Source organism: Nerophis lumbriciformis, linkage group LG09 (genome assembly GCF_033978685.3).
Source record: "Nerophis lumbriciformis linkage group LG09, RoL_Nlum_v2.1, whole genome shotgun sequence".
Lineage (NCBI taxonomy): Eukaryota > Metazoa > Chordata > Actinopteri > Syngnathiformes > Syngnathidae > Nerophis > Nerophis lumbriciformis.
Genome location: NC_084556.2, coordinates 54,328,204 through 54,472,382, shown reverse-complemented (window position 1 = coordinate 54,472,382; position 144,179 = coordinate 54,328,204). Strand labels below are relative to the sequence as shown.

The 144,179-nt window shown below is 36.4% G+C and overlaps 5 protein-coding genes across 7 annotated transcripts in view; 2 read left to right on the top strand and 3 right to left on the bottom strand.

The window, feature by feature from the left end:
- The window catches only part of map3k7cl (map3k7 C-terminal like), a 48,643-nt gene extending 26,122 nt beyond the window's left edge, over window positions 1–22,521 (top strand). The window contains exons 4-6 of one of the 2 annotated variants that reach the window (XM_061961647.2): window positions 11,169–11,227; window positions 11,313–11,428; window positions 21,833–22,521. In XM_061961647.2, the coding sequence (XP_061817631.1) occupies window positions 11,169–11,227; window positions 11,313–11,428; window positions 21,833–22,016 (359 nt within the window). In that variant the 3' untranslated portion in view covers window positions 22,017–22,521. The remainder of the gene's footprint in view (window positions 1–11,168; window positions 11,228–11,312; window positions 11,429–21,832) is intronic. The other variant, XM_061961646.2, reaches the window with a different exon arrangement.
- Window positions 22,522–41,631: 19,110 nt separating this feature from the next.
- On the top strand, window positions 41,632–59,404 carry LOC133607183 (transcription regulator protein BACH1-like). The gene is made up of 5 exons (XM_061961648.1): window positions 41,632–41,935; window positions 42,009–42,221; window positions 51,838–52,569; window positions 56,190–56,396; window positions 58,343–59,404. The coding sequence occupies exons 2-5, from the start codon at window positions 42,009–42,011 to the stop codon at window positions 58,601–58,603; spliced, it is 1,413 nt and encodes a 470-aa protein (XP_061817632.1). The 5' UTR covers window positions 41,632–41,935; the 3' UTR covers window positions 58,604–59,404.
- Window positions 59,405–61,775: 2,371 nt separating this feature from the next.
- LOC133607185 (thy-1 membrane glycoprotein) lies at window positions 61,776–82,424 on the bottom strand. Its single transcript, XM_061961649.2, has 4 exons — window positions 81,825–82,424; window positions 81,686–81,727; window positions 68,620–68,946; window positions 61,776–63,092 (listed from the first exon to the last, which is right to left on the bottom strand). The coding sequence occupies exons 2-4, from the start codon at window positions 81,720–81,722 to the stop codon at window positions 63,001–63,003; spliced, it is 456 nt and encodes a 151-aa protein (XP_061817633.1). The 5' UTR covers window positions 81,723–81,727; window positions 81,825–82,424; the 3' UTR covers window positions 61,776–63,000.
- Window positions 82,425–87,749: 5,325 nt separating this feature from the next.
- Window positions 87,750–125,786, bottom strand: LOC133607186 (scaffold protein ILK-like). Of its 2 annotated transcripts, none has more exons than XM_061961651.1 (13): window positions 125,612–125,786; window positions 125,309–125,442; window positions 108,820–108,985; window positions 108,643–108,738; window positions 105,466–105,562; window positions 100,710–100,793; window positions 100,540–100,625; window positions 97,631–97,740; window positions 97,425–97,552; window positions 97,237–97,358; window positions 97,079–97,178; window positions 96,875–97,005; window positions 87,750–88,110 (listed from the first exon to the last, which is right to left on the bottom strand). In XM_061961651.1, exons 2-13 carry the CDS (start codon window positions 125,395–125,397, stop codon window positions 87,961–87,963), a joined length of 1,359 nt encoding a protein of 452 aa, XP_061817635.1. In that variant the 5' UTR covers window positions 125,398–125,442; window positions 125,612–125,786; the 3' UTR covers window positions 87,750–87,960. The 2 variants fall into 2 exon arrangements, with proteins under 2 accessions (XP_061817635.1, XP_061817634.1); XM_061961650.1 differs by having other exon boundaries at window positions 125,309–125,425; window positions 125,612–125,785.
- Window positions 125,787–127,598: 1,812 nt separating this feature from the next.
- LOC133607851 (uncharacterized) lies at window positions 127,599–129,926 on the bottom strand. The gene has a single exon (XM_061962863.2). It carries the CDS (start codon window positions 129,855–129,857, stop codon window positions 127,728–127,730), a length of 2,130 nt encoding a protein of 709 aa, XP_061818847.1. The 5' UTR covers window positions 129,858–129,926; the 3' UTR covers window positions 127,599–127,727.
- Between the last annotated feature and the right edge of the window lie 14,253 nt (window positions 129,927–144,179).

The following is a 144,179-nucleotide window of genomic DNA, read 5'->3' as shown; positions in this document are numbered from 1 at the left end:
GGTGTTCCCTCTATTTCTGTACGCTACAAACTGGGCGCACTCAAAGCTCCATTGTGACATCACCGCCCTAAAATAACTCTATAAATCTAGAGTTATTATTATTATTGTTCATTTCCCATCACTGCAGAGTTTTCCAGCATTATTATCCCATTTTTTTTTGTGCTTATTTAGATCTTTTTAATGACGTGTTTGTCAAAGTTTTGACATAGTTTACCTGACACATGAAACGTGACACATTTTGGGTGGGGGAGTGCGCCACCCACTTTATAGCCACCAGGTGGCAGTAGCGTGTTGAATATCTTCAAATGTCAGTTGCTATGTAGAGCGGCGCTTTCCGTCATTTTCAGCAGACTGCATTGCAAAATGATTGACGCCTCCCCCCAATTATTAGCATGCTGACTTATTATTAGGTGCCTAAACTTTTTCACCCGAGGGCCGCATTGGGTTAAAAAAAAATGTGGGCTATATTTAGATATATATATATATACATTAGGTCAGGAAAAAACACAGAGGCTATTTCATCCCAACAAGCCTGTTTTGCAGGTTTCTCTGCTCTTCAGGGGATTTCCTAATTTTACACTTTTTTGTCTAATTCCGCAGCCATACACTTTAGTCATGTAACTTGGTATTTGAAACATGCTAACTGTATGCATGTTTATGTTTGGGTGCTATCATGCTATTTAGCATAATGCTAACTTATTATTAGGTTCCTAAACTTTTTCATCCGGGGGCCGCATTGGGTTAAAAAAAAATTGTACATATATATATATATGTTAGGTCAGGAAAAAACACAGAGGCTATTTCATCCCTACAAGCCTGTTTTGCAGGTTTCTCTGCTCTTCAGGGGATTTCCTAATTTTACGCTTTTTTTGTCTAATTCCGCAGCCATACACTTTAGTCATGTAACTTGGTATTTGAAACATGCTAACTGTATGCATGTTTATGTTTGGATGCTGTCATGCTAATTAGCAAAATGCTAATTAGCATGCTAATTAGCATAATGCTAATTAGCATGCTAACTTATTATTAGGTTCCTAAACTTTTTCACCCGGGGGCCGCATTGGGTTAAAAAAAAATTGTACATATATATATATATATGTTAGGTCAGGAAAAAACACAGAGGCTATTTCATCCCTACAAGCCTGTTTTGCGGGTTTCTCTGCTCTTCAGGGGATTTCCTAATTTTACGCTTTTTTGTCTAATTCCGCAGCCAAACACTTTACAGTCATGTACCTTGGTATTTGAAACATGCTAACTGTATGCATGTTTATGTTTGGGTGCTAGCATGCTAATTAGCATTTTAGATAATTTCCTTAGTTTAAACCTAAAAATCATGGCTTTTGATATTTGATACTAAACTATGTTAATTCATCTTATGTTAGCATGCAGATGTTAGCATGCTAACTTATTATGCTAGCATTTTAGCTAATGTAATTTGTTTAAACCTAAAAATCGTGGCTTTTGACACTTTGCGCAGTCTTAGAAGTTTGCTAACCTTTCCTACGTGATCACGCTAACATTAGCATACCTGTTGTAAGCATATCTAAATCGGAATAGCCTTTTAGACACAATTTTTTAGCCTAGCATTTTTGCAAAATGTTATCGATTTAAACCCATTAATTCATGGCTGTTGATACTTGGCACCATCTTAGAAGTATGTCAATTAATCTTATGTTAGCATGCAAATATTAGCATGCTAATTTATTATTGGGTTAAAAAAATGTGGGCTATATTTAAAGATGTATATGTGTTAGGTCAGGAAAAAACACAGAGGCTATTTCATCCCTACAAGCCTGTTTTGCAAGTTTCTCTGCTCTTCAGGGGATTTCCTAATTTTACGCTTTTGTTTGTCTAATTCCGCAGCCATACACTTTACGGTCATGTAACTTGCTATTTGAAACATGCTAACTGTGTGCATGTTTATGTTTGCATGCTAGCATGCTAATTAGCATAATGTTAATTAGCATTGTAGCTAATTTCCTCCGTTTAAACCTAAAAATCGTGGCTTTTGACACTTTGCGCAGTCTTAGAAGTTTGCTAACCTTTCCTAAGTTATCATACTAACATTAGGATAGCATGCTAATTAGCATAATGCTAATTAGCATTTTAGCTAATTTCCTCCGTTTAAACCTAAAAATCATGGCTTTTGATATTTGATACTAAAGTATGTTAATTTATCTTATGCTAGCATGCAAATGTTAGCATGCTAACTTATCAGGCTAGCATTTTAGCTAATGTCATTTGTTTAAACCTAAAAATCGTGGCTTTTGACACGTTGCGCAGTCTTAGAAGTTTGCTAACCTTTCTTACGTTATCATGCTAACATTAGGTTGGCATGCTAATTAGCATAATGCTTAGCATAATGCTAATTAGCATTTTAGCTAATTTCCTCCGTTTAAACCTAAAAATCATGGCTTTTGATATTTGATACTAAAGTATGTTGATTTATCTTATGTTAGCATGCAAATGTTAGCATGCTAACTTATTAGGCTAGCATTTTTGCTAATGTCATTTGTTTAAACCTAAAAATCGTGACTTTTGACACGTTGCGCAGTCTTAGAAGTTTGCAAACCTTTCTTATGTTGTCATGCTAACATTAGGTTGGCATGCTAATTAGCATAATGCTAATTAGCATTTTAACTAATTTCCTCCGTTTAAACCTAAAAATCATGGCTTTTGATATTTGATACTAAAGTATGTTAATTTATTTTATGTTAGCATGCAAATGTTAGCATGCTAACTTATTATGCTAGCATTTTAGCTAATGTCATTTGTTTAAACCTAAAAATCGTGGCTTTTGACACTTTGCGCAGTCTTAGAAGTTTGCTAACCTTTCCTATGTTATTATCATGCTAACATTAGGATAGCATGCTAATTAGCATAATGCTAATTAGCATTGTAGCTAAATTCCTTCGTTTAAATCTAAAAATCATGGCTTTTTATATTTGATACTATGGTATGTTGATTTATCTTATGTTAGCATGCAAATGTTAGCATGCTAACTTATTATGCTAGCATTTTAGCTAATGTCATTTGTTTAAACCTAAAAATCGTGGCTTTTGACACTTTGCGCAGTCTTAGAAGTTTGCTAACCTTTCCTACGTTATCACGCTAACATTAGCATACCTATTGTAAGCATATCTAAATCGGAATAGCCTTTTAGACACAATTTTTTAGCCTAGCATTTTTGCAAAATTTTATCGATTTAAACCCATTAATTCATGGCTGTTGATACTTGGCACCATCTTAGAAGTATGTCAATTAATCTTATGTTAGCATGCAAATATTAGCATTCTAATTTATTATTGGGTTAAAAAAATGTGGGCTATATTTAGATATATATATATACATATATGTTAGGTCAGGAAAAAACACAGAGGCTATTTCATCCCTACAAGCCTGTTTTGCAATTTTCTCTGCTGTTCAGGGGATTTCCTAATTTTACGCTTTTGTTTGTCTAATTCCGCAGCCATACACTTTACAGTCATGTAACTTGGTATTTGAAACATGCTAACTGTGTGCATGTTTATGTTTGCATGCTAGCATGCTAATTAGCATAATGTTAATTAGCATTGTAGCTAATTTCCTCCGTTTAAACCTAAAAATCGTGGCTTTTGACACTTTGCGCAGTCTTAGAATTTTGCTAACCTTTCCTAAGTTATCATACTAACATTAGGATAGCATGCTAATTAACATAATGCTAATTAGCATTTTAGCTAATTTCCTCCGTTTAAACCTAAAAATCATGGTTTTTGATATTTGATACTAAAGTATGTTGATTTATCTTATGTTAGCATGCAAATGTTAGCATGCTAACTTATTATGCTAGCATTTTAGCTAATGCCATTTGTTTAAACCTACAAATTGTGGCTTTTGACACTTTGCGCGGTCTTAGAAGTTTGCTAACCTTTCCTACATTATCATGCTAACATTAGGATTGCATGCTAATTGGCATAATGCTAATTAGCATTGTAGCTAATTTCCTTCGTTTAAACCTAAAAATCATGGCTTTTGACACTTTGCGCAGTCTTAGAAGTTTGCTTATCTTTCCTACGTTATCATGCTAACATTAGGATAGCATGCTAATTAGCATAATGCTAATTAGCATTTTAGCTAATTTCCTCCGTTTAAACCTAAAAATCATGGCTTTTGATATTTGATACTAAAGTATGTTAATTTATCTTATGTTAGCATGCAAATGTTAGCATGCTTACTTATTAGGCTAGCATTTTTGCTAATGTCATTTGTTTAAACCTAAAAATCGTGGCTTTTGACACGTTGCGCAGTCTTAGAAGTTTGCTAATTTTTCCTGTGTTATTATCATGCTAACATTAGGATAGCATGTTAATTAGCATAATGCTAATTAGCATTTTAGCTAATTTCCTCCGTATAAACCTAAAAATCATGGCTTTTGATATTTGATACTAAAGTATGTTAATTTTTCTTATGCTAGCATGTAAATGTTAGCATGCTAACTTATTATGCTAGCATTTTAGCTAATGTTATTTGTTTGAACCTACAAATCGTGGCTTTTGACACTTTGCGCAGTCTTAGAAGTTTGCTAACCTTTCTTACGTTATCATGCTAACATTAGGTTGGCATGCTAATTAACATAATGCTAATTAGCATTTTAACTAATTTCCTCCGTTTAAACCTACAAATCATGGCTTTTGATATTTGATACTAAAGTATGTTAATTTATTTTTTGTTAGCATGCAAATGTTAGCATGCTAACTTATTATGCTAGCATTTTAGCTAATGTAATTTGTTTAAACCTAAAAATCGTGGCTTTTGACACTTTGCGCAGTCTTAGAAGTTTGCTAACCTTTCCTATGTTATCATGCTAACATTAGGATAGCATGCTAATTAGCATAATGCTAATTAGCATTGTAGCTAAATTCCTTCGTTTAAATCTAAAAATCATGGCTTTTTATATTTGATACTATGGTATGTTGATTTATCTTATGTTAGCATGCAAATGTTAGCATGCTAACTTATTATGCTAGCATTTTAGCTAATGTCATTTGTTTAAACCTAAAAATCGTGGCTTTTGACACTTTGCGCAGTCTTAGAAGTTTGCTAACCTTTCCTACGTTATCATGCTAACATTAGGATTGCATGCTAATTGGCATAATGCTAATTAGCATTGTAGCTCATTTCCTTCGTTTAAACCTAAAAATCATGGCTTTTGACACTTTGCGCAGTCTTAGAAGTTTGCTAACCTTTCCTAAGTTATCATACTAACATTAGGATAGCATGCTAATTAGCATTTTAGCTAATTTCTTCCGTTTAAACCTAAAAATCATGGCTTTTGATATTTGATACTAAAGTATGTTAATTTATCTTATGTTAGCATGCAAATGTTAGCATGCTAACTTATTAGGCTAGCATTTTTGCTAATGTCATTTGTTTAAACCTTAAAATCGTGGCTTTTGACACGTTGCGCAGTCTTAGAAGTTTGCTAACCTTTCTTACGTTATCATGCTAACATTAGGTTGGCATGCTAATTAGCATAATGCTAATTAGCATTTTAGCTAATTTCCTCCGTTTAAACCTAAAAATCATGGCTTTTGATATTTGATACTAAAGTAGTTCATTTATCTTATGTTAGCATGCAAATGTTAGCATGCTAACTTATTAGGCTAGCATTTTTGCTAATGTCATTTGTTTAAACCTAAAAATCGTGGCTTTTGACACGTTGCGCAGTCTTAGAAGTTTGCTAGCCTTTCTTACGTTATCATGCTAACATTAGGATAGCATGCTAATTAGCATAATGCTAATCAACATTTTAGCTAATTTCCTTCGTTTAAACCTAAAAATCATGGCTTTTGACACCGGACCTGTTGTCATGCTAATATTGGCATAGCTACATCGGCCTAGCCTTTTCAGACGCTTAGTTTCCTTGTAGACTGTACAGGGTGCAGGTCTGGGCTCGGCACCCGCTGTGCTTTCACTCCCGTATCGGAATGCATGACACAATCCAGAACATTGCGGTGGTCTGCCGGCACGCGTGACGAGTGTTCCGCCACTGACGGGCTCTCTGGCGGGATGTTTTCTGCGGGGTCAAGTTCGCCGTTCAGCTTTTAGAACCCGGACCTATTTTTACGAGCGCTGGTGCTGAGGAGATCCCTCAGCCGACTTCTGGCTCCGTTCGGTCTCGCCCGTCCTGTCCGGAAGTGACCCGGTTCTTGTCCCGAGTAGCTCCAGCCTGAAGCGGCAGAAGGGTTTTATTATTAACGTCCGCGATTGCCGCGGTCCCTTTTTAGCCGGTTGCGTCACGCCAGGGCGCTCATCAGGGAGGGATTACTGGCGAGGCACGTAGGGCCGCCTGTTCGATTCCCTCTCTGCTCGTACGTGCGCTCTTGTTAGCTCGCTGTTCACACTGATGGGACACTTCATTAGGAACACCCCTTTTGAGGCCACAGTTGGCATCGTTTTTGTGTCATGCTAACAGTTAGCATTACACATGCTAAGTGTTAGCATGCTCACTTTTTCCAGCCTGTTTTTCAGCCCCCCCCCCCCCAGAGTCACATAACTTGGCATGCCATCGTCAGTATGCTAGCATGCTGTTGTTAGCGTGCCAACTTTTTCAAATAATTTTACAAACTTAGAGCTCAGAGTCATATAACTTGCCTACTGATAGCATGTTAACATTAGCGTGCAAATCTTTTAAGCCAATTTTTCAGCCGTACCCCTCAGAGTCACATAACTTGGTACTTGACATTTGCTAACAGTTAGCCTGCCGTCGTCAGTATGCTAGCACGCTATTGATAGAATGCTAACATGTTTAGATAATTTTACAAACTTACAGCTCAGAGTCATATAACTTGGTAGTTAACACATGCTAATGTTAGCATGCCAAAATTAACGTGCTAACATTTTAGGCCAATTTTTCAGCCGTACACCTCAGCCTCATAACTTGGTACTTGACATTTGCTAACTGTTAGCATGCTAAGATTTGTAGATCATTTTAAAAGCTTACAGCTCATGGTCGTATAAATTGGTACTTAACAAATGCTAACTGTTAGCATGCTAAGATTTTTAGATAATTTTAAAAGCTTACAGCTCAGAGTCGTATAAATTGGTACTCAACAAATGCTAACTGTTAGCATGCTAAGATTTGTAGATCATTTTAAAAGCTTACAGCTCAGAGTCGTATAAATTGGTACTTAACAAATGCTAACTGTTAGCATGCTAAGATTTGTAGATCATTTTAAAAGCTTACAGCTCAGAGTCGTATAAATTGGTACTTAACAAATGCTAACTGTTAGCATGCTAAGATTTTTAGATAATTTTACAAGCTTACAGCTCATGGTCGTATAAATTGGTACTTAACAAATGCTAACTGTTAGCATGCTAAGATTTTTAGATCATTTTAAAAGCTTACAGCTCAGAGTCGTATAAATTGGTACTCAACAAATGCTAACTGTTAGCATGCTAAGATTTTTAGATAATTTTAAAAGCTTACAGCTCAGAGTCGTATAAATTGGTACTTAACAAATGCTAACTGTTAGCATGCCAACAGTAATGTGCAAACCTTTTAGGCCAATTTTTCAGCCATACACCTCAGTCTCATAACTTCGTACTTGACATTTGCTAACAGTTAGCATGCCAACGTCAGCATGCTAGCACGCTATCAATAGAATGCTAACATGTTTAGATTATTTTACAAGCTTACAGCTCAGAGTCATATAACTTGGTAGTTAACACCTGCTAATGTTAGCATGCCAAAATTAACGTGCTAACATTTTAGGCCAATTTTTCAGCCGTACACCTCAGTCTCATAACTTGGTACATGACATTTGCTAACTGTTAGCATGCTAAGATTTTTAGATAATTTTACAAGCTTACAGCTCAGAGTCGTATAAATTGGTACTTAACAAATGCTAACTGTTAGCATGCTAAGATTTTTAGATAATTTTACAAGCTTACAGCTCAGAATCATATAAATTGGTACTTAACAAATGCTAACTGTTAGCATGCCAACAGTAATGTGCAAACCTTTTAGGCCAATTTTTCAGCCATACACCTCAGTCTCATAACTTCGTACTTGACATTTGCTAAAAGTTAGCATGCCCACGTCAGCATGCTAGCACGCTATCAATAGATTGCTAACATGTTTAGATAATTTTACAGCTCAGAGTCGTATAAATTGGTACTTAACAAATGCTAACTGTTAGCATGCTAAGATTTTTAGATCATTTTAAAAGCTTACAGCTCAGAGTCGTATAAATTGGTACTCAACAAATGCTAACTGTTAGCATGCTAAGATTTTTAGATAATTTTAAAAGCTTACAGCTCAGAGTCGTATAAATTGGTACTTAACAAATGCTAACTGTTAGCATGCCAACAGTAATGTGCAAACCTTTTAGGCCAATTTTTCAGCCATACACCTCAGTCTCATAACTTCGTACTTGACATTTGCTAACAGTTAGCATGCCAACGTCAGCATGCTAGCACGCTATCAATAGAATGCTAACATGTTTAGATTATTTTACAAGCTTACAGCTCAGAGTCATATAACTTGGTAGTTAACACCTGCTAATGTTAGCATGCCAAAATTAACGTGCTAACATTTTAGGCCAATTTTTCAGCCGTACACCTCAGTCTCATAACTTGGTACATGACATTTGCTAACTGTTAGCATGCTAAGATTTTTAGATAATTTTACAAGCTTACAGCTCAGAGTCGTATAAATTGGTACTTAACAAATGCTAACTGTTAGCATGCTAAGATTTTTAGATAATTTTACAAGCTTACAGCTCAGAATCATATAAATTGGTACTTAACAAATGCTAACTGTTAGCATGCCAACAGTAATGTGCAAACCTTTTAGGCCAATTTTTCAGCCATACACCTCAGTCTCATAACTTCGTACTTGACATTTGCTAAAAGTTAGCATGCCAACGTCAGCATGCTAGCACGCTATCAATAGATTGCTAACATGTTTAGATAATTTTACAGCTCAGAGTCGTATAAATTGGTACTTAACAAATGCTAACTGTTAGCATGCTAAGATTTTTTAAGATCATTTTACAAGCTTACAGCTCAGAGTCATATAACTTGGTAGTTAACACATGCTAATGTTAGCATGCCAAAATTAACATGCTAACATTTTAGGCCAATTTTTCAGCCGTACACCTCAGTCTCATAACTCGGTACTTGACATTTGCTAACTGTTAGCATGTTAAGATTTTTAGATAATTTTACAAGCTTACAGCCCAGATTCATATAACTTGTGAGTTAACACATGCTAACTGTTAGCATGCCAACATTAACGTGCAAACCTTTTAGGCCAATTTTTCAGCCGTACACTTTAGAGTCTCAGAACTTGGTACTTGACATTTGCTAAATGTTAGCATGCTAAGATTTTTTAGATCATTTTAAAAGCTTGCAGCTCAGAGTCATATACAACTTAGTAGTTAACACATGCTAACTGTTAGCATGCCAACATTAAAGTGCAAATCTTTTAGGCCAGTTTTTTAGCCGTACACCTCAGTCTCATAACTTGGTACTTGACATTTGCTAACTGTTAGCATCCTAAGATTTTTAGATCATTTTACAAGCTTACAGCTCAGAGTCATATATAACTTAGTAGTTTACACATGCTAACTGTTAGCATGCCAACAGTAATGTGCAAACCTTTTAGGCCAATTTTTCAGCCATATACCTCAGTCTTATAACTTCGTACTTGACATTTGCTAACAGTTAGCATGCCAACGTCAGTATGCTAGCACGCTATTAATAGAATGCTAACATGGTTAGATAATTTTAAAAGCTTACGGCTCAGAGTCATATAACTTGGTAGTTAACACATGCTAATGTTAGCATGCCAAAGTTAACGTGCTAACATTTTAGGCCAATTTTTCAGCCGTACACCTCAGTCTCATAACTTGGTACTTGACATTTGCTAACTGTTAGCATGCCAAGATTTTTAAATAATTTTACAAGCTTACAGCTCAGAGTCATATAACTTGGTAGTGAACACATGCTAACTGTTAGCATGCCAACATTAATGTGCTAACTTTTTATGCTATTTTTTCCAGCCGTACACTTTAGAGTCTCAGAACTTGGTACTTGACATTTACTAACTGTTAGCATGCTAAGATTTTTAGATAATTTTAAAAGCTTACAGCTCAGTCATATATAACTTGGTAGTTAACAAATGCTAACTGTTAGCATGCCAACATTAATGTGCAAACCTTTTAGGCCAATTTTTCAGCCATACACCTCAGTCTCATAACTTGGTACTTGACATTTGCTAACTGTTAGCATGCTAAGACTTTTAGATAATTTTTCAAGTTTACAGCTCATAGTCATATAACTTGGTAGTTAACACATGCTAACTGTTAGCATGCCAACATTAACGTGCTAACATTTTATGCCAATTTTTCAGCCGTACACTTTAGAGTCTCAAAACCTGGTACTTTACATTTGCTAACTGCTAGCAAGCCATTTTCAGTATGTTAGCATACTATCGTTAGCATGCTAACATGTTTATATAATTAGATAAGTTGCTAACTTTTAGCATGCTAAGATTTTTAGATAATTTTACAAGCTTACAGTGCAGTCTTATAACTTGGACGTTAACGCATGCTAACTGTTAGCATGCTAAGATTTTTAGATAATTTTAAAAGATTACAGCTCAGTCATATAACTTGGTAGTTAACAAATGCTAACTGTTAGCATGCCAACAGTAATGTGCAAACCTTTTAGGCCAATTTTTCAGCCATACACCTCAGTCTCATAACTTGGTACTTGACATTTGCTAACTGTTAGCATGCTAAGACTTTTAGATAATTTTTCAAGTTTACAGCTCATAGTCATATAACTTGGTAGTTAACACGTGCTAACTGTTAGCATGCCAACATTAACGTGCTAACATTTTATGCCAATTTTTCAGCCGTACACTTTAGAGTCTCAAAACCTGGTACTTTACATTTGCTAACTGTTAGCAAGCCATTTTCAGTATGTTAGCATACTATCGTTAGCATGCTAACATGTTTATATAATTAGATAAGTTGCTAACATTTAGCATGCTAAGATTTTTAGATAATTTTACAAGCTTACAGCGCAGTCTTATAACTTGGACGTTAACGCATGCTAACCGTTAGCATGCTAACATTAACATTTTTGTGATCTTGACATGTTGGTGTTGTTGTTGACAGATGCACAAAATGCGGATGAACTCTCTCAGACTTTCCCAGATGTGGAACAGCGACTGCAGGTAGCATGTCCACGCACGTTCATTAGCCAAATGCTACCGTCGGGATTTTTTCCGATTTGAGTGTTTTTTGTCTTGCGCCGAGCAGCCGGTGGCGCCGTGCGTGTCCCTGAAAGAGAGCGTGCACGTGTACAAGGAACACTGCAGGATGGCCCGGGAGTTCCACCAAGTCAAGCACGACATCGCCGTTCTGGAGGAACGCAAGTAAATCAACATTTCACACTAGTTAGCATTTTGGCTATGATTAAAAATTGTTGCTTAGAATTATATTCATTTAGGTTTAAAAAAAATTTTTTTTTTTAGCATGCTAACGTAGTACGCTAGCATTTTAGCTAATTTTATACATTTGAAAAAAAATAATGGCTTTTGGTACTTAGCGTCATCTTAAAATTATGCTAACACAATGCTAGCGTTAGCATGCTAACTTATAAAACTAGCTTTTTTTGGTCAGTTTATTTGTTTAAACCAAAACTTCATGGATTTTGATACTTGGCACCCTCTTAGAAGTATGCTAACTTTGCTTATTTTATATCTTGCTAACTTTAGCGTGCTAACATTTTATGCAAGTATTTTAGCAAATGTTATTCTTTTAATCATAAAATTCACAGATTTTGAGACTTATATCCGCCTTGCAATTATGCCTACTCTTTCGATGATAAAAACCTAATTTAGCATGCTAAAATTTTGTGCTAACGTTTTAGCATCAATTAATACCAGGCCAGAGTTTCACAGCACAGATAGCAGGCACATCTAAATGTCTGCCTGCTAATGTATTATGCTAGCATTTTAGCTAATTTTATACATTTGAAACAAAAAAATAATGGCTTTTGGTACTTATCGTCATCTTAAAATTATGCTAACACAATGCTAGCGTTAGCATGCTAACTTATAAAACTAGCTTTTTTTGCTCAGTTTATTTGTTTAAACCAAAACTTCATGGATTTTCATACTTGGCACCCTCTTAGAAGTATGCTAACTTTGCCTATTTTATATCTTGCTAACTTTAGCGTCCTAACGTTTTATGCAAGTATTTTAGCTAATTTTATTAATTTAAACATAAAATTCACAGATTTTAAGACTTATATCCGCCTTGGAATTATGCCTACTCTTTCGATGATAAAACCTAATTTAGCATGCTAAAATTTTATGCTAACTTTTTGGCATCAATCAATACCAGGCCAGAGTTTCACAGCACAGATAGCAGGCACATCTAAATGTCTGCCTGCTAATGTATTATGCTAGCATTTTAGCAAATTTTATACATTTGAAACAAAAAAATAATGGCTTTTGGTACTTAGCGTCATCTTAAAATTATGCTAACACAATGCTAGCGTTAGCATGCTAACTTATAAAACTAGCTTTTTTGCTCAGTTTATTTGTTTAAACCAAAACTTCATGGATTTTGATACTTGGCACCCTCTTAGAAGTATGCTAACTTTGCTTATTTTATATCTTGCTAACTTTAGCGTGCTAACGTTTTATGCAAGTATTTTAGCAAATTGTATTAATTTAAACATAAAATTCACAGATTTTAAGACTTATATCCGCCTTGCAATTATGCCTACTCTTTCGATGATAAAAACCTAATTTAGCATGCTAAAATTTTATGCTAACTTTTTTGCATCAATCAATACCAGGCCAGAGTTTCACAGCACAGATAGCAGGCACATCTAAATGTCTGCCCGCTAATGTATTATGCCAGCATTTTAGCAAATTTTATACATTTGAAACAAAAAAATAATGGCTTTTGGTACTTAGCGTCATCTTAAAATTATGCTAACACAATGCTAGCATTAGCATGCTAACTTATAAAACTAGCTTTTTTTGCTCAGTTTATTTGTTTAAACCAAAACTTCATGGATTTTGATACTTGGCACCCTCTTAGAAGTATGCTAACTTTGCCTATTTTATATCTTGCTAACTTTAGCGTGCTAACGTTTTATGCAAGTATTTTAGCTAATTTGATTAATTTAAACATAAAATTCACAGATTTTAAGACTTATATCCGCCTTGCAATCATGCCTACTCTTTCGATGATAAAAACCTAATTTAGCATGTTAAAATTTTGTGCTAACTTTTTAGCATCAATCAATACCAGGCCAGAGTTTCACAGCACAGATAGCAGGTACATCTAAATGTCTGCCTGCTAACGTATTATGCTAGCATTTTAGCAAATTTTATACATTTGAAACAAAAAAAATGCCTTTTGGTACTTCGCGCCATCTTAAAATGATGCTAACACAATGTTAACGTTAGCATGCTAACTTTTAAAACTAGCTTTTTTGTTTTTGTTTAAACCTAAACTTCATGGATTTTGATACTTGGCACCCTTTTAGAAGTATGCTAACTTTTCTTATTTTATCTTGCTAACTTTAGCATGCTAATGTTTTATGCAAGCATTTTATCAAATTTTATGCTAGCATTTTTGCAAATTTTATTCATTTAAACCTAAAATACATTAATTTTGATACTTGGCACCTTCTTAGAAGTATGCTAACTTTTCTTATTTTATCTTGCTAACTTTAGCATGCTAATGTTTTATGCAAGTATTTTAGCAAATTTTTTGCTAGCATTTTTGCTAATTTTATTCATTTAAACCTAAAATACATTCATTTTGATACTTGGGCACTTTCTTAGAAGTATGCTAACTTTTCTTATTTTATTTTGCTAACTTTAGCATGCTAATGTTTTATGCAGGTATTTTAGCAAACTTTATGCTAGCATTTTTGCTAATTTTATTCATTTATTAAACCTAAAATACATTAATTTTGATACTTGTCACCCTCTTAGAAGTATGCTAACTTTGCTTATTTTATACCTTGCTAACTTTAGCGTGCTAACGTTTTATGCAAGTATTTTAGCTAATTTTATTCATTTAAACATAAAATTCACAGATTTTAAGACTTATATCCACCTTGCAATTATGCCTACTCTTTCGATGATAAAAACCTAATTTAGCATGCTAAAATTTTATGCTAACTTTTTAGCATCAATCAATACCAGGCCAGAGTTTCACAGCACAGATAGCAGGCACATCTAAATGTCTGCCTGCTAATGTATTATGCTAGCATTTTAGCAAATTTTATACATTTGAAACAAAAAAATAATGGCTTTTGGTACGTAGTGTCATCTTAAAATTATGCTAACACAATGCTAGCATTAGCATGCTAACTTATAAAACTAGCTTTTTTGCTCAGTTTATTTGTTTAAACCAAAACTTCATGGATTTTGATACTTGGCACCCTCTTAGAAGTATGCTAACTTTGCTTATTTTATATCTTGCTAACTTTAGCGTGCTAACGTTTTATGCAAGTATTTTAGCTAATTTTATTAATTTAAACATACAATTCACAGATTTTAAGACTTATATCCGCCTTGCAATTATGCCTACTCTTTCGATGATAAAAACCTAATTTAGCATGCTAAAATTTTGTGCTAACGTTTTAGCATCAATCAATACCAGGCCAGAGTTTCACAGCACAGATAGCAGGCACATCTAAATGTCTGCCTGCTAATGTATTATGCTAGCATTTTAGCAAATTTTATACATTTGAAACAAAAAAATAATGGCTTTTGGTACTTAGCGTCATCTTCAAATTATGCTAACACAATGCTAGTGTTAGCATGCTAACTTATAAAACTAGCTTTTTTGCTCAGTTTATTTGTTTAAACCAAAACTTCATGGATTTTGATACTTGGCACCCTCTTAGAAGTATGCTAACTTTGCTTATTTTATATCTTGCTAACTTTAGCGTGCTAATGTTTTATGCAAGTATTTTAGCTAATTTTATTCATTTAAACATAAAATTCACAGATTTTAAGACTTATATCTGCCTTGCAATTATGCCTACTCTAAAATTTTATGCTAACTTTTTAGCATCAATCAATACCAGGCCAGAGTTTCACAGCACAGATAGCAGGCACATCTAAATGTCTGCCTGCTAATGTATTATGCTAGCATTTTAGCAAATTTTATACATTTGAAACAAAAAAATAATGGCTTTTGGTACTTAGCGTCATCTTAAAATTATGTTAACACAATGCTAGCGTTAGCATGCTAACTTATAAAACTAGCTTTTTTGCTCAGTTTATTTGTTTAAACCAAAACTTCATGGATTTTGATACTTGGCACCCTCTTAGAAGTATGCTAACTTTGCTTATTTTATATCTTGCTAACTTTAGCGTGCTAACGTTTAATGCAAGTATTTTAGCTAATTTTATTAATTTAAACATAAAATTCACAGATTTTAAGACTTATATCCGCCTTGCAATTATGCCTACTCTTTCGATGATAAAAACCTAATTTAGCCTGCTAAAATTTTGTGCTAACATTTTAGCATCAATCAATACCAGGCCAGAGTTTCACAGCACAGATAGCAGGTACATCTAAATGTCTGCCTGCTAACATATTATGCTAGCATTTTAGCAAATTGTATACATTTGAAACAAAGAAAATGCCTTTTGGTACTTCGCGCCATCTTAAAATGATGCTAACACAATGTTAACGTTCGCATGCTAACTTTTAAAACTAGCTTTTTTGTTTTTGTTTAAACCTAAACTTCATGGATTTTGATACTTGGCACCCTTTTAGAAGTATGCTAACTTTTCTTATTTTATCTTGCTAACTTTAGCATGCTAATGTTTTATGCAAGTATTTTATCAAATTTTATGCTAGCATTTTTGCAAATTTTATTCATTTAAACCTAAAATACATTAATTTTGATACTTGGCACCTTCTTAGAAGTATGCTAACTTTTCTTATTTTATCTTGCTAACTTTAGCATGCTAATGTTTTATGCAAGTATTTTAGCAAATTTTTTGTTAGCATTTTTGCTAATTTTATTCATTTAAACCTAAAATACATTCATTTTGATACTTGGGCACTTTCTTAGAAGTATGCTAACTTTTCTTATTTCATCTTGCTAACTTTAGCATGCTAATGTTTTATGCAAGTATTATAGCAAATTTTATGCTAGCATTTTTGCTAATTTTATTCATTTATTAAACCTAAAATACATTAATTTTGATACTTGGCACCCTCTTAGAAGTATGCTAACTTTGCTTATTTTATATCTTGCTAACTTTAGCGTGCTAACGTATCATGCAAGTATTTTAGCTAATTTTATTCATTTAAACATAAAATTCACAGATTTTAAGATTTATATCCGCCTTGCAATTATGCCTACTCTTTCGATGATAAAAACCTAATTTAGCGTGCTAAAATTTTGTGCTAACGTTTTAGCATCAATCAATACCAGGCCAGAGTTTCACAGCACAGATAGCAGGTACATCTAAATGTCTGCCTGCTAACGTATTATGCTAGTCCATCCATCCATCCCATCCATTTTCTTCCGCTTATTCCCTTCGGGGTCGCGGGGGGGCGCTGGAGCCTATCTCAGCTACAATCGGGCGGAAGGCGGGGTACACCCTGGACAAGTCGCCACCTCATCGCAGGGCGTATTATGCTAGCATTTTAGCAAATGTTATACATTTGAAACAAAAAAATAATGGCTTTTGGTACTTAGCGTCATCTTAAAAGTATGCTAACACAATGCTAGCGTTAGCATGCTAACTTATAAAACTAGCTTTTTTTGCTCAGTTTATTTGTTTAAACCAAAACTTCATGGATTTTGATACTTGGCACCCTCTTAGAAGTATGCTAACTTTGCTTATTTTATATCTTGCTAACTTTAGCGTGCTAACGTTTTATGCAAGTATTTTAGCAAATTGTATTAATTTAAACATAAAATTCACAGATTTTAAGACTTATATCCGCCTTGCAATTATGCCTACTCTTTCGATGATAAAAACCTAATTTAGCATGCTAAAATTTTGTGCTAACGTTTTAGCATCAATCAATACCAGGCCAGAGTTTCACAGCACAGATAGCAGGCACATCTAAATGTCTGCCTGCTAATGTATTATGCTAGCATGTTAGCAAATTTTATACATTTGAAACAAAAAAATAATGGCTTTTGGTACTTAGCGTCATCTTCAAATTATGCTAACACAATGCTAGCGTTAGCATGCTAACTTATAAAACTAGCTTTTTTGCTCAGTTTATTTGTTTAAACCTAAACTTCATGGATTTTGATACTTGGCACCCTCTTAGAAGTATGCTAACTTTGCTTATTTTATATCTTGCTAACTTTAGCGTGCTAACGTTTTATGGAAGTATTTTAGCTAATTGTATTCATTTAAACATAAAATTCACAGATTTTAAGACTTATATCCGCCTTGCAATTATGCCTACTCTTTCGATGATAAAAACCTAATTTAGCATGCTAAAATTTTGTGCTAACGTTTTAGCATCAATCAATACCAGGCCAGAGTTTCACAGCACAGATAGCAGGCACATCTAAATGTCTGCCTGCTAATGTATTATGCTAGCATTTTAGCAAATTTTATACATTTGAAACAAAAAAATAATGGCTTTTGGTACTTAGCGTCATCTTAAAATTATGCTAACACAATGCTAGCGTTAGCATGCTAACTTATAAAACTAGCTTTTTTGCTCAGTTTATTTGTTTAAACCAAAACTTCATGGATTTTGATACTTGGCACCCTCTTAGAAGTATGCTAACTTTGCTTATTTTATATCTTGCTAACTTTAGCGTGCTAACGTTTTATGCAAGTATTTTAGCTAATTTTATTAATTTAAACATAAAATTCACAGATTTTAAGACTTATATCCGCCTTGCAATTATGCCTACTCTTTCGATGATAAAAACCTAATTTAGCATGCTAAAATTTTGTGCTAACGTTTTAGCATCAATCAATACCAGGCCAGAGTTTCACAGCACAGATAGCAGGTACATCTAAATGTCTGCCTGCTAATGTATTATGCTAGCCCATCCATCCATCCCATCCATTTTCTTCCGCTTATTCCCTTCGGGGTCGCGGGGGGGGGGGGGGGCGCTGGAGCCTATCTCAGCTACAATCGGGCGGAAGGCGGGGTACACCCTGGACAAGTCGCCACCTCATCGCAGGGCGTATTATGCTAGCATTTTAGCAAATGTTATACATTTGAAACAAAAAATAATGGCTTTTGGTACTTAGCGTCATCTTAAAATTATGCTAACACAATGTTAACTTTAGCATGCTAACTTTTAAAACCAGCTTTTTTGCTCAGTTTGTTTGTTTAAACCTAAACTTCATGAATTTTGATACTTGGCACCCTCTTAGAAGTATGCTAACTTTGCTTATTTTGTTTTGCTAACTTTAGCATGCTAATGTTTTATGCAAGTATTTTAGCAAATTTTATGCTAGCATTTTGGCTAATTTTATTAAACGTAAAATACATAAATTTTGATACTTGGCACCCTCTTAGAAGTATGCTAACTTTGCTTATTTTATCTTGCTAATTTTAGTGTGCTAATGTTTTATGCAAGTATTTTAGCAAATTTTATGATAGCATTTCTGCAAATGTTATTCGTTTAAACCTAAAATTAATGAATTTTGAAACTTGGCACCTTCTTAGAAGTATGCTAACATTTCTGATTTTATCATGTTAATGTTAGCAAGCTAATCTTTTATGCTAGCATTTTTGCAAATTTGAATTTTTTTTAACACAAAACTCATGGAATTTTATACTTGGCTCCTTCTTAGAAGTATGCTGACTTTTCTGATTTTATCATGCTAACGTTAGTATGCAAATTTTTTATGCTAGCATTTTTGCTAATTTGATTCATTTAAACCTAAAATACATTCATTTTGATACTTCGCACCTTCTTAGAAGTATGCTAACTTGTCTGATTGTATCATGCTAATGTTAGCATGCTAATGGTTTATGCCAGCATTTTTTCAAATGTTATTTGTTTAAACCTAAAATGTATGGATTTTGATACTTGGCAACCTTCTTAGAAGTATGCTAACTTTTCTGATTGTATCATGCTAACGTTAGTATGCTAATGGTTTATGCTATCATTTTTTCCAAATGTTTTTTGTTTGAACCTAAAATTCATGGATTTTGATACTTGGCAACCTTCTTAGATGTATGCTAACTTTTTTGATTTTTTTCCATGCTAACGTGTTATATTAGCATGTTTATAAATTTTACTCTTTCAAACATAAAATTCATGGATTTTGATACTTGGCACCTTCTTAGGAGTATGCTAACTTTTCTGATTGTACCATGCTAACTTTAGCATGCTAACGTTTTATGCTAGCATGTTTGCAAATTCAATTCATTTTTTAAACCTAAAAATTACGGATGTTGATACTTGACCCCTACTTCGAAGTATGCTAACTTTTTAGATGTTATCATGCTAACGTTAGCATGCTACCGTTTCATGCTAGAATTTCAGCTAATTTTGATCATTTTAAACCTCAAATTCACGGTTTTTGGGACCTATCTCCATCTTGCAAAGTATGCACACTCTTCCCATGATCAAAAGCTAACATTAGCATGCTCACATTTTTTTTTATATCGTCAATCAACCCTGGCCAGAGGTCCGCATTTCTCACAAATTTCACACACATTTCTGTGTGAATTCCCTAGTTATTTATTTGTCGGCACAATAAATATACAAATGAATGTTTGCACGTTCTACTTGGCACCTTCTTACAAGTATGCTAACTTTTCTGATTGTATCATGCTAACGTTAGCATGCTAATGGTTTATGCCAGCATTTTTTCAAATGTTATTTGTTTAAACCTAACATTTATGGATTTTGATACTTGGCAACCTTCTTAGAAATATGCTAACTTTTTTAATTTTATCATGCTAACATTAGCATGCTAATGGTTTATGCTAGCCTTTTTTTCAAATGTTATTTGTTTAAACATAAAATTCATGGATTTTGATACTTGGCACCTTCTTAGAAATATTTTAACTTTTCTGATCTTATCATGCTAAAGTTAGCATGCTAACATTTTATGCTATCACTTTTTATGCTAAAACTCATGGAATTTTATACTTGGCACCTTCTTAGAAGTATGCTAACTTTTCTGATTTTTTCCATGCTAACGTTAACATGCTAACGTGTTATACTAGCATGTTTGTAAATTTGACACGTTCAAACATAAAATTCATGGGTTTTGATACTTGGCACCTTCTTGGGAGCATCCCAACTTTTCTGATTAGCATCATGCTAACTTTAGCATGCTAATTTTTTATGCTAGCATGTTTGCAAATTCAATTCGTTTTTAAACCTAAAAATTACGCCTGTTGATACTTGGCACCTTCTTAAAAGTTTGCTAACTTTTCTGATTTTATCAAGCTAATGTTAGTCTGCTATTTTTTTATGCTAGCATTTTTGCAAATTGTATTAATTTAAACCAAAAATATATTAATTTTGATACTTGGCACCTTCTTAGAAGTATGCTAACTTTTCTGATTGTATCATGCTAATGTTAGTATGCAAATTTTTTATGCTAGCATTTTTTGCAAATTGTATTCATTTAAACCTAAAATGCATTAATTTTGATACTTGGCACCTTCTTAGAAGTATGCTAACTTTTCCGATTGTATCATGCTAACGTTAGCATGCTAATGGTTTATGCTAGCATTTTTTCAAATGTTATTTTTTTAAACCTAAAATTTATGGATTTTGATACTTGGCAACCTTCTTAGAAGTATGCTAACTTTTCAAATTTTTTCCATGCTAACGTGTTATACTTGCATTATTGCAAATTTTACTCGTTCAAACATAAAATTCATGGGTTTTGATACTTGGCACCTTCTTAGGAGCATCCCAACTTTTCTGATTGTATCATGCTAACGTTAGCATGCTAACGTTTTATACTAGCATGCTTGCAAATTCAATTAGTTTTAAACCTAAAAATTACGGATGTTGATACTCGGCACCAACTTAGAAGTATGCTAACTTTTCGGATGTTATCATGCTAACGTTAGCATGCTACTGTTTCATGCTAGAATTTCAGCTAATTTTGATCACTTAAACCTAAAATTCCCGGTTTTTGGGACCTATCTCCATCTTGCAAAGTATGCTCACTCTTCCCATGGTAAAAAGCTAACATTAGCATGCTCACATTTAAAAAAAAAATGTCAATTAACCGTGGCCAATTTTTCCCAAATTTATTTGTCGGCACAATAAATATACAAAAGCATGTTTGCACGTTCGCCGACTTGGAGTAACGACTGTAAGAAATGAAATGTATCGACACGCTTCAAACGTACACACACCGGTTAGAGAATAGTACAATCTGTCATCTCCATGTAAACAAACGATAAGAGACACAACCCGCTCCCATCAAAGTCTTTTAATAGACACACACACACATTATTTATTTACAGTACACTGTAACCTGACACACACACACACACACACACGCACACACAGTTGTTCAGTCAAAGTCCATGAAGTTAACTCCGCCCCCTCGTGACTCATTCCGACTGATGTGTTCTATGAGGAGGCTGGAAAGGTAAACACGTAGCGTGTCATACCCGTCGAAGCGGGCCGGCCCAAGAAAAAGCAGCCCGAGCGTGACTAAGGGCTTTGGGCGGGAATGCGGCGGGTCCTGCTTGTCGAGTGTGCTACCTAAAAAAAAGCAACCCGACTAGCCGGCGTACACTCGCTCGTCTAGTCGGGGCTTGTAGTCGTTCCTTGCACGCTAACAGGCTCCTCCCACTCCCCCGGCGGTCAGGTGTCGGCTGCTGGCCGAGCTGGTGGAGGACGAGAAGGTGGCCCTGGAGATCGCCCGCCTGGAGGAGGAGTCCCGCCGCCTGGCGGAGGAGAACCGCACGCTGGTGACGGCCCACGAGGAGCGCGCCCGGCAGCTGCGGAGGCTGGGCGTGGGCGGGTGGAGGAGGCCCGACGACTCCTCGTGACCTTTAACCCCCCCCCGCGCCCCCGGGAGATTCCGACCCCGACATCCGGCAGAGAAACTGTTCGAGCCGCACGCTGGCTGATATTTGTGTTTGAAGCGGCGCCCGCGGTGTCGTGACGAGGTCCCGACGTCCTCGCGGAATTTACACTTCACTTCTTTCAAAGGCTCATTTCGGCAAAAACATAAGAGTTCCACTGCAAAATTTCAAGTCTTTTTATACCGAATAAAAAGAAAAACCGTACCACTGCTTTTTTTTACAGCAGAAGTTAGCTTCCATTTTCAAATTTCCAGTCGTTTTTTTTTTTAGTGTTACTGAAATTTTTGCAACGACATCGCTTTTATTTTGAAGGATACAATTGGCAACTCGGCTGCCTTTTTTTTTTTTTTTTTTTTTACCATTAATTCTATAATTTAACAGCGAATTATTGTAAAATCAGAAGAAAAAAAACAGTACCACTGTTATTTTTATGGTAAAATGCTGGTGATTGAGCTGACGATTTTTTTTTTTTTTTATTTTTTTTATTTTTTTTTTTAAACATTTGTTGATTGTGTTTTTGAACAATCAAACACATCAATCATCAAACCAACAAAGGGGAAAAAAATGGAAAAAAAAAATCATAATAATAATAATTAAATAAGTAAATCGGAAAAAAATATGAGTTGCCCTTTTTTGTTCTCTTTTTTTTAATGTGTTTATTGTGTTTTTAGCCACATAAGTGACAGGAACAGTCAAATACATCAATCATCAAACCAACAAGGGAAAAAAAGGGGGGGGGGGATCATAATAATAATAATTAAATAAGTAAATAAAAAAAAATATGAGTCGCCCTTTTTTTCCCTCTTTTTTTTAAAATGTGTTTATTGTGTTTTTAGCCACATAAGTGACAGGAACAGTCAAATACATCAATCATCAAACCAACAAGGGGAAAAAATGGAAAAAAAAATCATAATAATAATAATTAAATAAGTAAATCGGGAAAAAAAATATGAGTTGCCCTTTTTTTTTTCTCTCTTTTTTTTTTAATGTGTTTATTGTGTTTTTAGCCACATAAGTGACAGGAACAGTCAAACACATCAATCATCAAACCAACAAGGGAAAAAAAGGGGGGGAAAATCATAATAATAATAATTAAATAAGTAAATAAAAAAAAATATGAGTCGCCCTTTTTTTCCCCTCTTTTTTTAATGTGTTTATTGTGTTTTTAGCCACATAAGTGACAGGAACAGTCAAACACATCAATCATCAAACCAACAAGGGAAAAAAATGGAAAAAAAATCATAATAATAATAATTAAATAAGTAAATCGGACAAAAAAATATGAGTTGCCCTTTTTTTTTTTCTCTCTTTTTTTTTTAATGTGTTTATTGTGTTTTTAGCCACATAAGTCAATCAATCAATCAATGTTTATTTATATAGCCCTAAATCACAAGTGTCTCAAAGGGCTGCACAAGCCACAACGACATCCTCGGTACAGAGCCCACATAAGGGCAAGGAAAAACTCACCCCAGTGGGACGTCGATGTGAATGACTATGAGAAACCTTGTGACAGGAACAGTCAAATACATCAATCGTCAAACCAACAAGGGAAAAAAAAGGGGAGGGGGGGGGGGGCCAATCATAATAATAATAATTAAATAAGTAAATCAAAAAAAATATGAGTCGCCCTTTTTTTCCCTGTTTTTTTTAATGTGTTTATTGTGTTTTTAGCCACATAAGTGACAGGAACAGTCAAACACGTCAATCATCAAACCAACAAGGGGAAAAAATGGGAAAAAAATCATAATAATAATAATTAAATAAGTAAATCGGAAAAAAATATGAGTTGCCCTTTTTTTTTCTCTTTTTTTTTTTTATGTGTTTATTGTGTTTTTAGCCACATAAGTGACAGGAACAGTCAAATACATCAATCATCAAACCAACAAGGGGAAAAAAAGGGAGGGGGGGGGGGAATCATAATAATAATAATTAAATAAGTAAATAAATAAAAATATGAGTCGCCCTTTTTTTTCCTCTTTTTTTTTATGTGTTTATTGTGTTTTTAGCCACATAAGTGACAGGAACAGTCAAACACATCAATCATCAAACCAACAAGGGAAAAAAATTGAAATAAAATCATAATAATAATAATTAAATAAGTAAATCGGAAAAAAATATGAGTTGCCCTTTTTTTCCCTCTTTTTTTTAATGTGTTTATTGTGTTTTTAGCCACATAAGTGACAGGAACAGTCAAATACATCAATCATCAAACCAACAAGGAAAAAAAAGGGCGGGGGGGGATCATAATAATAATAATTAAATAAGTAAATCAAAAAAATATGAGTCGCCCTTTTTTTTCCTCTTTTTTTTTAATGTGTTTATTGTGTTTTTAGCCACATAAGTGACAGGAACAGTCAAACACATCAATCATCAAACCACAAGGGAAAAAAATGGGAAAAAAATCACAATAATAATAATTAAATAAGTAAATCGGACAAAAAAATATGAGTTGCCCTTTTTTTTTTCTCTCTTTTTTTTTTAATGTGTTTATTGTGTTTTTAGCCACATAAGTGACAGGAACAGTCAAATACATCAATCATCAAACCAACAAGGGAAAAAAAAGGGGGAGGGGGGGGAATCCTAATAATAATAATTAAATAAGTAAATCAAAAAAAATATGAGTCGCCCTTTTTTTTCTCCTCTTTTTTTTATGTGTTTATTGTGTTTTTAGCCACATAAGTGACAGGAACAGTCAAATACATCAATCATCAAACCAACAAGGGGAAAAAATGGGGGAAAAAAATCATAATAATAATAATTAAATAAGTAAATCGGAAAAAAAATATGAGTTGCCCTTTTTTTTCTCTTTTTTTTTAATGTGTTTATTGTGTTTTTAGCCACATAAGTGACAGGAACAGTCAAATACATCAATCATCAAACCAACAAGGGGAAAAAAAGGGGGGGGGGGGGAATCATAATAATAATAATTAAATAAGTAAATCAAAAAAAATATGAGTCGCCCTTTTTTTTCCTCTTTTTTTTAATGTGTTTATTGTGTTTTTAGCCACATAAGTGACAGGAACAGTCAAAGACATCAATCATCAAACCAACAAGGGAAAAAAATTGAAATAAAATCATAATAATAATAATTAAATAAGTAAATCGGAAAAAAATATGAGTTGCCCTTTTTTTTCTCTTTTTTTTAATGTGTTTATTGTGTTTTTAGCCACATAAGTGACAGGAACAGTCAAATACATCAATCATCAAACCAACAAGGAAAAAAAAAAGGGCGGGGGGGGGGGGGGGGGATCATAATAATAATAATTAAATAAGTAAATCAAAAATAATATGAGTCGCCCTTTTTTTTTCTCTCTTTTTTTTTAATGTGTTTATTGTGTTTTTAGCCACATAAGTGACAGGAACAGTCAAACACATCAATCATCAAACCAACAAGGGAAAAAAATGGAAAAAAAATCATAATAATAATAATTAAATAAGTAAATCGGAAAAAAATATGAGTTGCCCTTTTTTTTCTCTTTTTTTTAATGTGTTTATTGTGTTTTTAGCCACATAAGTGACAGGAACAGTCAAATACATCAATTATCAAACCAACAAGGGGAAAAAAAGGGGGTGGGGGGTGGGAGGTGGATCATAATAATAATAAATAAGTAAATCAAAAATAATATGAGTCGCCCTTTTTTTTTCCCTCTTTTTTTTTAAATGTGTTTATTGTGTTTTTAGCCACATAAGTGACAGGAACAGTCAAACACATCAATCATCAAACCAACAAGGGAAAAAAATGGAAAAAAAATCATAATAATAATAATTAAATAAGTAAATCGGAAAAAAATATGAGTTGCCCTTTTTTTTCTCTTTTTTTTAATGTGTTTATTGTGTTTTTAGCCACATAAGTGACAGGAACAGTCAAATACATCAATTATCAAACCAACAAGGGAAAAAAAAGGGGTGGGGGGGTGTGGGGGGGGAATCATAATAATAATAATTAAATAAGTAAATCAAAAAAAATATGAGTCGCCCTTTTTTTTCCTCTTTTTTTTTAATGTGTTTATTGTGTTTTTAGCCACATAAGTGACAGGAACAGTCAAATACATCAATCATCAAACCACAAGGGAAAAAAATGGAAAGAAAATCATAATAATAATAATTAAATAAGTAAATCGGAAAAAAATATGAGTTGCCCTTTTTTTTCTCTTTTTTTTAATGTGTTTATTGTGTTTTTAGCCACATAAGTGACAGGAACAGTCAAATACATCAATCATCAAACCAACAAGGGAAAAAAAAGGGGGAGGGGGGGAATCATAATAATAATAATTAAATAAGTAAATCAAAAAAAATATGAGTCGCCCTTTTTTTTCCTCTTTTTTTTATGTGTTTATTGTGTTTTTAGCCACATAAGTGACAGGAACAGTCAAATACATCAATCATCAAACCAACAAGGGAAAAAAATTGAAATAAAATCATAATAATAATAATTAAATAAGTAAATCGGAAAAAAATATGAGTTGCCCTTTTTTTGTTCTCTTTTTTTTAATGTGTTTATTGTGTTTTTAGCCACATAAGTGACAGGAACAGTCAAATACATCAATCATCAAACCAACAAGGGGAAAAAAAGGGGGGGGGGGGGGATCATAATAATAATAATAATTAAATAAGTAAATCAAAAAAAATATGAATCGCCCTTTTTTTTCTTCTTTTTTTTATGTGTTTATTGTGTTTTTAGCCACATAAGTGACAGGAACAGTCAAACACATCAATCATCAAACCAACAAGGGAAAAAAATTGAAATAAAATCATAATAATAATAATTAAATAAGTAAATCGGAAAAAAATATGAGTTGCCCTTTTCTCTCTCTTTTTTTTTATGTGTTTATTGTGTTTTTAGCCACATAAGTGACAGGAACAGTCAAATACATCAATCATCAAACCAACAAGGGAAAAAAAAAGGGCGGGGGGGGGGGGGGGGGGGATCATAATAATAATAATTAAATAAGTAAATCAAAAAAAATATGAGTCGCCATTTTTTCCCTCTTTTTTATGTGTTTATTGTGTTTTTAGCCACATAAGTGACAGGAACAGTCAAATACATCAATCATCAAACCAACAAGGGAAAAAAATGTTTTAAAAAATCATTATAATAATAATTAAATAAGTAAATCGGAAAAAAAAATATGAGTTGCCCTTTTTTTTCTCCTCTTTTTTTTAATGTGTCTATTGTGTTTTTAGCCACATAAGTGACAGGAACAGTCAAATACATCAATCATCAAACCAACAAGGGGGAAAAAAAGGGGGGGGGGGAATCATAATAATAATAATTAAATAAGTAAATCAAAAAAAATATGAGTCGCCATTTTTTCCCTCTTTTTTATGTGTTTATTGTGTTTTTAGCCACATAAGTGACAGGAACAGTCAAATACATCAATCATCAAACCAACAAGGGAAAAAAAAAAAAAAAAAATCATAATAATAATAATTAAATAAGTAAATCGGGAAAAAAAATATGAGTTGCCCTTTTTTCCCCCTCTTTTTTAAAAATTTGTTTATTGTGTTTTTAGCCACATAAGTCAATCAATCAATCAATGTTTATTTATATAGCCCTAAATCACAAGTGTCTCAAAGGGCTGCACAAGCCACAACGACATCCTCGGTACAGAGCCCACATAAGGGCAAGGAAAAACTCACCCCAGTGGGACGTCGATGTGAATGACCTTGTGACAGGAACAGTCAAATACATCAATCATCAAACCAACAAGGGAAAAAAAAGGGGGAGGGGGGGGGGCAATCATAATAATAATAATTAAATAAGTAAATCAAAAAAAATATGAGTCGCCCTTTTTTTTCCTCTTTTTTTTTAATGTGTTTATTGTGTTTTTAGCCACATAAGTGACAGGAACAGTCAAACACATCAATCATCAAACCAACAAAGGAAAAAAAAATCATAATAATAATAATTCAATAAGTAAATCAGAAAAAAATATGAGTTGCCCTTTTTTTTCTTTTTTTAATGTGTTTATTGTGTTTTTAGCCACATAAGTGACAGGAACAGTCAAACACAGCAAATGCTTTTCTTATTTCCCCCACCCCTAACAAGTGAAAAAAAAATAAAAATAAAAATCATAACAATAAATAATAATAATAATAAAATAAAATTAAAAAAAAAAAAAATTAGTTGCCCGTTTTTTTTGTTTGTTTTGTTTTAGCCACAAAAGTGATAGGAACAGTCAAACACATCAAATGCTTTTCTTTCCCCCCTACCCCCAACATGCTGCCGTTTTTTGTTTGTTTATTGGTTTTTAAACATTTGTTTATTGTGCTTTTAGCCACAAAATTGACAGGAACAGTCAAACACATCAAATACTTTTATTTCCCCCACCCTAACAAGTAACAAAAAAAGAAACAAAATCATAATAATAATTAATAATAACTAAATCAGTAAATCAGAAAAAAATATGAGTTGCCTTTTTTTTTTTTTTTTTTTTTTTTTTTTTTTTTTTTAAATTGTGTTTTTTAGCCACAAAATTGACAGGAACAGTCAAACACATCAAATGTTTTTTTTTCCCCGACCCCCGACAAGTGACAAAACAAATTCATAATAATGAATAATAATTAAATAAATAAATCAGAAAAAAAACAAGCTGTTGTTTTTTTGTTTGTTTGTTGTTGTTTATTTATTTGTTTATTGTATTTTTTAGCCACAAAATTGACAGGTACAGTCAAACATCAAATGCTTTTCTTATTTCCCCCACTCCCAACAAGTGACAAAAAAAGAAGAAAAAAATCTTAATAATAAATAATAATAATTCAATAAATAAATCAGAAAAAAATATGAGTTGCCCGTTTTTGTTGTTGTTGTTGTTGTTGTTTATTGTGTTTTTAGCCATGCAAGTGACAGGAACAGTCAAACACATCAAATGCTTTTCTGTTTTTCTTCCCACCCCAACAAGTAAAAAAAGGGGGGAAAAATCATACTAATAAATAATAATAATAATTAAATAAGTAATCAGAATAAAAATAGTTGCCCGGTTTTTGTTGTTGTGTTTTTGTTTTGTTTATTGTGTTACTAGCCACATAAGTAACAGGAACAATCAAACACAAATTGTTTTTCTTTCCCCCACTCCCAACAAGTAACAAAAAAAATATCATAATATTAAACAATAATTAAATAAATAAATCAGAAAAAACAAAAAAGCTGCCGTTTTTTTTTTTTTTTTAAAAGAAACCTTTTTTGAATAGAAAAATTATTTATCGTAAAAACTACTGTCATTTTTAATGGAAATTTAAAAAAAGGTACTTTTTAAAAAGTACAATTCCGGCGACTGAACTGCTAGTTTTTTTATCGTAATAACTACGGTCGGTTTTACTGCGAATTACTGGATAGTAAAAAAAAAAAAAAAAGGACTTTTTTAATGGTAAAATTCGGACAACTGAGCTGCTAGTTTTTATCGTAAGAACAAAATTGATTTTTAATGCGATTTACTGTAAATTAAAAAAGAAACCTTTTTTTAAATAGTAAAATTCTTGCAACTAAGTTGCTAGTTTTTTATCGTAAAAACTATTGTCGTTTTTACTGGAAATTTTAAAAAAGGTCCTTTTTTGAAAAGTACAATTCTGGTGACTAAATTGCTAGTTTTTTTATCGTAATAACTACGGGCGGTTTTACTGCGAATTACTGTATCATAAAAAAAAACACAGTACTTTTTTGATGGTAAAATTCGGACAACTGAGCTGCAAATTTTTTATCGTAAAAACGAAATTGATTTTTAATGCGATTTACTGTAAACTAAAAAAGAAACCTTTTTTAAATAGGAAAATTCTTGCAACTGAGTTGCTAGTTTTTTATCGTAAAAACTCTTGCAAATGAGTTGCTAGTTTTTTATCGTGAAAACTAATGTAATTTTTAGTAACATTTTTAAAAAGGTACTTTTTAAAAAAAAGTACAATTCTGGCGACTAAATTGCTAGTTTTTTAAATCATAATAACTACGTTCGGTTTTACTGCGAATTACTGTATAGTAAAAAAAAAGGTACTTTTTTAATGGTAAAATTCGAACAACTGAGCTGCTAGTTTTTTATCGTAAGAACAAAAAACATTTTTAATGCGATTTACTGTAAATTTATAAAGAAACCTTTTTTAAATAATAAAATGATTGCAACTGAGTTGCTAGTTTTTTATCCTAAAAACTACTGTTGTTTTTACCGGAAATTTAAAAAAAGGGAATTTTTTTAAAAAGTACAATTCCGGCGACTGAACTGCTAGTTTTTTTATTGTAATAACTACGGTCGGTTTTACTGCGAATTACTGTATCGTTAAAAAAAAAAAACCTGTACTTTTTTAATGGTAAAATTCGGACAACTGAGCTGCTGGTTTTTTATCGTAAGAACAAAAAATGTGTTTAATGCGATTTACTGTAAATTCAAAAAGAAACCTTTTTTAAATAGGAAAATTCTTGCAACTGAGTTGCTAGTTTTTTATTGTAAAAACTATTGTTGTTTTTACTGGAAAATTTTAAAAAGGTACTTTTTTTTAAAAAGTACAATTCCGCCGACTGAACTGCTAGTTTTTTTTATCGTAATAACTACGGTCGGTTTTACGGCGAATTACTGTATAGTAAAAAAAAAAAAACTGTACTTTTTTAATGGTAAAATTCGGACAACTGAGTTGCTAGTTTTTTATCGTAAAAACTACTGTTGTTTTTACAGAAAATTTTAAAAAGGTACTTTTTTAAAAAGTACAATTCTGGCGACTGAATTGCTAGTTTTTTTGGTCGTAATAACTACGGTCGGTTTTACTGCCAATTACTGTATAGTAAAAAAAAAAAAAAAGGTACTTTTTTATTAGTAAAATTCGGACAACTGAGCTGCTAGTTTTTTATCGTAAAAACCATTGTCGTTTTTACTGGAAATGTAAAAAAAAGGTACTTTTTAAAAAAGTAAAATTCTGGTGACTGAGCTTCTAGTTTTTTATCGTAAGAACAAAAAATGTGTTTAATGCGATTTACTGTAAATTATAAAAGAAACCCTTTTAAATAGTACAATTCTTGCAACTGAGTTGCTAGTTTTTTATCGTAAAAACTCTTGCAACTGAGTTGTTAGTTTTTTTATCGTAAAAACTACTGTGGTTTTTAACGGAAATGTTAAAAAAGGTACTTTTTTAAAAAGTACAATTCCGGCGACTGAACTGCGAATTACTGTATAGTAAAAAAAAAAAAAAAGGTACTTTTTTAATGGTAAAATCGGACAACTGAGCTGCTAGTTTTTTATCGCAAAAACTCTTGCAACTGAGTTGCTAGTTTTTTATCGTAAAAACTACTGTCGTTTTTACTGGAAAATTGTGGTGACTAAATTGCTAGTTTTTTTTATCGTAATAACTACGGTCGGTTTTACTGCGAATTACTGTATCGTAAAAAAAAAAAACGGTACTTTTTTAATGGTAAAATTCGGACAACTGAGCTGCTGGTTTTTTATCGTAAGAACAAAAAATGTGTTTAATGCGATTTACTGTAAATGATAAAAGAAACCTTTTTAAATAGTAAAATTCTTGCAACTGAGTTGCTAGTTTTTTATCGTAAAAACTCTTGCAACTGAGTTGTTAGTTTTTTTATCGTAAAAACTACTGTTGTTTTTACCAGAAATGTTAAAAAAGGTACTTTTTTAAAAAGTACAATTCCGGCGACTGAACTGCGAATTACTGTATAGTAAAAAAAAAAAAGAAAGGTACTTTTTTAATGGTAAAATCGGACAACAAGTTTTTTATCGTAAAAACTCTTGCAACTAAGTTGCTAGTTTTTTATCGTAAAAACTACTGTCGTTTTTACTGGAAAATTGTGGTGACTAAATTGCTAGTTTTTTTTATCGTAATAACTACGGTCGGTTTTACTGCGAATTACTGTATCGTAAAAAAAAAAAACGGTACTTTTTTAATGGTAAAATTCGGACAACTGAGCTGCTGGTTTTTTATCGTAAGAACAAAAAATTTGTTTAATGCGATTTACTGTAAATTAAAAAGAAACCTTTTTTAAATAGGAAAATTCTTGCAACTGAGTTGCTAGTTTTTTATTGTAAAAACTATTGTCGTTTTTACTGGACATTTTTAAAAAGGTACTTTTTTTAAAAAGTACAATTCCGCCGACTGAACTGCTAATTTTTTTTATCGTAATAACTACGGTCGGTTTTACTGCGAATTACTGTATAGTAAAAAAAAAAACTGTACTTTTTTAATGGTAAAATTCGGACAACTGAGTTGCTAGTTTTTTATCGTAAAAACTACTGTTGTTTTTACAGAAAATTTTAAAAAGGTACTTTTTTAAAAAGTACAATTCTGGCGACTGAATTGCTAGTTTTTTTTGGTCGTAACAACTACGGTCGGTTTTACTGCCAATTACTGTATAGTAAAAAAAAAAAAAAAGGTACTTTTTTAATAGTAAAATTCGGACAACTGAGCTGCTAGTTTTTATCGTAAGAACAAAATGTATTTTTAATGCGATTTACTATAAATTAAAAAAGTAAAATTCTTGCAACTGAGTTGCTAGTTTGTTATCGTAAAAACTATTGTCGTTTTTACTGGAAATTTAAAAAAACGTACTTTTAAAAAAAGTAAAATTCTGGTGACTGAGCTCTAGTTTTTTATCGTAAGAACAAAAAATGTGTTTAATGCGATTTACTGTAAATTCAAAAAGAAACCTTTTTTAAATAGGAAAATTCTTGCAACTGAGTTGCTAGTTTTTTATTGTAAAAACTATTGTCGTTTTTACTGGAAATTTAAAAAAAACTTACTTTTTTAAAAAGTAAAATTCTGGTGACTGAGCTTCTAGTTTTTTATCGTAAGAACAAAAAATGTGTTTAATGCGATTTACTGTAAATTATAAAAGAAACCTTTTTAAATAGTAAAAATCTTGCAACTGAGTTGCTAGTTTTTTATCGTAAAAACTCTTGCAACTGAGTTGTTAGTTTTTTTATCGTAAAAACTACTGTTGTTTTTACCGGAAATGTTAAAAAAGGTACTTTTTTAAAAAGTACAATTCCGGCGACTGAACTGCGAATTACTGTATAGTAAAAAAAAAAAAAGAAAGGTACTTTTTTAATGGTAAAATCGGACAACTGAGCTGCTAGTTTTTTATCGCAAAAACTCTTGCAACTGAGTTGCTAGTTTTTTATTGTAAAAACTACTGTAGTTTTTACTGGAAAATTGTGGTGACTAAATTGCTAGTTTTTTTTATCGTAATAACTACGGTCGGTTTTACTGCGAATTACTGTATCGTAAAAAAAAAACGGTACTTTTTTAATGGTAAAATTCGGACAACTGAGCTGCTGGTTTTTTATCGTAAGAACAAAACATTTGTTTAATGCGATTTACTGTAAATTCCAAAAGAAACCTTTTTTAAATAGGAAAATTCTTGCAACTGAGTTGCTAGTTTTTTATTGTAAAAACTATTGTCGTTTTTACTGGAAATTTTTAAAAAGGTACTTTTTTTAAAAAGTACAATTCCGCCGACTGAACTGCTAGTTTTTTTTATCGTAATAACTACGGTCGGTTTTACTGCGAATTACTGTATAGTAAAAAAAAAAAACTGTACTTTTTTAATGGTAAAATTCGGACAACTGAGTTGCTAGTTTTTTACCGTAAAAACTACTGTTGTTTTTACAGAAAATTTTAAAAAAGGTACTTTTTTAAAAAGTACATTTCCGGCGACTGAACTTCTAGTTTTTTTTTGTCGTAATAACTACGGTCGGTTTGACTGCCAATTACTGTATAGTAAAAAAAAAAAAAAGGTACTTTTTTAATAGTAAAATTCGGACAACTGAGCTGCTAGTTTTTATCGTAAGAACAAAATGTATTTTTAATGCGATTTACTATAAATTAAAAAAGTAAAATTCTTGCAACTGAGTTGCTAGTTTTTTATCGTAAAAACTACTGTTGTTTTTACCGGAAATTTTAAAAAAGGTACTTTTTTAAATAGTAAAATTCTGGTGACTGAGTTGCTAGTTTTTTATCGTAAAAACTCTTGCAACTGAGTTGTTAGTTTTTTATCGTAAAAACTACTGTTGTTTTTACCGGAAATTTTAAAAAAGGTACTTTTTTAAAAAGTACAATTCCGGCGACTGAACTGCGAATTACTGTATAGTAAAAAAAAAGGTACTTTTTTAATGGTAAAATCGGACAACTGAGCTGCTACTTTTTTATCGTAAAAACTCTTGCAACTGAGTTGCTAGTTTTTTATCGTAAAAACTACTGTTGTTTTTTACTGGAAAATTCTGGTGACTAAATTGCTAGTTTTTTTTATCGTAATAACTACGGTCGGTTTTACTGCGAATTACTGTATCGTAAAAAAAAAAACGGTACTTTTTTAATGGTAAAATTCGGACAACTGAGCTGCTGGTTTTTTATCGTAAGAACAAAAAATTTGTTTAATGCGATTTACTGTAAATTCCAAAAGAAACCTTTTTTAAATAGGAAAATTCTTGCAACTGAGTTGCTAGTTTTTTATTGTAAAAACTATTGTCGTTTTTACTGGAAATTTTTAAAAAGGTACTTTTTTTAAAAAGTACAATTCCGCCGACTGAACTGCTAGTTTTTTTTATCGTAATAACTACGGTCGGTTTTACTGCGAATTACTGTATAGTAAAAAAAAAAAAGTACTTTTTTAATGGTAAAATTCGGACAACTGAGTTGCTAGTTTTTTACCGTAAAAACTACTGTTGTTTTTACAGAAAATTTTAAAAAAGGTACTTTTTTAAAAAGTACATTTCCGGCGACTGAACTTCTAGTTTTTTTTTGTCGTAATAACTACGGTCGGTTTGACTGCCAATTACTATATAGTAAAAAAAAAAAAAAAGGTACTTTTTTAATAGTAAAATTCGGACAACTGAGCTGCTAGTTTTTATCGTAAGAACAAAATGTATTTTTAATGCGATTTACTATAAATTAAAAAAGTAAAATTCTTGCAACTGAGTTGCTAGTTTTTTATCGTAAAAACTACTGTTGTTTTTACCGGAAATTTTAAAAAAGGTACTTTTTTAAAAAGTAAAATTCTGGTGACTGAGCTTCTAGTTTTTTATCGTAAGAACAAAAAATGTGTTTAATGCGATTTACTGTAAATTATAAAAGAAACCTTTTTAAATAGTAAAATTCTTGCAACTGAGTTGCTAGTTTTTTATCGTAAAAACTCTTGCAACTGAGTTGTTAGTTTTTTATCGTAAAAACTACTGTTGTTTTTACCGGAAATTTTAAAAAAGGTACTTTTTTAAAAAGTACAATTCCGGCGACTGAACTGCGAATTACTGTATAGTAAAAAAAAAGGTACTTTTTTAATGGTAAAATCGGACAACTGAGCTGCTAGTTTTTTATCGTAAAAACTCTTGCAACTGAGTTGCTAGTTTTTTATCGTAAAAACTACTGTTGTTTTTTACTGGAAAATTCTGGTGACTAAATTGCTAGTTTTTTTTATCGTAATAACTACGGTCGGTTTTACTGCGAATTACTGTATCGTAAAAAAAAAACCGGTACTTTTTTAATGGTAAAATTCGGACAACTGAGCTGCTGGTTTTTTATCGTAAGAACAAAAAATTTGTTTAATGCGATTTACTGTAAATTCCAAAAGAAACCTTTTTTAAATAGGAAAATTCTTGCAACTGAGTTGCTAGTTTTTTATTGTAAAAACTATTGTCGTTTTTACTGGAAATTTTTAAAAAGGTACTTTTTTTAAAAAGTACAATTCCGCCGACTGAACTGCTAGTTTTTTTTATCGTAATAACTACGGTCGGTTTTACTGCGAATTACTGTATAGTAAAAAAAAAAAACTGTACTTTTTTAATGGTAAAATTCGGACAACTGAGTTGCTAGTTTTTTACCGTAAAAACTACTGTTGTTTTTACAGAAAATTTTAAAAAAGGTACTTTTTTAAAAAGTACATTTCCGGCGACTGAACTTCTAGTTTTTTTTTGTCGTAATAACTACGGTCGGTTTGACTGCCAATTACTGTATAGTAAAAAAAAAAAAAAAGGTACTTTTTTAATAGTAAAATTCGGACAACTGAGCTGCTAGTTTTTATCGTAAGAACAAAATGTATTTTTAATGCGATTTACTATAAATTAAAAAAGTAAAATTCTTGCAACTGAGTTGCTAGTTTTTTATCGTAAAAACTACTGTTGTTTTTACCGGAAATTTTAAAAAAGGTACTTTTTTAAAAAGTAAAATTCTGGTGACTGAGCTTCTAGTTTTTTATCGTAAGAACAAAAAATGTGTTTAATGCGATTTACTGTAAATTATAAAAGAAACCTTTTTAAATAGTAAAATTCTTGCAACTGAGTTGCTAGTTTTTTATCGTAAAAACTCTTGCAACTGAGTTGTTAGTTTTTTATCGTAAAAACTACTGTTGTTTTTACCGGAAATTTTAAAAAAGGTACTTTTTTAAAAAGTACAATTCCGGCGACTGAACTGCGAATTACTGTATAGTAAAAAAAAAGGTACTTTTTTAATGGTAAAATCGGACAACTGAGCTGCTAGTTTTTTATCGTAAAAACTCTTGCAACTGAGTTGCTAGTTTTTTATCGTAAAAACTACTGTTGTTTTTTACTGGAAAATTCTGGTGACTAAATTGCTAGTTTTTTTTATCGTAATAACTACGGTCGGTTTTACTGCGAATTACTGTATCGTAAAAAAAAAAAAACGGTACTTTTTTAATGGTAAAATTCAGACAACTGAGCTGCTGGTTTTTTATCGTAAGAACAAAAAAATAGTTTAATGCGATTTACTGTAAATTCAAAAAGAAACCTTTTTTAAATAGGAAAATTCTTGCAACTGAGTTGCTAGTTTTTTATTGTAAAAACTATTGTCGTTTTTACTGGAAATTTTTAAAAAGGTACTTTTTAAAAAAAGTACAATTCCGCCGACTGAACTGCTAGTTTTTTTTATCGTAATAACTACGGTCGGTTTTACTGCGAATTACTGTATAGTAAAAAAAAAAAACTGTACTTTTTTAATGGTAAAATTCGGACAACGGAGTTGCTAGTTTTTTATCGTAAAAACTACTGTTGTTTTTACAGAAAATTTTAAAAAGGTACTTTTTTAAAAAGTACAATTCCGGCAACTGAATTGCTAGTTTTTTTGGTCGTAATAACTACGGTCGGTTTTACTGCCAATTACTGTATAGTAAAAAAAAAAAAAAAAAAAAAAAGGTACTTTTTTAATAGTAAAATTCGGACAACTGAGCTGCTAGTTTTGATCGTAAGAACAAAATGTATTTTTAATGCGATTTACTATAAATTAAAAAAGTAAAATTCTTGCAACTGAGTTGCTAGTTTTTTATCGTAAAAACTATTGTCGTTTTTACTGGAAATTTAAAAAAACGTACTTTTTTAAAAAGTAAAATTCTGGTGACTGAGCTTCTAGTTTTTTATCGTAAGAACAAAAAATGTGTTTAATGCGATTTACTGTAAATTATAAAAGAAACCCTTTTAAATAGGAAAATTCTTGCAACTGAGTTGCTAGTATTTTATCGTAAAAACTACTGTTGTTTTTCACGGAAATGTTAAAAAAGGTACTTTTTTAAAAAGTACAATTCCGGCGACTGAACTGCGAATTACTGTATAGTAAAGAAAAAAGAAAGGTACTTTTTTAATGGTAAAATCGGACAACAAGTTTTTTATCGTAAAAACTCTTGCAACTCAGTTGCTAGTTTTTTATCGTAAAAACTACTGTCGTTTTTACTGGAAAGTTCTGGTGACTAAACTGCTAGTTTTTTTTATCGTAATAACTACGGTCGGTTTTACTGCGAATTACTGTATCGTAAAAAAAAAAACCGGTACTTTTTTAATGGTAAAATTCGGACCACTGAGCTGGTAGTTTTTTATCGTAAGAACAAAAAATGTGTTTAATGCGATTTACTTTAAACTGAGCTGCTAGTTTTTTATCGTTTTCCAGCTAGCTGATACAGACCTCGATAACAACAACCAATCATTACCGAAAGTTGCGGAGTAAACACGTGAAAGTGTAACGTCGTGGAAAAACATGTTTTTACGTATTTACTGGGAGCATAAATGAGCTTTTCGGGAAAAAAAAAAAAAAAAAACCTCACGGAATCAGATATTTTCCGATGGGAAACAGACTCGGGGTCCTAAAAAGCCACATGTGAGGTGGGACTGCACAGGTGTGTCCTTTACCTGCCTTCTTTCAGCACGGGTCAGCCCAAATCTTCCAGGCTCCGCCCCCTTGACAAGGTCCTGGAAGTGTGCGAGTGCACAACAATGCATGAATAAAAAAAAAAAAAAAAAAAAAACTTTATTCCTCCCACGCGTGTGAGGGTTCACTTGCAGAGAAACAGGAAGGACGAGTGCCACGCCGTCACCTGATTGGTCGCTGGGGCTTCCTGAGTCATGTGCTTTGCTGTGTCAGCACTTCTGCTTTTATTGTCTCGCTCCTTAAAAAACAACACAAAGCGACCAATAGAAAGTGTGTGTTTGTCATCACCAACACACACACACACACACACACACACACACACACACACACACACACACGCACACACACACACACACACACACACACACACACACACAATTTTTTAACGGCCCACTAATATTAGCATGCTAGCCTTTTTGCAGGTGTACATCTCGGCGTCAAATATTTTGTTACTTGACCAATGCTACCTGTTAGCATGCTAATGCTAATGCTAACTTCTTTTTTTTTTCGTGAATTTTGTAGGTATACATCTCAATCATATTTTGGTATTTTTGGTACGTAAGCATTTTTAACCAAATTTTAAGATATATTTTGGGTATTTTACAATTTTTTTTGGCTTTTTAGCATGTCGCAGTTAGCATTTTAGCAAAGCATGCTAGTTCTTTTCAGCTATTTTAACAGGCATACACCTTTGTGTCATATATTTGAGTATTTCACTAATGTTAACTGTAAGCATGCTATTGTTAGCATGTTAGCATGTCACTGTTAGCAAGTACACACCACAGAGTAATGTACTTTGGTACTTGACACATGTCGCAGTTAGCATTTTAGCAAAGCATGCTAATTCTATTTAGCTATTTTAACAGGCATACACCTCTGTGTCATTTATTTTAGTATTTCACTAATGTTAACTGTAAGCATGCTATTGTTAGCATGTAACTGTTAGCAAGTACACACCGCATAGTAATGTACTTTGGTACTTGACGCATGTCACAGTTAGCATTTTAGCATAGCATGCTAGTTCTTTTTAGCTAATTTAACAGGCATACACCTTTTGTGTCATATATTTTAGTATTTCACTAATGTTAACTGTAAGCATGCTATTGTTAGCATGTTAGCATGTCACTGTTAGCAAGTACACACCTCAGAGTAATATACTTTGGTACTTGACGCATGTCACAGTTAGCATTTTAGCATAGCATGCTAGTTCTTTTTAGCTAATTTAACAGGCATACACCTTTTGTGTCATATATTTTAGTATTTCACTAATGTTAACTGTAAGCATGCTATTGTTAGCATGTTAGCATGTCACAAGTACACACCGCAGAGTAATATACTTTGGTACTTGACGCATGTCACAGTTAGCATTTTAGCAAAGCATGCTAATTCTTTTTAGCTATTTTAACAGGCATACACCTTAGTGTCATATATTTTAGTATTTCACTAATGCTAACTCTAAGCATGCTATTGTTAGCATGTAACTGTTAGCAAGTACACACCTCAGAGTAATGTACTTTGGTACTTGACACATGTCACAGTTAGCGTTTTAGCATAGCATGCTAGTTATTTTTAGCTAATTTAACAGGCATACACCTTTGTGTCATATATTTTAGTATTTCACTAATGCTAACTGTAAGCATGCTATTGTTAGCATGTAACTGTTAGCAAGTACACACCTCAGAGTAATATACTTTGGTACTTGACGCATGTCACAGTTAGCATTTTAGCATAGCATGCTCATTCTTTTTAGCTATTTTAACAGGCATACACCTTTGTGTCATATATTTTAGTATTTCACTAATGCTAACTGTAAGCATGCTATTGTTAGCATGTAACTGTTAGCAAGTACACACCTCAGAGTAATATACTTTGGTACTTGACGCATGTCGCAGTTAGCATTTTAGCAAAGCATGCTAGTTCTTTTTAGCTATTTTAACAGGCATACACCTTTGTGTCATATATTTGAGTATTTCACTAATGTTAACTGTAAGCATGCTATTGTTAGCATGTTAGCATGTCACTGTTAGCAAGTACACACCGCAGAGTAATATACTTTGGTACTTGACGCATGTCACAGTTAGCATTTTAGCATAGCATGCTAGTTCTTTTTAGCTAATTTAACTAATATATTTTAGTATTTCACTCATGCTAACTGAGAGCATGCTATTGTTAGCATGGCACTGCTAGCAAGTACACACCTCAGAGTAATATATTTTGGCACTTGACACATACCACAGTTAGCATGCTAATGTTAGCATGCTAGTTTTTTTTCCAGCAAATGTAACATTGTATACACCTCGGCATCATACGTTTTAGTATTTCACTAATGCTAACTGTGAGCATGCTATTGTTAGCACGGCCGTCTCAGCGTAATATATTTTGGCACTTGACACATGTCACAGTTAACATGCTAATGTTAGCATGCTAGTTTTTTTTCAGCTAATTCAACAGATATACACCGCCGCGTCATATATTTTAGTATTTCACTCATGCTAACTGAGAGCATGCTATTGTTAGCATGGCAGTCTCAGCGTAATATATTTTGGCACTTGACACATGTCACAGTTCGCATGCTAATGTTAGCGTGAAACAATTTTTCAGCTAATTTAACATTGTATACACCTCTGCGTCATATGTTTGAGTATTTCACTAATGCTAACTGTGAGCATGCTATTGTTAGCATGGCACTCTCAGCGTAATATATTTTGGAACTTGACACATGTCACAGTTAGCATGCTAGTTTTTTTTCAGCTAATTTAACACGTATACACCGCCGTGTCATATGTTTTAGTATTTCACTAATGCTAACTGTCAGCATGCTATTGTTAGCACGGCACTCTCAGCATACTATATTTTGGCACTTGACACATGTCACAGTTAGCATGCTAGTTGTTTTTCAGCTAATTTAACATTGTATACACCTCGGCATCATATATTTTAGTATTTCACTCATGCTAACTGAGAGCATGCTATTGTTAGCACGGCACTCTCAGCGTAATATATTTTGGCACTTGACACATGTCACAGTTCGCATGCTAATGTTAGCGTGAAACAATTTTTCAGCTAATTTAACATTGTATACACCTCGGCGTCATACGTTTTAGTATTTCACTAATGCTAACTATGAGCATGCTATTGTTAGCATGGCACTCTCAGCGTAATATATTTTGGCACTTGACACATGTCACAGTTAACATGCTAATGTTAGCATGCTAGTTTTTTTCAGCTAATTTAACATTGTATACACCTCGGCGTCATACGTTTTAGTATTTCACTAATGCTAACTGTGAGCATACTATTGTTAGCATGTTAGCATTCCACTGTTAGCATGCTAACTTTTTTTTTTTTTTTTTTTTTTTTTTTTTAGCTCATTTTGCTGGTACACACCTACGAGTCAAATGTTTTGTTGCTTAACGCGTGTTAACTGTTAGCATCTCAGTCCGATATTTTGACGTTTTGGCGTTAGTCGGCGGGCGAGTTTACAGGTAAGGGAGGGAACAGAATGAATGGGGAAAACGTGCTTGCTCATCGTTTATCAGCATGAGTCAGCTCTGTTGCAACACACACACACACACGCACACACACACACACACACACACACACACACACACACACACACACACACACACCCTCCCCCTGTCACACACACACACACACACGTTGACAGATGACTGAGCAGGCTCGCTCAGTTTGTCGGCGAGTGGAGGAAAAGGGGAATCGAACCCACGGCGTGGAGTCCACCTGCACAGGTGAGTCGCTTTTCCTCTCTTCACTTCAAACTCCTTTAAAACGTCATTAACGAGAGCGTGCGCGCGCCCGCAGATGTCCAGCACGTACACGTACGCGTCCGCGGCGCACTCCGCGCAGCTGCTGCGCCGCCTGGACGAGCTGCGGCGGCGGGGCGCGCTCTGTGACGTCACTGTGCGGGTGGAGGGCCGCGCGTTCGTCGCCCACCGCGCCGTGCTGGCCTCGTGCGGCGAGTACTTCGCGCGTGCGCTCCACGGCCACGTCGACGTCGTCACGCTGCCGCCCGAGGTGAGATGACGTCACTCTGTGTGCTTGCGTGTGTGTTTGTGTGTGTGTGTTTGGCGTTGTCAGGGCGACGCAAGCTCGGAATGCCAGCGGAGAATGACGTCACTTGGCGGCCACTTCATTAGGCACACCGTGGATTGCTTAGCAAAACAAACAAAGATCGTTTGGATGCGACATGTTTGTGATTGTTCTTGTGCATGACGTCACAGTTCACTTTTATTTTTTTTTTACAACAGACTCCTAAAACCCCCAGGTCATTGAGTCATAGACGATCTTTGACTAGCTTTTTTGTACCAGATCATTTAAATGGCAAAGTGTTCCTATGCCTATATAGAGGATCTTTGATTAGCATTTTTAATTTTTTTGCAGTAAATCATTAAAAACAATTATCTTTGATGTTTTTGCAGTGGATCATTGAAAACAGGAAAGCCTTCCTGGAGGATCTTTGACTGGCATTTTTGTCGTAGATCATTAAAAACAACAAAGTGTTCCTGTCTCACAGAAATGATCTTTGACTGACGTTTTTGGTGGATGTGCTTTAAACAGCAAATGCTTCCTGAGGATCTTTGATTAGCATTTTTTTGTTGTTGCAGTAGATCATTAAAAACAGCACAGTGTTCCTGTCATATAGATGATCTTTGACCAGCATTTTTGCAGTAGACAATTAAAAACAGCATGGCGCTCCTGTTACGTAGAGGATCTTTGACTGGAGTTTGTGCAGTAAATCATTAAAAACAATTATCTTTGATGTTTTTGCTGTGGATCATTGAAAACAGGAAAGCCTTCTTAGAGGATCTTTGACTGGCAGTTTTGTCGTAGATAATTAAAAACAAGAAAGGGTTCCTGTCTCACAGAAATGATCTTTGACTGGCGTTTTTGGTGGAGGTGCTTAAAAACAGCAAACACTTCCTGTTACATAGAGGATCTTTGATTAGTACATACTTTTTTGCAGTAGATCATTAAAAACAGCCAAGTGTTCCTATCTCATTTAGATGATCTTTGACTAGCATTTTTGCAGTAGACGATTAAGAACAGCGTAGCGCTTCGGTCACATAGAGGATCTTTGACTGGAGTTTTTGCAGTAAATCATTAAAAACAATTATCATATAGACAATCTTTGATGTTTTTGCAGTGGATCTTTGAAAACAGGAAAGCCTTCTTAGAGGATCTTTGACTGGCATTTTTGTCATAGATCATTTAAAACAACAAAGTGTTCCTGTCACACAGAGATGATCTTTGACTGGCGTTTTTGGTGGAGGTGCTTAAAACAGCAAATGCTTCCTGTTACATAAAGGATCTTTGATTAGCAATTTTTTTTTTTTTTTTTGCAGTAGATCATTAAAAACAGCAAAATGTTCCTGTCGTATAGATAGATGATCTTTGACCAGCAATTTTGCAGTAGACGATTAAAAACAGCCTGGCACTTCTGTCACATAGAGGATCTTTGACTGGAGTTTTTGCAGTAGATCATTAAAAAAAAAAAGGTGTTCCTGTCTCACAGAAATGATCTTTGACTGGCGTTTTTGGTGGATGTGCTTTAAACAGCAAATGCTTCCTGAGGATCTTTGATTAGCATTTTTTTGTTGTTGCAGTAGATCATTAAAAACAGCACAGTGTTCCTGTCATATAGATGATCTTTGACCAGCATTTTTGCAGTAGACAATTAAAAACAGCATGGCGCTTCTGTCACGTAGAGGATCTTTGACTGGAGTTTTTGCAGTAAATCATTAAAAACAATTATCTTTGATGTTTTTGCAGTGGATCTTTGAAAACAGGAAAGCCTTCCTAGAGGATCTTTGACTGGCATTTTTGTCATAGATCATTTAAAACAACAAAGTGTTCCTGTCACACAGAGATGATCTTTGACTCGCGTTTTTGGTGGAGGTGCTTTAAACAGCAAATGCTTCCTGTTACATAGAAGATCTTTGATTATCTTTTTTTTGTGTGCAGTAGATCATTAAAAACAGCCAAGTGTTCCTATCTCATTTAGATGATCTTTGACCAGCATTTTTGCAGTAGACAATTAAAAACAGCGTGGCGCTTCTGTCACGTAGAGGATCTTTGACTGGAGTTTTTGCAGTAAATCATTAAAAACAATTAACTTTGATGTTTTTGCAGTGGACCATTGAAAACAGGAAAGCCTTCCTGGAGGATCTTTGACTGGCATTTTTGACGTAAATCATTAAAAACAACAAAGTGTTCCTGTCTCACAGAGATGATCTTTGACTGGCGTTTTTGGTGGAGGTGCTTTAAACAGGAAATGCTTCCTGTTACATAGAGGATCTTTGATTAGCTTTTTTTTCTTTTTTTTTTGCAGTAGATCATTAAAAACAGCACATTGTTCCTGTTGTATAGATGATCTTTGACCAGCATTTTTGCAGTAGACAATTAAAAACAGCATAGCGCTTCTGTCACGTAGAGGATCTTTGACTGGAGTTTTTGCAGTAAATCATTAAAAACAATTATCTTTGATGTTTTTGCAGTGGATCATTGAAAACAGGAAAGCCTTCCTGGAGGATCTTTGACTGGCATTTTTGTCGTAGATCATTAAAAACAACAAAGTGTTCCTGTCTCACAGAAATGATCTTTGACTGGCGTTTTTGGTGGATGTGCTTTAAACAGCAAATGCTTCCTGTTACATAGAGGATCTTTGATTAGCATTTTTTTGTTGTTGCAGTAGATCATTAAAAACAGCACAGTGTTCCTGTCATATAGATGATCTTTGACCAGCATTTTTGCAGTAGACAATTAAAAACAGCATGGCGCTTCTGTAACGTAGAGGATCTTTGACTGGAGTTTGTGCAGTAAATCATTAAAAATAATTATCTTTGATGTTTTTGCAGTGGATCATTGAAAACAGGAAAGCGTTCCTAGAGGATCTTTGACTGGCATTTTTGACGTAGATCATTAAAAACATTAAAGTGTTCCTGTCTCACAGAGATGATCTTTGACTGGCGTTTTTTTGTGGAGGTGCTTTAAACAGCAAATGCTTCCTGTTACATAGAGGATCTTTGATTAGCAATTTTTTTTTGCAGTAGATTATTAAAAACAGCACAGTGTTCCTGTCATATAGATGATCTTTGACCAGCATTTTTGCAGTAGACAATTAAAAACAGCATGGCACTTCTGTCACGTAGAGGATCTTTGACTGGAGTTTGTGCAGTAAATCATTAAAAACAATTATCTTTGATGTTTTTGCTGTGGATCATTGAAAACAGGAAAGCCTTCCTGGAGGATCTTTGACTGGCATTTTTGTCGTAGATCATTAAAAACAACAAAGTGTTCCTGTCTCACAGAAATTATCTTTGACTGGCGTTTTTGGTGGATGTGCTTTAAACAGCAAATGCTTCCTGAGGATCTTTGATCAGCATTTTTTTTGTTGCAGTAGATCATTAAAAACAGCAAAATGTTCCTGTCATATAGATGATCTTTGACCAGCATTTTTGCAGTAGACAATTAAAAACAGCATGGCGCTTCTGTCACGTAGAGGATCTTTGACTGGAGTTTGTGCAGTAAATCATTAAAAACAATTATCTTTGATGTTTTTGCAGTTGATCATTGAAAACAGGAAAGCCTTCCTAGAGGATCTTTGACTGGCATTTTTGACGTAGATCATTAAAAACAACAAAGTGTTCCTGTCTCACAGAGATGATCTTTGACTGACGTTTTTTGGTGGAGGTGCTTTAAACAGCAAATGCTTCCTGTTACATAGAGGATCTTTGATTAGCATTTTTTTTTTGCAGTAGATAATTCAAAACAGCACAGTGTTCCTGACATATAGATGATCTTTGACCAGCATTTTTGCAGTAGACAATTAAAAACAGCATGGCGCTTCTGTCACGTAGAGGATCTTTGACTGGAGTTTGTGCAGTAAATCATTAAAAACAATTAACTTTGATGTTTTTGCTGTGGATCATTGAAAACAGGAAAGCCTTCCTAGAGGATCTTTGACTGGCATTTTTGCAGTAGACAATTAAAAACAGCATGGCGCTTCTGTCACGTAGAGGATCTTTGACTGGAGTTTGTGCAGTAAATCATTAAAAACAATTAACTTTGATGTTTTTGCTGTGGATCATTGAAAACAGGAAAGCCTTCCTAGAGGATCTTTGACTGGCATTTTTGTCGTAGATCATTAAAAACAACAAAGTGTTCCTGTCTCACAGAGATGATCTTTGACTGGCGTTTTTTGTGGAGGTGCTTTAAACAGCAAATGCTTCCTGTTACATAGAGGATCTTTGATTAGCATTTTTTTGTTGCAGTAGATCATTAAAAACAGCACAGTGTTCTTGTCATATAGATGATCTTTGACCAGCATTTTTGCAGTAGACAATTAAAAACAGCATGGCGCTTCTGTCACGTAGAGGATCTTTGACTGGAGTTTGTGCAGTAAATCATTAAAAACAATTAACTTTGATGTTTTTGCAGTGGATCATTGAAAACAGGAAAGCCTTCCTAGAGGATCTTTGACTGGCATTTTTGTCGTAGATCATTAAAAACAACAAAGTGTTCCTGTCTCACAGAGATGATCTTTGACTGGCGTTTTTTTGTGGAGGTGCTTTAAACAGCAAATGCTTCCTGTTACATAGAGGATCTTTGATTATCTTTTTTTTTTGCAGTAGATAATTAAAAACAGCACAGTGTTCCTGTCATATAGATGATCTTTGACCAGCATTTTTGCAGTAGACAATTAAAAACAGCATAGCGCTTCTGTCACGTAGAGGATCTTTGACTGGAGTTTGTGCAGTAAATCATTAAAAACAATTATCTTTGATGTTTTTGCTGTGGATCATTGAAAACAGGAAAGCTTTCCTAGAGGATCTTTGACTGGCATTTTTGTCATAGATCATTTAAAACAACAAAGTGTTCCTGTCACACAGAGATGATCTTTGACTAGCGTTTTTGGTGGAGGTGCTTAAAACAGCAAATGCTTCCTGTTACATAAAGGATCTTTGATTAGCAATTTTTTTTTTCATGCAGTAGATCACTAAAAACAGCAAAGTGTTCCTGCCGTATAGATAGATGATCTTTGACCAGCATTTTTGCAGTAGACGATTAAAAACAGCCTGACGCTTCTGCCACATAGAGGATCTTTGGAGTTTTTGCAGTAAATCATTAAAAACAATTAATATATAGACAATCTTTGATGTTTTTGCAGTTGATCATTGAAAACAGGAAAGCCTTCCTAGAGGATCTTTGACTGGCATTTTTGTTGTAGATCATTAAAAACAACAAAGTGTTCCTGTCTCACAGAAATGATCTTTGATTGGCGTTTTTGGTGGAGGTGCTTAAAATAGCAAATGCTTTGTGTTACATAAAGGATCTTTGATTAGCAAATTTTTTTTTTTTTTTTTTTGCAGTAGATCATTAAAAACAGTAAAATGTTCCTGTCGTATAGATAGATGATCTTTGACCAGCAATTTTGCAGTAGACGATTAAAAACAGCCTGGCGCTACTGTCACATAGAGGATCTTTGACTGGAGTTTTTGCAGTAGATCATTAAAAAAAAAAAAGGGTTCCTGACTCACAGAAATGATCTTTGACTGGCGTTTTTGGTGGATGTGCTTTAAACAGCAAATGCTTCCTGAGGATCTTTGATTAGCATTTTTTTGTTGTTGCAGTAGATCATTAAAAACAGCACAGTGTTCCTGTCATATAGATGATCTTTGACCAGCATTTTTGCAGTAGACAATTAAAAACAGCATGGTGCTTCTGTCACGTATAGGATCTTTGACTGGAGTTTGTGCAGTAAATCAAACTTTGATGTTTTTGCAGTGGATCATTGAAAACAGGAAAACCTTCTTAGAGGATCTTTGACTGGCAGTTTTGTCGTAGATCATTAAAAACAAGAAAGGGTTCCTGTCTCACAGAAATGATCTTTGACTGACGTTTTTGGTGGATGTGCTTTAAACAGCAAATGCTTCCTGAGGATCTTTGATCAGCATTTTTTTTTTTTTGCAGTAGATCATTAAAAACAGCACAGTGTTCCTGACATATAGATGATCTTTGACCAGCATTTTTGCAGTAGACAATTAAAAACAGCATGGCACTTCTGTCACGTAGAGGATCTTTGACTGGAGTTCTTGCAGTAAATCATTAAAAACAATGATCATATAGACAATCTTTGATGTTTTTGCAGTGGATCATTGAAAACAGGCAAGCGTTCCTAGAGGATCTTTGACTGAAACTCAGAAGAATGTTTAACCAGCACAACATTCCAGTACACTTCAAAGCAGGCAACACCCTGAGACAGAAACTAGTGCATCCTAAAGACCGGACATCTCACACCCACAAAAACAATGTGGTGAATGCTCTCCAGTGCAACGATGAACGCACTGATTCATGTATTGGAGAAAGAAAAGAAGGTATGGCACAGCAAAAACTGTTCAGGTCTAGACTCAGCGGTCTACCTGCACCTGCACTACCATGACAACACAAATGTACATGGATGCTATGAAAGAGGAGTGAGGGAAGCCATCTATGTCAAGGTTGAAAAACCATCACTGAACAGAGGATGTGGTCCACCTGTCTCCCACATACAACACTGTCCTTTCAACCATTCCTAAAAGACTGCAATTTAGCCTCCAACAAATAACAGGAGTTAGAAACATTTCTGCCATTTGTTCACAACTGAATGGAATGCTGACGTGGGACTTTCAGACTATTTGGGACTGGTAGTAGCCATGGTTCTGGTGGTAGTGGATCCAGAGTCATGGTTCCGCCACACAACAACACCTCAATGCTAACGAGGGGGTTGCTCGTTTGCATCAAAACACTTGTTCTTCTCACTACCATAGGGCCAAAACATCTTTGCCTCCTGTTTTTGGCACCAACCGTTTGGACTAGATCTGACCAATCTAAGGCTAGGAATAGATCTGACAAATCTAAGTCTAAGACTAGATCTGACCAGTTTGATTTTAAGACCAGATCTAACCAGTCTAAGTATAAGACGAGATCGGACCAATTTAAATGTAAGACTATATCTGACCACATTAAGTCTGAGACCAGATCTGACCAATCTAAGACTAAATCTGACCAATCTAAGTCTAAAACTAGATCTAACAGTCTAATTCTAAGACTAGATCTAACCAGTCTAATTGTAAGACTAGATCTAACCAGTCTAAGTTTAAGACTAGATCTGACCAATCTAAGTCTAAGACCAGATCTGACCAATCTAAGTCTAAAACTAGATCTAACCAGTCTAATACTAAGACAAGATCTAACAAGTCTAATTCTAAGACTAGATCTGACCAATCTAAGTCTAAGACTAAATCTGACCAATCTAATTCTAAGACTAGATCTGACCAGTCTAATTCTAAGACTAGATCCAACCAGTCTAAGTCTATGACTAGATCTGACCAATCTAAGACTAAATCTGACCAATTTAAGTCTAAGACTATATCTAACCAGTCTAATTCTAAGACTAGCTCTGACCAATCTAAGTCCAAGACTAGATCTGACCAATCTAAGTCTAAGACCAGATCTGACCAATCTAAGTCTAAGACCAGATCTGACCAATCTAAGTCTAAGACCAGGTCTGACCAATCTACGTTTGTAAGTCTAAGACTAGATCTGACCAATCTAAGTCTATGACTAGATCTGACCAATCTAAGACTAAGTTTGACCAATCTAAGTCTAAGACTAGATCTAACCAGTCTAATTCTAAGACTAGCTCTGACCAATTTACATGTAAGACTAGATCTGACTAATCTAAATCTAAGACTAGATCTGACCAATCTAAGACTAAGACCAGATCTAACCAGTCTAAGTGCAAGACTAGATCTGACCAATTTAAATCAAAGAATAGACCTGACCAAACTAAGTCTAAGACTAAATCTGACCAATCCAAGACTAAATCTGACCAATCTAAGTCTAAGACTATATCTAACCAGTCTAATTCTAAGACTAGATCTAAACAGTCTATTTCTAAGACTAGATCTTACCAATGTAAGTCTAAGACTAGATCTGACCAGTTTAATTCTGAGACCAGATTTAACCAGTCTAAGTGTAAGACTAGATCTGACCAATTTAAATCTAAGACTAGATTTGACCAATCTAAGTCTAAGACTAGATCTGACCAATCTGAGTCTAAGACTAGATCCGACCAATCTAAGTCTAAGACTAGATCTAAACAGTCTAATTCTAAAGCTAGATTTAACCAATGTAAGTCTAAGACTAGATCTGACCAGTTTAATTCTGAGACCAGATCTAACCAGTATAAGTGTAAGATTAGATCTGCCTAATCTAAGTCTAAGACTAGATCTGACCAATCTAAGTCTAAGACTAGATCTGACCAATCTAAGTCTAAGACTAGATCTGACCAGTCTAAGACTAAATCTGACCAATCTAAGTCTAAGACTATTATTTAACCAGTCTAATTCTAAGACTAGCTCTGACCAATTTAAATCTAAGACTAGATCTGACCAATCTAAGTCCAAGACTAGATCTGACCAATCTAAGTCTAAGACCAGATCTGACCAATCTAAGTCTAAGACTAGATCTGACCAATCTACATTTGTAAGTTTAAGACTAGATCTGACCAATCTAAGTCTAAGACTATATCTGACCAATCTAAGACTCAGTCTGACCAATCTAAGTTTAAGACTTGATCTAACGAGTCTAATTCTAAGACTAGCTCTGACCAATTTAAATCTAAGACTAGATCTGACCAATTTAAATCTATGAATAGATCTGACCAATCTAAGTCTAAGACTAGTCCTGACCAATCTAAGACTAAATCTGACCAATCTAAGACTACATCTGACCAATCTAAGACTACATCTGACCAATCTAAGTCTAAGACTAGATCTAAACAGTCTAATTCTAAGACTAGATCTAACCAATGTAAGTCTAAGACTAGATTTGACCAGTTTAATTCTGAGACCACATCTAACCAGTCTAAGTGTAAGACTAGATGTGACCAATCTAAATCTAAGACTAGATCTGACCAATCTAAGTCTAAGACCAGATCTGACCAATCTAAGTCTAAGACTAGATCTGACCAATCTGAGTCTAAGACCAGATGTGACCAATTTAAGTCTAAGACCAGATCTGACCAATCTAAGTCTAAGACCAGATCTGACCAATCTAAGTCTAAGACCAGATCTGACCAATCTAAGTCTAAGACTAGATCTGACCAATCTAAGTCTAAGACCAGATCTGACCAATCTAAGTCTAAGACTAGATATGACCAATCTGAGTCTAAGACCAGATGTGACCAATTTAAGTCTAAGACCAGATCTGACCAAACTAAGTCTAAGACCAGATCTGACCAATCTAAGTCTAAGACTAGATGTGACCAATCTAAGTCTAAGACTAAATCTGACCATTCTAAGTCTAAGACTAGATCTGACCAGTCTAAGTCTAAGACTAGATCTGACCAGTCTAAGACTAGTTCTGACCAGTCTAAGTCTAAGACTAGACCAATGTGAGTCTATGAGTACAAACTCATGAAGTCTACTGGAAGGTATTATGACAGTATATATATATATATATATATATATATATATATATATATATATATATATATATATATATATATATATATATATATATATTAGTAAAGTATACATACTGTATATGGTAACATAGTCTGATGACATCATCATGTTGTGTTTCCTAGGTAACGGTTAGCGGTTTCGAGCCCCTGCTGAAGTTCGCCTACACGTCTCAGCTGATCTTCAGCAAAGACGACATCTTGGAAATCCGCAACTCGGCGTCCATCCTGGGATTCCAAGACCTGGACGAGGCGTGTTTCGACTTCCTGCTCCCAAAGTTCTGCCGCTCCAGCGCCGAGTCAGCGCCGCCGTCCCGCGGGAAGACTTGCTTCCAGGAAACGGACAAGAGACTCCCGTCCAAGGGTGAAGACCTCAAACCCGTCTGCGATGCGTCGGGAACGTCTCAGGCCAGGACATGTGGTCCCGCGCCTGCGGGTCCAGACTTCACGCCCGGATCGAAGAACGGCGAGATCCAGGTGGCTCGTGGGGAGGAAGCGGACCAAAGCGGCAAAGGTCTGAGGTCAAGCAGCCAACATGACGCCAGTGGAAGGTGTGACCTGCAGACCGGACCGCGGGTTCAAGTCCAGAATGAAGTGAAGATGGAGGAAGAGACCCATCACTCTGTTGGAGACCAAGACCAAGGACCAGGAACAAGCTTCTCTGGCGGTTCTGCCGCGGGACCAGAAGATGCAGAGACTGCAAATCCAGACCAAGACGAGGTGGACCCCGGCAGACCTCCTTGGAAGGCCGGCGCCGCCCTGTCTGAGAGCGAGGGAGCGTCCCTCTACTCGGGCGAGGACGGCGACTCGGAGACGGACGGGGACAGCGAGGCGTACGCCAGGGAGCGGGCGAGACAGGTACACCAGTACTCTCTAGACCAGGGTGTCCAAAGTGGGGCCATTTTTTTAAAAGGAACATTCTAAAAATAATATTGAAAGAAAACATTCAAAAAGTTGTAGTGTGGACTCTAATAACACAAGGCGACCATGTTTTTTTTCTTAAAAACTGTCAGTGCTCACAAAATCAATCAATCAATCAATCAACCAATCAATGTTTATGTCAGAGTGTGTTGGTGACGAAACCCAAGATGCAGAGATGGAGGCAGGCATTGAGCAGGAAAACATGATTTCATTTAACACTATAGCAAAAAAACAAACAAAAGGGTACAAACAAAAGGCGGAGAACAAACTTGGTTATGAACAAAAACTATGACAAAGGCGAACTGTGGACAAGAAACAAAAACCCTTACTGTGACACGAAGGAACTATGTCATGAGCAGAGTGAACAGAAGTAGACACAGCTACAACGATAAGTATAAATGACAGGTAGTAGCGACAATAATCCCGCCCTGATTGGAGGACAAAACAGATCTAAATAGCAGCTGGCTGATTGACAGCAGGTGTGGCCCGGTGCCTATCAGCCACAGCTGAGGGGAAAAAACACTCAGGGATACAAGCAGGAAATAAAGACAAGATAAGAGCGCTAACAGGAAATAAAGACAGAAAAACTAAAACATGACCAAACTGTCAGGGACAAACCTGACAATATAGCCCTAAATCACGAGTGACTCGAAGGACTGCACAAGTCAATTAAAGTTGTTATGAATTATTGACATATTCAAGGCTCCAATTACTTCACATCAAATATTACACTTAAAAAGAAATGAGGCCAAATATTGCATATTTTGTGTGTTTGCGATATCAAAAGAAAGGAGGAGGGTTTTTTTTCGACAAAAAGGGCATAAAACAAACAAAATGAAGAAATATAAATAACTTTGAAAATAAAATAAAAAAGGTTTTTTAAAGACATATTTTGAACATTTTTGGTCCCTGAGCGACTTTTTTCTTTAAAACTGTCACTGCTAAAAAAAAAAAATAATGAATCAAAATCAATGTTGTTATGACTTATTGACATATTTAAGTCTCCAATTACTTCACATCAAATATTACACTTTGGTTAATTTTGGTTAAAAATATTGCATATTTTGTGTTTTTATTAATAAAAAAGCAGGCTTTTTTTTTAAATTTTTTTAAAGAGAATAAAACATACAACATTTTTATCAATTATATATATATATATATATATATATATATATATATATATATATATATATATATATATATATATATATAAATATATATATATATATATATATATATATATATATATATATATATATATATATATATATATATATATATATATATATATATATATATGGTATTTTGACATATCATAAATGAGTGGGACCATTGCTCAAAAAATAATAACAAATCAAAATCAATGTTGTTATGAATTATTGACATATTCAAGGCTTTAATTACTTCACATCAAATATTACACTTTGATTATTTTTGGTTGAAAATATTGCATTGTTTGTGTATTTATTAATTTAAAAAAACCAAGCTTTTTTTTTTCAAAAAGAGAGTAAAACATAAAAAGATAAACGTTAAATATACTGTATAATATATATATATATATATATATATATATATATATATATATATATATATATATATATATATATATATATGGTATTTTGACACACAAATGAGTTGGGCCATTGCTCAAAAAATAATAATGAATCAAAATCAATGTTGTTATGAATTATTGACATATTCAAGGCTCCAATTACTTCACATCAAATATTACACTTTGAAATAATTTTAGGGAAAATATTGCATATTTTGTGTGTTTGCCATATCAAAAACAAAGGAGGTTTTTATTTAGACAAAAGGGGCATAAAAGAAACAAACCAAAAACATGAAAAAAGATTAATAACTTATAATTGACGGATAGATCTGAAGTTGATCTAGAGATTTAAGCTTTGAAAGTAAAAAAAACAAAGTGTTTTTTTAAGACATATTTTTAAAATGTTTATTTGTAACTCCTTTTGGATCCCTGAGACCTTTTAGAGCGACTTTTTCTTTAAAACTGTCATTGCTCAAAAAATAATAATGAATCAAAATCAATGTTGTTATGAATTATTGACATATTCAAGGCTCCAATTACTTCACATCAAATATTACACTTTGAAATAATTTTAGGGAAAATATTGCATATTTTGTGTGTTTGCCATATCAAAAACAAAGGAGGTTTTTATTTAGACAAAAGGGGCATAAAAGAAACAAACCAAAAACATGAAAAAAGATTAATAACTTATAATTGACGGATAGATCTGAAGTTGATCTAGAGATTTAAGCTTTGAAAGTAAAAAAAACAAAGTGTTTTTTTAAGACATATTTTTAAAATGTTTATTTGTAACTCCTTTTGGATCCCTGAGACCTTTTAGAGCGACTTTTTTCTTTAAAACTGTCATTGCTCAAAAAATAATAAAGAATCAAAATCAATGTTGTTATGAATTATTGACATATTTAAGGCTCTAATTACTTCACATCAAATATTACACTTTGATTATTTTTGGTTGAAAATATTGCATTGTTTGTGTATTTATTAATAAAAAAAACAAGCTTTTTTTTCAAAAAGAGAATAAAACATAAAAAGATAAATGTTAAACATACTGTATAATATATATATATATATATATATATATATATATATATATATATATATATATATATATATATGGTATTTTGACACACAAATGAGTTGGGCCATTGCTCAAAAAATAATAATGACTCAAAATCAATGTTGTTATGAATTATTGACATATTCAAGGCTCCAATTACTTCACATCAAATATTACACTTTGACATCATTTTAGGGAAAATATTGCATATTTTGTGTGTTTGCCATATCAAAAACAAAAGAGGTTTTTTTTCGACAAAAAGGGCATAAAAGAAACAAACCAAAAACATGAAGAAATATTAATAACTTATCGATCTGAAGTTGATCGAAAGATTTAAGCTTTGAAAGTAAGAAAAATAAATATTTTTTTCAAGACATATTTTAAATGTTTTTATTTTGGGCTCCTTTTGGATCCCTGAGACCTTTAGAGCGACTTTTTCCTTTAAAACTGTCATTGCTCAAAAAATAATAATGAATCAAAATCAATGTTGTTATGAATTATTGACATATTTAAGGATCCAATTACTTCACATCAAATATTCACTTAGATTATTTTGGGTTGAAAATATTGCATATTCTGTGTATTTATTAATTAAAAAAACAGGCTTTTTTTTTTTCAAAAAGATTTAAAAAAAAAAAAAACTTTTTATATATATATATATATATATATATATATATATATATATATATATATATATATATTGTTTGAAAATATTACATATTTTTTTATTTATTATTAAAACATTTTTTGGTGGTCTTTTGTTAAAAAGAGGAAAGAAAAAAAAACCTTATACATGTATATATATATATGTATATAGAGAATGGTGACATGTGCCAAGGAGCATGTTACAGTTGAAACCTTAAGTCTTTTCTTTGCAAAACCAATAGTGTTCTTGCCCTGTCAGCGAGCAGCGTGATGTAGCGAGAGGCTAACAGTGTTGTGGTGCAGGTGCAGCTGCCCGTCTCGGTGGACCGGGTGGTCACTCTGAGCAGGACGGACCTGCAGCAGCTGCTGAAGCGACAGGTGTTCACGCGCGAGCAGCTGGACCTGATCCACGACGTCAGGCGGCGCTGCAAGAACCGTCTGGCCGCACGCCGCTGTCGCCAGAAGAAGCTGGAGTGCATCTCCAAGCTGCAGAGGGAAATACACCAGCTGGTAAACACTTGCTGCTTGCTGCCTAGACGGGTTGCCAAGTGCATGGCTATTACTGTACTGCTAGTAGTAGCACTAGTTCATTAGATAACACAGTAATAGTAGAAATAACAGTAATAAAAATAATATTAATACAAATGATAATAACAGCAATATTATCAATAATAACAATAATAACAAAAATAATACTAATATAAAAATAATAATATGAATATTAATAACAATAATAATAACAATAATAATAATATAATAATAACAGCAATAACAGTAATAATGATAATATTAATAATAATATTAATTAATAATAATTAAATATAAAATAATATTAATTAATAATAATAAAAAATAAAATTGATAATAATATTTAATAACAATAATAATACTACTACTAATACAAATAAAAATTAATAATTATAGTAATAATGACATTAATAATAATAATAATAATAATAATAACATTAATAACAATAATACTACTACATATAATAACAATAATTATAATAATAATAACAACAACTATAACAACAATAATACTAATAATGATAATATTAATAATAATATTAATTAATAATAATCAAATATGAAATTGGTAATAATATTTAATAACAATACTACTACTACTACTAATACAAAAAAAATGTATAATTATAATAATAATGACATTAATAACAATAATAATAATAACATTAATAACAATAATACTACTACATATAATAACAATAATTATAATAATAATAACAACAATAACATCAATAACACAAATAATGCTAATATTAATAAGAATATTAATTAACAATAATAAAATATAAAATTGATAATAATATATAATAACAATAATACTAATAATACTAATACATATAAAACATTTAATAATTATAATAATAATGATATTAATAACAATAATAATAATAACATTAATAACAATAATACTACTACAAATAATAACAATGATAATAAGAATATTAATGATAATAATAAACATAATAACAATGATAATAACAATATCAATGATAATAATAAACATAATATAAATAATAATTAGAAAAATATTAATAATAATAATAACAATAATAACAACAATAATGATGATGATAATAATAATAACAGTAACAACAACAACAATAATAATAATAATAATAATATATAGATAATAACAATAACAACAATAACAGTAATAACAACGATAACAATGATGATAATAAAAACAGTAACAATAACAGTAACAATAACCATAATCACAACAACAATAATAATAATATTAATTATATCAGTAATAATAACAATAACAACAACAATAATAATAATAAAAAATGATAATAATGATAACACTAATAATAACAATAACAATACCAATAATAATAATAATAATAACAATGATAATAATAATGATAACACCAATAATAATAATAATAATAATAACAATAACAATAATGCTAATAAAGAAAGCTATTAATAATCATGGGGTGTGGTTCCCCAGGCTGGTCAAGTTAACATTAAAATATTTTCTGTTCACATATTTTTACACTACAATCATAACTTTCAGTGTTGTATATTTACTAAACATAATACATGTAGTACTATTTATTATACTTTATCTACTATAAATGAATACTCATCCCAATATTATAATATATTTGATAACAATACTAGGTTTCATGATGACTGCAGTTTGACCCCGGAACAGACTATTATGTCTTGATGCAAGTCGGCCAGCAGAATTAAAGGATATGTAAGGGCCTCCTGTCATATAGAGCAGGCCCGGTACCGGTCCGTGGATTGATTGGTACCCCTACCCACTAATAATAATAATAATAACAACAATAATAATAATAATAACAATTAAAAAATAAAATAAATAATAATAATATAATAATAATAACAACAATAATAATAATAATAATAATAATAATAATAATAACTATAATTTAGTATTTGCTGCCATGTTTCAGAAGTGCGAGCGTGACCAACTGCAGATGGAGAAAAACCACCTGTGCCAACTCCAGCTGACGACGCGTCACAGCGTGGACGTGCTGAGTCAGCGGGTCTGCAGACAAGCACACCTGCAGCCCGAGCAGCTCCAGGTGTTAGCCAGGTACTCGCCCGCCGACTGTCCCCTCGTCCACCTGCACTCTCCCGCCAGGCCCGCATCGTCGGGTCTGGACGGTGCCGCGTCATCGGAGGCCTGCGGGGACGCCACCACGGGGGAGTGAAGGACCCTTGGATGACTCTCCTGCGTTTACTTCCTGATTTCTGTTCATCGTGGACAATTCCGTTCACAACGTGCAGGATTTTTGATACTTTGGAAAAATAAACACAACTCAGGGTCGTTTTTGAGGATTTCCAAGAAACAATCAACCAAAGTTGTTTACGACTGCACACTTATGACCTGTGTGAGGTTGCTCCCTGTGCCAAAAATTCACTTGTTAATTCATAACCTAAAAGTTATAAATTGCTTACATAAAAACCTAACTATAACAAAAAAATATAAATACAATAATATTCATATTATAATTTTTTTTAAATTATTTAATTATTTATTATTAATATATAATATTGATTATAATATGAATTTATTATTTGTTTTATCATCAATTTTACTATTGTCAATAATAGTAACAAATAATGAATAAATAACAAAAGGCTAATATAAAAGTCATCAAAAAGTACTTTTATGAACTAATGAAGTGTGTTTCGTTGTAATGTACGCAGCGTGTGTAAATATTCCTATTCAAAGATCGTCATTAGTGTCATTAGCTGGACTCACACTCACACTGTTTTATCAAATAGCAAAGGAGTCTATGAATAATACCGCTGTGATGCTGCTGCCCTCTAGCGGCGCCACCTGAGCACTGCAAGGACTTGTCGACCAAAGACGTTTTTTTGAAATGTTTTTTTTTTCTTCTCGTGAATTTCATAAAAAAAAAGATGAAATATGTTTTTTTTCTTCATGCAGTGAAATATGTGAAATGTCTTTTTGTCTTTGAGTGACGAATAAAAGCAATAAAATCATTCAAAGTAAATATTTGACTCTTTAAGTCTTTATTTGGACACAAAATCGATGAGAGATCATTTTGTCCATGAAACAACTTTCATGGTTTCCATGACGACGCTTTTTACTTGAACTATTTTCACAACCGTTTTAACGAGTTATTGCGTCATATTTGATATTATGGGATATTTTGTGGAGCAAAATGTTGACGATATATGAGTTTATTTAATATTAGATTTTTTACGCGTGAGTGACGGGGAAGAAAAGCGTCAGGCTGACACCCTAGCAGCTGTTTTTATTTGTTACGCGTGAGTGACGTGGAAGAAAAGCAAGAGGTGGACACTCCAGCAGCTCTTTTTGTTTGTTACACGTGAGTGACGTGGAGGAAAAGCAGAAGTCCGACACTCTAGCAGCTGTTTTTATTTGTTACGCGTGAGTGACGTTGAAGAAAAGCGGCAGGCAGACACTTCTACAGCTGTTTTTATTGGTTACGCGTGAGTGACGGGGAAAAAAAGTGGGAGGTGGACACTCTAGCAGCTCTTTTTATTTATTACAAATGAGTGACGTGGAAGAAAAGCGGCAGGCTGTGACTCCAGCAGCTGATGTAATTTGTTACGCGTGAGTGACGTGGAAGAAAAGCAGCAGGCCGACACTCCAGCAACTCTTTTTATTTGTTATGCGTGAGTGACATGGAAGAAAAGCGGCAGGCCGACGCTCCAGCAGCTGTTGTAATTTGTTACGCCTGAGTGACGTGGAAGAAAAGCAGCAGGCAGACACTCCAGCAGCTCTTTTCATTTGTTACCCGTGAGTGACGTGGAAGAAAAGCAGTAGGCCGACACTCCAGCAGCTATTTTTATTTATTACAAGTGAGTGATGTGGAAGAAAAGCGGCAGGCCAATGCTCCAGCAGCTGTTGTAATTTGTTACGCCTGAGTGACGTGGAAGAAAAGCAGCAGGCAGACACTCCAGCAGCTGTTTTTATTTGTTACACGTGAGTGACGTGGAAGAAAAGCAGAAGGCCGACACTCCAGCTGCTCTTTTTATTTATTACAAGTGAGTGACGTGGAAGAAAAGCGGCAAGTTGACACTCCAGCAGCTGTTTTTATTTGTTACGGGTGAGTGACGTGGAAGAAAAGCAGAAGGCCGACACTCCAGCTTCTCTTTTTATTTATTACAAGTGAGTGACGTGGAAGAAAAGCAGCAGGAAGACAGCAGTTGTTTTTATTTGTTACGCGTGAGTGACGGGGGGGGAAAGCGGCAGGCTGACACCATAGCAGCTCTTTTTATTTGTTACACATGAGGGACATGGAGGAAAAGCGGGAGGTGGACACTCCAGCAGCTCTTTTTATTTATTTTCAGTGAGTGACGTGGATGAAAAGCGGCAGGCTGACACTCCAGCAGCTGTTGTAATTTGTTACGCATGAGTGATGTGGAAGAAAAGCAGCAAGCCGACACTCCAGCAGCTCTTTTTATTTGTTACGCGTGAGTGACATGGAAGAAAAGCAATTGGCTGACACTCCAGCAGCTCTTTTTATTTATTACAAGTGAGTGACGTGGAAGAAAAGCGGCAGGCTGACACTCCAGCAGCTGTTTTTATTTGTTATGCGTGAGTGTCATGGAAGAAAAGCAGAAGGCTGACACTCCAGCAGCTGTTTTTATTTGTTACGGGTGAGTGACGTGGAAGAAAAGCAGAAGGCTGACACTCCAGCTTCTCTTTTTATTTATTACAAGTGAGTGACGTGGAAGAAAAGAGGCAGGCCTACACTCCAGTAGCTCTTTTTATTTGTTACACATGAGTGACATGGAAGAAAAGCAGCTGTTTTTATTTGTTATGCGTGAGTGACGTGGAAGAAAAGCAGCCAGGCCTACACTCCAGTAGCTCTTTTTATTTGTTACACATGAGTGACATGGAAGAAAAGCGGCAGGCCGACGCTCCAGCAGCTGTTGCAATTTGTTACGCCTGAGTGACGTGGAAGAAAAGCAGCAGGCAGACACTCCAGAAGTTGTTTTTATTTATTACGCGTGAGTGACATGGAAGAAAAGCAGAAGGCCAACACTCCAGCTGCTCTTTTTATTTATTACAGGTGAGTGACGTGGAAGAAAAGCGGCAGGCCGACACTCCAGCAGCTTTTTTTATTTGTTACGCGTGAGTGACGTGGAAGAAAAGCAGCCAAACCTACACTCCGGCAGCTCTTTTTATTTGATACATATGAGTGACATGGAAGAAAAGCGGCAGGCAGACAGCAGCTGTTTTTATTTGTTACGCGTGAGTGACATGGAAGAAAAGAAGTAGGCCGACACTCCAGCAACTCTTTTTATTTGTTACACGTGAGTGACGTGGAAGAAAAGTGACAGGCCGACACTCCAGCAGCTGTTTTTATTTGTTACGCGTGAGTGACGTGGAAGAAAAGTGACAGGCCGACACTCCAGCAGCTGTTTTTATTTGTTACGCGTGAGTGACGTGGAAGAAAAGCAGAAGGCCGACACTCCAGCAGCTCTTTTTATTTGTTACACGTGAGTGACATGGAAGAAAAGCAATAGGCCGACACTCCAGCAGCTCTTTTTATTTATTACAAGTGAGTGACGTGGAAGAAAAGCGGCGGGCCGACACTCCAGCAGTTGTTTTTATTTGTTACGCGTGAGTGACGTGCAAGAAAAGCAGCGGGCCTAGACTCCAGCAGCTCTTTTTATTTGTTACACATGAGTGACATGGAAGAAAAGCGGCAGGCAGACAGCAGCTGGTTTTATTTGTTACGTGTGAGTGACATGAAAGAAAAAAAGTAGGCCAACACTCCAGCAACTCTTTTTATTCGTTACACGTGAGTGACGTGGAAGAAAAGAGGCAGGCAGACACTCCAGCAGCTGTTTTTATTTGTTATGCGTCAGTGACATGGAAGAAAAGCAGTAAGCTGGCACTCCAGCAACTCTTTTTATTTGTTACACGTGAGTGACATGGAAGAAAAGGGGCATGCAGACATTCCAGCAACTCTTTTTATTTGTCACGCGTGAGTGACATGGAAGAAAAGCGGCAGGCCGACACGCCAGTAACTCTTTTTATTTGTTACACGTGAGTGACGTGGAAGAAAAGCAGCAGGCCGACACTCCAGCGGCTAATTTTACTTGTTACGCGTGAGTGACATGGAAGAAAAGCGGCAGGCAGACGCTCCAGCAGCTTTTGGTATATGTTATGCGTGAGTGACGCGGAGGAAAAGCAGCAGGCCGACACTCCAGCAGCTGTTTTTATTTGTTATGCGTCAGTGACATGGAAGAAAAGCAGTAAGCTGGCACTCCAGCAACTCTTTTTATTTGTTACACGTGAGTGACATGGAAGAAAAGCGGCAGGCAGACACTCCAGCAGCTGTTTGTATTTGTCACGCGTGAGTGACATGGAAGAAAAGCGGCAGGCCGACACGCCAGTAACTCTTTTTATTTGTTACACGTGAGTGACGTGGAAGAAAAGCAGCAGGCCGACACTCCAGCGGCTAATTTTACTTGTTACGCGTGAGTGACATGGAAGAAAAGCGGCAGGCAGACGCTCCAGCAGCTTTTGGTATATGTTATGCGTGAGTGACGCGGAGGAAAAGCAGCAGGCCGACACTCCAGCAGCTCTTTTTATTTGTTACGCGTGAGTGACGTGGAAGAAAAGCAGCAGGCCAACACTCCAGCAGTTCTGCAGGATCAGACTGACAGCACAACATCGGACAAGTTGATCTGCAGACAAACAACGGTCTTGTCAGAGGATCTTTGTATTTATAAACAGCAGAGTGCTCTTACCATATAGATGATCTTTGACTAGTGTTTTTTTGCAGTTTTATTCTAAACAACAGACTGTTACTGTCATATAGAGGATCTCTGACTAGCGTTTTACATTAGATGCCTAAAACAGCAGAGTGCTCCTGTTGTATAAAATATCTTTGACGAGTGTTTTTTTGCAGTAGATTTTTTTAAAGAAGACAGTTCCTGTCACATAGATGATCTATGGTTAGTGTTTTTTGCAGTAGATTTAAAAATATATATATATAGTTCCTGTCATGTAGATTATCTTTGACTAGTGTTTTTGCAGTAGATACCTAAAAACAGCAGAGTTCCTGTCATATAGAGGATCTTTGACTAATGTTTTGCAATGTTTTATAAACAGCAAAGAGTTCCTGTCATATAGAGAGGATCTTTGACCAGTGTTTTGCAGTATTTCTTTTAAACATCAAGATAGTTCCTGTCATGTAGATGATCTTTGTGTAGTGTTTTTGCAGAATATATTTTAAGCAAAAAGATAGTTCCTGTCATGTAGAGGATCTTTGACTAGTATTGTATGCAGTAGATACCTAAAAACAGCAGAGCTCCTGTCATATAGAGGATCTTTGACTAATGTTTTGCAACGGTTTTTAAACAGCAAAGAGTTCCTGTCATATAGAGAGGATCTTTGACTAGTGTTTTGCAGTAATTTTTTAAAACATCAATATAGTTCCTGTCATGTATATGATCTTTGAGTAGTGTTTTTGCAGAATATATTTTAAACAACAAGATAGTTCCTGTTATGTAGAGGATCTTTGACTAGTATTGTTTGCAGTAGATACCTAAAAGCAGCAGAGCTCCTGTCATATAGAGGATCTTTGACTAATGTTTTGCAACAGTTTTTAAACAGCAAATAGATCCTGACATATAGAGGATCTTTGACTAATGTTTTGCAGTAGATTTCTAAAAGCAGCAGAGCGCTCCTACCAAATAGAGCATATTTTTTTGCGTTACATAGAGAATCTTTGGCTAGTTAACTGAAAACAGCAGAGTGCTCCTGTCATATCGAGGATCTTAGACCAGTGTTTTTTGCAGCATTGTTTTTCAACAACAGATAGTTTGTGTCTATTAGAGGATCTTTGACTAGTGTTTTGCTGTAGATTCCTAAAAACAGCAAAGTGCTCTGTCAAATAGAGGATCTTTTTTGCATCATATAAAGGATCTTTGATTAGTGTAAGATACAGCAGAGTGATACAAACAGCAGAGTGCTCCTGTCATATACAGGATCGTTGTTTTGAAAACAGCAGAATTCCGGTTTTAAAGGATCTTTGACAAGTGTTTTGCTGTAGTTACCTAAAAACAGCAGAGTGCTCCTGTCATTTCAAGGATCTTTGATTAGTGTTTTTGTAAACAACAGACAGTTCCTGTCTATTCAGGGATATTTTGCTAGTGTTTTGCAACATATTCCTAAAAACAGCAGTGTACTCCTGTCAAATAAAGGATCTTTGTTGCTAAATATAGCAAAATGCTCCTGTCATTTAGAGGATCTTTGACTTGTGTTAGATACCCTAAAACAGCTGAGTGCTCCAGTCATTTAGGGGATCTTTGACTAGAGTTTTGCTGCAGTTTCCTAAAAACAGCAATGTGTCTCTGTCATTTAGAGGATCTTTGATTAATATTAGATACCTAAAAATAGCAGAGTGCTCCTATCAAATCAAGGATCTTTGATTAGTGTTTTTGCAGCAGTTTTGTAAACAACAGATAGTTCCTGTCTATTACGGGATCTTTAACTAGTGTTTTGCAGTAGATTCCTAAAAACAGCAGTGTACTCCTGTAAATAAAGGATCTTTGTTGTTTAAAAACGGCAAAATGCTCCTGTCATTTAGAGGATCATTAACCAGTGTTTTGCAGTAGATATCTAAAAACAAAAGGGTGCTCCTGTCATATAAAGGATCTTTGACTATCATTTTTGGCAGGAGATATCTAAAAACAAAAGAGTGAAGAAGAAATCCTGTCAAATAGAGGATCTTTGACTATCATTTTGGCAGTAGATATCTAAAAACAGCAGAGGGCTCCTGTCACTAAGAGGATCTTTGACTATAATTTTTGGCAGTAGATGCCTAAAAACAAAAGAGTGTTCCTGTCATATAGAGGATCTTTGACTGTCATGCTGGCAGTAAATATCGAAAAACAGCAGAGGGCTTTTGTCATATAGAGGATCGTTGACTGTGCGAGATACCTAAAAACTGCAGCGTGCTCATGCCATATAGAGGATCTTTGACTAGTGTTAAGATAACTAACAACAGTAGTGCTCCTGTCATATAGAGGATCTTTGTCTAGTGGTTTTGCAGCATTTCTTTTTTAAACAACAGAGAAATCCTGTCACACAGAGGATCTTTGACTACAATTTTGGCAGTAGATCTCTAAAAACAGCAGAGGGCTCCTGTCACACAGAGGATCTTTGACTATCATTTTGGCAGTAGATATATAAAAACAGTCAAGGGCTCCTGTCGTATAGAAGATCTTTGACTATAATTTTTGGCGGTAGATTCCTAAACACAGCAGAGTGCTCCTGTCGTATAGAGGATCTTTGTCTAGTGGTTTTGCAGCATTTATTTTTTAAACAACAGAGAAATCCTGTCAAATAAAGGATCTTTGACTATAATTTTTGGCGGTAGATTCCTAAACACAGCAGAGTGCTCCTGTCATATAGACGATCTTTGACTATAATTGTTGGCGGTAGATTCCTAAACACAGCTGAGTGCTCCTGTCATATAGAGGATCTTTGACTATATTTTTTGGCGGTAGATTCCTAAACACAGCAGAGTGCTCCTGTCATATAGAGGATCTTTGACTATAATTTTTGGGGGTAGATTCCTAAACACAGCAGAGTGCTCCTGTCATATAGAGGATCTTTGGCTATAATTTTTGGTGGTAGATTCCTAAACAAAGCAGAGTGCTCCTGTCATATAGAGGATCTTTGACTATACATTTTTGGCGGTAGATTCCTAAACATAGCAGAGTGCTCCTGTCATATAGAGGATCTTTGACTATAATTTTTGGCGGTAGATTCCTAAACACAGCAGAGTGCTCCTGTCATATAGAGGATCTTTGACTATAATTGTTGGCGGTAGATTCCTAAACACAGCAGAGTGCTCCTGTCATATAGAGGATCTTTGACTATAATTTTTGGCGGTAGATTCCTAAACACAGCAGAGTGCTCCTGTCATATAGAGGATCTTTGGCTATAATTTTTGGTGGTAGATTCCTAAACAAAGCAGAGTGCTCCTGTCATATAGAGGATCTTTGACTATACATTTTTGGCGGTAGATTCCTAAACATAGCAGAGTGCTCCTGTCATATAGAGGATCTTTGACTATAATTTTTGGCGGTAGATTCCTAAACACAGCAGAGTGCTCCTGTCATATAGAGGATCTTTGACTATAATTGTTGGCGGTAGATTCCTAGACACAGCAGAGTGCTCCTGTCATATAGAGGATCTTTGACTATAATTGTTGGTGGTAGATTCCTAAACACAGCAGAGTGCTCCTGTCATATAGAGGATCTTTGTCTAGCGGTTTTGCAGCATTTCTTTTTTTAAACAACAGAGAAATCCTGTCACATAGAGGATCTTTGACTATCATTTTGGCAGTAGATATCTAAAAACAGCAGAGGGCTCCTGTCACACAGAGGATCTTGGACTATCATTTTGGCAGTAGACATATAAAAACAGTCAAGGGCTCTTGTCATATAGAGGATCTTTGACTATAATTTTGGCAGTAGACATATACAAACAGTCAAGGGCTCTTGTCATATAGAGGATCTTTGACTATCATTTTGGCAGCAGACATATAAAAACAGTCAAGGGCTCCTGTCATGTAGAGGATCTTTGACTATCATTTTGGCAGTAGACATATAAAAACAGTCAAGGGCTCCTGTCATTTAGAGGATCTTTGACTATCATTTTGGCAGTAGAAATATAAAAACAGTCGAGGGATCCTGTCATATAGAGGATCTTTGACTATCATTTTGGCAGTAGACATATAAAAACAGTCAAGGGCTCCTGTCATATAGAGGATCTTTGACTATCATTTTGGCAGTAGACATATAAAAACCGTCGAGGGCTCCTGTCATATAAAAGATCTTTGACTATAATTTTTGGCGGTAGATTCCTAAACACAGCAGAGTGATCCTGTCATATAGAGGATCTTTGACTATAATTTTTGGTGGTAGATTCCTAAACACAGCAGAGTGCTCCTGTCATATAGAGGATCTTTGACTATAATTTTTGGTGGTAGATTCCTAAACACAGCAGAGTGCTCCTGTCATATAGAGGATCTTTGTCTAGTGGTTTTGCAGCATTTATTTTTCAAACAACAGAGAAATCCTGTCAAATAGAGGATCTTTGACTATAATTTTTGGCGGTAGATTCCTAAACACAGCAGAGTGCTCTTGTCATATAGAGGATCTTTGACTATAATTTTTGGTGGTAGATTCCTAAACACAGCAGAGTGCTCCTGTCATATAGAGGATCTTTGACTATAATTGTTGGCGGTAGATTCCTAAACACAGCAGAGTGCTCCTGTCATATAGAGGATCTTTGACTATAATTGTTGGTGGTAGATTCCTAAACACAGCAGAGTGCTCCTGTCATATAGAGGATCTTTGACTATAATTGTTGGCGGTAGATTCCTAAACACAGCAGAGTGCTCCTGTTATATAGAGGATCTTTGACTATAATTGTTGGTGGTAGATTCCTAAACACAGCAGAGTGCTCCTGTCATATAGAGGATCTTTGTCTAGCGGTTTTGCAGCATTTCTTTTTTTAAACAACAGAGAAATCCTGTCACATAGAGGATCTTTGACTATCATTTTGGCAGTAGATATCTAAAATCAGCAGAGGGCTCCTGTCACACAGAGGATCTTTGACTATCATTTTGGCAGTAGACATATAAAAACAGTCAAGGGCTCTTGTCATATAGAGGATCTTTGACTATAATTTTGGCAGTAGACATATACAAACAATCAAGGGCTCTTGTCATATAGAGGATCTTTGACTATCATTTTGGCAGCAGACATATAAAAACAGTCAAGGGCTCCTGTCATGTAGAGGATCTTTGACTATAATTTTGGCAGTAGACATATAAAAACAGTCAAGGGCACCTGTCATTTAGAGGATCTTTGACTATCATTTTGGCAGTAGAAATATAAAAACAGTCGAGGGATCCTGTCATATAGAGGATCTTTGACTATCATTTTGGCAGTAGACATATAAAAACAGTCAAGGGCTCCTGTCATATAGAGGATCTTTGACTATCATTTTGGCAGTAGACATATAAAAACCGTCGAGGGCTCCTGTCATATAAAAGATCTTTGACTATAATTTTTGGCGGTAGATTCCTAAACACAGCAGAGTGATCCTGTCATATAGAGGATCTTTGGCAGTAAAGTGTATAAAAACAAAAAAAGCGTTGAATGCTTGTGGTTTCGGGTGCATTCCCCTCACCTCTCTCCACGGTAACGCTGGCGCCCGCGCCGGTTATTTTGCACAAGTACGTGGTGTTGTGCAGCAACTTGTCCGTGAAGCCTTTCAGCGTCATCCGGTAGCCGTGAGGCTCCAACTCCGTCACCTCGCTCTTGCCCCTGAACCGGGACTCGGCCGGTAAACCGGACACGTTGGCGTTGATGAGCGACTCCTTGGAGCCGGAGGACCAGGAGAACTGGTAGCTGCTGATCTGGTTGGCCTTGGCCTTCACCCGGCAGTCCACTCTCAGGTTGTCGTCGTCCTCGATGCACACCTTGATGAGCTCACACCGGGCTGCCGTCAGCAACGCTGCCGGGGGAACACCCACAGAAAGTTAGCATGTTAACAGTTAGCATGTATCACGTATCCAATTCATACGACTATAGCGTACACATTTAAAAGTAGCTAAATGGTTAGCAAGCTAACAGTTAGCATTTGTCAAGTAGCAAGTTGTGACTCTGAGGTGTTCGGCTGTAATATTGGCTGAAAAAGTTAGCATGTACATTTAGCAAGTGACTAGTAAAAGTTAGCATGTCAACAGTTAGCATGTATCACATATCCAATTCATACGACTATAGCGTACACATTTAAAATTAGCTAACTGATTAGCAAGCTAACTGATTAGCAAGCTAACAGTTAGCATTTGTCAAGTAGCAAGTTGTGACTCTGAGGTGTTCGGCTGTAAAATTGGCTAAAAAAGTTAGCATGTACATTTAGCAGGTGACTAGTAAAAGTTAGCATGTCAACAGTTAGCATGTATCACGTATCCAATTCATACGACTATAGCGTACATGTTTAAAAGTAGCTAAATGGTTAGCAAGCTAACAGTTAGCATTTGTCAAGTAGCAAGTTGTGACTCTGAGGTGTTCGGATGTAAAATTGGCTGAAAAAGTTAGCATGTACATTTAGCAAGTGACTAGTAAAAGTTAGCATGTCAACAGTTAGCATGTATCACGTATCCAATTCACACGACTATAGCGTACACATTTAAAATTAGCTAACTGATTAGCAAGTTAACTGATTAGCAAGCTAACAGTTAGCATTTGTCAAGGACCAAGTTGTGACTCTGAGGTGTTCGGATGTAAAATTGTTTGAAAAAGTTAGCATGTATATTTAGTGAGTGACTAGTAAAAGTTAGCATGTTAACAGTTAGCATGTATCACGTATCCAATTCATACGACTATAGCGTACACATTTAAAATTAGCTAACTGATTAGCAAGCTAACAGTTAGCATTTGTCAAGCACCAAGTTGTGACTCTGAGGTGTTCGGATGTAAAATTGGCTGAAAAAGTTAGCATGTACATTTAGCAAGTGACTAGTAAAAGTTAGCATGTTAACAGTTAGCATGTATCCAATTCATACGACTATAGCGTACACATTTAAAATTAGCTAACTGATTAGCAAGCTAACAGTTAGCATTTGTCAAGTACCAAGTTGTGACTCTGAGGTGTTCGGCTGTAAAATTGGCTGAAAAAGTTAGCATGTACATTTAGCAAGTGACAAGTAAAAGTTAGCATGTTAACAGTTAGCATGTATCACACATCCAATTCATACGACTATAGCGTACGCATTTAAAATTAGCTAACTGATTAGCAAGCTAACTTATTAGCAAGCTAACAGTTAGCATTTGTCAAGCACCAAGTTGTGACTCTGAGGTGTTCGGATGTAAAATTGGCTAAAAACGTTAGCATGTACATTTAGCAAGTGACTAGTAAAAGTTAGCATGTCAACAGTTAGCATGTATCACGTATCCAATTCATACGACTATAGCGTACGCATTTAAAATTAGCTAACTGATTAGCAAGCTAACAGTTAGCATTTGTCAAGTACCAAGTTGTGACTTTGAGGTGTTCGGCTGTAAAATTGGCTAAAACCGTTAGCATGTACATTTAGCAAGTGACTAGTAAAAGTTAGCATGTCAACAGTTAGCATGTATCACGTATCCAATTCATACGACTATAGCGTACACATTTAAAATGAGCTAACTGATTAGCAAGCTAACTGATTAGCAAGCTAACAGTTAGCATTTGTCAAGTACCAAGTTGTGACTCTGAGGTGTTCGGCTGTAAAATTGGCTAAAAACGTTAGCATGTACATTTAGCAAGTGACAAGTAAAAGTTAGCATGTCAACAGTTAGCATGTATCACGTATCCAATTCATACGACTATAGCGTACACATTTAAAATTAGCTAACTGATTAGCAAGCTAACAGTTAGCATTTGTCAAGTACCAAGTTGTGACTCTGAGGTGTTCGGCTGTAAAATTGGCTGAAAAAGTTAGCATGTACATTTAGCAAGAGACTAGTAAAAGTTAGCATGTCAACAGTTAGCATGTATCACGTATCCAATTCATACGACTGTAGCGTACGCATTTAAAATTAGCTAACTGATTAGCAAGCTAACTTATTAGCAAGCTAACAGTTAGCATTTGTCAAGTAGCAAGTTGTGACTCTGAGGTGTTCGGCTGTAAAATTGGCTAAAAACGTTAGCATGTACATTTAGCAAGTGACTAGTAAAAGTTAGCATGTCAACAGTTAGCATGTATCACGTATCCAATTCATACGACTATAGCGTACGCATTTAAAATTAGCTAACTGATTAGCAAGCTAACAGTTAGCATTTGTCAAGTACCAAGTTGTGACTCTGAGGTGTTCGGCTGTAAAGTTGGCTGAAAAAGTTAGCAGGTAGATTTAGCAAGTGACTAGTAAAAGTTAGCATGTCAACAGTTAGCATGTATCACGTATCCAATTCATACGACTATAGCGTACGCATTTAAAATCAGCTAACTGATTAGCAAGCTAACTTATTAGCAAGCTAGCAGTTAGCATTTGTCAAGTAGCAAGTTGTGACTCTGAGGTGTTCGAATGTAAAATTGGCTGAAAAAGTTAGCATGTACATTTAGCAAGTGGCAAGTAAAAGTTAGCATGTTAACAGTTAGCATGTATCACGTATCCAATTCATACGACTATAGCGTACGCATTTAAAATTAGCTAACTGATTAGCAAGCTAACTTATTAGCAAGCTAACAGTTAGCATTTGTCAAGTACCAAGTTGTGACTCTGAGGTGTTCGGATGTAAAATTGGCTGAAAAGGTTAGCATGTATATTTAGCGAGTGACTAGTAAAAGTTAGCATGTTAACAGTTAGCATGTATCACGTATCCAATTCATACGACTATAGCGTACATGTTTAAAAGTAGCTAAATGGTTAGCAAGCTAACAGTTAGCATTTGTCAAGTACCAAGTTGTGACTCTGAGGTGTTCTGCTGTAAAATTGGCTGAAAAAGATAGCATGTACATTTAGCAAGTGACAAGTAAAAGTTAGCATGTCAACAGTTAGCATGTATCACGTATCCAATTCATACGACTATAGCGTACACATTTAAAATTAGCTAACTGATTAGCAAGCTAACAGTTAGCATTTGTCAAGTACCAAGTTGTGACTCTGAGGTGTTCGGCTGAAAAATTGGCTGAAAAAGTTAGCATGTACATTTAGCGAGTGACTAGTAAAAGTTAGCATGTTAACAGTTAGCATGTATCCAATTCATACGACTATAGCGTACATGTTTAAAAGTAGCTAAATGGTTAGCAAGCTAACAGTTAGCATTTGTCAAGTACCAAGTTGTGACTCTGAGGTGTTAGGATGTAAAATTGGCTGAAAAAGTTAGCATGTACATTTAGCAAGTGACAAGTAAAAGCTAGCATGTTAACAGTTAGCATGTATCACATATCCAATTCATACGACTATAGCGTACACATTTAAAATGAGCTAACTGATTAGCAAGCTAACTTATTAGCAAGCTAGCAGTTAGCATTTGTCAAGTAGCAAGTTGTGACTCTGAGGTGTTCGAATGTAAAATTGGCTGAAAAAGTTAGCATGTACATTTAGCAAGTGGCAAGTAAAAGTTAGCATGTTAACAGTTAGCATGTATCACGTATCCAATTCATACGACTATAGCGTACGCATTTAAAATTAGCTAACTGATTAGCAAGCTAACTTATTAGCAAGCTAACAGTTAGCATTTGTCAAGTACCAAGTTGTGACTCTGAGGTGTTCGGCTGTAAAATTGGCTGAAAAAGATAGCATGTACATTTAGCAAGTGACAAGTAAAAGTTAGCATGTCAACAGTTAGCATGTATCACGTATCCAATTCATACGACTATAGCGTACACATTTAAAATTAGCTAACTGATTAGCAAGCTAACAGTTAGCATTTGTCAAGTACCAAGTTGTGACTCTGAGGTGTTAGGATGTAAAATTGGCTGAAAAAGTTAGCATGTACATTTAGCAAGTGACAAGTAAAAGCTAGCATGTTAACAGTTAGCATGTATCACATATCCAATTCATACGACTATAGCGTACACATTTAAAATTAGCTAACTGATTAGCAAGCTAACAGTTAGCATTTGTCAAGTACCAAGTTGTGACTCTGAGGTGTTCGGATGTAAAATTGGCTGAAAAAGTTAGCATGTACATTTAGCAAGAGACTAGTAAAAGTTAGCATGTCAACAGTTAGCATGTATCACGTATCCAATTCATACGACTGTAGCGTACGCATTTAAAATTAGCTAACTGATTAGCAAGCTAACTTATTAGCAAGCTAACAGTTAGCATTTGTCAAGTAGCAAGTTGTGACTCTGAGGTGTTCGGCTGTAAAATTGGCTAAAAACGTTAGCATGTACATTTAGCAAGTGACTAGTAAAAGTTAGCATGTCAACAGTTAGCATGTATCACGTATCCAATTCATACGACTATAGCGTACGCATTTAAAATTAGCTAACTGATTAGCAAGCTAACAGTTAGCATTTGTCAAGTACCAAGTTGTGACTCTGAGGTGTTCGGCTGTAAAGTTGGCTGAAAAAGTTAGCAGGTAGATTTAGCAAGTGACTAGTAAAAGTTAGCATGTCAACAGTTAGCATGTATCACGTATCCAATTCATACGACTATAGCGTACGCATTTAAAATCAGCTAACTGATTAGCAAGCTAACTTATTAGCAAGCTAGCAGTTAGCATTTGTCAAGTAGCAAGTTGTGACTCTGAGGTGTTCGAATGTAAAATTGGCTGAAAAAGTTAGCATGTACATTTAGCAAGTGGCAAGTAAAAGTTAGCATGTTAACAGTTAGCATGTATCACGTATCCAATTCATACGACTATAGCGTACGCATTTAAAATTAGCTAACTGATTAGCAAGCTAACTTATTAGCAAGCTAACAGTTAGCATTTGTCAAGTACCAAGTTGTGACTCTGAGGTGTTCGGATGTAAAATTGGCTGAAAAGGTTAGCATGTATATTTAGCGAGTGACTAGTAAAAGTTAGCATGTTAACAGTTAGCATGTATCACGTATCCAATTCATACGACTATAGCGTACATGTTTAAAAGTAGCTAAATGGTTAGCAAGCTAACAGTTAGCATTTGTCAAGTACCAAGTTGTGACTCTGAGGTGTTCTGCTGTAAAATTGGCTGAAAAAGATAGCATGTACATTTAGCAAGTGACAAGTAAAAGTTAGCATGTCAACAGTTAGCATGTATCACGTATCCAATTCATACGACTATAGCGTACACATTTAAAATTAGCTAACTGATTAGCAAGCTAACAGTTAGCATTTGTCAAGTACCAAGTTGTGACTCTGAGGTGTTCGGCTGAAAAATTGGCTGAAAAAGTTAGCATGTACATTTAGCGAGTGACTAGTAAAAGTTAGCATGTTAACAGTTAGCATGTATCCAATTCATACGACTATAGCGTACATGTTTAAAAGTAGCTAAATGGTTAGCAAGCTAACAGTTAGCATTTGTCAAGTACCAAGTTGTGACTCTGAGGTGTTAGGATGTAAAATTGGCTGAAAAAGTTAGCATGTACATTTAGCAAGTGACAAGTAAAAGCTAGCATGTTAACAGTTAGCATGTATCACATATCCAATTCATACGACTATAGCGTACACATTTAAAATGAGCTAACTGATTAGCAAGCTAACTTATTAGCAAGCTAGCAGTTAGCATTTGTCAAGTAGCAAGTTGTGACTCTGAGGTGTTCGAATGTAAAATTGGCTGAAAAAGTTAGCATGTACATTTAGCAAGTGGCAAGTAAAAGTTAGCATGTTAACAGTTAGCATGTATCACGTATCCAATTCATACGACTATAGCGTACGCATTTAAAATTAGCTAACTGATTAGCAAGCTAACTTATTAGCAAGCTAACAGTTAGCATTTGTCAAGTACCAAGTTGTGACTCTGAGGTGTTCGGCTGTAAAATTGGCTGAAAAAGATAGCATGTACATTTAGCAAGTGACAAGTAAAAGTTAGCATGTCAACAGTTAGCATGTATCACGTATCCAATTCATACGACTATAGCGTACACATTTAAAATTAGCTAACTGATTAGCAAGCTAACAGTTAGCATTTGTCAAGTACCAAGTTGTGACTCTGAGGTGTTAGGATGTAAAATTGGCTGAAAAAGTTAGCATGTACATTTAGCAAGTGACAAGTAAAAGCTAGCATGTTAACAGTTAGCATGTATCACATATCCAATTCATACGACTATAGCGTACACATTTAAAATTAGCTAACTGATTAGCAAGCTAACAGTTAGCATTTGTCAAGTACCAAGTTGTGACTCTGAGGTGTTCGGATGTAAAATTGGCTGAAAAAGTTAGCATGTACATTTAGCAAGTGACAAGTAAAAGCTAGCATGTCAACAGTTAGCATGTATCACATATCCAATTCATACGACTATAGCGTACACATTTAAAATTAGCTAACTGATTAGCAAGCTAACAGTTAGCATTTGTCAAGTACCAAGCTGTGACTCTGAGGTGTTCAGATGTAAAATTGGCTGAAAAAGTTAGCATGTATATTTAGCGAGTGACTAGTAAAAGTTAGCATGTTAACAGTTAGCATGTATCCAATTCATACGACTACAGCGTACGCATTTAAAATTAGCTAACTGATTAGCAAGCTAACTGATTAGCAAGCTAACAGTTAGCATTTGTCAAGTACCAAGTTGTGACTCTGAGGTGTTCGGATGTAAAATTGGCTGAAAAATTAGCATGTACATTTAGCAAGTGACTAGTAAAAGTTAGCATGTCAACAGTTAGCATGTATCACGTATCCAATTCATACGACTATAGCGTACACATTTAAAATTAGCTAACTGATTTGCAAGCTAACAGTTAGCATTTGTCAAGTACCAAGTTGTGACTCTGAGGTGTTTGGCTGTAAAATTAGCTAAAAACGTTAGCATGTACATTTAGCAAGTGGCTAGTAAAAGTTAGCATGTTAACAGTTAGCATGTATCACGAATCCAATTCATACGACTATAGCGTACGCATTTAAAATGAGCTAACTGATTAGCAAGCTAACTGATTAGCAAGCTAACAGTTAGCATTTGTCAAGTACCAAGTTGTGACTTTGAGGTGTTCGGATGTAAAATTGGCTGAAAAAGTTAGCATGTACATTTAGCAAGTGACTAGTAAAAGTTAGCATGTTAACAGTAGCATGTATCACATATCCAATTCATATGACTATAAATTAGCTAAAAAAAAAAAAAAAAAAGTTAGCATGCTAACAATTAGCATCCGTCAAGTTCCAAAATGTGACTCTGAGATGTTTCAACTTATATTCAATTGAATAGACTGCAAAGACAAGATATTTAACGTTCAAACTGGAAAAGTTTGTTATTTTTTGCAAATATTAGCTCATTTGGAATTTGATGCCTGCAGCATGTTTCAAAAAAGCTGGCACAAGTGGCAAAAAAGACTGATAAAGTTGAGGAATGCTCATCAAACACTTATTTGGAACATCCCACAGGATGAACAGGCTAATTGGGAACAGGTGGGTGCCATGATTGGGTATAAAAGCAGCTTCCATGAAATGCTCAGTCATTCACAAAGAAGGACGGGGCGTCAACATATGCCTGAGCAAATTGTTGAACAGTTTAAGAACAACATTTCTCAACCAGCTATTGCAAGGAATTTAGGGATTTCACCATCTACGCTCCGTAATATCATCAAAAGGTTCAGAGAATCTGGAGAAATCACTGCAGGTAAGCGATGATATTACGGATCTTGGATCCTTGAGGCGGTACTGCATCAAAAGTGACATCAGTATGTAAAGGATATCACCACATGGGCTCAGAAACTGTTAAAAAAAACCCCACAAAATACAGTTTGTCGCTACATTTGTAAGTGCAAGTTAAAACTCTACTCTGCAAAGCCACAGCCATTTATCAACAACACCCAGAAATGCTACTGGCTTCACTGGGCCCGAGCTCATCTAAGATGGACTGATGCAAAGTGGAAACGGTGTCCTGTGGTCCGACGAGTCCACATTTCAAATGGTTTTTGGAAACTGTGGACGTCCAATGAGGAAAAGAACCATCCGGATTGTTCTAGGCGCATAGTGTAAAAGCCAGCATGTGTGATGGTATGGGGGTGTATTAGTGCCCAGGGCATGGGTAACTTACACATCTGTGAAGGCACCATTAATGCTGAAACACATGTTGCCATCCAAGAAACGTTGTCATGGACGCCCCTGCTTATTTCAACAAAACGATGCCAAGTCTGGACACCCCTGATCCGAGGTATAGTACACTTATTAAAGATTTTTTTAAAAACCTTCTTAATTATGAGTTAACAATGCGATTAATCACCATTAATCATCCATTTGTCAACAAATGCCTGAGCAAATAGTTTAAGAACAACATTTCTCAAGCAGCTATTGCAAGGAATTTAGGGATTTCACCATCTACGCTCCGTAATATCATCAAAAGGTTCGGAGAATCTGGAGAAATCACTGCAGGTAAGCGATGATATTACGGATCTTGGATCCCTGAGGCGGTACTGCATCAAAAGTGACATCAGTATGTAAAGGATATCACCACATGGGCTCAGAAACTGTTAAAAAAAAACCCCACAAACTACAGTTTGTCGCTACATTTGTAAGTGCAAGTTAAAACTCTACTATGCAAAGCCACGGCCATTTATCAACAACACCCAGAAATGCTACTGGCTTCACTGGGCCCGAGCTCATCTAAGATGGACTGATGCAAAGTGGAAACGGTGTCCTGTGGTCCGACGAGTCCACATTTCAAATGGTTTTTGGAAACTGTGGACGTCCAATGAGGAAAAGAACCATCCGGATTGTTCTAGGCGCATAGTGTAAAAGCCAGCATGTGTGATGGTATGGGGGTGTATTAGTGCCCAGGGCATGGGTAACTTACACATCTGTGAAGGCACCATTAATGCTGAAACACATGTTGCCATCCAAGGAACGTTGTCATGGACGCCCCTGCTTATTTCAGCAAAACGATGCCAAGTCTGGACACCCCTGATCCGAGGTATAGTACACTTATTAAAGATTTTTTTAAAAACCTTCATAATTATGAGTTAACAATGCGATTAATCACCATTAATCATCCATTTGTCAACAAATGCCTGAGCAAATAGTTTAAGAACAACATTTCTCAACCAAGCTATTGCAAGGAATTTAGGGATTTCACCATCTACGCTCCGTAACATCATCAAAAGGTTCAGAGAATCTGGAGAAATCACTGCAGGTAAGCGATGATATTACGGATCTTGGATCCCTGAGGCGGTACTGCATCAAAAGTGACATCAGTATGTAAAGGATATCACCACATGGGCTCAGAAACTGTTAAAAAAAAAACCCACAAACTACAGTTTGTCGCTACATTTGTAAGTGCAAGTTAAAACTCTACTATGCAAAGCCACGGCCATTTATCAACAACACCCAGAAATGCTACTGGCTTCACTGGGCCCGAGCTCATCTAAAGTTAAAAGTTAAAGTACCAATGATTGTCACACACACACTAGGTGTGGCGAGATTATTCTCTGCATTTGACCCATCACCCTTGATCACCCCCTGGGAGGTGAGGGGAGCAGTGGGCAGCAGCGGTGGCCGCGCCCGGGAATCATTTTGGTGATTTAACCCCCAATTCCAACCCTTGATGCTGAGTGCCAAGCAGGGAGGTAATGGCTCCCATTTTTATAGTCTTTGGTATGACTCGGCCGGGGTTTGAACTCACAACCTACCGATCTCAGGGCGGACACTCTAACCACTAGGCCACTGAGTAGGTCATCTAAGATGGGCTGATGCAAAGTGGAAACGGTGTCCTGTGGTCCGACGAGTCCACATTTCAAATGGTTTTTGGAAACTGTGGACGTCCAAGGAGGAAAAGAACCATCCGGATTGTGCTAGGCGCGTAGTTGAAAAGCCAGCATGTGTGATGGTATGGGGGTGTATTAGTGCCCAGGGCATGGGTAACTTACACATCTGTGAAGGCACCATTAATTCCCATCCAAGGAACGTTGTCATGGACGCCCCTGCTTATTTCAACAAAACGATGCCAAGTCTGGACACCCCTGATCCGAGGTATAGTACACTTCTTAATTAAGAGTTAACAATGCGATTAATCACCATTAATCATCCAAGCAACGTCATCATGGACGCCCCTGCTTATTTCAGCAAGACGATGCTGAAATGCTTGTCGAAAGGAAAGGCCATGTAACACAGTGGTAAAAATGCCCCAGTGTGAACATGAAATATCTTGTCTTTGCAGTCTATTCAGTTGAATATAAGTTGAAAAGGACTTACAAGTCATTGTATTCTCTTTTTATTTATCATTTATTTTGTAGTTGTGTCATCGGATTTGCGGCCTCATGTTTTGGACACTCGGGTGAAGAGAGGGGCGGAGCTTTCTACCGATCACCACCTGGTGGTGAGTTGGCTGCGATGGTGGGGGAGGATGCCGGACAGACCTGGCAGGCCCAAACGCATTGTGAGGGTTTGCTGGGAACGTCTGGCAGAGTCTCCTGTCAGAGAGACTTTCAATTCCCACCTCCGGAAGAACTTTGAACATGTCACGAGGGAGGTGCTGGACATTGAGTCCGAGTGGACCATGTTCCGCGCCTCTATTGTCGAGGCGGCTGATTGGAGCTGTGGCCGCAAGGTAGTTGGTGCCTGTCGTGGCGGTAATCCTAGAACCCGTTGGTGGACACCGGCGGTGAGGGATGCCGTCAAGCTGAAGAAGGAGTCCTATCGGGTTCTTTTGGCTCATAGGACTCCTGAGGCAGCAGACAGGTACCGACAGGCCAAGCGGTGTGCGGCTTCAGCGGTCGCGGAGGCAAAAACTCGGACATGGGAGGAGTTCGGTGAGGCCATGGAAAACGACTTCCGGACGGCTTCGAAGCAATTCTGGACCACCATCCGCCGCCTCAGGAAGGGGAAGCAGTGCAGTGTCAACACCGTGTATGGTGAGGATGGTGTTCTGCTGACCTCGACTGCGGAAGTTGTGGATCGGTGGAGAGAATACTTCGAAGACCTCCTCAATCCCACCAACACGTCTTCCTATGAGGAAGCAGTGCCTGGGGAATCTGTGGTGGGCTCTCCTATTTCTGGGGCTGAGGTTGCTGAGGTAGTTAAAAAGCTCCTCTGTGGCAAGGCCCCGGGGGTGGATGAGATCCGCCCGGAGTTCCTTAAGGCTCTGGATGCTGTGGGGCTGTCTTGGTTGACAAGACTCTGCAGCATCGCGTGGACATCGGGGGCGGTACCACTGGATTGGCAGACCGGGGTGGTGGTTCCTCTCTTTAAGAAGGGGAACCGGAGGGTGTGTTCTAACTATCGTGGGATCACACTCCTCAGCCTTCCCGGTAAGGTCTATTCAGGTGTACTGGAGAGGAGGCTACGCCGGATAGTCGAACCTCGGATTCAGGAGGAACAGTGTGGTTTTCGTCCTGGTCGTGGAACTGTGGACCAGCTCTATACTCTGGGCAGGGTCCTTGAGGGTGCATGGGAGTTTGCCCAACCAGTCTACATGTGTTTTGTGGACTTGGAGAAGGCATTCGACCGTGTCCCTCGGGAAGTCCTGTGGGGAGTGCTCAGAGAGTATGGGGTATCGGACTGTCTGATTGTGGCGGTCCGCTCCCTGTATGATCAGTGTCAGAGCTTGGTTCGCATTGCCGGCAGTAAGTCGGACACGTTTCCGGTGAGGGTTGGACTCCGCCAAGGCTGCCCTTTGTCACCCATTCTGTTCATAACTTTTATGGACAGAATTGCTAGGCGCAGTCAAGGCGTTGAGGGTATCTGGTTTGGTGGCTGCAGGATTAGGTCTCTGCTTTTTGCAGATGATGTGGTCCTGATGGCTTCATCTGGCCAGGATCTTCAGCTCTCGCTGGATCGGTTCGCAGCCGAGTGTGAAGCGACTGGGATGAGAATCAGCACCTCCAAGTCCGAGTCCATGGTTCTCGCCCGGAAAAGGGTGGAGTGCCATCTCCGGGTTGGGGAGGAGATCTTGCCCCAAGTGGAGGAGTTCAAGTACCTCGGAGTCTTGTTCACGAGTGAGGGAAGAGTGGATCGTGAGATCGACAGGCGGATCGGTGCGGCGTCTTCAGTAATGCGGACGCTGTATCGATCCGTTGTGGTGAAGAAGGAGCTGAGCCGGAAGGCAAAGCTCTCAATTTACCGGTCGATCTACGTTCCCATCCTCACCTATGGTCATGAGCTTTGGGTTATGACTGAAAGGACAAGATCACGGGTACAAGCGGCCCAAATGAGTTTCCTCCGCCGGGTGGCGGGGCTCTCCCTTAGAGATAGGGTGAGAAGCTCTGTCATCCGGGGGGAGCTCAAAGTAAAGCCGCTGCTCCTCCACATGGAGAGGAGCCAGATGAGGTGGTTCGGGCATCTGGTCAGGATGCCACCCGAACGCCTTCCTAGGGAGGTGTTTAGGGCACGTCTGACCGGTAGGAGGCCGCGGGGAAGACCCAGGACACGTTGGGAAGACTATGTCTCTCGGCTGGCCTGGGAACGCCTCGGGGTCCCACAGGAAGAGCTGGACGAAGTGGCTGGGGAGAGGGAAGTCTGGGCTTCCCTGCTTAGGCTGCTGCCCCCGCGACCCGACCTCGGATAAGCGGAAGAAGATGGATGGATGGATGGATTTATTTACACAACGTGACAACTTCACCGCTTTTGGGTTTTGGATCTTTAAATGTATGCGCCCCAAAAAGTTTGGACACTGCACGACGTATTGATGCTCACCTGCCAGGACGCCGCACACAAACACAGACGGCAGCATGATGACTTTGAGGGACACAACAATGGTTTATCACAACAAATGTCAAATCCAGTGCTTTTTTTTAAAATGTATTATTTATTTATTTTCAATCAGAGGACTTACCTGAGGTCAGAGCGGGACGATGATGCTGCAAGTCTCAGTGATGCAGAGCAAAAACACTTCCGAGGACGAGGGGGGGGTGCAGGTGGGGAGAGGGGAGGGATGTCAAATAAAGGACGCAGCTGGTTGTGTTCATCAATAATATGGCGTTGTTGACTTCGTCTCTTTCATTTTAACGAATGTAATAGATAGATCTCAAGAAAAAAACAAATGGATTGGAGTAGTTTTCACAAGTCACGTGTGACCGGCTGGTCCTGATGCTGCGTCATCCTGCAGGGTGCACGTGACAATCAGCCGCTTACTTTCGTTTTCTTTTCCGAATGACGACATTGGAGTGATTAATTAATGCAGTTATTGTTATTGTTTAGTCACACGGTCAAATGTAGTCAAAATAGGAACTTAAACATCTTTAAAAGTGTCGGCGACTGTTGTGTGTCCCCCCCCTATATAAGTCCGCGTGAAACCGGATGTGGCTGCATAAAGTCGATCATGGCTTTGACAATTAATCATACTGAAGATTACGTTACTAAACCAGACGTTATTATTTTGCTGGGTAAACATTGTACATCGTGACAATTCAACGAATATTGGGTTAGTGATATATAAATACGTCTGAAGGAGGGACAACAAACACGGAAATGGGACATGAAAATGGCGGCGCGTCAAGGACGACAAGGAACTATTTGAAGAAGGTAAAAGTTTTACAGTCATTTGTTTTTCCACTTTAATGGGAACGTTTTATTTGATAAGTTATATTTTTATGCGGTATAACAAAGAAGAGAAATCATATAGGAACTAAATTTCCGGAAGTTGTTGTTGTTTTACCGGAAATGTTTGTACAAGTACTTTTTGACAAGACGGACTATTTTTTTATGAGGCAAACGTTCAAAATGACCACTTTGTTTCATACAAATGTATATTTTGAATATAACATTTGTGGTGTTATCTGTTATGCCTTTATTTTGATATAGCATACAGGATGTCGGGGACCGGATGTTACGTAATTACGCTTGATGTTGTGACACAGGAAATCCTATGATAGACTGAGGCTAGTCGGAATAAAAGATTTGCTTGCATAAACCGTCTGATCATTAAAACCCATACCTCGACAACATTTTTCTTAAACAAAACTGTTTAGGTTGTGTGACAAAAAAAACGCAACCGTAAATCCGGACTAATCTTTGGGATCCTTCGCTCCTATTGGCTGTCTCCTATTGACTGTCTCCTATTGGCTGTCTCCTCAGATAGGTGTACGCCCACTCCGAGGCGCCAAATTCATACTATGGAATTGTGCTACAATAATGCATCCATTAAATTCAGTCGACAATTAATCCCACCGAGGATTACGTTACCAAACCAGACATTATTATTTCGCTGGGTAAACATTGTACATCGTGACGACTCAAACAATATTGGGTTAGTGATATATAAATACGTCTGAAGGAGGGACAACAAACACGGAAGTAGGATATGAAAATGGCGGCGCGTCAACTTGGACGGCAAGGAACCATTTGAAGAAGGTAAACGTTTTATAGTCTTTTTTTTTTCAATATAATGTGAACATTTTATATTGTATATGTTTATACACTATAACAAAGAAGACAAATCATATAGGAACTACATTTCCGGAAGTTGTTGTTGTTTTACCGGAAATGTTTGCACAAGTACTTTTTGACAAGACGGACTATTTTTTATGAGGTAAACGTTCAAAATCGCCACTTTGTTTCATACAAATGTGTATTTTAAATTCAACGCTTTTTCTTAAAGAAAACTGTGTAGGTTGTGTGACAAAAAAATGCAAACGCAACCGTAAATCCGGACGAATCTTTGGGATCCTTCGCTCCTATTGGCTGACTCCTATTGGCTGTCTCCTATTGGCTGTCTCCTCAGATAGGTGTACGCCCACTCCGAGGCGCCAAGTTCATACTATGGAATTTTGCTACAATAATGCATCCATTAAATTCAGTCGACAATTAATCCCACCGAGGATTACGTTACCAAACCAGACATTATTATTTTGCTGGGTAAACATTGTACATCGTGACGACTCAAACAATATTGGGTTAGTGATATATAAATACGTCTGAAGGAGGGACAACAAACACGGAAGTAGGATATGAAAATCGCGGCGCGTCAACTTGGACGGCAAGGAACCATTTGAAGAAGGTAAACGTTTTATAGTCATTTTTTTCCCAATATAATGTGAACATTTTATTTTATATTGTATATGTTTACACTATAACAAAGAAGACAAATCATATAGGAACTTTCATTTCCGGAAGTTCTTGTTGTTTTACCGGAAATGTTTGCACAAGTACTTTTTGACAAGACGGACTATTTTTTATGAGGTAAACGTTCAAAATCGCCACTTTGTTTCATACAAATGTGTATTTTCAATTATACGATTTTATTAAACAAAACCGTTTAGTTTGTGTGACAAAAAATGCAAACGCAACCGTAAATCCGGACGAATCTTTGGGATCCTTCGCTCCTATTGGCTGTCTCCTATTGGCTGTCTCCTATTGGCTGTCTCCTATTGGCTGTCTCCTATCTGCTGTCTCCTATTGGCTGTCTCCTCAGATAAGTGTACGCCCACTCCGAGGCGCCAAGTTCATAGTATGGAATTGTGCTACAATAATGCATCCATTAAATTCAGTCGACAATTAATCCCACCGAGGATTACGTTACAAAACCAGACATTATTATTTTGCTGGGTAAACATTGTACATCGTGACGAGTCAAACAATATTGGGTTAGTGATATATACAGGTAAAAGCCAGTAAATTAGAATATTTTGAAAAACTTGATTTATTTCAGTAATTGCATTCAAAAGGTGTAACTTGTACATTATATTTATTCATTGCACACAGGCGGATGCATTCAAATGTTTATTTCATTTAATTTTGATGATTTGAAGTGGCAACAAATGAAAATCCAAAATTCCGTGTGTCACAAAATTAGAATATTACTTAAGGCTAATACAAAAAAGGGATTTTTAGAAATGTTGGCCAACTGAAAAGTATGAAAAAGAAAAATATGAGCATGTACAATACTCAATACTTGGTTGGAGCTCCTTTTGCCTCAATTACTGCGTTAATGCGGCGTGGCATGGAGTCAATGAGTTTCTGGCACTGCTCAGGTGTTATGAGAGCCCAGGTTGCTCTGATAGTGGCCTTCAACTCTTCTGCGTTTTTGGGTCTGGCATTCTGCATCTTCCTTTTCACAATACCCCACAGATTTTCTATGGGGCTAAGGTCAGGGGAGTTGGCGGGCCAATTTAGAACAGAAATACCATGGTCCGTAAACCAGGCACGGGTAGATTTTGCGCTGTGTGCAGGCGCCAAGTCCTGTTGGAACTTGAAATCTCCATCTCCATAGAGCAGGTCAGCAGCAGGAAGCATGAAGTGCTCTAAAACTTGCTGGTAGACGGCTGCGTTGACCCTGGATCTCAGGAAACAGAGTGGACTGACACCAGCAGATGACATGGCACCCCAAACCATCACTGATGGTGGAAACTTTACACTAGGCTTCAGGCAACGTGGATCCTGTGCCTCTCCTGTCTTCCTCCAGACTCTGGGACCTCGATTTCCAAAGGAAATGCAAAATTTGCTTGGTTGGGTGATGGTTTGGGGTGCCATGTCATCTGCTGGTGTCTGTCCACTCTGTTTCCTGAGATCCAGGGTCAACGCAGCCGTCTACCAGCAAGTTTTAGAGCACTTCATGCTTCCTGCTGCTGACCTGCTCTATGGAGATGGAGATTTCAAGTTCCAACAGGACTTGGCGCCTGCACACAGCGCAAAATCTGCCCGTGCCTGGTTTACGGACAATGGTATTTCTGTTCTAAATTGGCCCGCCAACTCCCCTGACCTTAGCCCCATAGAAAATCTGTGGGGTATTGTGAAAAGGAAGATGCAGAATGCCAGACCCAAAAACGCAGAAGAGTTGAAGGCCACTATCAGAGCAACCTGGGCTCTCATAACACCTGAGCAGTGCCAGAAACTCATCGACTCCATGCCACGCCGCATTAACGCAGTAATTGAGGCAAAAGGAGCTCCAACCAAGTATTGAGTATTGTACATGCTCATATTTTTCATTTTCATACTTTTCAGTTGGCCAACATTTCTAAAAATCCCTTTTTTGTATTAGCCTTAAGTACGGTAATATTCTAATTTGTGACACACGGAATTTTGGATTTTCATTTGTTGCCACTTCAAATCATCAAAATTAAATGAAATAAACATTTGAATGCATCAGTCTGTGTGCAATGAATAAATATAATGTACAAGTTACACCTTTTGAATGCAATTACTGAAATAAATCAAGTTTTTCAAAATATTCTAATTTACTGGCTTTTACCTGTATATACGTCCGAAGGAGGGACAACAAACACGGAAGTGGGACATGAAAATGGCGGCGCGTCAAGGACGACAAGGAACTTTTTGAAGAAGGTAAAAGTAGGGATGATGTTTGATAAGAAATGATCGAGTTCGAGCCCATTATCGAATCCTCTTATCGAACCGATTCCTTATCGATTCCCTTATCGAATCCAGATAGGTGTTTGTATATGGAAAAAAACACAATATTTGGTTGAACAAAAGCTCACTTTTATTTTATAAGAATAAAATAAAATAAATAAATAAATATTGACTGTTACCCCCTGAAAAAATTAAATAAATAAATATTGACTGTTGTTACCCAAAGTATATTAAGTGGGATTTTTCGGAAAAACAAATATATACAGTAACACAAAAACAACCTGTCTCTGTGATCACTATAGGTGTATAAATACTAATATAGTGTTAAATAAAATCAGTCCCTTGGGCACAAAACTGGAAATAATACAGCTCTCCAAAAAGTGCACTTCTGCTGCTATTGGAACATACTAACTACACACACTAAGAACACCACAGTCATCAATCAACAATTCTTCTTCCAAAAAATTATTTCGATGGTGGAAATACACGACTGGCAGCCATTTTAAGTCCTCAAAACATCAATTGACACAGTGCACAAACATCGTTTTTCAATAAACATCTTAGTATCAAATTTGACCACTTTCCACCTTAATATTGAGTTATATAAACAAGTTAAAACATATTTATCTTTTCCAAGGCTTGTAAGAGCTAACACAACTTGTCTACTTCTCAATTGTCTCATGAACTGAACTGACGTCGCCGACCCGGAAGTGCCCAAACTAATGACGCGTAGTATTTTCATATCGCCACAAGGTGTCAGTAAGAGTCTACAATTAAATGGGCATAACACTCGAATCCCTTTTTGAGAACCGGTTGGTTCTTTATTCAAATCCCTGGGAACGAATCCCGTCCCACAGGAAATGCCCTGTGGGACGGGATTCGTTCCCAGGGATTCGAATAAAGAACCAACTCTTTTTCTTTACTATAGTGGCCTCGATAACGGGAACCGGTTCTCAAAAAGGGATTCGAGTCCATGGAATCGGTTCTTTTCTTATCGAACAACCGGGAGAACCGGTTTCGAACATCATCCCTAGGTCAAAGTTTTACAGTAATTTTTTTCCACTGTAGTGGGAAGATTTTATTTTCATATGTTATATGTTTATGTGGTATAACAAAGAAGACAAATCATATAGGAACTAAAATTCCGGAAGTTGTTGTTTTACCGGAAATGTTTGTACAAGTACTTTTTGACAAGACCACTATTTTTTATGAGGCAAACGTTCAAAATGACCACTTTGTTTCATACAAATGTATATTTTAAATACAACAAAACTGTTTAGGTTGTGTGACAAAAAAACGCAAACGCAACCGTAAATCCGGACTAATCTTTGGGATCCTTCGCTCCTATTGGCTGTCTCCTATTGGCTGTCTCCTATTGGCTGTCTCCTCAGATAGGTTTACGCCCACTCCGAGGCGCCATATTTGAAAAGAAGCACATAGAGAAACATAAACATAAATATAAAACCTTTATTGCATTGCTGTTTGGTTGCTGGAGTACCAAAATCATATTTATACACAATCGTTATTTGTACAAGTGACTAATCAGTCACTTGAGTCTTCCACAAAAAAAGTCGGTGACGACTTAAATTAGGACGGTATATTTACTGGGTGGTTAAAGTGACATTATTTACAGTCGCACAGCAGATACTTGATAGGCCTGGCGTTTACTTGTCTTGCATTTTCTCCAAGATGGGCACGATCATGTCAAACTTGGGTCTCTTGGCGGCGTCCTCGTTCATGCAAAGCCTCATCAGTTTGCAGATGTGAGGAGAGATCCCCGGCGGGATGGTCGGCCGCAGGCCCTCCAGAGACACCTGAGACCAGGAAGGGAACGCGGGAGCTATTTTTAGGCATCGGTGTCAGCTGCTCCTCAAGTACAGCAAAGCATTCCTGTCATATTTGATGATCTTTGTATAGTGTTTTTGCACTAAGTGCTTAAAAACAGCAGAGTGCTCCTGTTATATGAATGACGGGTGGCGGATCTTTTTATAGTGTTTTTACAGTAAGTGCCCAAAAACAGCAGAGCATTTCTGTCGTATAGATGATCTTTGACAAGTGTTTTTGCTATGTGTTTAAAAACAGCAGAGCATTCCTGTCGTATAGATGATCTTTGACAAGTGTTTTTGCAGTAAGTGTTTAAAGACCGCAGAGCATTCCTGTCGTATAGATGATCTTTGACAAGTGTTTTTGCAGTAAGTGTTTAAAAACAGCAGAGCATTCCTGCCATTTGATGATCTTTGACTAGTTGTTTTTTCAGTTGAGTCCGAAATACAACAGAGCACTCTTGTCGTATAGATGATCTTTGACAAGTGTTTTTGCAATAAGTGTTTAAAAACAGCAGAGCATTCTTGTCGTATAGATGATCTTTGACAAGTGTTTTTGCTATGTGTTTAAAAACAGCAGAGCATTCCTGTCGTATAGATGATCTTTGACAAGTGTTTTTGCAGTAAGTGTTTAAAGACCGCAGAGCATTCCTGTCGTATAGATTATCTTTGACAAGTGTTTTTGCAGTAAGTGTTTAAAAACAGCAGAGCATTCCTGCCATTTGATGATCTTTGACTAGTTGTTTTTTCAGTTGAGTCCGAAATACAACAGAGCACTCTTGTCGTATGGATGATCTTTGACAAGTGTTTTTGCAATAAGTGTTTAAAAACAGCAGAGCATTCTTGTCGTATAGATGATCTTTGACAAGTGTTTTTGCTATAAGTGTTTAAAAACAGCAGAGCATTCCTGTCGTATAGATGATCTTTGACAAGTGTTTTTGCTATAAGTGTTTAAAAACAGCAGAGCATTCCTGTCGCATAGATGATCTTTGACAAGTGTTTTTGCAGTAAGTGTTTAAAAACAGCAGAGCATTCCTGCCATATAGATGATCTTTGACTAGTTGTTTTTTCAGTTGAGTCCTAAATACAACAGCGCGCTCTTCTCGTACAGATGATCTTTGACAAGTGTTTTTGCTATAAGTGTTTAAAAACAGCAGAGCATTCCTGTCGTATAGATGATCTTTGACAAGTGTTTTTGCAATAAGTGTTTAAAAACAGCAGAGCATTCCTGCCATATAGATGATCTTTGACTAGTTGTTTTTTCAGTTGAGTCCTAAATACAACAGCGCGCTCTTCTCGTACAGATGATCTTTGACAAGTGTTTTTGCTATAAGTGTTTAAAAACAGCAGAGCATTCCTGTCGTATAGATGATCTTTGACAAGTGTTTTTGCAATAAGTGTTTAAAAACAGCAGAGCATTCTTGTCGTATAGATGATCTTTGACAAGTGTTTTTGCTATAAGTGTTTAAAAACAGCAGAGCATTCCTGCCGTATAGATGATCTTTGACTAGTTTTTTATTTCAGTTGAGTCCTAAATACAACAGAGTGCTCTTGTCGTATAGATGATCTTTGACAAGTGTTTTTGCTATAAGTGTTTAAAAACAGCAGAGCATTCCTGCCGTATAGATGATCTTTGACTAGTTTTTTATTTCAGTTGAGTCCTAAATACAACAGAGTGCTCTTGTCGTATAGATGATCTTTGACAAGTGTTTTTGCAATAAGTGTTTAAAAACAGCAGAGCATTCTTGTCGTATAGATGATCTTTGACAAGTGTTTTTGCTTTAAGTGTTTAAAAACAGCAGAGCATTCCTGTCGTATAGATGATCTTTGACAAGTGTTTTTGCTATAAGTGTTTAAAAACAGCAGAGCATTCCTGTCGCATAGATGATCTTTGACAAGTGTTTTTGCAGTAAGTGTTTAAAAACAGCAGAGCATTCCTGCCATATAGATGATCTTTGACTAGTTGTTTTTTCAGTTGAGTCCTAAATACAACAGCGCGCTCTTCTCGTACAGATGATCTTTGACAAGTGTTTTTGCTATAAGTGTTTAAAAACAGCAGAGCATTCCTGTCGTATAGATGATCTTTGACAAGTGTTTTTGCAGTAAGTGTTTAAAAACAGCAGAGTATTCATGTCGTATAGATGATCTTTGGACAAGTGTTTTTGCAGTAAGTGTTTAAAAACAGCAGAGCATTCCTGCCATATAGATGATCTTTGACTAGTTGTTTTTTCAGTTGAGTCCTAAATACAACAGCGCGCTCTTCTCGTACAGATGATCTTTGACAAGTGTTTTTGCTATAAGTGTTTAAAAACAGCAGAGCATTCCTGTCGTATAGATGATCTTTGACAAGTGTTTTTGCAGTAAGTGTTTAAAAACAGCAGAGTATTCATGTCGTATAGATGATCTTTGGACAAGTGTTTTTGCAGTAAGTGTTTAAAAACAGCAGAGCATTCCTGCCATATAGATGATCTTTGACTAGTTGTTTTTTCAGTTGAGTCCTAAATACAACAGCGCGCTCTTCTCGTACAGATGATCTTTGACAAGTGTTTTTGCTATAAGTGTTTAAAAACAGCAGAGCATTCCTGTCGTATAGATGATCTTTGACAAGTGTTTTTGCAATAAGTGTTTAAAAACAGCAGAGCATTCCTGCCATATAGATGATCTTTGACTAGTTGTTTTTTCAGTTGAGTCCTAAATACAACAGCGCGCTCTTCTCGTACAGATGATCTTTGACAAGTGTTTTTGCTATAAGTGTTTAAAAACAGCAGAGCATTCCTGTCGTATAGATGATCTTTGACAAGTGTTTTTGCAATAAGTGTTTAAAAACAGCAGAGCATTCTTGTCGTATAGATGATCTTTGACAAGTGTTTTTGCTATAAGTGTTTAAAAACAGCAGAGCATTCCTGCCGTATAGATGATCTTTGACTAGTTTTTTATTTCAGTTGAGTCCTAAATACAACAGAGTGCTCTTGTCGTATAGATGATCTTTGACAAGTGTTTTTGCTATAAGTGTTTAAAAACAGCAGAGCATTCCTGCCGTATAGATGATCTTTGACTAGTTTTTTATTTCAGTTGAGTCCTAAATACAACAGAGTGCTCTTGTCGTATAGATGATCTTTGACAAGTGTTTTTGCTATAAGTGTTTAAAAACAGCAGAGCATTCCTGTCGTATAGATGATCTTTGACAAGTGTTTTTGCTATAAGTGTTTAAAAACAGCAGAGCATTCCTGCCGTATAGATGATCTTTGACTAGTTGTTTTTTTCAGTTGAGTCCTGAATACAACAGCGCGCTCTTCTCGTACAGATGATCTTTGACAAGTGTTTTTGCTATAAGTGTTTAAAAACAGCAGAGCATTCCTGTCGTATAGATGATCTTTGACAAGTGTTTCTGCAGTAAGTGTTTAAAAACAGCAGAGCATTCCTGCCATTTCATGATCTTTGACTAGTTGTTTTTTCAGTTGAGTCCGAAATACAACAGAGCACTCTTGTCGTATAGATGATCTTTGACAAGTGTTTTTGCAATAAGTGTTTAAAAACAGCAGAGCATTCTTGTGGTATAGATGATCTTTGACAAGTGTTTTTGCTATAAGTGTTTAAAAACAGCAGAGCATTCCTGCCATATAGATGATCTTTGACTAGTTGTTTTTTCAGTTGAGTCCTAAATACAACAGAGCGCTCTTGTCGTATAGATGATCTTTGACAAGTGTTTTTGCTATAAGTGTTTAAAAACAGCAGAGCATTCCTGTCGTATAGATGATCTTTGTAGTGTTTTTGCAGTAATTGCTTAAAAACAGCAGTGTTTCTGTCATATAGGGGTATAGTGTTTTTACAGTAAGTGCCCAAAACAGCAGAGCATTTCTGTCATGGATGATCTTTGACGAGTGCCATAGCAGTAAGTGCTTAAAAACATAGTTTCTGTCATGTAGAGGATCTTTGTATAGTGTTTTTACAGTAAGTGCCCAAAAACAGCAGAGCATTTCTGTCATGGATGATCTTTGACGAGTGCCATAGCAGTAAGTGCTTAAAAACATAGTTTCTGTCATATAGAGGATCTTGGTATAGTGTTTTTGCAGTAATTGCTTAAGAACAGCAGTGTTTCTGTCATATAGAGGATCTTTGTATAGTGTTTTTACAGCAAGTGCCCAAAAACAGCAGATCATTTCTGTCATAGATGATCTTTGACGAGTGCTTTTGCAGTAAGTGCTTAAAAACATAGTTTCTGTCATTTAGAGGATCTTTGTATAGTGTTTTTGCAGTAATTGCTTAAAAACAGCAGTGTTTCTGTCATATAGAGGATCTTTGTCTAGTGTTTTTACAGCACGTTCCCAAAAACAGCAGAGCATTTCTGTCATGGATGATCTTTGACGAGTGCTTTTGCAGTAAGTGCTTAAAAACATAGTTTCTGTTATATAGAGGATCTTTGTATAGTGTTTTTGCAGTAATTGCTTAAAAACAGCAGTGTTTTTGTCATATAGAGGATCTTTGTATAGTGTTTTTACAGTAAGTGCCCAAAAACAGCAGAGCATTTCTGTCATAGATGATCTTTGACGAGTGCTTTTGCAGTAAGTGCTTAAAAACATAGTTTCTGTCATTTAGGGGATCTTTGTATAGTGTTTTTGCAGTAATTGCTTAAAAACAGCAGTGTTTCTGTCATATAGAGGATCTTTGTATAGGGTTTTTACAGTAAGTGCCCAAAAACAGCAGAGCGTTCCTGTCATAGATGATCTTTGACAAGTGCTTAAAAACATAGTTTCTGTCATATAGAGGATCTTTGTATAGTGTTTTTGCAGTAATTGCTTAAGAACAGCAGTGTTTCTGTCATATAGAGGATCTTTGTAATGTGTTTTTACAGTAAGTGACCAAAAACAGCAGAACATTTCTGTCATAAATGATCTTTGACGAGTGCTTTTGCAGTAAGTGCTTAAAAACATAGTTTCTGTCATTTAGAGGATCTTTGTATAGTGTTTTTGCAGTAATTGCTTAAAAGCAGCAGTGTTTCTGTCATATAGAGGATCTTTGTATAGTGTTTTTACAATAAGTGTCCAAAAACAGCAGAGCGTTCTTGTCATAGATGATCTTTGACAAGTGCTTAAAAACATAGTTTCTGTCATATAGAGGATTTTTGTATAGTGTTTTTGCAGTAATTGCTTAAGAACAGCAGTGTTTCTGTCATATAGAGGATCTTTGTATAGTGTTTTTACAGTAAGTGACCAAAAACAGCAGAACATTTCCGTCATAGATGATCTTTGACGAGTGCTTTTGCAGTAAGTGCTTAAAAACATAGTTTCTGTCATTTAGAGGATCTTTGTATAGTGTTTTTGCAGTAGTTGCTTAAAAACAGCAGTGTTTCTGTCATATAGAGGATCTTTGTATAGTGTTTTTACAGTAAGTGCCCAAAAACAGCAGAGCGTTCCTGTCATAGATGATCTTTGACAAGTGCTTAAAAACACAGTTTCTGTCATATAGAGGATCTTTGTATAGTGTTTTTGGAGTAATTGCTTAAAAACAGCAGTGTTTCTGTCATATAGAGGATCTTTGTATAGTGTTTTTGCAGTAAGTGCCCCAAAACAGCAGAGCATTTCTGTCATAGATGATCTTTGACGAGTGCTTTTGCAGTAAGTGCTTAAAAACATAGTTTCTGTCATATAGAGGATCTTTGTATAGTGTTTTTGCAGTAATTGCTTAAAAACAGCAGTGTTTCTGTCATTTAGAGGATCTTTGTATAGTGTTTTTACAATAAGTGTCCAAAAACAGCAGAGCGTTCCTGTCATAGATGATCTTTGACAAGTGCTTAAAAACATAGTTTCTGTCATATAGAGGATCTTTGTATAGTGTTTTTGCAGTAATTGCTTAAGAACAGCGGTGTTTCTGTCATATAGAGGATCTTTGTATAGTGTTTTTACAGTAAGTGCCCAAAAACAGCAGAGCTTTTCTGTCATAGATGATCTTTGACGAGTGCTTTTGCAGTAAGTGCTTAAAAACATAGTTTCTGTCATATAGAGGATCTTTGTATAGTGTTTTTACAGTAATTGCTTAAAAACAGCAGTGTTTTTGTCATATAGAGGATCTTTGTATAGTGTTTTTACAGTAAGTGCCCAAAAACAGCAGAGCGTTCTTGTCATAGATGATATTTGACAAGTGCTTAAAAACATAGTTTCTGTCATATAGAGGATCTTTGTATAGTGTTTTTGCAGTAATTGCTTAAAAACAGCAGTGTTTTTGTCATATAGAGGATCTTTGTGTAGTGTTTTTACAGTAAGTGCCCAAAAACAGCAGAGCATTTCTGTCATAGATTATCTTTGACGGGTGCTATAGCAGTAAGTGCTTGAAAACATAGTTTCTGTCATTTAGAGGATCTTTGTATAGTGTTTTTGCAGTAATTGCTTAAAAACAGCAGTGTTTCTGTTATATAGAGGATTTTTGTATAGTGTTTTTACAGTAAGTGCCCAAAAACAGCAGAGCGTTCTTGTCATAGATGATATTTGACAAGTGCTTAAAAACATAGTTTCTGTCATATAGAGGATCTTTGTATAGTGTTTTTGCAGTAATTGCTTAAAAACAGCAGTGTTTCTGTCATATAGATGATCTTTGTATAGTGTTTTTACAGTAAGTGTTTAAAAACAGCAGAGCATTCCTGCCAAATAGATGATCTTTGACTAGTTGTTTTTTCAGTTGAGTCCTAAATACAACAGCGCGCTCTTCTCGTACAGATGATCTTTGACAAGTGTTTTTGCTATAAGTGTTTAAAAATAGCAGAGCATTCCTGTCGTATAGATGATCTTTGACAAGTGTTTTTGCAATAAGTGTTTAAAAACAGCAGAGCACTCCTGTCGTATAGATGATCTTTGACAAGTGTTTTTGTAATAAGTGTTTAAAAACAGCAGAGCATTCCTGCCATATAGATGATCTTTGACTAGTTGTTTTTTCAGTTGAGTCCTAAATACAACAGCGCGCTCTTCTCGTACAGATGATCTTTGACAAGTGTTTTTGCTATAAGTGTTTAAAAACAGCAGAGCATTCCTGTTGTATAGATGATCTTTGACAAGTGTTTTTGTAATAAGTGTTTAAAAACAGCAGAGCATTCCTGCCATATAGATGATCTTTGACTAGTTGTTTTTTCAGTTGAGTTCTAAATACAACAGCGCGCTCTTCTCGTACAGATGATCTTTGACAAGTGTTTTTGCTATAAGTGTTTAAAAACAGCAGAGCATTCCTGTCGTATAGATGATCTTTGACAAGTGTTTTTGCAATAAGTGTTTAAAAACAGCAGAGCACTCCTGTCGTATAGATGATCTTTGACAAGTGTTTTTGTAATAAGTGTTTAAAAACAGCAGAGCATTCCTGCCATATAGATGATCTTTGACTAGTTGTTTTTTCAGTTGAGTCCTAAATACAACAGAGTGCTCTTGTCGTATAGATGATCTTTGACAAGTGTTTTTGCTATAAGTGTTTAAAAACAGCAGGGCATTCCTGCCATATAGATGATCTTTTACTAGTTGTTTTTTTCAGTTGAGTCCTAAATACAACAGAGCGCTCTTGTCGTATAGATGATCTTTGACAAGTGTTTTTGCAATAAGTGTTTAAAAACCGCAGAGCATTCCTGTCGTATAGATGATCTTTGACAAGTGTTTTTGCTATAAGTGTTTAAAAACAGCAGAGCATTCCTGTCGTATAGATGATCTTTGACAAGTGTTTTTGCAATAAGTGTTTAAAAACAGCAGAGCACTCCTGTCGTATAGATGATCTTTGACTAGTTGTTTTTTCAGTTGAGTCCTAAATACAACAGTGCGCTCTTCTCGTACAGATGATCTTTGACAAGTGTTTTTGCTATAAGTGTTTAAAAACAGCAGAGCATTCCTGTCGTAGAGATGATCTTTGACAAGTGTTTTTGTAATAAGTGTTTAAAAACAGCAGAGCACTCCTGTCGTATAGATGATCTTTGACTAGTTGTTTTTTCAGTTGAGTCCTAAATACAACAGCGCGCTCTTCTCGTACAGATGATCTTTGACAAGTGTTTTTGTTATAAGTGTTTAAAAATAGCAGAGCATTCCTGTCATAGATGATCTTTGACAAGTGTTTTTGCAGTAAGTGTTTAAAAACAGCAGAGCACTCCTGTCGTATAGATGATCTTTGACTAGTTGTTTTTTCAGTTGAGTCCTAAATACAACAGCGCGCTCTTCTCGTACAGATGATCTTTGACAAGTGTTTTTGCTATAAGTGTTTAAAAACAGCAGAGCATTCCTGCCATATAGATTATCTTTGACTAGTTGTTTTTTGAGTTGAGTCCTAAAAACAACAGAGCGCTCTTGTCGTACAGATGATCTTTGACAAGTGTTTTTGCTATAAGTGTTTAAAAACAGCAGAGCATTCCTGTCGTAAAGATGATCTTTGACTAGTTGTTTTTTCAGTTGAGTCCTACATACAACAGAGCGCTCTTGTCATATAGATGATCTTTGACAAGTGTGTTTGCAGCAAGTGTTTAAAAACAGCAGAGCATTCCTGTCATATAGATGATCTTTGACTAGTTGTTTTTTCAGTTGAGTCCTAAATACAACAGAGTGCGCTTGCCCTATAGAGGATCTTTGACAAGTGTTTAAAAACAGCAGAGGGCTCCTGTCATATAAAGGATCTTTTCATAAGCTTCTTTCTCTAAAGTTCTGACCTATAATTTGGCGAAGTAAGAGTTTGAAGGTATCTCAGAGCCTGGCAGTGAGGGTTTATAGAACATGGGAGTAAAAGTAAGGAGACTTCTTGCCTTCATGCCAATCTCCATGGGTGAAAGGTGGGCAAAGGGCACCTCTCTGGTCACAAGTTCCCACAGCAGCACCGCAAAGCTCCACATGTCTGCAGACCTCCTGTTGATGTCCTCAGGCTTCTTCTGCAGGGCTGAAACGTCACATCCATCCCGTTTATGATTATTGCCGATCTCCGTACCGTACGAGAAGAAGACCAACGCCACCTTCTGGGGCCACCCAGGCCGGAGCGTACATGCGACCGGGACACTGGAAGGAGAACTTTGCGTCCGCCATGTTTATCCTGGCCGTCATGTCCTCGTCGATCTGCCGGCGAGAACGCAAGGAGTCTGGCGGACGCGTCAGGCGTGACGACGGCACTCACCATCACGTGCTGGCTGTTGAGGTGCAGCCGCTGCACCATGGGCTCCAAGGTGTGCAGGAAGGTCATACCGCTGGCGATGTCCAAGGCGAACCTGACCGCTTGGTTCTGGTCCACCACCAGAGCTGAGGAGGACACACAAGTCAGCGTGCTCTCTTGTCATCACTTCAACACACAAGGAGACCACTCACTGGTGCCCTGGTGGAGGAGGCTGTGCAGGGAGCCGTACGGCATGCAGCGGGTGATGACGATGGGGTGCGGGGCCGGGGGCGACTGGCACGCTCCCAGGACGGGAAGGATGTTGGGGTGAGAGAAGATCCTGGAGGAGTTTAATTGTGTTGCATGGGACCACAAGATGGCAGCACGTCTGTCGGAGAGATCGCTTATTTTTTTTTACCGTAGTTTGGGATGCTCCTCGCCAAAGTCTCGGCTCTTCCTGGTGGTCCAGTCTCTCACACGCAGCACCTTGACCACCACCTCGTCGCCCTGCCAGCGACCCTGCCAGCACTGAGGAGACACACGGGCACGCCTTAAAGCAGGGGTGGCCAAACTTTACGCCCTGGTGGTCGCATTGGGCGCCAACAATTTGGTTGAGAGCCAAAAGCTGACTGTACCGTATATATATATGTATGTATCAATGTACATGTGTGTGTGTGTGTGTATGTATGTATGTATATATGTACATGTGTGTGTGTGTATGTATATATGTATGTATGTGTGTGTGTGTATATATGTATATATGTACATGTGTGTGTGTGTGTGTATGTATATATGTACATGTGTGTGTGTGTATGTATGTATATATGTACATGTGTGTGTGTGTGTGTGTGTGTGTGTGTGTGTGTGTGTGTATGTATGTATATATGTACATGTGTGTGTGTGTGTGAATATATGTACAGGTGTGTGTGTATGTATGTATGTATATATGTATGTACGTGTGTGTGTGTGTGTATGTATGTATGTATATATGTACATGTGTGTATGTATGTATATATGTACACATGTGTGTGTGTGTGTGTGTGTGTGTGTGTGTGTGTGTGTGTGTGTGTGTGTATGTATGTATATATGTACGTGTGTGTATATGTATGTACATGTGTGTGTGTATGTATGTATGTATATTTGTACATGTGTGTGTGTGTGTGTGTGTGTGTATGTATGTATGTATGTATATATGTACATGTGTGTGTGTGTATGTATGTATATATGTACATGTGTGTGTGTGTGTGTGTGTATGTATGTATATATGTACATGTGTCTGTGTGTGTGTGTGTGTGTGTGTATGTATGCATATATGTACATGTGTGTGTATGTATGTATATATGTACCTATGTATGTGTGTGTATGTATGTATGTATATATACATGTATGTATGTATGTATATATGTACATGTGTATGCATGTATGTATATATGTACGTGTGTGTGTGTATGTATGCATATATGTACGTGTGTGTGTGTATGTATATATGTACATGTGTGTGTGTGTGTATATATATGTACGTGTGTGTATGTATGTATGTATATATGTACATGTGTGTGTATGTATGTATATATGTACGTGTGTGTATGTATGTATATATGTACGTGTGTGTATGTATGTATGTATACATGTATATGTATGTATGTATACATGTACATGTATGTATACATGTACATGTATGTATGTATACATGTACATGTATGTATGTATACATGTACATGTATATGTATGTATGTATACATGTACATGTATATATATGTATGTATATATATGTATGTATACATGTACATGTATGTATGTATGTATACATGTACATGTGTATGTATGTATGTATACATGTACATGTATATATATGTATGTATACATGTACATGTATATATATGTATGTATACATGTACATGTATATGTATGTATGTATACATGTACATGTATATGTATGTATACATGTGTATGTATGTATGTATACATGTACATGTATGTATGTATACATGTACATGTATGTATGTATACATGTACATGTATGTATGTATACATGTATGTATGTGTACATGTATGTATGTGTACATGTATGTATGTATACATGTACATGTATGTATGTATACATGTACATGTATGTATGTATACATGTACATGTATGTATGTATACATGTGTATGTATGTATACATGTACATGTATGTATGTATACATGTACATGTGTATATATATGTATGTATACATGTACATGTATGTATGTATACATGTACATGTATATGTATGTATGTATATATGTACATGTGTATTTATGTATGTATGTATGCATATATGTACATGTGTATGTATGTATGTATGTATCTATATGTACATGTGTATACATGTATGTATGTATCTATATACTGTATGTACATGTGTATATATGTACATTTGTATACATGTATGTATGTATGTATGTATGTATACATGTACATGTGTGTGTATGTATGTATGTATGTATGTGTACATGTGTGTGTATGTATGTATGTATGTATGTATGTATAAATGTACATGTGAATACATGTATGTATGTATGTATATATGTACATGTGTATACATGCATGTATGTATGTATGTATGTGTATATATATATATATGTACATGTGTATACATGTATGTATGCATGTGTATACATGTATGCATATATGTGCGTGTGATATATATATATATATATATATATATATATATTTATTTATTTATTTATTTTTTAACTTCCGTGACAACCTCCTTACGGTTTTGTAATCAATTAGAAATATCAAGCAGCTAACATGCGCTAAACATGGATTGGAGATAGTGTTTAGAATTTCCCCCATCATGCTTCGTAATGGCTTTAAATGGCTGTAATTCTGATATTTTTATGGTGCATGAATGTTTTTTTTATGATATCCACAAATTGTGTTGTATTGTTTTATGTGATACCATATATGTACAGTATATATATATATATATATATATATATATATATATATATATATATATATATATATATATATATATATATATATATATATATATACATATTTTTCCCACCATGACTAGGGCAGGTTGTTTGCATTGGGCCAGAAAAGTAAACGCTGCAGTTTGTCTCATTGAAAGCACGAGAAGAGGTCACAGACCTGAATTACTCATGTCGTCCACATGATGGCGACAATGTAGCAGCACATGGATTAGAATTTAAACTCATGAAGTCATGCGGGCCAAATTGAAGATGCCACGGGCCGTAGTTTGGACACCCCTGCCTTAGAACGAGACGTAGGAGAATGCTAACCTCTGTTTGGACACCCCTGCCTTAGAACGAGACGTAGGAGAATGCTAACCTCTCCCGAGTGGTTTTCGTTGATCTTTGCCAGCAGAGAAAGTTGCTTGTAGTCGATGGCCGCCTGCTTGCTGAGGGTGCCGTTGCCTGCCAGTGGAAAATACCGAATAAATCAAATATTTCAAGAACATTTCCATGATTAAGGTTTCTTTTTTTTTCTCCCCCACTCACGAGGTCGCGTCCGCATGGTGCCCTTCCAGGAAGTCTCCTTGTAAGGAACTTTGGTCAGACTCTGGCCCATTTTCTCTGCCTTTTCTGAACAAAAACAACAGGATGTACTTTATGGGATCAAAGTTTGTCTAAGTCTAACCAACTCCTCCCAGGGTGTTTGGGCAAACTAGTGGCGGTTCCAATGACACATACTACACATACAGGCCAGGATTATTGCTACGCTATAAAATGTCTGCTTCGTATCACGCCAAACTTTGCTTTCATGGTTTTTTTGGCCATTTTTCGGTGAAAAAAAGGGGTCGTACTTTAACAAACTTACCTAGGGACTCTAGCCAAATGAGTTGCGCCTTTATTGCCCCCTTGTGGTGAAACACTATAACAGTAATAACTTCCTTACACATGCTCCAATCTTCCTGAAATTTCTGATGGTGGTCTGGGGTGTTGGGTGGGACGCAACTGCATGACTACTGCGGAGTCTTTTTTCACCCCCTTGTGGTGAAAAACTATAACGGTAATAACTTCTTTACAAATGCGCAGATCTTCCGGAAAATTTGGATGGTTGGGTGGGACGCAACTGCATGACTGCGGCGTCTTTTTTCGCCCCCTTGTGGTGAAACACTATAACAGTAATAACTTCCTTCCACATGCTTTGATCTTCCGGGAAATTTGGATGGTGGGTCAGAGTGTTGGGTGGGACGCAACTGCATGACTACTGCGGCGTCTTTTTTTCACCCCCTTGTGGTGAAAACTTATAACGGTAATAACTTCTTTACGCATGCGCCGATCTTCCGGAAAATTTGGATGGTTGGGTGGGATGCAACTGCATGACTACTGCGGCGTCTTTTTTTCACCCTCTTGTGGTGAAAAACTTATAACGGTAATAACTTCTTTACAAATGCGCAAATCTTCCGGAAAATTTGGATGGTTGGGTGGGACGCAACTGCATGACTGCGGTGTCTTTTCGCCCCCTTGTGGTGAAACACTATAACAGTAATAACTTCCTTACACATGCTTTTATCTTCCGGGAAATTTGGATGGTGGGTCGGCGTGTTGGGTGGGACGCAACTGCATGACTACTGCGGCGTCTTTTTTCGCCCCCTTGTGGTGGAAAAACTATAACAGTAATAACATTCTTACACATGCTTTGATCTTCCGGAAAATTTGGATGGTTGGGTGGGACGCAACTGCATGACTGCGGCGTCTTTTTTCGCCCCCTTGTGGTGAAAAACTATAACAGTAATAACTTCCTTCCACATGCTCCAATCTTCCTGAAATTTCTGATGGTGGGTCTGGGGTGTTGGGTGGGACGCAACTGCATGACTACTGCGGCGTCTTTTTTTCACCCCCTTGTGGTGAAAACTTATAACGGTAATAACTTCTTTACGCATGCGCCGATCTTCCGGAAAATTTGGATGGTTGGGTGGGACGCAACTGCATGACTACTGCGGCGTCTTATTTTCACCCTCTTGTGGTGAAAAACTTATAACGGTAATAACGTCTTTACAAATGCGCAAATCTTCCAGAAAATTTGGATGGTTGGGTGGGACGCAACTGCATGACTGCGGTGTCTTTTCGCCCCCTTGTGGTGAAACACTATAACAGTAATAACTTCCTTACACATGCTTTTATCTTCCGGGAAATTTAGATGGTGGGTCGGCGTGTTGGGTGGGACGCAACTGCATGAAGACTGCGGCGTCTTTTTTCGCCCCCTTGTGGTGAAAAACTATAACGGTAATAACTTCTTTACAAATGCGCAAATCTTCCGGAAAATTTGGATGGTTGGGTGGGACGCAACTGCATGACTGCGGCGTCTTTTTTTGCCCCCTTGTGGTGAAACACTATAACAGTAATAACTTCCTTACACATGCTCCGATCTACCGGAAAATTTGGATGGTCGGTCGGAGTGTTGGTTGGGACGCAACTGCTTGACTACTGCGGCGTCTTTTTTTTCCCCCTTGTGGTGAAAAACTATAACAGTAATAACATCCTTACACAAGCTCCGATCTTCCGGAATATTTGGATGATGGGTCAGGTGTTGGGTGGGACGCAACTGCACGACTACCTTTTTTCGCCCTCTTATGGTGAAACACTACAACAGTAATAACTTCCTTACACATGCGCCAATCTTCGGGAAAATTTGGATGGTTGGGTGAGACACAACTGCTTGACTACTGCGGCGTCTTTTTTCACCCCCTTGTGGTGAAAAACTATAACAGTAATAACATCCTTACACAAGCTCCGATCTTCCGGAATATTTGGATGGTGGATCGGGGTGTTGGGTGGAACGCAACTGCTTGACGACTGCGGCATCTTTTTTCACCCCCTTGTGGTGAAAAACTATAACGGTAATAACTTCTTTACGCATGCGCCGATCTTCCGGAAAATTTGGATGGTTGGGTGGGATGCAACTGCATGACTGCGGCGTCTTTTTTCGCCCCGCAACTGCATGACTGCGGCGTCTTTTTTCGCCCCCTTGTGGTGAAAAACTATAACAGTAATAACATCCTTACGCAAGCTCCGATCTTCCGGAATATTTGGATGATGGGTCAGGTGTTGGGTGGGACACAACTGCACGACTACCTTTTTTCGTCCCCTTGTGGTGAAACCCTATAACAGTAATAACTTCCTTCCACATGCTCCAATCTTCCTGAAATTTCTGATGGTGGGTCTGGGGTGTTGGGTGGGACGCAACTGCATGACTACTGCGGCGTCTTTTTTTCACCCCCTTGTGGTGAAAAACCATAACAGTAATAACTTCTTTACAAATGCGCAGATCTTCCGGAAAATTTGGATGGTTGGGTGGGACGCAACTGCATGACTACTGCGGCGTCTTTTTTTCACCCTCTTGTGGTGAAAAACTTATAACGGTAATAACGTCTTTACAAATGCGCAAATCTTCCGGAAAATTTGGATGGTTGGGTGGGACGCAACTGCATGACTGCGGTGTCTTTTCGCCCCCTTGTGGTGAAACACTATAACAGTAATAACTTCCTTACACATGCTCCAATCTTCCGGGAAATTTGGATGGTGGGTCGGCGTGTTGGGTGGGACGCAACTGCATGAAGACGGCGCACATTTTTTCGCCCCCTTGTGGTGAAAAACTATAACAGTAATAACTTCTTTACACATGCGCCGATCTTCCAGAAAATTTGGATGGTCGGTCGGCGTGTTGGGTGGAACGCAACTGCTTGACTACTGCGGGGTCTTTTTTCACCCTCTTGTGGTGGGAAAACTATAACAGTAATAACATCCTTACACATGCTCCGATCTTCCGGAAAATTTGGATGGTTGGGTGGGACGCAACTGCATGACTGCGGCGCATTTTTTCGCTCCCTTGTAGTGAAAAACTTTAATAGTAATAACTTCCTTACACATGCTCCAATCTTCCGGAATATTTGGATGATGGGTCAGGTGTTGGGTGGGACGCAACTGCACGAATACCTTTTTTCGCCCTCTTATGGTGAAACACTACAACAGTAATAACTTCCTTACACATGCGCCAATCTTCGGGAAAATTTGGATTGTTGGGTGGGACGCAACTGCATGACTGCGGCGTCTTTTTTCACCCCCTTGTGGTGAAAAACTATAACAGTAATAACATCCTTACACAAGCCCCGATCTTCCGGAATATTTGGATGGTGGATCGGGGTGTTGGGTGGAACGCAACTGCTTGACGACTGCGGCATCTTTTTTCACCCCCTTGTGGTGAAAAACTATAACGGTAATAACTTCCTTACGCATGCACCGATCTTCCGGAAAATTTGGATGGTTGGGTGGGACGCAACTGCATGACTGCGGCGCATTTTTTCGCTCCCTTGTAGTGAAAAACTTTAATAGTAATAACTTCCTTACACATGCTCCAATCTTCCGGAATATTTGGATGGTGGGTCGGCGTGTTGGGTGGAACGCAACTGCTTGACTACTGCGGGGTCTTTTTTCACCCCCTTGTGGTGGAAAAACTATAACAGTAATAACATTCTTACACATGCTTTGATCTTCCGGAAAATTTGGATGGTTGGGTGGGACGCAACTGCATGACTGCGGCGCATTTTTTCGCTCCCTTGTAGTGAAAAACTTTAACAGTAATAACTTCCTTACACATGCTATGATCTTCCGGAATATTTGGATGGTGGGTTGGGTGTTGGGTGGGACGCAACTGCTTGACGACTGCAGCGCCATCTGTCGCCCCCCTGTGGTGAAAAACTATAACAGTAATAACATCTTTACGCATGCTCCGATCTTCCGGAAAATTTGGATGGTGGATCGGGGTGTTGGGTGGGACGCAACTGCATGACTACTGTGGCATCTTTTTTCACCCCCTTGTGGTGAAAAACTATAACGGTAAAAACATCTTTACGCATGCTCCGATCTTCCGGAAAATTTGGATGGTGGGTCGGAGTGTTGGGTGGGACGCAACTGCTTGAATACTGCGGCGCCATTCTTCGCCCCCCTGTGGTGAAACACTATAACAGTAATAACTTTTTTACACATGCTCCGATCTTCCGGAAAATTTGGATGGTTGGGTGGAACGCAACTGCATGACTGCGGCGTCTTTTTTCGCCCCCTTGTGGAGGAAAAACTAACAATAATAACTTCCTTACACATGCTATGATCTTCCGGAATATTTGGATGGTGGGTTGGGTGTTGGGTGGAACGCAACTGCTTGACGACTGCAGCGCCATCTGGCCGATACAGATCGATAGACGACAGATCGATGGCCGATCCCTCCTTAATACCTTCCTCCGTGACTTCTCACCTTGAAGAAGTTGCCTCAAGTGGGGCTTGGCCTTGTCCAGAGGCGTCTGTCCGTACCTGTTGCACACACACACCTCAGCACCGCTGTCCAGCAGGTCCTAAACGAGCACAAAGATTCTTCAAGAATCAACACAAACAAGAATCCTCAGAACTCCAGCAGGGCTACTTTGTCATGCAATGAGCAGCGGCACGTCAAAAGAAAATTTAAAAAATATTTCTTTGTCAGTTTAAGGCAAATGTAACTTGAAGACCACAAAATGACATGATGAGGCGATACATTGATATTTATGTCAATCTGGATCGGATCTGGTGTAACAAATGAAAGTTAGATTTTATTGTGGTCATCAAACTATTTTTTGGGGTCAAAGTTACCCACCAATAAATGTTTTAGTAATGTACATGTATTTGTATAGAGGTTAATTTGTGTTCTTATTACCAAAGCTTTTTTTTGTAACTGAATTTATGTAACGGAATGTTTTTGCTTTTGAACTTTGTGAACTGATTTTTTTTTTTTTTTTTTTTTTTACATCAAATTATGCTGACAATTTCATTGAAAAACATTTTTAGCAAAATGTGTTTTTAAAAATTCAGTGTTTTAAAATTCACTGTATAAAAATTCTGTGTTACAAAAATTCAGTGTAGACAAATTTTGTGCATTAAAATTCAATGTATAAAAAAATCAGTGTTTAAAAATTCAGTTAAAATTTTGTGAACTGATTTTTTGTACATAAAATTTCATTGATTTTTTTGTGTTTATAAATTCAGTGTACAAAATTCAATTAAAACTATTAATTTTTTTAAATTCAGTGTTAGAAAAAGTCAGTGTAAAAAGATCAGTGTATAAAAATTCAGTTAAAACTATTCATTTTTAAAAATTCAGTGTATCAAAGCTCAGTTCAAAAATTCAGCGTTAAAAAATTCTGTGAAGAAAAATTCAGTGTAAAAAAATTCAGTGTTTAAAAATTCCCTGTAAGAAAAATTCACTGTTAGAAAAATGTTGTTTAAAAATTCTGTGTTTAAAAATTAAATTAAAACTATTCATTTCTAAAAATTCAGTGTATCAAAGCTCAGTTTAAAAATTCAGCGTTAAAAAATTCTGTGAAGAAAAATTCAGTGTAAAAAAATTCAGTGTTTAAAAATTCCCTGTAAGAAAAATTCACTGTTAGAAAAATGTTGTGTTTAAAAATTCTGTGTTTAAAAATTAAATTAAAACTATTCATTTCTAAAAATTCGGTGTATCAAAGCTCAGTGTTTAAAAATTCAGCGTTAAAAAATTCTGTGAAGAAAAATTCAGTGTAAAAAAATTCAGTGTTTAAAAATTCCCTGTAAGAAAAATTCACTGTTTGAAAAATGTTGTGTTTAAAAATTCAGTGTTTAAAATTTAAATTAAAACTATTCATTTCTAAAAATTCAGTGTATCAAAGCTCAGTGTTTAAAAATTCAGCGTTAAAAAATTCTGTGAAGAAAAATTCAGTGTAAAAAAATTCAGTGTTTAAAAATTCCCTGTAAGAAAAATTCACTGTTTGAAAAATGTTGTGTTTAAAAATTCAGTGTTTAAAATTTAAATTAAAACTATTCATTTCTAAAAATTCAGTGTATCAAAGCTCAGTGTTTAAAAATTCAGCGTTAAAAAATTCTGTGAAGAAAAATTCAGTGTAAAAAAATTCAGTGTTTAAAAATTCCCTGTAAGAAAAATTCACTGTTTGAAAAATGTTGTGTTTAAAAATTCAGTGTTTAAAATTTAAATTAAAACTATTCATTTCTAAAAATTCAGTGTATCAAAGCTCAGTGTTTAAAAATTCAGCGTTAAAAAATTCTGTGAAGAAAAATTCAGTGTAAAAAAATTCAGTGTTTAAAAATTCCCTGTAAGAAAAATTCACTGTTAGAAAAATGTTGTTTAAAAATTCAGTGTTTAAAAATTAAATTAAAACTATTCATTTCTAAAAATTCAGTGTATCAAAGCTCAGTGTTTAAAAATTCAGCGTTAAAAAATTCTGTGAAGAAAAATTCAGTGTAAAAAAATTCAGTGTTTAAAAATTCCCTGTAAGAAAAATTCACTGTTAGAAAAATGTTGTTTAAAAATTCAGTGTTTAAAATTTAAATTAAAACTATTCATTTCTAAAAATTCAGTGTATCAAAGCTCAGTGTTTAAAAACTCAGCGTTAAAAAATTCTGTGAAGAAAAATTCAGTGTAAAAAAATTCAGTGTAAAAAAATTCTGTGAAGAAAAATTCCCTGTAAGAAAAATTCACTGTTAGAAAAATGTTGTTTAAAAATTCAGTGTTTAAAATTTAAATTAAAACTATTCATTTCTAAAAATTCAGTGTATAAAAGCTCAGTGTTTAAAAATTCAGCGTTAAAAAATTCTGTGAAGAAAAATTCAGTGTAAAAAAATTCAGTGTAAAAAAATTCTGTGAAGAAAAATTTAGCGTATAAAAATTTTGTGTATGAAAAATTTAGTGTATAAAAATTCAGTGTATAAAAATGTAGTGTAAAACATTTAGTGCTTAATAATTCAGTGTATAAAAAGTAATTGTTAGAAAAATTTAGTGTATGAAAAATTGTGTATACACATTTAATGTATAGAAATTTAGTGTATAAAAATTTAGTGAATGAAAAATTTTGTGTATAAAAATGTAGTGTATGAAAAATGTAGTGTATACAAATTTAATGTATAATTCAGTGTATAAAAAGTCGTCATTAGAAAAATTCAGTGTAGAAAAAGTCATTGTTTTAAAATTATTTGTAAGAAAAATTCAGTGTATTTAAAAATTAATTGTAGAAAATTTCTGTGGAGAAAATTTTTGTTCAAACTAAAAAAATAACCATAATTTCAAAATACTTAATTTTTAAACACGTATTTTGCTAACATGTTTTTTTTTTTCAATGAAATTGTCAGCACGATTTGATGTTAAAAAATTAAGTTCACAAAATTTAAACAAAAAATTAAGTTACATAAACTCAATGTAAAAAAAAAAAAAAAGCTTTGGTAATAAAGACACCAAATATATTTATGTACAGTGTAGCCTTTCTATTTGGGCGGACCACCACAGTAGCAAATAAACGTGAGTAATAGAAACTGCTTTAAACATGTCTATTTTGAACCCTCCTTCCCCTCCAAATCCTAGTTTGAGGTTGTCTGTCCAGCAGAGGGCGCTGTCAGTGTGGCGTGTTGCTACCTCCGCCACCTCCTCTTGGCCCCAGAAGCAGGCGTAGTGCAGCGGCGTGTTCCCGTGTTCGTTGACGGTGTTTGGGTCCGCTTTGCACTGAATCAGCTGCACACAGTTGAGGCAAAGATGAGGTCGTCGCCATGGCGTCATAACGTGGGAGTAGGGGGGAGGGAAGGGGGGGCGTACCTTGGCCACGATGTCTCCGTGGCCGTGACTGGCGGCCAGATGCAGGGGTGTGTCGTCGCCGCGGTTCATCACGTTGATGCGGGCGCCCCTCATGATGAGCATGTCCACCACGCCGCCGCGCCCCTCCCTGCAGGCCCAGTGCAGCGGGCTGAAGCCGTGGTCGTCGCTGGAAGGACACTCCAAAATAAGCCTCCGCTTTTCAAAATGCGCCAGCTCGATAATACGATAAACAATACTTACAGAATCAACACTTTTTAGGACCCAACGACTGACACATTTATCTTAATGGCAAAGACTACTTCCTGACTACGACAACATTAGCAGGAAATGTTGCAATTTTCCATGTAGATGTCTTATAAAAAGCGCTCAAAAAAAGCCCCCACTTTTCAAAATGCGCTAGCTCGATGCTAATTAACATTGGATATGCCATATACATGCTAGCGATTAGCATTAGCGATTTTACATGGCGATTTAAACACCAAATGTGTTAATGAAAACGACAACTAAGATGCACGTTACAATCAAACAGCTGGTGTGTAATAAGTACAATACTTACAGTATTAACGCTTTTTAGGACTCAACGACTGGCACATTTATCTTAATGGCAAAGACTACTTCCTGACTACGACAACATTAGCAGTCAAACAGGCGTATTATGTTGCAATTTCCCATGTAGACAAAGCAAGCATGTCTTTCAAAAAGCGCTCACAAATAGGCCTCCACTTTTCAAAATGCGCTAGCTCGATGCTAATTAACATTGGATATGCCATAGACATGCTAGCGATTAGCATTAGCGATTTTACATGGCGATTTAAACACCAAATGTGTTCATGAAAACGACAACTAAGATGCATGTTACAAGCAAACAGCTGGTGTGTAATAAGTACAATACTTACAGTATTAACACTTTTTAGGACTCAACAACTGGTACATTTATCTTAATGGCAAAGACTACTTCCTGACTACGACAACATTAGCAGTCAAACAGGCGTATTATGTTGCAATTTTCCATGTAGACAAAGCAAAAATGTCTTACATAAAGCGCAAAAAAAAAAAAAACACTTTTCAAAATGCACTAGTTCGACGCTAATTAACATTGGATATGCCATACACATGCTAGCGATTAGCATTAGCGATTTTACATGGCGATTTAAACACCAAATGTGTTAATGAAAACGACAACTAAGATGCACGTTACAATCAAACAGCTGGTGTGTAATAAGTACAATACTTACAGTATTAACGCTTTTTAGGACTCAACGACTGGTACATTTATCTTAATGGCAAAGACTACTTCCTGACTACGACAACATTAGCAGGAAAACAGGCGTATTATGTTGCAATTTTCCATGTAGATGTCTTATAAAAAGCGCTCAAAAAAAGCCCCCACTTTTCAAAATGCGTTAGCTCGATGCTAATTAACATTGGATATGCCATATACATGCTAGCGATTAGCATTAGCGATTTAAACACCAAATGTGTTAATGAAAACGACAACTAGGATGCACGTTACAATCAAACAGCTGGTGTGTAATAAGTACAATACTTACAGTATTAACACTTTTTAGGACTCAACGACTGGTACATTTATCTTAATGGCAAAGACTACTTCCTGACTATGACAACATTAGCAGGAAAACAGGCGTATTATGTTGCAATTTTCCATGTAGATGTCTTATAAAAAGCGCTCAAAAACAGCCCCCACTTTTCAAAATGCGCTAGCTGGATGCTAATTAACATTGGATATGCCATACACATGCTAGCGATTAGCATTAGCGATTTTACATGGCGATTTAAACACCAAATGTGTTAATGAAAACGACAACTAAGATGCACGTTACAATCAAACAGCTGGTGTGTAATAAGTACAATACTTACAGTATTAACGCTTTTTAGGACTCAACGACTGGCACATTTATCTTAATGGCAAAGACTACTTCCTGACTACGACAACATTAGCAGTCAAACAGGCGTATTATGTTGCAATTTTCCATGTCAACAAAGCAAGCCTGTTTTCTAAAAAAAAGCCCCCACTTTTCAAAACGCGCTAGCTCGATGCCAATTCACATTGGATAAGCCATATACATGCTAGCGATTAGCATTAGCGATTTTACATGGCGATTTAAACACCAAATGAGTTCATGGAAACCACAACTAAGATGCACGTTACAATCAAAAAGCTGGTGTGTAATAAGTACAATACTTACAGTATTAACGCTTTTTAGGACTCCAACGACTGGCACATTTATCTTAATGGCAAAGACTACTTCCTGACTACGACAACATTAGCAGGAAAACAGGCGTATTATGTTGCAATTTTCCATGTCAACAAAGCAAGCATGTCTTACAAAAAGCACACAAAAATAGGCCTCTACATTTCAAAATGCGCTAGCTCGATGCTAATTCACATTGGATATGCCATAGACATGCTAGCGATTAGCATTAGCATGATGATTTTAACCCTTCCAAATTTGTAATATGAAAACTACAACTAAGATGCACGTTACAATCAAACACCTGGTGTGTAATAAGTACTATACTTACAGTATTAACGCTTTTTAGGACTCAACGACTGGCACATTTATCTTAATGGCAAAGACTACTTCCTGACTACGACAACATTAGCAGGAAAACAGGCGTATTATGTTGCAATTTTCCATGTAGATGTCTTATAAAAAGTGCTCAAAAAAAGCCCCCACTTTTCAAAATGCGCTAGCTCGATGCTAATTAACATTGGATATGCCATATACATGCTAGTGATTAGCATTAGCGATTTTACATGGCGATTTAAACACCAAAATGTGTTAATGAAAACGTCAACTAAGATGCACGTTACAATCAAACAGCTGGTGTGTAATAAGTATTATACTTACAGTATTAACACTTTTTAGGACTCAACAACTGGCACATTTATCTTAATGGCAAAGACTACTTCCTGACTACGACAACATTAGCAGTCAAACAGGCGTATTATGTTGCAATTTTCCATGTAGACAAAGCAAAAATGTCTTACATAAACCGCTAAAAAAAAAAAAAAAACTTTTCAAAATAGCTCGACGCTAATTAACATTGGATATGCCATACACATGCTAGCGATTAGCATTAGCGATTTTACATGGCGATTTAAACACCAAATGTGTTCATGAAAACCACAACTAAGATGCACGTTACAATCAAACAGCTGGTGTGTAATAAGTACTATACTTACAGTATTAACGCTTTTTAGGACTCAACAACTGGTACATTTATCTTAATGGCAAAGACTACTTCCTGACTACGACAACATGAGCAGGAAAACAGGCGTATTATGTTGCAATTTTCCATGTAGATGTCTTACAAAAAGTGCTCAAAAAAAGCCCCCACATTTCAAAATGCGCTAGCTCGATGCTAAATAACATTGGATATGCCATATACATGCTAGCGATTAGCATTAGCGATTTTACATGGCGATTTAAACACCAAATGTGTTCATGAAAACTACAACTGAGATGCACGTTACAATCAAACAGCTGGTGTGTAATAAGTACAATACTTACAGTATTAACACTTTTTAGGACTCAACGACTGGCACATTTATCTTAATGGCAAAGACTACTTCCTGACTACGACAACATTAGCAGTCAAACAGGCGTATTATGTTGCAATTTTCCATGTAGACAAAGCAAGCATGTCTTTCAAAAAGCGCTCAAAAATAGCCTTTTCAAAATGTGCTAGCTCGATGCTAGTTCACATTGGATATGCCATACACATGCTAGCGATTAGCATTAGCGATTTTACATGGCGATTTAAACACCAAATGGGTTAATGAAAACGGCAATCAAACAGCCGGTGTGTAATAAGTACAATACTTAGTGTTAACACTTTTTAGAACAAACCCCAACCCATACCAGGTACCAAGAATTGGTACCGTCTCGGTTTGAATGTGAAAAGGTACCAATCCCTACAGGTAACAGTAGCGGTGCATGTCTTGACACATCTGTAGCCCTTCAGGAGTGGAGGAGTTCCATCACAGGGTGTTCCCACAAGCACGTACATGCACAACACTTCTTGTTGCAAAGGTGAGCAAGAAATACCAAAGTCCTTAAGTTGCACTTTGGTACTTGGCGAGCACTCCAGCAGCACTGAGAGCGGACACGCCCTCCTGGTAATGTTGCAAGTGTCGACGCCAACTAAGAAATCGACTCAAAAAAACGTAAGTAAAGCAAGGCTCCGCTTTTCCAACAGTGCCATAGCTTGATGCTAATATACATGGGATTCGCCATTGACATGCTACCGATTAGCATTAGCGATCGTACATGGCGATTTTTCAACAACGTGTTCGTGAAAACTACAACGAGGACGCATGTTACAATTAAACGGCTGTTATACTTGCAGCATTAACACTTTTTAGGGCGCAACCAAAAACAAAAGGCACCACAAACTGTACTTCATCTTTCACATTTTTTTAATTTTTTATTAGTGTGACTGTTTTTTATCCCGACTGACGTTCCTCAGCCTGACAGCAGGTCCTAATCTTTATTTGGAGCGAGCAGCACACTTCCTGGTGCGGCTTGTGGTCTGCAGCCTAGCACACGTCACCTTTAGCGCCTTCACGCTATAGCGAGCTGACCTCACGCCACAGCTGCCAGTGTGCGTGTGTGCGTGTGTGCGTGTGTGTGTGTGTGTGTGTGTGTCTTTCAGAACAGCATATTGCTCCTTTCATGTGTGAAAATCTTTGAATAGTTTGTCTGTAGGCAACAAAATGAGTACTTCTGCCATATAGAGCAGCGGTTCCCAACCACCGGGCCGTGGATCGATTGGTACCGGGCCACACAAGAAATAAAAATAAATAAATAAATAAAAATAATTATTAGTATTATTTTTTTAATTAACTCAACGTCCGTGGGACACATTTTTGACCGGTCCGCAGCTACAAAAAGGTTGGGGACCACTGCTCTATATGACAAAAGCACTTCGTTTTTTGGTACCTACAAAAAAACCCACTAGTCTTAAGCTTTTGTACCTACAAAACACTAGTCAAAGATCCTCTATATGACAGGAGCGCTCTGTTTTTGTTGCATGCAAAACTGCTTGCCAAAGATCCTTTATATGAGAGGAGCGCTCTGTTATTTGTACCTACAAAACACTAGTCAAAGATCCTCTATATGACAGGAGCGCTCTGTTTTTGTTGTATGCAAAACTGCTTGCCAAAGATCCTTTATATGAGAGGAGCGCTCTGTTATTTGTACCTACAAAACACTAGTCAAAGATCACCTATATGACAGAAGCACTCTGTTTTTGTTGCATACAAAACACTAGTCAAAGATCCTCTATATCAGGGGTCGGCAACCCAAAATGTTGAAAGAGCCATATTGGACCAAAAACGCAAAAACAAATCTGTCTGGAGCCGCAAAAAATGAAAAGCCATATTACATAAAGATAGTGTGTCATGAGATATAAATTGAATTAAGAGGACTTAAAGGAAACTAAATGACCTCAAATATAGCTACAAATGAGGCATAATGATGCAATATGTACATATAGCTAGCCTAAGTAGCATGTTAGCATCGATAGCTTGCAGTGACCAAATATGTCTGATTAGCACTCCACACAAGTCAATAACATCAACAAAACTCACCTTTCATGCACAACGTTAAAAGTTTGGTGGACAAAATGAGACAGAAAAAGAAGTGGCATAAAACACGTCCTAGAAAGTCGGAGAAAGTTATACACGTAAACAAACTACGGTGAGTTCAAGGACCGCCAAAATTAGTAGGACAAAACGGCGCTCGCCAAATACTGGAATCAGTGAAGCATGTTTAATATAAACAGTGTGCTTTATAACAATTAGGGAGGTTTGTGTCATGTTTGTCCTCCTACAGAAACCATATTGAAACAAAAAATATAAATTTTCCCCCCTCATCTTTTTCCATTTTTCATACATTTTTAAAAAAAGCTCCAGAGAGCCACTAGGGCGGCGCTAAAGAGCCGCATCTAGAGCCGCGGGTTGCCGACCCCTGCTCTATATGAAAGGGGCGCGCTGCTGTATTTTGTTACATACAAAACTGCTTGCCAAAGATCCTCTATATGACAAGAGTGCTCTGCTGTGTTTTGTTACCTACAAAACACTAGTCAAAGATTCTCTCTATGACAGGAGTGCTCTGCTGTTTTTTGGTACTTACAAAGCACTAGTCAAAGATCCTCATAAGACAGGAGCATGTTGCTGCTTTTGTCACCTACAAAAAACGCTAGTCAAAGATCCTTTATAAAACAAGAGGAATCCGTTTTTTGTCACCAACAAAAACGCTAGTCAAAGATCCTTTATATAACAAGAGGAATCCGTATTTTGTCACCTACAAAAACGCTAGTCCAAGATCCTCTATATAACAGGAGTAATCTGTTTTTGTCAACAACAAAAACGCTAGTCCAAGATCCTCTATATAACAGGAGTAATCTGTTTTTGTCACCAACAAAAACGCTGTAATATCCTTTATACAACAAGAGGAATTTGTTTCTTGTCACCAACAAAAACGCTAGCCAAAGATCCTTTACATAACAAGAGGAATCCGTTTTGTCACCTACAAAAACGCTAGTCCAAGATCCTCTATACAACAGGAGCAATCTGTTTTTTTGTCACCAACAAAAACGCTAGTCAAAGATCCTCTATATAACAGAAGCAATCTATTTTTTGTCACCAACAGAAACGCTAGTCCAAGATCCTATATACACAAGAGGAATCCGTTTATTGTCACCTACAAAAACGCTAGTCCAAGATCCTCTATGTAACAGGAGTAATCTGTTTTTTGTCACCAACAAAAACGCTATTCAAAGATCCTCTATATGACAGGAGCAATCTGTTTTTTGTCACCAACAAAAATGCTAATCCAAGATCCTCTATATAACATGAGCAATCTGTTTTTTGTCACCAACAAAAACGCTAGTCAAAGATCCTCTATATAACAGGAGCAATCTGTTTTTGTCACCAACAAAAACGCTAGTCAAAGATCCTTTATACAACAAGAGGAATCCATTTTTTGTCACCAACAAGAACGCTAGTCAAAGATCCTTTATACAACAAGAGGAATCCGTTTTTTGTTACCTACAAAAACGCGTGTCCAAGATCCTCTATATAACAGGAGCAATCTGTTTTTTTGTCACCAACAAAAAACGCGAGTCAAAGATCCTCTACGTAACAGGAGCAATCAATTTTTTGTCAACAACAAAAATGCTAGTCCAAGATCCTTTATATAACACGAGGAATCCGTTTTTTTACACCAACAAAAACGCTAGTCCAAGATCCTCTATATAACAGGAGCACTGTGCTGCTGTTAAATGTGTCAGAGGTGTCTGCTGACCAACTCCAGCTTGTGTTTCCTTCCATGATGACGTCATCACAAAATGACATCAATGCATTCATACTGTAAATATGCGGGCGAGGGGAGGGGAGGGGAGGGGAGGAGGAGCGGGGGACAATCAGCAGCATCTCATTCCTGACTTTATAGTTCAGTTTATAGTTAAGGAGTGACACCTCTGCTGTGTTGTTCCGTCAATCTTCTCTGGGAATACTTCAGTCCTTTTTATAGCGCTGGATTCCACACAGAGTGTGACGTCCACTGATCTAGAGGATCTTTGGTTAGCGTTGTTGTAGGTAACAAAAAAAAAACAGCCGAGTGCTCCTGTCAAACAGAGGATCTTTGACTAGCGTTTTTGTAGGTAATAAAGCTTGAGTATTGGATTACTCATGAGTGTTTTCACGAGTCGGTGGGAGGTTTGACAGAAATGGGCTAAAAAAAGGTTGTTGTGTAAAAGGAGTGAGGTGACGTCACACTCTGTGTGGAATCCAGCGCTATAAAAAGGACTGAAGTATTCCCAGAGAAGATTGACGGAACAACACAGCAGAGGTGTCACTCCTTAACTATAAACTGAACTATAAAGTCAGGAATGAGATCCTGCTGATTGTCCCCCGCTCCTCCTCCCCTCCCCTCCCCCGCATATTTACAGTATGAATGCATTGATGTCATTTTGTGATGACGTCATCATGGAAGGAAACACAAGCTGGAGTTGGTCAGCAGACACCTCTCTGACACATTTAACAGCAGCACAGTGCTCCTGTCTTGTATGAGGATCTTGGACTAGCGTTTTTGTTGGTGTAAAAAAAATCCCAGCAGATTGCTCCTGTCTTGTATGAGGATCTTTGACTAGCGCTTCTGTAGGTGACAAAAAATAGATTGCTCCTGTTGTATAGAGGATCTTGGACAAGCGTTTTTGTAGGTAACAAAAAACGGATTCCTCTTGTTATATAAAGGATCTTGGACTAGCGTTTTTGTTGGTGACAAAAAATAGATTGCTCCTGTTGTATAGAGGATCTTTGACTAGCGTTTTTGTTGGTGACAAAAAACAGATTGCTCCTGTTATATAGAGGATCTTGGACTAGCGTTTTTGTTGGTGACAAAAAACAGATTGCTCCTGTCATATAGAGGATCTTGGACAAGCGTTTTTTGTTGGTGACAAAAAAACAGATTGCTCCTGTTATATAGAGGATCTTGGACTAGTGTTTTTGTTGTTGACAAAAAACAGATTGCTCCTGTTGTATAGAGGATCTTGGACAAGCGTTTTTGTAGGTAAAAAACAAACGGATTCCTCTTGTTATATAAAGGATCTTGGACTAGCATTTTTGTTGTTGACAAAAAACAGATTGCTCCTGTTACATAGAGGATCTTTGACTAGCATTTTTTGTTGGTGACAAAAAACAGATTGCTCCTGTTATATAGAGGATCTTGGACAAGCGTTGTTGTAGGTAACAAAAAACGGATTCCTCTTGTTGTATAAAGGATCTTTGACTAGCGTTCTTGTTGGTGACAAAAAATGGATTCCTCTTGTTATATAAAGGATCTTTGACTAGCATTTTTGCTGGTGACAAAAACAGATTGCTCCTGTTATATAGAGGATCTTGGATTAGCGTTTTTGTTGGTGACAAAAAACAGATTGCTCCTGTCATATAGAGGATATTTGACTAGCGTTTTTGTTGGTGACAAAAAACAGATTGCTCCTGTTACATAGAGGATCTTGGACTAGCGTTTTTGTAGGTGACAATAAACGGATTCCTCTTGTTGTATCCTGTTGTATATAGGATCTTGGGCTAGCGTTTCTGTTGGTGACAAAAATAGATTGCTCCTGTTGTATAGAGGATCTTGGACTAGCGTTTTTGTAGGTGACAAAACGGATTCCTCTTGTTATATAAAGGATCTTTGACTAGCGTTTTTGTTGGTGACAAGAAACAAATTCCTCTTGTTGTATAAAGGATATTACAGCGTTTTTGTTGGTGACAAAAACAGATTACTCCTGTTATATCGAGGATCTTGGACTAGCGTTTTTGTTGTTGACAAAAAACAGATTGCTCCTGTTGTATAGAGGATCTTGGACTAGCGTTTTTTGTTGGTGACAAAAAAAACAGCAGATTGCTCCTGTCTTGTATGAGGATCTTTGACTAGCGTTTTTGTAGGTGACAAAAAAACGGATTCCTCTTGTTATATAAAGGCTCTTTGACTAGTGTTTGTTGGTGACAAAAACCAGATTGCTCCTGTAGGATCTTGGACTAGCGTTTTTGTTGGTGACAAAAAACAGATTGCTCCTGTTATATAGAGGATCTTTGACTAGCGTTTTTGTTGGTGACAAAAAAACAGCAGATTGCTCCTGTCTTGTATGAGGATATTTGACTAGCGTTTTTGTAGGTGACAAAATATGGATTCTTCTTGTTATATAAAAGATCTTTGACTAGCGTTTTTGTAGGTGACAAAAGCAGCAACATGCTCCTGTCTTATGAGGTTCTTTGATTAGTGCTTTGTAGGTACCAAAAAACAGCAGAGCACTCCTGTCATAGAGCGGACCTTTGACTAGTGTTTTGTAGGTAACAAAAAAACAGAGTGCTTTTGTCATATGCAAGGATCTTTGACTAGTGTTTTGTAGGTAACAAAAAACAGCAGAGCACTCCTGTCATATAGAGGATCTTTGGCTAGCAGTTTTGTATGTAACAAAAAAAACAGCAGAGCGCCCCTTTCATATAGAAGATCTTTGACTAGTGTTTTGTATGCAATAAAAACAGAGTGCTTCTGTCATATAGATGATCTTTGACTAGTGTTTTTTATGTAACAAAAACAGAGCGCTCCTGTCATATAGAGGATCTTTGACTAGTGTTTTTTATTTGTAGGTACCAAAAAACAAGTGCTTTTGTCATGTAGAGGATCTTTGGCTAGTGTTTTGTAGGTACCAAAAAACAGAGCGATCCTGTCGTATAGAGGATCTTTGACTAGTGTTTTGTAGGTAACAAAAAACAGCAGAGCGCTCGTGTCATATAGAGGATCTTCGGCTAGCAGTTTTGTATGTAACAAAAAACAGCAGAGCACTCCTGTCATATAGAGGATCTTTGATTAGTGTTTTGTAGGTAACAAAAAACAGCAGAGCGCTCCTGTCATATAGAGGATCTTTGGCTAGCAGTTTTGTAGATACCAAAAACAGTAATTTTGTCATATGCAAGGATCTTTGACTAGTGTTTTGTAGGTAACAAAAAACAGCTGAGCGCCCCTTTTCTATAGAGGATCTTTGACGAGTGTTTTGCATGCAACCAAAAACAGAGTGCTTCTGTCATACAGATGATCTTTGACTAGTGTTTTTTTAGGTACAAAAAACATAGCGCTCCTTTCATATAAAGGATCTTTGGCTAGCAGTTTTGTATGTAACAAAAAACAGAGCGATCTTATCGTATAGAGGATCTTTGACTAGTGTTTTGTAGGTACAAAAGCTTAGACTCGTGTTTTTTTTTGGAGGTACCAAAAAACAGAGCGATCCTGTCGTATAGAGGATCTTTGACCAGTGTTTTTTTTTGTAGGTAACAAAAAACAGCATAGCGCTCGTGTCATATAGAGGATCTTCGGCTAGCAGTTTTGTATGTAACAAAAAACAGCAGAGCACTCCTGTCATATAGAGGATCTTTGATTAGTGTTTTGTAGGTAACAAAAAACAGCAGAGCGCTCCTGTCATATAGAGGATCTTTGGCTAGCAGTTTTGTAGGTACCAAAAAACAGAGCGATCCTGTCGTATAGAGGATCTTTGACTAGTGTTTTGTAGGTAACAAAAAACAGCATAGCGCTCGTGCCATATAGAGGATCTTTGGCTAGCAGTTTTGTATGTAACAAAAAACAGCAGAGCACTCCTGTTATATAGAGGATCTTTGATTAGTATTTTGTATGTAACAAAAAACAGAGCGCTCCTGTCGTATAGAGGATCTTTGACTAGTGTTTTGTAGGTACAAAAGCTTAAGACTAGTGTTTTTTTTTGTAGGTACCAAAAAACAAAGTGCTTTTGTCATACAGAGAATCTTTGGCTAGTGTTTTGTAGGTACCAAAAAACAGAGCGATCCTGTCGTATAGAGGATCTTTGACTAGAGTTTTTTTTTGTAGGTAACAAAAAACAGCATAGCGCTCGTGTCATATAGAGGATCTTCGGCTAGCAGTTTTGTATGTAACAAAAAACAGCAGAGCACTCCTGTCATATAGAGGATCTTTGATTAGTGTTTTGTAGGTAACAAAAAACAGCAGAGCGCTCCTGTCATATAGAGGATCTTTGGCTAGCAGTTTTGAAGGTACCAAAAACAGTAATGTTGCCATATGCAAGGATCTTTGACTAGTGTATTGTAGGTAACAAAAAACAGCTGAGCGCCCCTTTGCTATAGAGGATCTTTGACTAGTGTTTTGCATGCAACCAAAAACAGAGTGCTTCTGTCATACAGATGATCTTTGACTAGTGTTTTTTTAGGTACAAAAAACAGAGCGCTCCTCTCATATAAAGGATCTTTGGCTAGCAGTTTGGTATGTAACAAAAAACAGAGTGCTCCTATCGCATAGAGGATCTTTGACTAGTGTTTTGTAGGTACAAAAGCTTAGACTAGTGTTTTTTTTTGTAGGTACCAAAAAACAAAGTGCTTTTGTCATATAGAGAATCTTTGGCTAGTGTTTTGTAGGTACCAAAAAACAGAGCGATCCTGTCATATAGAGGATCTTTAACTAGTGTTTTTTTTTGTAGGTACCAAAAAACAAAGTACTTTTGTCATATAGAGGATCTTTGGCTAGAGTTTTGTAGGTACCAAAAAACAGCACGCTCCTGTCGTATAGAGGATCTTTGACTAGTGTTTTGTAGGTATCAAAAAACAGCATAGCGCTCGTGCCATATAGAGGATCTTTGGCTAGCAGTTTTGTATGTAACAAAAAACAGCAGAGCACTCCTGTCATATAGAGGATCTTTGATTAGTGTTTTTAAGGTAACAAAAAACAGCAGAGCACTCCTGTCATATAGAGGATCTTTGACTAGCAGTTTTGTAGGTACCAAAAACAGTAATTTTGTCATATGCAAGGATCTTTGACTAGTGTTTTGTAGGTAACAAAAAACAGCTGAGCGCCCCTTTTCTATAGAGGATCTTTGACGAGTGTTTTGCATGCAACCAAAAACAGAGTGCTTCTGTCATACAGATGATCTTTGACTAGTGTTTTTTTAGGTACAAAAAACAGAGCGCTCCTCTCATATAAAGGATCTTTGGCTAGCAGTTTTGTATGTAACAAAAAACAGAGTGCTCCTGTCGCATAGAGGATCTTGGACTAGTGTTTTGTAGGTATAAAAGCTTAGACTAGTGTTTTTTTTTGTAGGTACCAAAAAACAAAGTGCTTTTGTCATACAGAGAATCTTTGGCTAGTGTTTTGTAGGTACCAAAAAACAGAGCGATCCTGTCATATAGAGGATCTTTAACTAGTGTTTTTTTTGTAGGTACCAAAAAACAAAGTACTTTTGTCATATAGAGGATCTTTGGCTAGAGTTTTGTGGGTACCAAAAAACAGCACGCTCCTGTCGTATAGAGGATCTTTGACTAGTGTTTTGTAGGTATCAAAAAACAGCATAGCGCTCGTGCCATATAGAGGATCTTTGGCTAGCAGTTTTGTATGTAACAAAAAACAGCAGAGCACTCCTGTCATATAGAGGATCTTTGATTAGTGTTTTGAAGGTAACAAAAAACAGCAGAGCGCTCCTGTCATATAGAGGATCTTTGGCTAGCAGTTTTGAAGGTACCAAAAACAGTAATTTTGTCATATGCAAGGATCTTTGACTAGTGTTTTGTAGGTAACAAAAAACAGCTGAGCGCCCCTTTTCTATAGAGGATCTTTGACGAGTGTTTTGCATGCAACCAAAAACAGAGTGCTTCTGTCCTACAGATGATCTTTGACTAGTGTTTATTTAGGTACAAAAAACAGAGCGCTCCTCTCATATAAAGGATCTTTGGCTAGCAGTTTTGTATGTAACAAAAAACAGAGTGCTCCTGTCGCATAGAGGATCTTTGACTAGTGTTTTGTAGGTACAAAAGCTTAGACTAGTGTTTTTTTTTGTAGGTACCAAAAAACAAAGTACTTTTGTCATACAGAGAATCTTTGGCTAGTGTTTTGTAGGTACCAAAAAACAGAGCGATCCTGTCGTATAGAGGATCTTTGGCTAGTGTTTTGTAGGTACCAAAAAACAGAGCGATCCTGTCGTATAGAGGATCTTTGACTAGTGTTTTTTTTGTAGGTAACAAAAAACAGCATAGAGCTCGTGTCATATAGAGGATCTTTGGCTAGTATTTTGTAGGTACCAAAAAACAGAGCGATCCTGTCGTATAGAGGATCTTTGACTAGTGTTTTGTAGGTAACAAAAAACAGCATAGCGCTCATGCCATATAGAGGATCTTTGGCTAGCAGTTTTGTATGTAACAAAAACAGCAGAGCACTCCTGTTATATAGAGGATCTTTGATTAGTATTTTGTATGTAACAAAAAACAGAGCGCTCCTGTCGCATAGAGGATCTTTGACTAGTGTTTTGTAGGTACAAAAGCTTAGACTAGTGTTTTTTTTTGTAGGTACCAAAAAACAAAGTGCTTTTGTCGTATAGAGAATCTTTGGCTAGTGTTTTGTAGGTACCAAAAAACAGCACGCTCCTGTTATATAGAGGATCTTTGACTAGTGTTTTTTTTTGTAGGTACCAAAAAACAAAGTGCTTTTGTCATATAGAGAATCTTTGGCTAGTGTTTTGTAGGTACCAAAAAACAGCACGCTCCTGTCGTATAGAGGATCTTTGACTAGTGTTTTGTAGGTATCAAAAAACAGCATAGCGCTCGTGCCATATAGAGGATCTTTGGCTAGCAGTTTTGTATGTAACAAAAAACAGCAGAGCACTCCTGTCATATAGAGGATCTTTGATTAGTATTTTGTATGTAACAAAAAACAGAGCGCTCCTGTCGTATAGAGGATCTTTGACTAGTGTTTTTTTTGTAGGTAACAAAAAACAGCATAGAGCTCGTGTCATATAGAGGATCTTTGGCTAGTGTTTTGTAGGTACCAAAAAACAGAGCGATCCTGTCGTATAGAGGATCTTTGACTAGTGTTTTGTAGGTAACAAAAAACAGCATAGCGCTCGTGCCATATAGAGGATCTTTGGCTAGCAGTTTTGTATGTAACAAAAAACAGCAGAGCACTCCTGTTATATAGAGGATCTTTGATTAGTATTTTGTATGTAACAAAAAACAGAGCGCTCCTGTCGCATAGAGGATCTTTGACTAGTGTTTTGTAGGTACAAAAGCTTAGACTAGTGGTTTTTTTTGTAGGTACCAAAAAACAAAGTGCTTTTGTCATATAGAGAATCTTTGGCTAGTGTTTCGTAGGTACCAAAAAACAGCACGCTCCTGTCGTATAGAGGATCTTTGACTAGTGTTTTGTAGGTATCAAAAAACAGCATAGCGCTCGTGCCATATAGAGGATCTTTGGCTAGCAGTTTTGTATGTAACAAAAAACAGCAGAGCACTCCTGTCATATAGAGGATCTTTGATTAGTGTTTTGTAGGTAACAAAAAACAGCAGAGCGCTCCTGTCATATAGAGGATCTTTGGCTAGCAGTTTTGTAGGTACCAAAAAACAGAGCGATCCTGTTGTATAGAGGATCTTTGAGTAGTGTTTTTTTTTGTAGGTAACAAAAAACAGCATAGCGCTCGTGTCATAGAGGATCTTCGGCTAGCAGTTTTGTATGTAACAAAAAACAGCAGAGCACTCCTGTCATATAGAGGATCTTTGATTAATGTTTTGTAGGTAACAAAAAACAGCAGAGCGCTACTGTCATATAGAGGATCTTTGGCTAGCAGTTTTGTAGGTACCAAAAAACAGAGCGATCCTGTCGTATAGAGGATCTTTGACTAGTGTTTTGTAGGTAACAAAAAACAGCATAGCGCTCGTGCCATATAGAGGATCTTTGGCTAGCAGTTTTGTATGTAACAAAAAACAGCAGAGCACTCCTGTTATACAGAGGATCTTTGATTAGTATTTTGTATGTAACAAAAAACAGAGCGCTCCTGTCGCATAGAGGATCTTTGACTAGTGTTTTGTAGGTACAAAAGCTTAGACTAGTGTTTTTTTTTGTAGGTACCAAAAAACAAAGTGCTTTTGTCATATAGAGAATCTTTGGCTAGTGTTTTGTAGGTACCAAAAAACAGCACGCTCCTGTTATATAGAGGATCTTTGACTAGTGTTTTTTTTTTGTAGGTACCAAAAAACAAAGTGCTTTTGTCATATAGAGAATCTTTGGCTAGTGTTTTGTAGGTACCAAAAAACAGCACGCTCCTGTCGTATAGAGGATCTTTGACTAGTGTTTTGTAGGTATCAAAAAACAGCATAGCGCTCGTGCCATATAGAGGATCTTTGGCTAGCAGTTTTGTATGTAACAAAAAACAGCAGAGCACTCCTGTCATATAGAGGATCTTTGATTAGTGTTTTGAAGGTAACAAAAAACAGCAGAGCGCTCCTGTCATATAGAGGATCTTTGGCTAGCAGTTTTGTAGGTACCAAAAACAGTAATTTTGTCATATGCAAGGATCTTTGACTAGTGTTTTGTAGGTACCAAAAAACAGCACGCTCCTGTCATATATTTTGTCATATATATAGAGGATCTTTGACTAGTGTTTTGTAGGTACAAAAGCTTAGTGTTGGATTACCAAAGAGTGTTTTGTTTCCCCACTCGTCGGTGGGAGGTGTGACCGACACAACGTTGTGTGCTGACAAAGATTGTTGTGTAAAAGGACGCCGACGTGACGTCACACTCCCTGTGGAATCCAGCGAGCCTGCGCGCTATAAAAAGAACTCGGGGGCGGGGGGGCTCCAAGTCGCTCATCAAGATCGCGTCTCCTTTGACGGAGCAACACGGCAGAGGTGGCGCTCCCCAACAATGTGCCAGAGGAAGTGGTCTGGGTCTGGCCTGTCAACAAGTGGTCTGGGTCTGGCCTGTCAACATGTGTGGACCCAGATCCTGTTGGACCCAGATCCTGTTGGACCCAGATCCTGTTGGTCCTCTCACTTCCTTTCTGGGAATGTCTGTCTTTTCCAGACTAACGATGTCAAGTTTCCTGGCACGGAAACTATTTGAGCACAAGGAGCTCCTTCCCGCCCACTCACCCCAAATTGAGGTCATTTTCCGTGTTGTCCAACCACAGACGGACGGCCACAGAATTCCCTTCCCGGCATTGTGTGAAGATGTCGTCCATGTCGGCGCCTCTCAAGCCCTCCTGGCCTCTGGGACACACAGACACCTTTTTCAGGTCAAATGTCTCAGTAGTTGCATTGCACAATTGTAATATTTGTAGGAAAGAGCAAAAATGCCGAATTAGGTTGTCCTCACTTGTTTTTACTTTGAAGTCTGACGTTTAAAACAAACTACTGACTATGAGTTATGAATATTTCAAAATAAAAAAGACTTACCGGTGTCTAAATGGCAGATACGCTCCTCTTCCGTTCCTCCCGCAATCCTTCAACAAAGTTTTCTCAAGTTTGGAGCGCGGTGGTCGTCCGTGTGGAAGCCCCGCCCGGCTTTTATTCTGAAGGCGGCAAAGCGGTACAATGGCGCCCTCTGGTGGATGGAGTGTAACGGTGCAACTTCACTCAGGACGAAAGGGGTGTCCAAACGTCCTTTGCAACCTCATTTATACTTCTGGCTAAGTTTTATATTCAGAAATGTAAGTTTGTCAATACCCGACCTGTTTTCTGTGCCTCTAAAAAAAAGAATTAGAACTCTACACGTTAAAACATTCTCTACCTCTAACAACCAAAAAGCTGTGAAAACGATGATGCTGTGTTCCAAAATTAAAATTATTTACTGAACTTGTGGCTTTGTACTTTGTTTATATATATATATATATATATATATATATATATATATATATATATATATATATATATATATATATATATATATATATATATATATATATATATATATATATATATGTGTGTATATATGTATATACAGGTAAAAGCCAGTAAATTAGAATATTTTGAAAAACTTGATTTATTTCAGTAATTGCATTCAAAAGGTGTAACTTGTACATTATATTTATTCATTGCACACAGACTGATGCATTCAAATGTTTATTTCATTTAATTTTGATGATTTGAAGTGGCAACAAATGAAAATCCAAAATTCCGTGTGTCACAAAATTATTGGATCTCAGGAAACAGAGTGGACCGACACCAGCAGATGACATGGCACCCCAAACCATCACTGATGGTGGAAACTTTACACTAGACTTCAGGCAACGTGGATCCTGTGCCTCTCCTGTCTTCCTCCAGACTCTGGGACCTCGATTTCCAAAGGAAATGCAACATTTGCATGGTTGGGTGATGGTTTGGGGTGCCATGTCATCTGCTGGTGTCGGTCCACTCCGTTTCCTGAGATCCAGGGTCAACGCAGCCGTCTACCAGCAAGTTTTAGAGCACTTCATGCTTCCTGCTGCTGACCTGCTCTATGGAGATGGAGATTTCAAGTTCCAACAGGACTTGGCGCCTGCACACAGCGCAAAATCTACCCGGGCCTGGTTTACGGACCATGGTATTTCTGTTCTAAATTGGCCCGCCAACTCCCCTGACCTTAGCCCCATAGAAAATCTGTGGGGTATTGTGAAAAGGAAGATGCAGAATGCCAGACCCAAAAACGCAGAAGAGTTGAAGGCCACTATCAGAGCAACCTGGGCTCTCATAACACCTGAGCAGTGCCAGAAACTCATCGACTCCATGCCACGCCGCATTAACGCAGTAATTGAGGCAAAAGGAGCTCCAACCAAGTATTGAGTATTGTACATGCTCATATTTTTCATTTTCATACTTTTCAGTTGGCCAACATTTCTAAAAATCCCTTTTTTGTATTAGCCTTAAGTAATATTCTAATTTTGTGACACACGGAATTTTGGATTTTCATTTGTTGCCACTTCAAATCATCAAAATTAAATGAAATAAACATTTGAATGCATCAGTCTGTGTGCAATGAATAAATATAATGTACAAGTTACACCTTTTGAATGCAATTACTGAAATAAATCAAGTTTTTCAAAAATATTCTAATTTACTGGCTTTTACCTGTAGAAGCTTAATCCAACAAATATATTACCCAAGCCGAATCTCTCCAGGACATAGATCATTCCACTCCACTCCGTCAAATGCCGGTTTGATCTGTATTAATACCAGAAGGGAAAATAGTATCCACACGTAAAGCCAGCAGTTTGGATAGTAATTTAATCGGATGTTACGGAGTGCACGACAAAGGGTCCTTGCCTTTTTCCAAGAGGGGGAATTGAAGCTTGCTTGAATGGTGATCAGATTCAAAGGATTCATGGAACTTGTCCCAGACGAGCTTATGAGGATGACTATCTGGTATAAAGGTTGTTTTTAACTAGAAATAAAGAAAACTCAGCCAGATGTTTAATGACTTTATTTGTTTTTGTAGCACACCCATAATGACTAAATAATGTTAGCATGATAACAAGAATAAGTGGTTCATAAATATGATTTACATATTTGTCACTGATGTAGTGTTTCATGTTCTTCACACGGTCACTCTCCTCTCCCTCTTCTTCATCACGGCCACTCTCTTCTTTGCTCTCGATCGCCTCCTGGTGGTCATCCAGCGCCTCCTCATGGCTCTGTACCTCCTCCCCCTCATGATCACCCAGCGCCTTCCCGTCAGTCTCCTCCCGATTCTCCATCTTTCGATCCAGCGCCTCCTGGCGGCCGCGTTCCACACCGGGTATCCTTGCACCTCCACAGCCTGCTGGTTCTCCCCGTGATCGCCCATGGCTTTTTTGATGCTCTTGATCTTCCTCTCCTGATCCTCGTGACTGATCTCTTCCTCGTTGTCACGGCTCTCCTCTTCCTCCACCTCATTCTTCATGCCGTTCTCCTCCTGTTGCTCACAACGCTTCTCATGGGCACTGTCTCCGTCCTCTTCCTCTCCGTCGTTGTCCTCTTCTGGGTCGTGCTCGTTCTCCTGATTGTCACTCTCCTCCTCGTCATCCTGGTCACTTTGGTCCTTTTTGTCCTCCTCCTGGTCACTCTCATCCTCGTCACTCTCCTCCTCGTCCTCCTGGTCACTCTCATCATTGTCACGCTCCTTCTCCTGATTGTCATACTCCTCCTCCTCGTCACTTTGGTCCTCCTCGTCCTCGTCTTGGTCACTCTCATCAATGTCGCGCTCCTTCTCCTGATTGTCGTACTCCTCTTCCTCCTCGTCACTCAGGCCCTCCTCCCGGTCAGTCTCATCATTGTCACGCTCGTCCTTCTCCTCCTGACCACTTTCCCCCTCGTCCTCCTCCTGGTCACTCTCGTCATTGTCGCGCTCCTCTTCCTCCTGATCACTTTGACCCTCCTCGTCGTCGTCGTCGTCGTCGTCCTGGTCACTCTCATCTTTGTCAAGATCTTCTTCATCCTGGTCACTTTGGTCCTCCTCGTTCTCCTCATGGTCACTCTCATCATTGTCCTCCTCGTCCTTCTCATTGTCACTCTCTTTCTCCTCCCGATCACTTCGCTTCTCGTCTTCCTCCTCCTGGTCGTCTTTCTCCTTGTCCTTCTTCTCCTCCTGGTCACTCTCCTTGTCCTCATTCTCCTTCTCCTGGTCACTTTCTTCATTGTCCGCCTCCGCCTCCTCGTCGTCACCTTCTTTCTCCTCGTCATCACTCTCCTTCTCCCGGTCGTTCTCTTCATTCTCGGTGTCCTCGTCGTCACTCTCCTTCTCGTCTTCTCCCGCCGTTTCTATTTTCTCCTGGCCGCTCTCGTCGTTGTCCACCTCCTCGTCGCTCTCCTGCTCTTCATCATTGTCCTTCTCCTCGTCATTATCGGTGTCCTCCTCATCACTCTCTTTCTCCTCAGCCTTTTCTTTTTTCTCCCGGCCACTCTCCTCGTTGTCCAACTCGTCGCCACTCTCCAGCTCTCGGTCGTTGTCCTTCTCCTCGTCACTCTCTTCGTTATCTGCGTCCTCGTCGGCGCTCTCCTTCTCGTGTTCCTCGGCCTTTCCTTTTTTCTCCAGGTCACTCTCTCCGTTGTCCACCTCCTCGTCATCGTAACTCTCCGATTCATCGCTCTTTTCCTTTGTCCCTTTTCCCTCTCCGTGCTGACCACCGTCTTTTATCTGCGGCTCACTCCTCTTGCCCTGCTCGTCACCCTCCTTCTCCTCCTGATGACGGTCCTTCTCCTTCTTCTCACGGTCTTCAGCCGTGCCATCTTTGTTCCCGCCCTCCTCCTTCACGTGGTCGCTCCTTTTCTCCTCCTGGTTTTTCCTCTCCTCCTCCTCCCGATCACCATTCTTATCGTCCTGATGATCCGCCTTCTCCCTTGTCTGCGGTCCCTCTGGTGGAACGGGCTCTGCCTGGGCCGCCTGTGCGGGAGGATCAAGGCGGTCTTGTTTTGAAGTATTGTTGTCTTTGGCCTCCATGGGGGCGGGCGGTCCACGGCGCACCTCCACACACGTCAGGTAGAACTGCACCAGTCCCAGCCAGTCGTCATGGAGACAAGTCCGGTGTCGTCGGGGTCCTCCGAGGAGGCGAGCGTGTTCGGCGTGCAGCTTTAAGTCGGTGGAGAGTATTTGCAGCTCAATTTCACTCTCCATTTGGCGTGACTCGTGGTCACGCTGTTGCCGGCGGTAACGCTTCTTTGAGGCAAGCGGGCCGACGCATTGCTTCATCCGGCTCCTGGCGGTCAGACCCTCGCTCGGGTTCCCATGTTGTGGTATTTTGGCAAGTTCTGCGCAGATATTGGACTACTTTCCACCTCTTTGAAACACAACTTTCCTCTATGATGTTTGGCGATGGCGGCCTTATGACACGCGGGAGGCCGCCTTGTGGCCCGCCGTGACACGTGTCGACACGTAGGGGCCGTGTTTCACACATCACCATTTACAAAGAAGCAACACCATGGAATCGTTTTTTTTTTCCCCGCATTCCAATAGCCACTTCACAATGACAATCGCTTGTTGCCATGGCGACATTCACTCACATGCTGGTAGAAGGTGTCGTTGTAGCGGACCAGCCAGGACATCTCATGTTGTTAGCCTCTAGCGCTAGCACATTTAAAACTTGCAGTGACTAACATTTTTGGAGGTTACTAAACACAGCAGAGTGCTCCTGTCGTACAGAGGATCTTTGACTATAGTGTTTTTATAGGTCACACAAATCCGAATGGTCCTGCTTTATAGAAGATCTTTGACTATAGTGTTTTATAGGTCACACAAATCCAAATGGTCCTGTTGTATAGAAGATCTTTGACTATAGTGTTTTTATAGGTCACACAAATCCGAATGGTCCTGTTATATAGAAGATCTTTGACTATAGTGTTTTTATAGGTCACACAAATCCGAATGGTCCTGTTGTATAGAAGATCTTTGACTAGTGTTTTTATAGGTAACACAAAACAGAATGGTCCTGTCACATAGCGGATCTTTGACTACAGTTTTGTAAGCAACAAAAGATGGTGGAATGCTCCTGTCATAAAGAGGATCTTTGATTATAGTGTTTTTGTAAGTCACAAATATTGGAATGGTCCTGCCATTTTTAAAGGATCTTTGACTATTGTTTTTGTAAGTCATAAATATTGAAATAGTCCTGCCATATAGAGGATCTTTGATGATAGTGTTTTGTAGGTCGCATAAAAACGAATGGTCCTGTTGTATAGAGGATCTTTGACTATAGTGTTTTTGTCAGGTCACAACAGGATCTTTGACTATGGTTTTGTAAGCAACAAAAATTGGAATGGTCCTGCCGTATAGAGGATCGTTGATACTAGTGTTTTGTAGGTCACAAAAAACAATGGTTCTGTCGTATAGAGGATCTTTGACTACAGTTTTGTAAGCAACAAAACATTGTAGAATGCTTCTGTTATATAGAAGATCTTTGACTATAGTGTTTTTGTAGGTCACACAAATCAGAATGGTCTTGTCATATAGAGGATCTTTGACTATAGTGTTTTGTAGGTCACATAAAACAGAATGGTCCTGTCATATAAAGGATCTTTGACTACAGTTTTGTAAGCAACAAAACATGGTGGAATGCTCCTGTCATAAAGAGGATCTTTGACTATAGTGTTTTTGTAAGTCACAAATATTGGAATGGTCCTGCCATTTTAAAGGATATTTGACTGTGGTGTTTTTGTAAGTCATGAATATTGGAATAGTCCTGCCATATAGAGGATCTTTGATGATAGTGTTTTGTAGGTCACATAAAAAAGAATAGTCAAAGATCCTCTATACAACAGGACCATAGTGTTTTTGTCAGGTCACAACTATTGAAATGGTCCTGTCATATAGAGGATCTTTGATAATAGTGTTTTGTAGGTCACATAAAACACAATGGTCCTGTCATATAGAGGATCTTTGACTATAGTGTTTTTATAGGTCACACAAATCGAAATGGTCTTGTCATATAGAGGATCTTTGACTACAGTGTTTTTGTAAGTCAAAGAAATTGGAATGGTCCTGCCGTATAGAGGATCGTTGATAATAGTGTTTTGTAGGTCACATAAAACAGAATGGTCCTGTCATATAGAGGATCTTTGACTACAGTTTTGTAAGCAACAAATTGTAGAATGCTCCTGTTATTTAGAAGATCTTTGACTGTAGTGTTTTTGTAGGTCACACAAATCAGAATGGTCCTGTCATATACAAGATCTTTGACTATAGTGTTTTTGTCATTCACAACTATTGGAATGGTCCTGTCATATAGAGGATCTTTGACTACAGTGTTTTGTCGGTCACATAAAACACAATGGTCCTGTCATATAGAGGATCTTTGACTATAGTGTTTTTGTAGGTCACACAAATTGAAATGGTCCTGCCGTATAGAGGATCGTTGATACTAGTGTTTTGTAGGCCACTTAAAACAGAATGGTCCTGTCATATAGAGGATCTTTGACTACAGTTTTGTCAGCAACAAAAAATTGTAGAATGCTCCTGTTATATAGAAGATCTTTGACTATAGTGTCTTTATGTCACACAAATCGGAATGGTCCTGCCATTCGGAGGATCTTTGATTATAGAATTTTTATAGGTCACACAAATCGGAATGGTCCTGTCACATAGCGGATCTTTGACTACAGTTTTGTAAGCAACAAAACATGGTGGAATGCTCCTGTCATAAAGAGGATTCTTTGATTATAGTGTTTTTGTAAGTCATAAATATTGAAATGGTCCTGCCGTATAGAGGATCTTTGATGATAGTGTTTTGTAGGTCACATAAAAAAAGAATGGTCCTGTTGTATAGAGGATCTTTGACTATAGTGTTGTAATCAGGTCACAAATATTGGAATGGTCCTGCCTTATAGAGGATCTTTGATACTAGTGTTTTGTAGGTCACAAAAAAACAGAATGGTCCTGTCGTATCGAGGATCTTTGACTACAGTTTTGTAAGCAACAAAACATTGTAGAATGCTCCTGTTATATAGAAGATCTTTGACTACAATGTATTGTAGGTCACATAAAACTGAATAGTCCTGTCATATAGAGAATCTTTGACTATAGGGTTTTTGTAGGTCACACAAATCGAAATGGTCTTGTCATATAGAGGATCTTTGACTACAGTGTTTTGTAGGTCACATAAACCAGAATGGTCCTGTTATATAGAGGATCTTTGACTACAGTGTTTTTGTAGGTCACACAAATCGAAATGGTCCTGCCGTATAGAGGATCGTTGATACTAGTGTTTTGTAGGTCACATAAAACAGAATGGTCCTGTCATATAGAGGATCTTTGACTACAGTTTTGTAAGCAACAAAACATTGTAGAATGCTCCTGTCATATAGAAGATCTTTGACTATAGTGTTTTTGTAAGTCACATAAAAAAATTGTCCTGTTGTATAGAGGATCTTGGACTACAGTTTTGTAAGCAACACAACATGGTGGAATGCTCAGAGGATCTTTGATAATAGTGTTTTGTAAGTCACATAAAACAGAATGGTCCTGTCATATAGAGGATCTTTGACTATAGTGTTTTTGTAGCTCACACACATCAGAATGGTCTTGTCATATTAAGGATCTTTGACTACAGTGTTTTTGTAAGTCATAAAAATTGGAATGGTCCTGCCATTTAGAGGATCTTTGATATTAGTGTTTTGTAGGTCACACAAACCAGAATGGTCCTGTTATATAGAGGATCTTTGACTACAGTGTTTTTGTAGGTCACACAAATCGAAATGGTCCTGCCGTATAGAGGATCGTTGATACTAGTGTTTTGTAGGTCACATAAAACAGAATGGTCCTGTCATATAGAGGATCTTTGACTACAGTTTTGTAAGCAACAAAACATTGTAGAATGCTCCTGTCATATAGAAGATCTTTGACTATAGTGTTTTTGTAAGTCACATAAAAAAATTGTCCTGTTGTATAGAGGATCTTGGACTACAGTTTTGTAAGCAACACAACATGGTGGAATGCTCAGAGGATCTTTGATAATAGTGTTTTGTAAGTCACATAAAACAGAATGGTCCTGTCATATAGAGGATCTTTGACTATAGTGTTTTTGTAGCTCACACACATCAGAATGGTCTTGTCATATTAAGGATCTTTGACTACAGTGTTTTTGTAAGTCATAAAAATTGGAATGGTCCTGCCATTTAGAGGATCTTTGATATTAGTGTTTTGTAGGTCACACAAACCAGAATGGTCCTGTTATATAGAGGATCTTTGACTACAGTGTTTTTGTAGGTCACACAAATCGAAATGGTCCTGCCGTATAGAGGATCGTTGATAATAGTGTTTTGTAGGTCACATAAAACAGAATGGTCCTGTCATATAGAGGATCTTTGACTACAGTTTTGTAAGCAACAAAACATTGTAGAATGCTCCTGTTATATAGAAGATCTTTGACTATAGTGTTTTTGTAAGTCACATAAAAAAATGGTCCTGTTGTATAGAGGATCTTGGACTACAGTTTTGTAAGCAACACAACATGGTGGAATGCTCAGAGGATCTTTGATAATAGTGTTTTGTAAGTCACATAAAACAGAATGGTCCTGTCATATAGAGGATCTTTGACTATAGTGTTTTTGTAGCTCACACACATCAGAATGGTCTTGTCATATTAAGGATCTTTGACTACAGTGTTTTTGTAAGTCATAAAAATTGGAATGGTCCTGCCATTTAGAGGATCTTTGACTACAGTGTTTTGTAGGTCACATAAAACAGAATGGTCCTGTTATATAGAGGATCTTTGACTACAGTTATGTAAGCAACAAAACATATTATAATGCTCCTGTCATATAGAGGATCTTTGTCTATAGTGTTTTTGTAAGTCTTAAAACTGGAACGGTCGTGCTATATAAAGGATCTTTGATTATAGTGTTTTTATCGGTGACACAATTCAGAATGGTCTTGTCATATAGAAGATCTTTGACTATAGTGTTATTTGTCGATCACAAATAACGGTAGCGTGCTCCTGTCACAAAGGATCTTTGTCGAGCGTCTTTGTAGGCAACAATAAACAGTAGCGTGCTCCTCTCATATAGAGGATCTTTGCTATTTTTTGTGTGACCTACACAAAAACGCTACCGTCAGAGTTCTTCTGCCATATAGAGGATCTTTGACTAGTGTGTTTTTTTGGGTAACAAGAAACAGTGAAGTGCTCCTCTTATATAGAGGATCTTTGACTAGAATTTTAGGCAACAAAAAAAGTAGAGTGCTCCTCTCATGTGGAGGATCTTTGACTATAGTGTTATTTGTAGATCGCAAATAACGGCAGCGTGCTCCTGTCACAAAGGATCTTTGTCGAGCGTCTTTGTAGGGAACAATAAACAGTCGCGTGCTCCTCTCATATAGAGGATCTTTGCTGTTTTTTGTGTGACCTACACAAAAACGCTACCGTCAGAGTTCTTCTGCCATATAGAGGATCTTTGACTAGAGTGGGGTTTTTTTGGGTAACAGTGAAGTGCTCCTCTTATATAGAGGATCGTTGACTAGAATTTTAGGCAACAAAAAAAGTAGAGTGCTCCTCTCATATAGGGGATCTTTGACAAGTGTTTGTGTAGAAAAAAAAAAATCATCCTGTCGTATAGAGGATCTTTGACAATAACGTTTTTGTAAATGGTCCTGCCATTTAGAGGATCTTTGATATTAGTGTTTTGTAGGTCACATAAAACAGAATGGTCCTGTCGTATAGAGGATCTTTGACTACAGTTATGCAAGCAACAAAACATGTTATAATGCTCCTGTCATATAGAGGATCTTTGTCTATAGTGTTTTTGTAAGTCTTAAAAATTGGAATGGTCTTGCCATATAGAGGATCTTTGATTATAGTGTTTTTATAGGTGACACAAATCGGAATGGTCCTGTCACATTACAGATCTATAACTACAGTTTTGTAAGCAAGAAAACATGGTAGAATGCTCCTGTCATATAGAGGATCTTTGTCTATAGTGTTATGTAAGTCTTAAAAATTGGAACCGTCTTGCCATATAGAGGATCTTTGACTATAGTGTTTTCTAGGTCACACAAATCAGAATGGTCTTGTCATATAAATGATCTTTGACTAGTATTTTTGTATGTCACAAATATTGTAATGGTCCTGCCATGTAGAGGATCTTTGTTTATAGTGTTTTTGTAGGTCACAAAAATTGAAACAGTCCCGTTACATAGATAGAGGATTTTGTAAGCAACAGACAATGGTAGAATGCTCTGTCATATAGAGGATCTTTGATAATAGTGTTTTTTGTAAGGTCACATAAAACAGAATGGTCCTGTCGTATAGAGGATCTTTGACTACAGCTATGTAAGCAACAAAACATGTTATAATGCTCCTGTCATATAGAGGATCTTTGTCTATAGGGTTTTTGTAAGTCTTAAAAATTGGAACAGTCTTGCCATATAGAGGATCTTTGACTATAGTGTTTTTCTAGGTCACACAAATCAGAATGGTCCTGCCATTTAGAGGATCTTTGACAATAGTGTTTTTGTTGATCACAAAAATTGGAATGGTCCTGCCATATCGAGGATCTTTTGACCATAGGGTTTTTGCAAGTCACAAAAATTGGAATGGTCCTGCCATGTAGAGGATCTTTGACAAGCATTTTTGTTGTTCACAAAAACAGTAAAGTGCTTTTGTCAAATAAAATATCTTTGATAAGCATTTTTGTAGGTGGTCCCATCAGTGGTCCTATCATATAGAGGATCTTTGACATGCGTTTTTGTAGGTTATTAAACACAGCAGAGTGCTCCTCTCATATGGAGGATCTTTGACTATATTGTTATTCGTAGGTCACAAATAACGGTAGCGTGCTCCTGTCACAAAGGATCTTTTTCGAGCGTCTTTTAGGCAACAATAAACAGTAGCGTGCTCCTCTCATATAGAGGATCTTTGCTGTTTTTTGTGACCTACAAAAATAGTATCGTCAGAGTTCTTCTGCCATATAGAGGATCTTTGACTTGAGTTGCACAGCATGCGTTTAAACAGTGTTGTTGTTGTCGGAAGAACATTGTGATTTTTTATTTTTTTATTTATTGATTTTTTATTTTTTTTTGTGGTTTGTCCGATAACAAAATGCTTGCTGTAAGTCGGGCTCAAAGGTTGTTTTGGTCTCGGACAAACCACTTTTTGAGCAGGTTTCTCTCCCCTGCGCTGATAAACTACACACTTTTCTCTTTTTTCCACTTGAAAGTGTGTGTGTGTGTGTGTGTGTGTGTGTGTGTGTGTGTGTGTGTGTGTGTGTGTGTGTGTGTGTGTGTGTGTGTGTGTGTGTGTGTGTGTGTGTGTGTGTGTGTGTGTCCTAGGAGCGGCAAAATGAAAAAGCACAAAGCAGCACAAGATCCATACTTGGCCATCGATTATATGCCAGCCCTTTTTTTTTTAAATGGAAGACTTGTTATAGAGTAGTAAAATACAGTGCTCTAGAAAAACATCACACAAAATAGAAAAAAATTTGTTATTAATCATAATTGATAGAAAAAAAAAATACAAAAAACAACATATTTATATTATTTGTTTTACAGAATCACCGACATGTTTTTTGTTTTGTTTTGTTTGTTTTCTCAGTGAAAGCTATTTAAACATGAATATTATATGTCAGTAAACAAGGTTTTAAGTTGTTTTTTAACATAATTGTTTTAATATTGTGTTTAATTTAAAATGGGACAAAACCGAGAGAAACAAACACAATTTTAATAATTTGTTTTAAATTGTTTGGTTGATTTTGGTTGTTGATTTGATTTGTTTTTATTTGATTTTTTTTATTTTGCATTTTATTTGATTTTATTATTAATAAATTGCATTAAATTAAACCAATACAATGAATATAATAAAACAAAATACAGAAATAAATATATCAAATAAATTAAATTAAATTACAATATATTTAAATAAAATAACATTTGTAATTTAATGGAATTAAATTTGTTGATTGCTTAGTAGTGTTTGGTAGAATTCTTTCTCAACTTTGCAGCTATGTAAATTGAATTTATATCATTATAATTAGAATAAAATACATAAAAAATATTAATTAAATTAAATGAGATACAATTTGATTATTTAATTGTATTCAATAAAATAAAATGTATTTAATTCAACTTTGCAGCTATGTCAATTGCATTTATATAATTATAATTAAAATAGAATACATTAAAACATATTAATTAAATTAAAAATATTAAAATTAAATGAGGTACAATTTGATTATTTAATTGTATTCAATAAAATAAAATGCATTTAATTAAACTTTGCAGCTATGTAAATTGAATTTATATCATTGTAATTAGAATAAAATACATTTAAAAATATTAATTAAATTAAATGGAAGTCAATATATTATAATTAAATGAGATACAATTTGATTATTTAATTGTATTCAATAAAATAAAATGTATTTAATTACACTTTGCAGCTATGTCAATTGCATTTATATCATTATAATTAAAATACAATACATTAAAACATATTAATTAAATAAAAAATATTAAAATTAAATGAGGTACAATTTGATTATTTAATTGTATTCAATAAAATAAAATGCATTTAATTAAACTTTGCAGCTATGTAAATTGAATTTATATCATTGTAATTAGAATAAAATACATTTAAAAATATTAATTAAATTAAATGGAAGTCAATATATTATAATTAAATGAGATACAATTTGATTATTTAATTGTATTCAATAAAATAAAATGTATTTAATTACACTTTGCAGCTATGTCAATTGCATTTATATCATTATAATTAAAATACAATACATTAAAACATATTAATTAAATAAAAAATATTAAAATTAAATGAGGTACAATTTGATTATTTAATTGTATTAAATAAAATAAAATGCATTTAATTAAACTTTGCAGCTATGTAAATTGAATTTATATCATTATAATTAGAATAAAATACATAAAAAATATTAATTAAATTAAATAAGATACAATTTGATTATTTAATTGTATTGAATAAAATAACATGTATTTAATTCAACTTTGCAGCTATGTCAATTGCATTTATATCATTATAATTAAAATAGAATACATTAAAACATATTAATTAAAATAAAAATATTAAAATTAAATGAGGTACAATTTGATTATTTAATTGTATTAAATAAAATAAAATGTATTCAATTCAACTTTGCAGATTAGTTAATTGAATTTATATCCTTGTAATTAGAATAAAATACATAAAAATATTTATTAAATCAAATAGAAGTCAATATATCAAAATTAAATGAGATACATATTGATTATTTAATTGTATTAAATAAAATGTATTTAACTCAACTTTGCTGCTATGTCAATTGCATTTATATCATTATAATTAAAATGTAATACATTAAAACATATTAATTAAATTAAATACATTTAAATTAAATGAGATACAATTTGATTGTTTAACTGTATTAAATAAAATAAAATGTATTCAATTCAACTTTGCAGATTAGTAAATTGAATTTATATCATTGTAATTAGAATAAAATACATAAAAAAATATTAATTAAATGAAATGGAAGTCAACATATTAAAATTAATTGAGATACAATTTGATTATTTAATTGTATTAAATAAAATGTATTTAATTCAACTTTGCAGCTATGTCAATTGCATGTATATCATTATACTTAAAATAGAATACATTAAAACATGAATTAAATTAAAAATATTAAAATGAAATGAGATACACTTTGATTATTTAGTTGTATTATATAAAGTAAAATGTATTCAATTCAACTTCGCAGATAAGTAAATTGAATTTATATCATTATAATTAGAATAAAATACATAAAAAATATTAATTAAATTAAGTGGAAGTCAATATATCAAAATTAAATGAGATACATATTGATTATTTAATTGTATTAAATAAAATGTATTTAACTCAACTTTGCTGCTATGGCAATTGCATTTATATCATTATAATTAAAATGTAATACATTAAAACATATTAATTAAATTAAATATATTCAAATTAAATGAGATACAATTTGATTATTTAATTGTATTAAATAAAATAAAATGTATTCAATTCAACTTTGCAGATTAGTAAATTGAATTTATATCATTGTAATTAGAATAAAATACATAAAAAATATTAATTAAATTAAATGGAAGTCAACATATTAAAATTAAATGAGATACAATTTGATTTAATTGTATTAAATAAAATGTATTTAATTCAACTTTGCAGCTATGTAAATTGAATTTATATCATAATTAAAATAAAATACATTGAAAAATTGTAATTAAATTAAATATATTAAAATTAAATGAGATACAATTTGATTATTTCATTGTATTGAATAAAATAAAATGTATTTAATTCAATTGTAATTTTTTTTGATATTTTGTATTTATTTTTGTTGTTTTGTTTAATTTATCTACTTTTTTTAAAATCTAATTCAATGTGTTGTATAATGTAATTTAATTACAATAATTTTTATTTAATAGCTGCAAATTTGAGTAGGAATTGGAGCTTTGACTGCACAGGATTGAGTTGAATTTAGGAACCAGTATTTAATATTTTTCCTCATCAATACACAAAGCCAATCAATGATCTTAAATAACTTCAAGTTATGAAAAAATAAGTAATTCAGTGAATGACAGAATGAACGTGTGAAATAATAATTGAACACCTGATGATGGTGATGGGGTTGAATTGGCAGCACGGTCCAGGTGAGGCACTTGAACCGCGTCACGTCTGCCACAAACTCAACACAAAAACATTTCAGTCACTTAAAAACAACTTCTGCGTGTTGACGAGCGCGACCTTTGACCTTTGTATGCCATCACCTTGCCATAGATTGGACTTTCTAATCCCCGATGGAGGTCGCCGACATAACCACTTCTGTCCTGCGAGCACCTTTGACGACACAACAATCTGCAGCTTTTTTTTTCTTTCTTCAACACAATGAAGTTGTTGTGTGGAGGGGAAAAAACAACCTTTTTTCCGCGCTTCTCTTCTGACGCCAGCAGCTTTGTGCCTTTCAAAGAAATATTTAGTCATTCTAGTGATAATGGACTGTGTGCCTAATAAAGTGACCTTTAGACAGAGAGGCTCGCCGTGTGACGCAGAAGACCACGGTGATGCACAAGGAGAGGAACAACAGCGAAATGACTCATTTTATTGTGAAAAGCACTAATTAACTGTGTATATGACTTGAAAGTGAAGACACATTTTATTGTGAAAAATGCCATTGAACTGCATATGACTTCATTTTTTTTTCATTTATTTTTTTTTAAATTTCAGGCAATGACAAAGTACAAAGTTGACAACACATAATAATATAAATTAATATAGTGCAAAAGGTAATGGTAACTTGACAGTGAGGACACATTTTATTGTGAAAAGCACCATTTAACTGTGTATATGACTTGAGAGTGAGGACACATTTTATTGTGAAAAGCACTATTTAACTGCATGTGACTTGACAGTGAGGACACATTTTATTGTGAAAAGCAATATTTAACTGTGCATGTGACTTGACAGTGACGACACATTTTATTGTGAAAAGCACTAATTGACTGTGTATATGACTTGAAAGTGAAGACACATTTTATTGTGAAAAATGCCATTTAACTGCATATGATAGTGAGAACACATTTTATTTTGAAAAGCACTAATTAACTGTATATGACTTGAAAGTGAAGACACATTTTATTGTGAAAAATGCCATTGAACTGCATATGACTTCATTTTTTTTTCATTTTTTTTTTTAAATTTCAGGCAATGACATAAAGTACAAAGTTGACAACACATAATATAAATTAATATAGTGCAAAAGGTAATGGTAACTTGACAGTGAGGACACATTTTATTGTGAAAAGCACCATTTAACTGCATGTGACTTGACAGTGAAAACACATTTTATTGTGAAAAACACTATACCTGTGCACATGACTTGACAGTGAGGACACATTTTATTGTGAAAAGCAATATTTAACTGCATGTGACTTGACAGTGACGGCACATTTTATTGTGAAAAGCACTAATTGACTGTGTATATGACTTGAACGTGAAGACACATTTTATTGTGATAAATGCCATTTAACTGCATATGACTTGACAGTGATGACATATTTTATTGTGAAAAGCACTAATTAACTGTGCATGTGACTTGTCAGTGAGGACACATTTTATTGTGAAAAGCAATATTTAACTGCATGTGACTTGACAGTGAGGGCACATTTTATTATGAAAAGCACTGTTTAATTGCAAATGACTTGACAGTGAGGACACATTTTATTGTGAAAAACAGTAATTGTGCATGTGACTTGACAATGAGGACATATTTTATTGTGAAAAGCACTATTTAACTGTATGTGACTTGACAGTGAGGACCCATTTTATTGTGAAAAGCACTATTGTGCATGTGACATGAAAGTCACAACATATTTTATTGTGAAAAGCACTATTGTGCATGTGACATGACAGTCACAACACATTTTATTGTGAAAAGCACTATTTAACTGTGTATATGACTTGAAAGTGAGGACACATTTTTATTGTGAAAAATGCCATTTAATTGCATATGACTTGACAGTGATGATACATTTTATTGTGAAAAACACTATTTAACTGTGTATGTGACTTGTCAGTGAGGACACGTTTTATTGTGAAAAGCAATATTTAACTGTGCATGTGACTTGACAGTGACGACACATTTTATTGTGAAAAGCACTATTTAACTGCATGGGACTTGACAGTGAGGGCACATTTTATTGTGAAAAGCACTGTTTAATTGCAAATGACTTGACAGTGAGGACACATTTTATTGTGAAAAACAGTAATTGTGCATGTGACTTGACAGTGAGGACCCATTTTATTGTGAAAAGCGCTATTTAACTGTATGTGACTTGACAGTGAGAACACATTTTATTGTGAAAAGCTCTAATTAACTGTGTATATGACTTGAAAATGAGGACACCTTTTATTGTGAAAAATGCCATTTAATTGCATATGACTTGACAGTGATGATACATTTTGTTGTGAAAAATGCCATTTAACTGCATATGACTTGACAGTGATGACATATTTTATTGTGAAAAGCACTAATTAACTGTGTATATGACTTGACATTGAATACACCTTTTATTGTGATAAATGCCATTTAATTGCATATGACTTGACAGTGATGATACATTTTATTGTGAAAAACACTATTTAACTGTGCATGTGACTTGTCAGTGAGGACACGTTTTATTGTGAAAAGCAATATTTAACTGTGCATGTGACTTGACAGTGACGACATATTTTATTGTGAAAAGCACTATTTAACTGCATGTGACTTGACAGTGAGGGCACATTTTATTGTGAAAAGCGCTGTTTAATTGCGAATGACTTGACAGTGAGGACACATTTTATTGTGAAAAACAGTAATTGTGCATGTGACTTGACAGTGAGGACATATTTTATTGTGAAAAGCACTATTTAACTGTATGTGACTTGACAGTGAGGACCCATTTTATTGTGAAAAGCACTATTTAACTGTATGTGACTTGACAGCGAGAACACATTTTATTGTGAAAAGCTCTATTGTGCAAGTGACATGACAGTCACAACATATTTTATTGTGAAAAGCACTATTGTGCATGTGACATGACAGTCACAACACATTTTATTGTGAAAAGCACTATTTAACTGTGTATATGACTTGACAGTGAAGACACATTTTATTGTGAAAAATGCCATTTAACTTCATATGACTTGACAGTGATGACACATTTTATTGTGAAAAACACTATTTAACTGTGCATGTGACTTGTCAGTGAGGACACATTTTATTGTGAAAAGCAATATTTAACTGTGCATGTGACTTGACAGTGACGACATATTTTATTGTGAAAAGCACTATTTAACTGCATGTGACTTGACAGTGAGGGCACATTTTATTGTGAAAAGCACTGTTTAATTGCAAATGACTTGACAGTGAGGACACATTTTATTGTGAAAAACAGTAATTGTGCATGTGACTTGACAGTGAGGACATATTTTATTGTGAAAAGCACTATTTAACTGTATGTGACTTGACAGTGAGGACCCATTTTATTGTGAAAAGCACTATTTAACTGTATGTGACTTGACAGCGAGAACACATTTTATTGTGAAAAGCTCTATTGTGCAAGTGACATGACAGTCACAACATATTTTATTGTGAAAAGCACTATTGTGCATGTGACATGACAGTCACAACACATTTTATTGTGAAAAGCACTATTTAACTGTGTATATGACTTGACAGTGAAGACACATTTTATTGTGAAAAATGCCATTTAACTTCATATGACTTGACAGTGATGACACATTTTATTGTGAAAAACACTATTTAACTGTGCATGTGACTTGTCAGTGAGGACACATTTTATTGTGAAAAGCAATATTTAACTGTGCATGTGACTTGACAGTGACGACATATTTTATTGTGAAAAGCACTATTTAACTGCATGTGACTTGACAGTGAGGGCATATTTTATTGTGAAAAGCACTATTTAACTGCATGTGACTTGACAGTGAGGACACATTTTATTGTGAAAAACAGTAATTGTGCATGTGACTTGACA

Bases quoted from the DNA above. Each gene is read 5' to 3' on its own strand.
- LOC133607183 (XM_061961648.1), top strand. From the start codon at position 42,009: ATGTCCAGCACGTACACGTACGCGTCCGCGGCGCACTCCGCGCAGCTG. The intron at 52,570-56,189 runs GTACACCAGTAC...GTTGTGGTGCAG, and splicing joins CCAGGGAGCGGGCGAGACAG to GTGCAGCTGCCCGTCTCGGT. The intron at 56,397-58,342 runs GTAAACACTTGC...GCCATGTTTCAG, and splicing joins AGAGGGAAATACACCAGCTG to AAGTGCGAGCGTGACCAACT.
- LOC133607851 (XM_061962863.2), bottom strand. From the start codon at position 129,857: ATGAAGCAATGCGTCGGCCCGCTTGCCTCAAAGAAGCGTTACCGCCGG.
- LOC133607186 (XM_061961651.1), bottom strand. From the start codon at position 125,397: ATGGACGACATCTTCACACAATGCCGGGAAGGGAATTCTGTGGCCGTC. The intron at 108,739-108,819 runs GTACGCCCCCCC...AACTGTGTGCAG, and splicing joins ACGGAGACATCGTGGCCAAG to CTGATTCAGTGCAAAGCGGA. The intron at 97,179-97,236 runs GTGAGTGCCGTC...TCTCGCCGGCAG, and splicing joins TCAACAGCCAGCACGTGATG to ATCGACGAGGACATGACGGC.
- LOC133607185 (XM_061961649.2), bottom strand. From the start codon at position 81,722: ATGCTGCCGTCTGTGTTTGTGTGCGGCGTCCTGGCAG. The intron at 68,947-81,685 runs GTGAGCATCAAT...TTCCCCCGGCAG, and splicing joins TGTGTGCGGCGTCCTGGCAG to CGTTGCTGACGGCAGCCCGG. The intron at 63,093-68,619 runs GTGAGGGGAATG...GTTTGTCTGCAG, and splicing joins CAGCGTTACCGTGGAGAGAG to ATCAACTTGTCCGATGTTGT.